We start from the raw sequence: 140,281 nt of genomic DNA, 5'->3' as shown, positions 1-140,281 counted from the left end.
AAGCAGACCACAAGCCACCACCAGCCCTGTCACCACCCTGTCTCATGCCTTTGGAACACAGAGAGGACCATCCACCGAACTGAGCATATCTGTCCACACCACCACTGGGCACAGAGCTCCTGCACCTGAGCCCCAACCCACCCATGAGCTTCTTAGTAAGTAGATTTTCTTTTTCCCAAAGACAAGAGTAGGAAAAGTGTTTTCAGCCAGTAAGCATTGTCATGGATGAGGGTATGGCCTGGTCCAGGGTATCTCATCTGCATTGCACATTGGGCTGCCAGATTCATGGGAAAAGGCAAAAAAGGACATCTGAGAGCATCCCAAAATTGGGTTACAATACATCAGAGCACAGGCACAGAATCATGGCAGCAAGCAGGTGAATTTGTCCTGGCTGCAGGATGGATGAAGCAGACATTAATGATTTTGCACCTTTTTCATTGATCTCCTGCCCATGGCAGAAACAGCGACCTCACTCTATCCCTTTGGCGTGGAAGGAGGGGACCAAGAGTACGTCCGGAGGACGGTGGATTTTAACTCACCCCTGTTCAAGCCAGAAATTGGATTTCCCTTTGGGAAGTCACTGCGAGATGCTCTCTATGTGAGTTCCCCCCCTGGTGAGCACATAATGGATGTGTGCCTTTTGGTAAAAAAAAAAAAAAAAAAAAACAAAAAAAAAAACCAAACCCAAACATGGAAATGGAGCAGAAACCAAATTTCACCTGAATATCTTTTTTTTTCTTCTACATTTAAAATGGTTTCTGCTCACCCGTGAAGGCTAAAAGCTATCCCAGTCGGCAAATAACAAGTTATTTTGGTCAGTTTACAGATAATGGACAGATCATTTTTCCACCCACGGACAACTATGTTCCATCCAACCCCAACTCCCCTCCCTGGGGCTTCACTGGCCGGGAGAGCCTGCCAATGGTGGCTGCCTTTTGGGCTGATGCAGACTTTTCCAAGGGTGTTGGCACCACCTGGTACCAGGTGAGGGCCACCAGAGGTGTCCTCCTGGGAGAATCCAGTTCCTTGCTCACTCATTTAATTCTCTCTTTTGCCATCTTGCAGGAGTACTCTACACTTAGCTCTGCCCAAGACCCTGTTGTCCAAGATGTGGAAGCAAAGATTGAGAAATACCTGAAAATCTCCTATATAGCAAAATGGACCTTGAAGGTGACGTGGGAGAAAGCTCCAGCATACCCATCCCAGAGGGATGACACTCAGGTGAGCAGTGGGGGACCCAGGTGACAGAGATGGCTGTTGATGGCTGTTTCAAGTCTCACTGCCTCAGTCTGTGCTGCAGGGAGAGCAGAGGAGGCTTTGGGAGTGCTAAGGGGGTGCTTTGGGTTTCTCCAGACAAGCACCTACCAGGCAGTGCTCACCACGGATGGGAGCCGCTCCTTTGCCCTGCTGCTCTACCAGGATGGTGGGATGCGCTGGGACTACACCAAGCTGGCTGCAGCCAACGTGCTGATCGGCTTCTCCAGGTGCTGCACGCGTGTCACTGGGTTTTGGAACAGCAGAGATTTGTTCCAGCACTCTGTTGAGACTGTTGGAGGCATTACCCCCAGGAGAGCCCAGCTCCCACTCCTGGACCACCCCTGCCCCATTTAAACCTTTTCTCCTGCAAACTGCAGCAGTACTCACACCAGCTGCTCTATGGGGAGAGGAGGAGGGTTGTGTTGGAAGGATGACCTCAAACCTCCTCTCTCCACACAGCGGCAATGGCTATGCCCAAAACAACAAGCTGACTCAGAGGCCGCCAGCTGTCAAGTACCGACCAGACCAGCACAGCAGCACCGGCTCTGGTATGGCGCCAGGGGATCCTTGGGGTGGGTGGGGATGGCAGGAGCTGTGTGCTCTGTGCCAGGAGCATGTCCCCAGCATCCATCCCTGGGAGGTGATGGGCCAGCAAAGCCACTAGGCAAGACCTGGCCACCAAGAGCAGACTGTGAGTATCCCATGTCCTCCTGCGGCTTGCCACAGCCCCGCTGGCTCTAGAGGGAGCCTGGAGACCTCGTGTGAGGTCAGCGGCCAGGGACAGCTGTCCCACGGGATCCCTCAGCACAAGGCGAGACCCTGGCTGAGCGGTGTTGTTCTCTGGGTCTTGTTCTCTGGGTCTTGTTCTCTGGTTGCTCCCCCAGATGTGCGTGGGCTGTGGATTTACAGACTGGACAGTCGCTCCCGGGTGAATTACAGGCTGCAGTGCCTGGCGTGGCTGGACGCAGAGCCAGCGCCGGCCACCTGGAACAGCCAGCTGCCACCATGCCCCTGCTCCCGCCCCCAGGCAGAGCTGGATCCCCGCTACCACTGGAGCAGAGGTGCCAAGGACGGCCCCCCCAGGACCAGCTGCAGGGCGGGGGCATGGTCCCCTCCTGCTCTGGGGGCAGCCATGATCCCCCCTGCTATTTCAGGCACAGAGGACACCTCTGTGAGGATGCTGCGCACTGTGTCCCCCAGCCCAGCTGGAGCTGGGGTACGATGTCTGTACCGAGGCGGGAGCTTGCTCGAAGGCTGGCAGGAGAGAGCATGGAGCCTCCCCTTCCACACTGCCACTGGTAAGTGGGAACTGGCATTCCCTCACCCCAAAATACCCCCAGCATCAAGCACAGGCAGAGCAAGAACCCCAACACATTCCATCACATTCCTCCACAGACAGGGAGCTGGAAGCATTTGACTGGTGCTGCCGACGTGTCGGGAAGCCCCTGTTCTGTGTCAGGTTTGCTGAGAAGAGACCAAGGGTTGGCTGTGAAGGATATGTGCCACCCACCCCCGGTGAGTCCCCAGGCTCTGCCTCTGCTCTGCCAGGGAACTGAGCTGTGCATAGACCCCGTGCATTAGCCACACTTTGCAATGTGCCAGTGGGGACTGCTGAGCCACCACTGAGCAGCTCGGGGGCTGCTCTCCTCCCTAAGATGACATTTGCTCTTCTTCCTCTGCCCAAAATGCCCCCATCTCATTTGGACCCCAGCTGGTGCCTTTGGGGACCCTCATATTACCACCCTGGATGGACTCACCTACACCTTCAATGGGCTTGGGGACTTCGTCCTGCTGCTGGCCAGTCATGCCCAGACCAGCTTTGTTTTGCACGGGCGCACAGCACAGACTGGCATGGCCCAGGCTACCAACTTTGTGGCCTTTGCTGCTCAATATATCTCCAACACCACCACAACAGTGAGTAGGAGTGCCCTGGGTATGAGTTTGAGCCGCTAATGGGAGAGGCCTCTCTGGCAAGTTGGGTATCACCTCTGCATCACCTACAAGTGGGTGGGGCCCTAGAAGCATCCCCTCTCCTTTTCCTGCCACCTCCTGCCACTCCAACAAAGTACTGTTAGTGGTGGGAGGGACTAATATTCACCAGGCACAGGTCTAATACCTCCTGCAAACAGGCTAGCAAGGGCTGGAGACTCTGGGAAAACATGGTCTTCCTGACTTTGCAGAATTGCTCCCCACACCCATTTAGCTTCATTAAGCAGAATGTCCTGGTGTCACCAGGAACAGGCATTGAAAAGCATGATGAGAGGGTTCAGAGCTGGGAGCCCCCCCAGCACAGCTCTCCATGCTGTCAAGGTCAGCTGAGCAGTGGTGGTGGCCTGGGCATGCCCCTTGCCAGTAGTGACAAACAGCTGGCTGTCCTCTTCTGTGCAAACATCAAAGCTGCTGTACTGTGTGTCTGCTGGGGTGAAGAGCACACCAACACACGCCCTAGGGCTGAGCCTCTCTTCCTAGGCTGGAGGAGCACAGAGTTAATAGCTGTTCCCAGCAAGGAGGGACAGCAGGAAGGGACAAGCAGAGAGGCTTATTGAGACATCCACCACAATTTTCAGGTTGAGTGGTCCTTGGGGAGCCAGAATGACATCCAAGTCCTCCTGAACAATGAAACCATCCAGTTTTCCTATTCCCAAGGTGAGCAGGATCTGCTGATAAATGGTAAACGTTTGTGGTGGGGACAAGAGATGTCTCCATCCCCTTGGACCGGCCCTGCCCAGTGCAAGGGAAGCCATCTTGAGATCCATTAAATGTCTCTCACCTGTACCTGTCTCTGATTTGGGTGAGGTGGACAGGGAGCACTCCCCTCCAGGATTGTTATTTCAGATCCCAGCCTTGCATGGACTCTCCCTCTGTGCTCTCCTTCCCTTGCAGACATGGGTGATGAGGTCTACTACAGCCCTGGTGTCCTGCTAGTCAACACCTCCTCTGTCACAGCTGTCTTTGATGGGACCATTGCTGTCTCTGTCTCAGCCACCTCTGGGATCCTCAGTGTGGTCTGCAGCCTGCCTGACTGGTACCGCAACAGCACCAGGGGCCTCCTGGGTGAGGGCTTCTGGCACTGCCGCAGAGCTGGGGTGCAAATTCTCTTCCCACTCTAAAGTAGACTGGAAAACTGGGGAATTGTGCTTGTACGGGCAGGGACACCTAGGTATAAACTAAACACTGGCCAGCACCAGAGAGTAGGTCAACCCTGGCTTGGGGGATTCCATCACTCTGGTTATGCTCCACCAGGTGTGTGGGACCGTGACCCTACAGATGACTTCCAGATGCCAAATGGTACCAGTATCCCTATGAACAGCAGTGAGGAGGAGATCTACAGCTATGGGATGACCTGTAAGTCCAGGCTTAGGATCCCCCTTGATGATCCTCTCCTTCCTGCACCTTCTGGCCATGCTTTGGCTTGAGATATTTAAACATTTGCTTGAGCAAATACAATGCCAAGGGAAAGTGTTTGGTGTCCTCACTGCTCTGTGAAAAGGAACCCTAAAATACAACAAACCTCAAAATGTCCAGTGCCCATGGTGTGCTCTCTTGCAGGGGCTGTTGGGGAGCACAGCTTGTTCGCTCAGCCTCTGGACTCACCAACACTGAACTTCACACCCTTCTTCTTGTCTCGGCTGCGGCAGGAGAATGAAAGCCAGTACCAGCTGGCAGCCTTGCAGTGTCATGGCAGCAGGGAGTGCATCTATGATTCGCTGAGCACAGGGAGCTTGACCCTGGGCCTGACCACCCAGAGCCTTGCAGCCGACTTCCAGCAGAGGAAGACAGCTCTCAGTAAGTGGAGCACATTCTCACCTCTGAGAGGGCATGGCTTGGATGTAACTGGGTAGTGCCCTGCTCCTTTCCTGGGCTCTCTTTCTTCATATGAGACAGAAGAGAAATCACTAAGGTCTTGGATTTGCACTGCCCAGCTGGCTTGTCTCCAGTCCTGGGAGATGCCACCAGCAGGACAGTTGCCATCAAGATTTTGGAACTGCATTTCCTGGAACTGCATTTATGGCTTCTCTCCAAACCTGGGAAATGCCACCATGCTGTGCAACATAAGGGCCTTGTTGGTGGGCAGCCATGACAGCATCTGCCTGGGGTCCCATCCTCACCAGGATGGACTCAGAGCCAAGGGGTGACAAGGCCACATGTGTGCTGGGCTGCTCTTTCCTCAGATGCCTTCCCTCCTGTCATCACTGGTGATGCATCAATCACAGCCTTCAGGACAGAGAAGGTCAAAAGACAGTATCATGCCTTGGGGGCAGGTGCAAGCTTCATTCCCTATCTCTCACCAGAGCTCAACATATCGGGTAAGGAAGGAGAGATGGAGCAGCTGGGATGGGAAGGAATGGGATGGAATTCCTCTGTCACCTCTAACTCCCACCTCTCGTCCTGGCAGAGAATGGCACCCTGATATGGGAGCCCCGTGGGATAGCCCCATTCACCATCAGCCTGGAGGCTGTTGGGTCCAACAACATCTCTGCACTCCTCCAGCTCCGCTTCACCCTTTGCAGATGCAGCAGGAGCCAGGAGTGCGAGTACAGCAACACTGTCACTCTCAGGGGGTCTTCCTTGCAGGTAGTGTGCCAGAAAGCTCCTCTGGCAACACACTCTGCCTGTCCCCATGCCAGCTGTGCTGTCTTCTCTGTCCATCCTCCTCACATTCCCTAAGCCAATGTCACTATCCCCTTCCCAGCTGGCAGCCTGCAGATGCGAGAGCGGCTACTCAGGTCCCTTCTGCCAGAACCCTCCGGACCCCTGCTCCCAGGGATGCTTCCCTGGTGTGGGATGTGACCCTTTCAGTGGCTGTGGTCCCTGCCCACCTGGCCTGACAGGGGATGGACAGCACTGCTCAGGTGACAAGGGCTCACACCATGGCTACTGGGACCCCAGCCAAGGTGTTTGTCCCGGTGCCATGGGTGCGCTGCCTTGGCAGATATCGACGAGTGCGCACAGGGGGTGGAGTGCCTGGGGAACAGCACCTGCACCAACACTGTGGGCAGCTACATCTGCTCCTGCCTGGCTAGTGAGCAGGGTGAGTATGGGGTCCCTGGCAGGCATGGTCCTCATCCTCATTACTCCCAGGCTCTGTGGAAGAGAATTCCTGAGGGACCCAGGTTGGCTGGAAAGAAGGGGGAGCTGGCTGAGATCTGTGTCCAAGCCCTTGCTGTCATTAGCAGAAGGGACCAGAGTCCAGTCACCACTCATGTTCCCAGGCTGTCAATCTCACTAATCCACTGGGAAGGGAAATTTTTCCCATGCAATTTTTCTCCTCGAGAAAAAAATTCTCATCCCAGCAAAGTTCAAATGCACATGCGGAGGTTGGGGGCTAAATCTATTTTCAGATTGCTTTGGTGGGGTTGAGTTGATGGCTTTTGTTCTTGTTCTAATGCTGGGATTTAAGAGGGCAAATGGCTCCAGCTGGAAGGAGGGGGACTGGGGCTTTTCCTTGAATTTATAGTAAAACTCCTAACACATAAAAGAAAATAAAACTTGGGGAAAAGGCCTTATGGAGCATCTGGATGACTCAGAGAGCTTGGGGTCTGCCCTGCAGCCAGGTTCATGTCTGTACCATGCTCTCCATCCCACAGGTGAGAGGCCAGGCTGTGGCTCAGCATGCGGCTACCACTCCTGCCCTGAGGGCTACTGCAGCAATGGGGGACACTGCCACCTTCACCCCATCACCTGTGCCCCCACCTGCACCTGCCCTCCAGCTTTCACTGACCAGCGCTGCCAGGTGGCAGGGGGGGATTTTCAGCCACTGCCCAGCACAGGTGGGTACCTCTGCCCAGCGTAGGATGAAACCCACCCTGGTCCTGGGATGGCAGAGCCACCACTGTGGCTTTCCCCCAGCAGGTCTCCCTCAGAGAAGTATCCAGATGAGGATCAGGACACTGCAAAACACCACTGCTGAGGAAGTCAACAGCACTGTATGTCACTGGAGGGGTGGGCTCAGAGCAGGGGGCACACTAGCATACCGGGCAACATGGCAGCTGGGGGTGCCAATGCCTCTGTATGCCCTCCCATAGGACCTCTGGGGGTCCAGCAGATCCACAAGCCCAGAGACAGGAAGCAGCAATTGCATGATGATGGCTCTAGCTGTGGCCCTGTGCTGAGTCCCTAGCAAATGAACCAAAGGCCAGAGAAACACTTGGGGCTTGGCCACAATGCATCACTCTTCAAACTTTCCCCATGCTGGCATCATTCTGCCTTCCCCTAATGCCTTCCTGCTCTCCCTGCTGCAGGTCTCAGCCATTCTGGATTCCCTGGAGGTAAAGGCTTTCCAGAGCAACACCAACATCACCCAGATGTGAGTCAGATGTGAAGCAGCCTGTGACCACTCTAAGGATCTTTTGGGGCAGGGCTGAGCATGGGCCCAGAGAGTTTGGTGCACAAAGGGCATTCTCCCCCAGCTCAGTCTGTTTTCCCAGCCCTGATGCTGGTAAACACAAGCCAGTTGACACCTTCTACTCCTGCCTCACCCTTTCCTTATGGGAGTACTGAGAGGCATGGTGAGGCTCAGTCACTCTGAGAGGCAGCAGCAGCTGTGTCAGCAGCAGCTCTGTCAGCAGCCCTCTCTTTTCCTTGCAGGACAGACAGCGATGGCTTCACCTTCGTGGTGGTGTCGGAGTTTGCCTATGACAGCCGCAGCACCATCATCCGCTTCCTGAACGAGGAGCTGCCCGCAGCCATCACCGGCGCCTTCAATGGACGGCGGGGGCGACGGGAGGTGGGCACGGGGCTCCTCTTCCAGCGCCTGCACCAGGACAACATCACCGACCTGGTGAAGTGTGAGTTGCTCCTGGCATTGAGCTGGGGAGTGTGGGAGGAGTACCCCCCATCCCCATTGTCCCCATAAGCCTGTGTGCCCCGGGGACCTGTTCACACTCATGGGGGAGGTGGGTGTGCAGCCTCCCAGCCTTGGGGAGGTTTGGGGAAGCATCAAGGGGTGTTGCTGCAAGGCCGAACCCATGTGCTTTCTCTCCCCAGTGACGGTGGATGAACTGAGGGACTATTTCCCCTGCACTCTGAATGGCTACAAAGGCTACCAGCTCCACTATGTGGGGACCATTGGCTTTGTCTGCATCTCCCCTTGCAAGATGGGCTACTGCCAGCACGGTGGCCAGTGCCAGCACCTGCCCGAGGGGCCCACGTGCAGGTAGCAGCAGCAGCCCTGGGGTGGACAAAGCCACTCTGCACAGCTGCTTCTCCCACAGCATCACAACTCCTCCCTCCCCATCCACAGCTGCCTGCCCTTCTCCATCTACTCCCCGGCGGGCGCTCAGTGTGAATGGCTGGCCATCAGCCTGGCTGCCTTCCTCGGCATCCTGCTGGGAGCCCTGGCTCTGCTCTGCCTCCTCTTTGCCATCGCCTGCCTGGCCCTGCACCTCTGTCGCCAGCACCGCCATCAGCACCGGGGGTGAGCCATGGGCTGGACCTGCATGGGGGGGGATGCTGAGCATGTGGCAGGGTGGGTGTCAGAGAGAAAAACTGATCAAAAATCCACATTTGAAAGATCCACCACTGGTAGAGCTCATCTGGTTTGAGCAGGGGGACCCTGCCCCAGGAGAAAGGTTGGGTGACCTCTTAATACCTTCCAACCTCTTTTCCAGACTTCTGCTGCTCAGGGGTGCAATAGCATCAGTGGGTTGAATGTTAGCTTTACTTTTTCCCCCATGTTAGGGAGTGTTTGCATTTCTTCCTCATCCCAGCCAATACTTGGTTAGAGATGGGCTTTCTATTTAATTTTGATTTGCATACCACCCAAATTATTTCCACTGCAATTCACATGGGTCTGGAAATTGCTGGCCTGGAGTGAGGAAAAGCAGTTTAAGAATTAGACTTTGCACTTCTGCAGAGCAGGGACTTAACAGAAGAATGGCAAAGTGTGAGGCTGAGGTGGAAGAACCAACATCTCTCTCCCTCCTCCCCAGCCCTTGGTCCTGCAATGGTATCCACATTCGGGGGATCTCCCAGGCCCCTGGCTCTGGTCAGAGCTGTGTCCTGCTCCCAGCTCCCTGCCAGCCCTGGAACCAGGGATCTCTAGGATGTTCCCCTGTTCATTTGCACTTGTGGCAAGGCAAGAAACTGTGTGTGCATTAGGGCTTTTCCTCCTCTTATAGCCCCATCTCACCCTTACAGTCAGATGGAAAAGGGGAGCTGACCCAGACACCAGCATCAGGCAGGGGCTCTCCCAGCCTCTGCTGACATGTTCTCCTTATTCTGTTCCCCCCTCTCAGGACCAAGGAGACCTTGTGGAGGACACGGCCCTTCTCCTGTGAGTACATGCCTGTAAAACTCCCCCACTAAGGCTCTGTTTCACCCCAGTCCTCAAACTCTGCTCATCTTCCCTGCTCCAGCTTTAACGATGGCAGGAGAACAAGCAGAACCCACCCTCTCCCACTCCCTGGAAAGGTGTTGGAAACTGCAGCTCCAGGCCATTGACCCCTCAGTCCAGGTCTGCCCTGGGATTACTGTTTCCATGGGGTGTTGGGGTAGAGAACTTTGGGCTGGGCTCTAAATCCTGGCCCTGTGCCTCAGAGGTGCTCAGGAGCTGTGCCTCATCCTGAAGCATCTCAGATGCTTTGGCTTGGCACTGGGATCCACGCCACTGTCTGAGCTTGTCACAAAGCACAGAGCCAAAGCCACACTGACAGCATGGCCTGTTCCTCCTTTGCAGATAAGAATCCAGAGACCTCACGTTGTGCCTCCAAGCCAATCCCCCCAGCAGCCCTAACCTGCCACTGGTCCTCTTCTGGCACCTCCAGGCTCACGGAGGAGCCAGACACTGCTGCCTGCTCCACTGCTTGCTTTCAAGGTCTCCAGCATCAGCCACACATGGAAGCAGGGGACAGACAGCTGCCTTTTGGGTTCTGGGAGGATTCACTCCAGAGAGGGTGCTTTTTTGAATGTGTGTTTATGTTGAGTGACCAAAGCAGGAGAATTTCACCTTCCCTTGAGGACCTGCAGAGACACCGGGGATCATCCTTGAACGTGTCTGCACCAGGGTATGTGCTAGTGCAATATAACCAGACCCTGCAAAGCCCCTGAGAGCAGGGTCAGGTGGGGCAATGCAGTGATTGTAATCCCTTACAAATCAAATAGAATAAACCAAAAATGTTGGCTTGCTATTAAATTGTCTGTACCTCAGGGGTCCCTGTGCCAGCCCTGCTTCACTATCACTGAGCCCTCAAGTCTCTGCTTTCTGCTGATCCCATTCACAGAGCCAAACTGAGAATGGATGTAAATTTTTTGGTGGCTTCATCCCCTCATTTTCCCAACACACCTGCAAGTCTCCTCACACTGCTTTCAGGGACAGTTTACAGTGGCTTAGATCACACAGGTTGGGCTTTGGTCCCCACAAACATCCCATAGCCCTTCAATCCTGGTGTTTAGGAGATGCTGATCCTAGGAGGGTATATCAGACCCCATCACCCTCAACTCCCACCCCATTCACTGTCCTAGACCCTGGCTTAGCCGTATCTCCAGCACTAAAGCCGAGAACAGAAATATCCTGTGATCCTGCTGCTCCAAGCCTGCCCCATCGCTGTTTCTCACCCCAGTTTGGCAGAGGACATGGCTGCTGCAGGATCAGTGATGCTCAAAAAAAAACCTTCCAAGGTTTTATTGAACAAACAAGATTTGACAATGATTGATTTATTTTTTAAGAAAGGAAGATATTCTCTTACACACAAAAAATTATTATTCTTCCAACATTTGTGATTGTGGAGTTGCATTTTGCCCTCTGTCACACACCCAGCAGACCTACTGATCTGATTCTAGCTTGATCTGGAGAACTGTCCCTGCTCCTGAGCACAGGGCCCAGGGACCACTCAGGGAGGAATGGCTGGGAAACAAAAGTAGGGGACAAGACAGGACTGGGTCACAGGACAAGCCTGGTGCACCCTAGTATTTAAGGGCTTGGCAAGTCAATCCATGCATGGTGTTTACCCTTTCCCTGGCTGCCAGGGGTCCAGCCTCACCCTGCAGTATAGGAGCACAGTGGGATGTAGCAAGGACAAGGCTGGTGTGTGCAGTGGGGGGTACCTGCCCACCTCCCCACCAGTTCTGCCCCTCAGCTGCAGCTAGGAAAGGGCAACTAAAGCAACTGAATCCTTGGGACAAGTCTGGGTTAGAAATGTGAACTTGTTTCAGGGCAGGCAACTGCAGGCACTGGCCAAGTGAGCTGCCCAGCGTGGTGGGCAGGGGTGATGGGTTCTGTGGGGGGACATGGGAGAAGAGCAGATCAAAGGACTTGGAGGATCAGCCATGGCCCAGAATGTGCTGCGGGTGTGCAACCTCCCAGTTACTTGTCCTCTTCATCTGCAAAGAAGAAATGAGCTTTGCTCAGCCACCTTCTCCCTGTGGGGCAAGCTGAGAGCCCTGGAGCATTTTCTTCCAGGGAAACAGGGACAGAAGGAAAGGAGACCCCACACTCCTGCTCACCTGTCTGCTCATCTGAGTCATTCTCTGCCTCCTCCGAGGAATCTTGAGGGTTGCAAGAAAGCCCCACATCAGCTTACACCATAACCACATTTGCTGTGGTCCTCCTCACCTCGCAGCACCATTACCTCCAGACTGTGCTGGTGGTTATGTGCTGAGGGAGATGCCCCACAACCCCGCACAGCCCAGGGCATAGCATAACCTGCACATGAGCATCCCAAAATCCTTCCCCCATCTGCTCAGGGCTCTTGCTGCCTTAACCATAGGGAAGATGAGACATTCCCTCTTGGCCCTGGGCACCAAGACAGCATCACCCAGAGTGCACATGAGCTGCAAACCCACCCGTGCTGGATGACTGGTATCCATCACAGCCAATCTTCGGCCTCTTCTCACTATAGCGGGCACAGAGGTGGGCACTGCCTGCCCGATTACAGCACCAATCATACAACTTCAGCTCCTGGTCTGGAGGCAAAAAGAAAAGTAAGGGATGAAGTGAAGGAGAAGGGAGATGGGCTGGTTCCAGGTGAGGCTTTCCTCAGTTTTTGGCAGTTCCACATTCCCTCCATGGGAAATGTCAGGAAACAGGTTTGCACAGAGATTAAAATTATTTACAGGCTATAACAATGCCAGCCTCAGCCAGGGGGTACCAAGGCTGGCTGTGCTTACCACGGTAGGGTGAGGCCTGCCTGGAAGCCCTCCAGTACCTCTCCTGCCGCCCCTCGATGAGCTGGTTCTGGCTGTTGTACAGGCAGCGGACGCCGGCGCCGTGCTGGTTGGGGGAGGCCGAGTGCAACATGGAGACACGGGCACCCCACCTGCCTGAAATGGGGCAGCAGTGACCCTCAGACTGCTGTGCCCAGCCAGCTCTGCCTGACCAGCACACCTGCCTTGGGGCAAGGATCCAGCCAGAGTTGGCTCCTCGTCTCCCGCCCCATCACCCACAGTGCTACAGGGGTTTGGAGGAACTGATGGAGATAATCCAAGTGATCTCCCAGGGTGAGACCCTGGTCCTCATCATCTCCATGCAGGTCAGACAAACTCTGGCCAGTCTAGTAAGACAAGAAGAGGTCAGCCCTCAATCCTCCTCACTTTTCCTGTCTCTGAAGGGTAGGCCAGTCCCCCTCTCCTTTTTCTTAGGGTGACCTGCCCACCCTGCAGCTGGGACCCCAGTCACCCTTGCAGGAAAGGTGGGGAAGAACAGCTTGGGGATGAGGAGGGTGAGGAAACAGCATGTCCACTTGCCTCCACGGCTGCTTTTGAAGCGTGGGTCCTGCTGCCCTTGCTGCAGGGAGCAGGGGCAGGTGGGCAGGCCCTGGCTCCATGCCCTGGGCTCCTGCTGCTTTCCCATCCAAGCCAGGCATTTCAGCCAGTAGTTGTTGCCCACGCGGCTCTCCAGCTTGTAAATCCACAATCCTCGGATGTCTGAGCAGGGAGAGAAACCATGAGCTGTCACCTTTGGCAAGGGGACCACAGGGGCTGTTTTCTCTCAAGGTGAGTCATGTGGTGCTGATGCTGGAAACTAAGCCCACATTGACGTCCAGCCATGGGACACCATGTTCAACAGCCACTCAATAGAAGGGAAACAGGGGGAGAGGCTCTCGAAGAAGCAAGCCTTGGGACAGAGTCATTGGCACAAAAAGTGATCATGGGCACAGCTGGAATGTTTCTGCCTTAGGGCATAGCTGGTACCCAAGGGAAATGGGCTTGAGGGGGAAAGTCTGGCCTTGAGAACACAGTGAGAGCCTTGCCACAGTGGCAGGCTGGATTTCATTGCCTGGGAATATTCCCCTCCTAGTGAACCCACCCCAGCTGTGTGGTACTACCTGTGTTGTAGCCCCTGAACTGGTCAGGGCGATATTTAGCAGCTGGAGGTCTCTTAGTCAGGTCATCGTTGTGATAAAAGCCATCCCCACTGAGTGAAGAAGAAAGAGGAAAAATCAGGGGTTGCTCTTCCCGGGTGGGATTATCCCAGCCCCAGCCTGCCCTTCAGCCATGCTGAGCCCATGCCAGTGAAATTGCAGCACCCACATGGCAGGGACAGGAGGGCTAAGGAATGAGTTGCCCTAGCCTGATTCCTCCTCAATATATGGTACAGGGTTCTTTTTGGGTGCTGCAAACACTCCTCCTGCATCAGGGGCCAAGCACACAAACATCTGAAGACCCCCACGAGCAGCTTCTGTGGTTTCAAGCATTTTGACAGGCAATTTGCAGCAGAAACCCACGAGTGGTCACCCAAACACACACACACACACACACACACACACACACACACACACACACACACACACACACGCACGCCTGTGCCTCCCGTGCTTCCCATCCAGGCCACCTTTTCCTTACCCAGCTGCAGCAAGCAGCTCATGAGAAAACCCTGGAGACAGTGTGTACAGGGCAAGACGTAATGTGAGGAGGCAGGAAGCAACTGCTCCCGCCAAGCACGGAAATCCCTTCCTTCGACTGGTGCAAAGTTCAGCAAACATCCCCTATTTCCCACTCCTTCCACCCAAACTGCCAGGATGCTGGGGGCCCAGGACTCCAGAGGGATCTGTGGATCTTACAATAAGCACAGCCCAGCAAGATAGCATACTGCAGCATGATCCAGTCCCTGATGGGGCAAATTTGCTTGTTATGTTATCCCCTATATGTTAGGATATATGGGCATGCAGCCCTCATCCTTGTAGGGAACTCCCTGGGATATGAGGGAAGGATTCAACCAGCGGGAGCTGTGGGTGGGATGCTCAGAGGAGGCAGGGATGGGGTGCTGAGCTGCTGTACCTGGTGTAGCCGATGAGCACATTGGTGGAAGTGAGCCTGGTGTAATCCCACTGCATGCCTCCGTTCTGGTACAGCATCAGGATGTAGGACCTGAAGCCATCAGTGGTTAGGACAGCCTGGTATGTGACAGTCTGGGTAGAAATGTTGCAGACAGGTAAGAAAGTGAGTAAAGATGTGTTTAAAACTCAGGTTGTGGGGCACTGCTTGCTGTGTAATGGCCAGACTGAGGTCTGGAGGGAAACAAGGCAAACACAGCTCAGCTTGGTTCACGTTTCACATGGAAAATGTGATAGTTTTACTTTGAAAGCTGTTCCATTACAAGCTTCAAATTCACCCAATTTTATACTGTTTATGAAAAACAGCATTTCTAGTGTGCAATAAACTCCCACCACCTTAAAGAGACAGGTTTTATAGAACAGGGGAAGTTCAACTAAAGGTGTCCCTCAACCTGAAAACCACCAAAACATGGGCACAGCCCAATCCTTTTTCCCAAAATTCTTCAAGTCTGGCCTTTATCACAAAACTGGTTCTTACTTTCAGGCACAGAGAAGGTCATTGCCTGTGGGTCTTGGGTTTTTTGACAACTCAACAGCACCTGTCTTCCATCAGTCCCTTACCTTGTGGGTGTCAGTCCGTGCTGCATAGACAGGTGCCTTCTCCCAGGTGATCTTCAAGGTCCAGGCTGCAGAGTAGGAGGACCTCAGGTAGCGCTGGACCTTTGCTTCCACGTCACGGACAAACGGCGGCTTGGCCGTGTTGAGGGTGGAGAACTCCTGTGGGTTGGGAGCACACATGTCTGCACTAGCTCCCAGTGGGACAAAACAGGCCTAGAGTGGGGTCACGCACAGACCCCTGTAACCAAAGTGCTGGATGGGATTTGGATGGCTCAAGATTTGACATAGCACCAACAGCTCTTAGATTTGGCTCAAAAAAGTAAAAAACCATTCATGGGCTCCATTAATTACATATCTCAAGAGGCATCCACAGAATAGATGATGAGTTTATAATCAAAAGGAGTTTTGTGCAATCATGCTTCCAGGTGGCTTCACTCACCTGGTAAAAGGTGGTACCAACACCTCTGGAGAAGTCAGCGTTGTCCCAGAACACAGCAATCATGGGGACCTCTTCATGGCCATTGAAGCCACTGGGAGGAGGGTTGGGGTATGTGAGGACTCTGTTGTCTGAGGCTGGGAAAATGATTTGTCCATTGTCTGTAAACTGAGCAGAGGGATCCCTTCATCAGGTGAGATCAGGACCAGCAGCACGCCCTTGCATGGGGGTGGCAGCCCTCCCGTTTATTTCCAAGTCCATTTTGAGCAATGTCCAAGGAAAGCCACAACCTACGCTGCTGAAATGGCCGCAAAGTCACCTCCTGCTGCAAATAGACCACAGCAGCATCCTAATAGCTTCAGCCCTACAGGAGTCCCATCCCTGGCACCTGGTCCCTGGTGCCTCTCCCCGGGTTTTGGGTGATGGCCACTTGCCCAATGAGTCAAGCCCAAGTAGACTCACATAGAGAGAGCTGTGCAGGGTTTTCCCAAATGGGAATCCAGTCTCTGGCTTGAAAAGTGGAGAATTAAAATCCACTTTCCTTTCCACATACTCCTGATCATTTTCCCTTGCTCCATACCCATAGAGGGGCACAGCTGGAACTGGAAAAGAAAACAAAGAAACAAACAATAAAACCAAACTACACTTACATAAAAGCCTTTGGTCTGTATAAAAAAAATTAAAAGGGGTGAAATTATCTTGCTTCTACTGGGATAGAACCTGAGCAGCAGAAGGATGGGGGGACACTGCCTAAAGCCTCCAGGGACACTCTGTATGTCACTTTCCCTTGCAGGAGCTTGTTCCCCTGCCTTTCACTGCCTAACACACAGCTGCCCTAAACCTGCTATAATGGCCCTTGCTGTCCCCTGCTTCAACCAGGTCTGCTGGGACACTGCGCTGAATGACTGCCATTAGGAGGGGAAGAACATTGTACAAGGACTGTGGCAGAGGACAGCACAGAATTAACTACCCACAGCCCTTTCTAGTGACTTTTACAGCCTCCCAATTTATGTCTGTTTAAAAAAAAAATTCGAGGGGCTAAGTTTTCCAGCTGATGGGACTGCATTGAAAGCAGGCTCAGCCTCCCAACACTGCAAGCTCATTTGCAGGGTCTCCCCCAGGATCCTGCCTTCAAATAGATCCCTTGTTTTGTGGGCACTGAATGTCCCTGAGGATGATCCATCAGGAAACTGGATGTGTTAGTCCCACCCAGACTGCTCTGTGAGCATCACATACCTGCGGGACTGGGCGGCAGGGTTGGGGCAGCTGCTGGCACTGCCGGTGGAGCTGGAACCACGGGGGACGATGCTCGGGAGGTGACAGTGGCTGTTCCTGGCCTGAGAAGCACCTCCCTGCCCCTGGGCAGGGGGGCTGGTGGGGCTGGGCCGGCGAGGGCCGGGATGCAGGGTGTGGCTGGGAGTGCGGTGGCTGGGGACCTGCCCTGGGATCCTCCCTGGCTTGGGGAGGCTCCAGGAAGGCTCGACCCAGAGGTGGAAGGGGCTCTGTTTGCCAGGCTGGTGGGCAGCTCCCTGCCCAGGAACGGCTGCAGGGCAGCGGGTGGTGAGCGCCCAGCAGGTCTTGGCCCCAGGGTTTTTGCTCCGGGACTGCCAGCACTGATCCCAGCAGGAGGAAGGCCAGGGAGCCCTGGACTCCCCCCAGGTGGAGAGTGAGTCTCCATATGTGCCCCAGATCCAGCAGCACCGGGAAGGAGATGGGTTACGTCCCCTTGCCCTGTCACGGTTCCATGGAGCACAGCACTCCCTTCTCCAGAAACAGGGCTGTTGCCATCCCCAGAGTGGGCTCCGGGGCTTCCCGGCTGGTGGGGAGGCAGGAGCAAGGTAGGCCCCCCTGGCACAGCAGCCCCCAGCTCTCCCTTTCCCCCTGCAGAGGACCCCACTATGGACTCACGTGCCGAAAGCCCAGGGCTGGCAGACACCCCCTCTGCAGAATTTCCTCTCTGTGGAGCTGTAGGCAGCACCGAGGCAGCATTGGGGGATATGGGAGCGTGAGGGGATGCTTCTCCCAAAGGTGCTGGCATGCCTGAGGACACCTCATCTTCAAGAGACCATGACTGGGCACCTCCAGCTTCTTCTGACAGCCCACCTGGTGACCCTGACAGCAGGGGGCTGCTCCCACTCTGGGTGTTTGGTGCAGAGTCAGGGTCCCCATTGGGTGCCAGGCCCGAGCTCAGCCCATGTCCAGGGAGAAGTGGAGAAGCAGCCACCGAGGTGGTCATGCCATTGGAAACACCACTGCTGTCTGGAGCTGCTGGGACCAGGCTGGCACCAGCAGAAGGTCCCCCATTCACCAAGGCTCCTCCAGCCACCTCCACCACATCACCTTTGCTCAGTTTTCCATTGGAAAGTTCAGTATTGGCACCACTTTGGATGCCAAGGGAAGACACAGAGGCTTCTTGAGGCCCAGCAGCCTCCAAGCCTGTGTTCAAGCCAGCACCAGCTGCAGCAGCTCCAGGAAGGCTTGTTTCATCAGCAGCTTCACCCATCCTCCCAGGTATTGAAGACCCCTCTGAAGACAAGGAAGAAGATGCAGACTGCAACACACCTCCCATTTCTCCATCAAGGGTTTCTGAACCAGTTGGTCCCATTCCAATAGGAGCCTGGGACTGCCCTGTGGACCCTCCATCACCAGCCCCTTCACTTTCCCCTTCTCCTGCAGCAGGAAGGACCCCAGTGCCAACACCCAGGGAGGGCTGAAGACCTTCACCAGCACTGTCTGCTCCTTCAAGTGCACCCAGGCTGGATGGATCAAAAACAGAGGTTGCTGTGACATCACCACTGGGAGAGGTTGAACCAGATGAGAAGTGCACAGCAGGCAGTTCACCCTGGTGAGGGCTGGCAGCTGAAAGACTTGTCTCCATGTTGGGATTTTCACTCCCTGGGTTTCCTGCCTGTGCCACATCCACTGCACTCTCAGCCCCCTGCACCAGACCAAGTGCTGGACCAGTTTCACCATCTGGAGAGGCTGGGGACACACTGTCAGGACCAGGGGCTGCAGATGAGATGGGTCCCACTTCATCACCCCTTGACACAGAAGGTGCTGCCACATCACTGGGAGGGGCAATACCAGATGAGGAACCAGTGCCAGGCAGTTGATCTGTCCCAGCTGCTATTCCATTCCCTGCACTGAAGCTCAGGGATGGCTCAGACTCAATCCCACTGCCTGCTCCTTCCAGTGCTGGCTCTGCCACGCTGGCTCCTTGCCCTTCTGCTGCTGGCAGCCCCACATTTGTGCCAAGCTGGTCCCCAGGGCCAAGTGATGAGGGTCCTACAGGTCCATGAGCTGCTGAGCTGGGGGCATCCCATGCTGAAGTTGAGTCGGTGTCTGGCCCTTCGGCTACAGGGAGACCTGTTCCCACGGGAGCACCAGCTGCTGTTCCCCATGGCTGTGACTCACCAAAGGATGGAGACCCAGGTGCTCCCTGGGCAGCACTGAGGTCAGGGCTCACTGGTGTCTCTGCTTCAGATGCAGGGCCAGTCACAGCCCCCAGGGCTGGGAAAACAGCCCCAGGAGCACTTGCAGATTCACTAGGCAGGTCCCCTGGTCCTTCAGCTTCTGAGAGATCAGGCTCCATTCTAGCATTGCTGGGAGGTGCAGGACCAGGCAAGGACACTTGTTCCAGTGCTGGGGCTTCTCCTGTTCCAGTTCCATCCCCAAGTGCTGATGGAGAGGACAGTTCAGCATGCTCCATATCCCCTGTTTCTTCTGCTAGCAGCTCTCCGGTGTTAGTGAGGTTCTGCTCAGGGTTGACAGCTGAAGGACTTGTCTCCATGTTGGGATTTTCACTCCCTGGGTTTCCTGCCTGTGCCACATCCACTGCACTCTCAGCCCCCTGCACCAGACCAAGTGCTGGACCAGTTTCACCATCTGGAGAGGCTGGGGACACACTGTCAGGACCAGGGGCTGCAGATGAGATGGGTCCCACTTCATCACCCCTTGACACAGAAGGTGCTGCCACATCACTGGGAGGGGCAATACCAGATGAGGAACCAGTGCCAGGCAGTTGATCTGTCCCAGCTGCTATTCCATTCCCTGCACTGAAGCTCAGGGATGGCTCAGACTCAATCCCACTGCCTGCTCCTTCCAGTGCTGGCTCTGCCACGCTGGCTCCTTGCCCTTCTGCTGCTGGCAGCCCCACATTTGTGCCAAGCTGGTCCTCAGGGCCAAGTGATGAGGGTCCTACAGGTCCATGAGCTGCTGAGCTGGGGGCATCCCATGCTGAAGTTGAGTCGGTGTCTGGCCCTTCGGCTACAGGGAGACCTGTTCCCACGGGAGCACCAGCTGCTGTTCCCCGTGGCTGTGACTCACCAAAGGATGGAGACCCAGGTGCTCCCTGGGCAGCACTGAGGTCAGGGCTCACTGGTGTCTCTGCTTCAGATGCAGGGCCAGTCACAGCCCCCAGGGCTGGGAAAACAGCCCCAGGAGCACTTGCAGATTCACTAGGCAGGTCCCCTGGTCCTTCAGCTTCTGAGAGATCAGGCTCCATTCTAGCATTGCTGGGAGGTGCAGGACCAGGCAAGGACACTTGTTCCAGTGCTGGGGCTTCTCCTGTTCCAGTTCCATCCCCAAGTGCTGATGGAGAGGACAGTTCAGCATTTGCCAAGTCTTCTGTTCCTCCAGGCAGCAGGTCTCCATTATCAGCAGGAGATACTGAGGGCTGAAGGGCTGGAGAGCTCACGTCACTCTGGGTATCTTCATAGGGACTGGTGTCCCCTGGACCTCCTACCTGTGCCATGTCCCCTACCCCCTCAGCTCCCTGACCTTGGATCCCAGCACTGAGCCATGCTAGTCCATCAGGTACAAAAGGGGCTGGGCTGGGGGCATCTGAATCTGAACCCAAGCCAGTGCCAAGTCCATTGGCTTCCTGGGGAGCTCCAGCTGGTATCCCTGCTGGCTGTGGCTCCCCAAGAGATGGAGACACAGCTGTTTCTGGGCCAGTAGTGAGGTCAGGACTTGCTGATGTCCCTGCTGCACCATCAGCTTCAGGCAGGGTGTTGGCTCCAGCTTCTGAGGCTGGGTAAGCAGCCCCAGCAGCACTGGGGGTGTCTGTGGGGGATGTCAGAGCATCAGGAGGTAGCAGTAGCTCTTCTCCAGTGGGGGTCTGCCATGGGGCAGGCTGGAGGGATGGACTGGCCAGATCCACAGTTCCCACATCCCCTGTGGGCAGTGCAGTGGCTGAGACTGGGAGATTTGTGTCACTCTGTGCATCAGTAGGAACCCCTGGGGCCGGCAGTGAGGTGGCACTGTCCTCTCTTTCCTCGGGTGCCACTGGTGCCCTGCTGGCTGCAGGTGGCAAGGCTGAACCAGAAGAGTCTGATGACATCCCGGGAACTCCCTGCCCATCCTGATCCCCACCATTGGATGGTGCCAGCGAAGTGTCTGGGCTCAGTGTCTGGCCAGGGAGGAGGGAGGACTTCCCAGGGTTTTCCACTGTTCCTGATATCTCTGGGCTCTCTGGAGGTAGGTGGGATGAGCTGGCTGTACTGAATTCACCATTTATTTCATCTCCTGGATCTCCAGGACTTTTGTCACCGGCTGGGGCCATTTCTCCTGCTGGCTCTGGGTTAATGCCCTCAACCCCGCCCACTGCTCCATCCTGCTGGGTTGGAGGCAGCTCCCCAGCATCAGGACTGGGGTCCGAGGAGTTGGCACTGGCTTCACTTTGAATAGCTTCAGGCAGGATTACACCTTCCTCAACTGCTCCCTTGGCTGTGGTCAGCCCTCGGCTCAGCAGCACAGTGGCACCAGCAGTTGGCTCTGGCACCCAGGTGACTGCCAGTGGAGAGGCGGTGTAGAGGAATGTAGTGGCAGTACTGAGGTCTGTGTCTTCTCCTCTGTTTGCAAGGATGTCCTCCTTCATGTTCTCAAGGACAGGGGTGGTCCCCAGAGGGACATCAGGAGTGACCTCTAGTTCATCATGTGCTGCTTCTGGGGTGACAGCGGGGTACTGTGTGGTGATGGCAGCAGTGGTGGCTGTGTTGAGAGAGGCTGAATTTCCCTCAGTACTCTGAGTCGTGTTAGGAGTCTTGGTCCCATTCACCAAAGCTGGCACTGAAGAGCCGTATTCACTCGTCACCATCACTGGGTCCGTCTCAGTCCAGGGAGGGAAGGTCTCAGCTGCTGTGATGCCCATCTCTGCAGGGAGGGTAGTACGGGGCCCCTTGTCCTCTGTTGTCATGGGAAAAGCTGTTCCCACAGTAAAGGGCCCATTGGTAGTGACGGGGACAGCAACAACAGCCCCAAGCCCTGCAGAGAAGCACAAAGTGGAGTGTTACAGTGGGAGCTGGAGCTGACAGCCTTCCAGGCTCAGACACCTCTCTATGAGAATCACAGAGCTCCACCACTTCTTAAACCCCTTCTGCCTCATCCAACAGCCTTACAAGGCGCTGATTTAAAAGCCGAGGAGTTTAGTCTGGGCTGCCTTGGGTACAGCACTGCACAGCACCTCTTGCATCCTCAGCATCAGCAGCTGGGACATCAGACTGGACACAGCTCACCACAGGTCAGAGACACTGGTGCAAGCATGGAGGCAAAAGCAGCTGCTGAAACCCCATCCAGTCATGCTGGGGATGGTACTGGGATCCTGGTGACCAGGTAGAGCTGGAGCCCAGTAAGTCTAGTTCATAGCCCTGAGCGTGTCTGTGGAGCTCTGCCACCTCAGGGCAACCCTCAGACCTCTTTCCATCACTGCAGGGACAGCTCTGAGCATGGTCGCTTCTGGGGCCTTGGTGGGGTTCTGTGATTTTTCACCTTTTGGGTGTCTGAGGGACATTTAAATAATTTTACCCAAATCCCTTTGTCAGACAGGAAAGGCAAGGCTTAGGAAAGCCTTCCCTGACTGCAGATGGATTGTGATCTGCTGCACTTAAAGCAAGTTCAATAAAACTCTCCTGGGCTGGGCGCCTGCCTGCTCCTTCCCCTATCCCTCTTGCCTCCAGCTGGGTGAAGGCACCAGGGGTTCCCCGCCCAGGAGGGAATATTTGCAAGCTCCCAGGATCAAGACCTTCTTACAGTTCTCTCCTCCTGCTGCCAAAATCCTAACCCACATCCAGGAACTCTGCTGAAAGGAGGAGCCACCTGCCCACATCCCAGACGTGTCTCCCAGAACCACTGGCACCCATAGGTGACGCTTCACATGGTCTTATTTTTAGGACAGGGATACAGGCTGGGATGACCAAGCTGCCGCCATTGGCTCTGTGAGGAGCCGGGTGGATCTGCTGACGCTTGGCTTTAGGGAGTTTCAATTAGGGGAGACTAAGGGCACCCCGATGGCAAGATCCAGCAGGGCTTTGCCGCAGCCTGACAGCCCCAGCCTGTTCCCAACCCCGGTGCTCCAGTTCGTCAGGTTCCCCCTGACAGGCAGCCAGATCTCCCTGCAGCAGAGGTGCCTCCAACCTCACCGCTGGCTCAGCTCCTTAGCTCCTAGATAGCTTGTGCAGGGTTATTAATTAATATTAGCTCCTGTGCCAGGCCAGTCCTCCAGGGGTCCATCCTCTGCGAGACCCACATTCCCTTTCCTGGTAGGCTCTTCCAGTGTCTTCCCTGGCTGGAAAAGGCTCTTTGTACCAGCCTCCTCAGCCAAAGGAGCTCAGCAGATTCCATCCCCATCTCAGGGAAAACAAAGTACATTAGTCAAGTCACCCCAGTTTAGTTTGGCCCACTCACCCTGGTAAATCCCTGTTTTATCTTAATTCTTCAATGTGGAGTAGGAAACACCATCTATCCCACACACCCATTCGTGGGAAGTTTGTGCAAGAGGGGTCCCAGCATGGAGCACCAGTATTTGCTTTTCCCTGGGATGTGGGAGGGATGGGAGCATCCCTGGGTCCTGCTCTGCCAACTGGCTTCCCTTGGCTCCTTTGCTAGAGGGGTACACAGCTGCCTGCAGGCTTCCGGGCTGAGCTCTCATCTCTCCCATGGCTCCACGCCTGCAACCAGCCCCTCGGGGTGATGCCTGCCCTGTAAAATGCTTTTCCAGCTCTTTGGCTCCAATGCCTTGCTGGACTGGTCGTAAGAGGAGTTTCCAGTACAGCCAGGAGTGAAAAGCATCTCACGGTGTACCTGCTGCACCCTGGCAGGGCTCTGGTAGCACATGGGCTAGCAGAAGAATATAGGACATACCGTGCAGAATCCATGTGCAGCATCCCAGGAAGGTGGAGAGCGTCCATCCCCTGGTCCCCATGCCTCAGGCGTCCACACAGGTAGAGCGCTAGGAAGCTCAAAGGGAGGAGAGAGCAGCAAGGAGCAGCTCCCTCTGTCCCTCCCTGTCTGCCTCTCCTGCAGAGCTGGAGTCCCACAGGTGCTCCTGCTCCCTCCTATTTATGGGATGGCAGAAGGAGGCAGGTCGTCCTCTCCCGCCCCCAGTCCCTTCCCTCCAATGTCCCTGTCACCTTTCCCTTCCCGTTGAGCCCTCCCCTTCCCAAGGGCTGGATGCCCTGTTCAGCTGGGGCATGGGCTGGGGTGTACCCAAAGCCCACCCTGCAGGAACCCACATCTCCTCAGAGACCTGGGCTCAGCCTCGTGCAGATCCCTGGGCTGCCAGCACCAGAAGGTGAAGCTGAACCCAGAGCAATGTGTGGCACTGCCAACAGTGGCATGGCAGTCACTCCAGAGACCCCACAGAACCTGCTCCACATGCAGGGCATGGAGCCACAGAGCAGCATGTGGTGGTGACAGGGCAATGCCAGCCGGTGTCACCATGCCTGTGAGGACACCATGGACACTAAAATCACCAGCTGAGCCATGTCTCAGCTCAGAGCAAGGCAGGACACAAGTCTCTGCTTGGCTCCCTGGGAGCAGAGGCAGGTTATAAAGCAGGGAGAAGTGTGGCTGGGGTCAGGCCCTGCAGTGTCAGTTGAGCTCCACCATGCTCAGCTGCAACTAGAAACACTGGAGATCCCTCTTCAGAGCCCCAGCATACCGCAGTGGGGTTTGAAACCTGCACCTCAGTCTGGAGACAACTGTGCTGGGGTGCTGGGAGGGGGTAGATAGTCCAGGGAAGCTTCTTTGCAAGGCTGGACTAGCATCCCCAGAGGATGGAGCAGGAAGAGGAACAGTTCCAGACCCCCTTCCCTGCTGTGGGGATCCCCTGAGTCACTTCACCCCTATGTCTCACCCCCCTCCTCCTCCTGGAGCAGCAATTCCTGCACGCCCCCTTGAAAATTGCTGCCAGCTCCCCTGTGAACAGCATTATGCAAACTCCCACCACTACATGGTTTTGTAGTCAATTAAACACTTCTTAACCAGAAATGCCCCCAGGCAACTCCTGCAAAGTGTTATGAGGGGTGTTAGGCAGTACACAGTGTCCCACTAGAGTTGGGCAGGCAGCACATGAAGTGTCACCCCAAGCCACCACTGGGCAGTGTGGATGGGGAAATGCCAGGGGAGGCCAAGTCACGGCTGATCAAACCCCATCCTGTAAAACCCACACACTGCCCCTGGCACTGGGAACAGGGCACAGATGATAAACCAGGGGGGAGCGTCGCTCACCTGGAACTAAACACCTGCCCACCAAAAATGCCACTGTGGGTGTAAAGCTTGGGGGAACAGGGGAATGGTGCATGGGGGTCTTGCAACCAGCACTGCACATCATGGGGTGAGTGGCCCATTAGTGACCACCTGAGCAGTGACCACACCACAGCTGATGGAGGATTTGAGACATGTAAATCTGCCGTGGGAGAGCGGTTCCTGCCCATGCTGACGATGCTGTATCACTTTGGAAAGCAACCCCAACAGGGAATACATGCTGACGCTGGAGAGTGTTGATCCAGATGGTGTTTGAGGTGCAAAATGTGGTGGGAACCACAGGGATAGTTGCAAACATGCTGCTCAGCATAGAGGAAAAAAACTCAGTTGAAACAAGGTGCTGGTCCCAGCCTGCCTGCAAGCTCCTGTCCATGCTCCACAGAGGCCAGCACTGTCTGGAGACCCTTGTACTGTAACTCCTGCCCATGCTGTCCCCCAGAAATGCTCATCTCCCAGTGGAGTCATGGGGCTGACAAACCAAACTCATCCCTTTACTCAGGCATTGGCACACCCTCCCAAGAAAGCCCAGAGCCACCACGGGACACCTCATCTTGAGGACAGTACCCTGTTACCACTCTGGAAAGATGCTTTTTACTGATCTTTTTGCTATGTCTGAAACCAAGGTCCTGGCAAAGCGCTGGCTCCTGTAAAAGTCATTAATCTGCTTTTACCAAAGACCAAAGCATCATGTGGGCACTGGAGCCCTTCAGGAGCCTGTATCCAGGGGGCAATTCCATGAATCCCAGCACCCAGGGGCTCTGCACCATCCAGCATGGCAGAGCATGGCCCAGCACAGTACCTTATCAGCTTTCCTGGAATTAATGGGCTGGTTGTTCCAGTCCTGTGGAGAACACAGCATCTCCTACTGGCTCCCCTCCAGCCTCCTGGCAAGGGCATTTAGAGAGGGCTCAGGGGTGGCAATGGGGGAAACCAGGTTATCCATCAACTCCACAGGTTCTGGATGACTTGGCACGCTGCATGTGTTGCAACATTCTCCTGCCAAAGAGGGGGAGCTGGGCTATAGCCATTAGCAGGGGTGAAGGAAAGGGGGACAGTGGAAGGGACACCTGAATCACAAGGAACTTGAGACACGCCCCATGATGCTGCCAGGTCCTTCAAAGGTGACAGTCATGTTGGGCACAATATTTGTTCCTTTGGACAACGCTGAGAGATTGGAGTGTATTACAGCCAAGAGGCTGAGAACTCCTTTGTGGACTGGGAAAGCAGCAGGACTTGGATCCAGCCTCTCAAGCCCCTCTGGTCAGTGGTCTGGGGCAGGCAAGCAGCCATGGGGTGAAGGTAGCACCTCAAGGGCAGCAGGCACAGAGAGTATGGGCAGTGCCAGGGGTCTGTCAGAGCTCTGTGCCTCCACTGCCTGGCAGTGACACCACTCCCAGGGGAGCCACATCCTGCCACTGTGCCCCTCTTCTCCCTCCCAGGCTGGGGCAGAGGGGACCAGAGCATCTCCTCCCCCCATGGCCCCCCAACCACAGTAATGGTGGAAGGCAGCTGGGCCAGCAGAGTACAGTGAGTACCCTGGTCACCTTTTCATCCCAGCACTTCAGGACCTTTTCCTCCCTTTGTGACGCAGTTTGGCTCCATTACCCCAGCCTTGGCACCCGGCCATGTCCCGGGGTCTGAAGTTATGGATTCAACAGCCGGAGAAAACAGTCCAGTGGGATGCGATGTGGGAGGACTCTTGGCCCAGCTCCAAGGCGTAGGCAGACCACAAGGATTTCTTTCCCAGCACCCCACCAGGCAGCCAGCACAGGGACCCTTTCCAATAGGCTTTGCCCTGCTCCCCAGTTCCTTGCCCAGCTGCTAAGGGACTTCTCTCAGTCTCAATGGGTCCAACAAGCCCACAAAAGCCAGGCAGCATCCTAAAGAGCAAAGGGGCCAGCCTGGAATGCAAGGGGTGCCCCAAATGGGAGCAACCTGACAAGCTGCCCGGGCACAGCCTCCAGCCTCAGCTCAGCCTCTCTCAGGCCCTGTGAACTGGCAGGCAGCTGGGTGATCCCAGGGTGTCTCTCCCCATCCTGTCCAGCTGCTGGCTCCTTCCCAGCCAGCTGACAATCCAGGCAGCCTGAGAGAAGTCCCCAGGTTAGGAATCCCACAGTCTCACACACCCTCTCCCAGCCCTCCCTGTGCCGGGGCAGTGAGGGCTGCCAGTGAGAAGCAGGGATCAGCCAAAAACAACCCCTGACACGCAACAAGGCTATTTTGCTAATTATTTCAGTTTTCAATCTCCAGGCAAGGTGGCTAATAATTGCTTCAGTTGGATTTTATCTGGCTAATTAATCAGTTAATAAATTACTTTGCTGCAGGGGGACAGACGTTGCAGCCATCTCCTTAGTTGGGGACTGGAAAAAATAGGGAAAGAGCACAGCCCATGGGATTTCCACAGCCCACAGTGCTGCCCCTGCAGCTGTCATGGGGCAGAGAGCTCCAAAGCAGAGACCAGCAGTCTGCCGGGGTGCTGAGCCATCCTTGGGAATGTCTGCAGCAGCCTCTGGTGGGAGGGGACAGCCCTGAGCCCGTCTCTCCACACACAGCTCTCGGGACCCAGTTTTCCTCACTGCTACCTCCAATAGATGGCAAAGCTGAAAACTGGGAAAGGCAACTTGGAAAATAAAGAAGTCATCACTTCAACACAGAAAACATGGAATTTCTATTTACTGCCCGGCGTGGGTGTTCTCCTCTATCAGCAATACCACAGGTGAGCCTTGGGCACAGCAGTACTGGGGGCTTCAGTTCTCGTTCCTCTGTCCCCAGAGTGGCTTTGATGGCTGATCCAGCTCAGTCCCAGATGTAAAAGCCCAGTCCCGTGAGGTCCCCTTCTCCCAGCCCCCCAGCAGAGCTGGAGGGGATCCCACCACAGGAACCAGGTCTGGAGCAGGGTGGTGGGAGGGCTCGGGCTCTTCAGACAGGCTGTGAGAGGGGGCAGGAGGGGACTGGGAGTCCTCTGGGGGTACAGAGTGAAGGACAGGAAGCCCCAGGTTTCAGAGGAGCTGTATGAGATTTCCCAGGGCCTGCACCACCATGGAGTGAGGAGCTGGGAGCAGGTGGCTAGGCAGTCCAGACAGGAGCAGTGGTCAAGTCCTCCTCTTCCCTCGCCATGCCAGTGACAGGCCAGCACACGGGAACTCTGTCTGCAGGTTCTCACGGAGCTGGGGGGAAAGAACAGCCATCAAACTGTGCCAGAGGGGGTTTCCTACCCCCTGTCTCCACACAGAAAGGGACTGATCCCAGACTATAACAGCCAAACGAGGGTCTTCCTTTGGTCTGAAAGGGCTCTGGATGACATTCAGTGCAAGATGCAGCCATTCCCCTCCCTGACTAAGTGAACCACAGCTGGGAGATGCAGGGTGGGATCTCATCCTGCACACCTCACCTTCGACAACACCAGCTCCTGCACCGTGGTGTTCCCCAGGTCCAGAGGGGTGGTTAGCCGCAGTGACAGAAAGAGGTGAGATGCATCTAGGATTAAAAACAGGACTCCGGTTATTGCCTTTGAACCCTGGGCTCTGCCAGAGGACCTGGAGGTCTCTCCCCAGGATTGCTGGCACAGACATGGAACATCCTCCCAGGTTAATTGTGTCATGGACACACTACACTGTCAGAACAAGCCTCTCACTGTACAGCAAACCATGTATATCCCAAAGCATCAGCACCTGCACCCTGAGAGCACAGCAAGAGGAGTGGGGCTCCAGGACCCCCAGCACTGGCCTCAAGCACTGATGCTGGGGGTGGTGATGCCCACGGGCACTGCACTTACTGGTGTTGGATGAGCCAGAGGGGCAGGCTGATGGCAGCACTGACAGGTCTGTAGCTGTGCTGAGGGTAGTAGCCTCTGAGGTCTGGGCTGAGCTGGTGGCAGGGGAAGAGGGCTCAGTGCCTGGGCAAAACAATGTTAGGTTAGTGCTGTCTGCAGAGGTACAGGATGCTCCTGCAGCTGGGGACAGGCCTAAGTGAAGCTGCCTATGTGAAGCCACCCAAGTATATGGGATTCCTATAGGTATTCGTCACCCTGAGCATGTTCCTGCATTCCAGGTGCCCCCCAGCTGAACCCACCCATAGCTGCAATGGGAGTCCCAGATACTGTCAGGGTACCTGGAGTTGACTCCATAGTTGAAGGGAATATGTCAGGAGTGGTCCTGTCTGGGTCAGTTAAAGAGGAGGTGCTCCTGGGGTCTGATGTGCTGCTAACAGGGCTGGCTGTGGTGTCTGCCAGGGTTGTCAAGGACTCAGCTGAATCTTCTGTAGTTGTGGTGGGAGGAGACACACTGAGAGGTGAGGTGTTGCCAGTCTCTTCGGATGTGCTGGACTCCTCTGGGGTAGAGACTTCTGTTTCAGGGCTGGACGAAAGCAAGGTGGCTGTGGTGGTGGAGTCAGTGGCAGGCAGCAGTGTTGAGCTCTCCACAGGTGTTGAGGAAGTAGGGAGAGGTGGGGACACAGTTGCTGTCACACCCATGGCAGTGGTCTCTGCAAAGAATTGTGACAATGAGATGCACAAGGGTTGGTGGTGAAAGGCTGAGTCCATGGCTGTTCTGGGGATGGTGCAGCATCACCACCACAGTGAGCTCCCCGAGGAACTCAGAGCTGCACATGAGCCATGGATCATCAAGAGTGGGGATTCCCTGTCCTGCATGGATCAAACACAGATCTCTTCAATGAGTATCAGCCAGGCAGACCACATAAATCCCCAGCCTGACAAAGCAGGAACAAGCCATGGCCATCCAGGTTTCAGGGCAGAAACTCCTCCAGGAGCCAGTCCTAAGACCCATTCCACCATCTTCACCCATCCCTGGAGGAAGTCAGACAAACTCGTCTGACAGGAAGAGCCAAGCAGGAACTGGTGACCGTGAGATTGTCTGGAAATGCAGCAACAGCAATTTAAACAAACCCTCTGTGCTGCAGATAGTCAGGAACTGATAGTGGTGGGTGTAAATAATGGCAACAGGGAAGCAGCCCCACAAAGGAACAAATCCCAGCTTGCAACTCAGGATGAGACGTTAGAGACGTGCTGTGACCCACAAAAGCTCTGGGAGGGAGAGGGTGGGACACAGGAGAGCTGTCCTCTCTTCCACTATGGACTGTGCCAGAGCAGTGTGCAGTCCCCAAAAAAAGCCCAGGGATCTGTAACCCTCTCCAAAAGATAGGTAGGACAGCCTTGCTGTCTGGACCTTTGTCAAAGGGTGTCTGTGAGGTGGTGGCTTTGGGACACCAGACTAGATTCCCCAGTGATCCCAGCACAAATGCAGTGGGTCTGGGGCTCTGCTCACATGAGGGTGTGAAACAGAATCACAAGCCGCCATCTGCTTTCAGCCAACCCAGACAGAAACTTCCAAAGCCCCTGGCAGCCATGCCCTCCCTGTACACAGCAGCTGGTTAAATAAAAATACAGAGAAGGCAAAGGTCTGATCCCAGCCCTTGCCAGGTGAGCATCTGCACAGAAGGGCCTCATTATCACGAAAGGAGAAGCAGAAAGTCCATCTCCATTTCCCACTTAAGAAGCAGGAAACAGTCCCCACAGCATTCCACCCCCCTGCATTCCATAGATGCCATCCCTCCACCCTGGGGACTGATGCTCCCCACTCACCACCCACCCTGTGGAGAGCATGGCATCCCACTCAGCCCTTACCCAGAGCCAGGTGCAGCACGGCGAGGCAGGTGAGGCTCAGCATCAGCAGCAGGAGCCAGGGCAGGGGCAGGGGCAGGGACAGCCCTGCTCTCTGCCCAGCCATGTTCAAGGGAGTGGGAGTTGACAAACCCCCACAGGCACCACTCTGAGTGCTCCCCACAGCCCCAGCACTGGGGTTTCCAGGTCTCCTTCACCCAGCAGAAGAGGAGCATCCAGGTGGGTCCTTTTACCTTCCAGATGCTGGCAGCGAGGCAGTGGGTTCCACCTGACACGGACACTCTCAGGGACTGGCGCAATGCCCAGCAAACATCAACTGCACAGCTGGACCCAGAACAGCCACAAAAAAGTGTGCAGGGCAGGCCACCAAGGCCACCACTACCACAGACCTGGCTCCTGTGGCCGTCCTCTCCCTGCTGTGGGAAGGATGGCAACGGAAAAAAGCCCGGGGTGAGCCAGGCTGCCTGAAGCCCCGCACTTCACCACAGGGGTGATGCTTGATGGTGGCTCCCAGCACCAACGCCCTCAGGAGACAACAGCCAGTTCTGTCTGAGCTCGAGGAACTGGCCAAGAGAGCAGGCAGTGCTCAGGAAGGGCGTGTTCCAGGCTGAGGGTTTGTCCCCTGGGCTGTCTGTACAGGCATCACTTCCCCGTGTCACAGCCGAAGTGTACTGCTCACAGCTGGGGCTGCTTCCTTCTTCTCAGGGTCAGGGACAGGAGCACTCAGAGGTGCCTGCAGGCCCTGGGCCAGCTATTGGCATTCTGCAGGGCAGGCAGGCAGGCATGCTGGAGGATTGTCAGGGCATGGCCACCCTGCTGCTGAGCAGCTACATGGGGGCACTGCCAGGGCACAGGCACACAGAGGCCATCAGCACTCTGATGAGGTGCTCTCACACTGCAGGTATCAGGCCAGGGTGTATTGTATGTGTGAGAATACAGTAGTGCTGCTGGGATACAGGGACACCAGGAATATGTGCATGGCCAGGGGTACTGGGGCAGGATACAGTCTCCCTGTCCTGGTTGAGGTGAACAGAGTGGGCTGTCACCAGGGTACATCTGCAGTCCCAGGATAAAGACTCCTGCAACAGCCACCAGGATACAGCCACACTGACGGGACACAGGTACCCAGTAAGCAGCACTACCAGGGGACAGGTGCCAGGGAGACTGCTGGGGTACAGTGACACTCCTTGGGGTACACGGTACATAGATCTGCTAGGGGGTGTATACATACAGCCTCAGTGCTGGGGACAGCCACACGGCAGTACTGTCACAGCAGAGCCCCCCCAGCGCGGGGCCCACCCACTGGCCTGAAGAGCCTGGAGACCGGGTGGCCCCTGGGGGAAGAATCCAAGTGCCTGGCTGAGCAAGATGGGAGATCCTGTGGGGATTTACTACCCTGATCCTGCCCTCTGGGTGCCCTGTAGCTGCACTCACCTGCAGTGTCACTGGGGGTCTCTGGTTCTGTTGGGGTGGAGGTACCAGGGGTGGTCTTAGGCATGGTCACAACTGGCAGGCTGGGGACAGGGATGCTCCCAGGGAGCTCCGTGGTGGTAGCAAGGGAGGCAGTGGTGTCTGATGGGGCCATCAACAGCCCATCTGAAGTGTCTGTCACTTCTGGGGTGGTGGAAGAAGAGGTGGTGCTGGTCCCTGGGGACATGCTGCTGAGCAGTGTGGTCATGGCTGGCCCTTGGTGGGTGCTGGTGCCAAGTGTGGTGCCAGTGGAGGAGAGAAGAGTAGAGGTTGGGGGAGGCAGCATGCTCATTTCAACTCCAAATGAGCTGACAGCCAGGGTCGTGCTGGTCCCCACAGATGTGAAAGTGGGAGTCTTGTCACAGCTGGAGGTCATGGCCACGGAGGTTAGGGTTGGTGTGCTGCTGGTGGTGGATCCCAGCCCTGCTGGGGTATTGCTGGTGGTGGTGGGTCCCTGTCCAGGTGACACAGGAGTGCTGTGAGCTGTGCTGCCCCTTGCCTGTGGTGTGGTGATGTTGGAGGCTGCTGGGCTGATCTGCTGAGCTGTAGAAGCATTGGGTGTGAAGGCATCCATTGGTATCTCTGGGGTGGAGGTTGCAGGATGAGAGGAAGGGAAGGTGGCTGCAGTACTTGAACTGGTGTTGGGCAGTAGTGCCATGGTCTCTGTGGGTGTCAAGGAGGTTGAGAGAGACAGGGATACAGGGTTTGTCATATCTTGGACAGTGGTTCCTGCAAAGAGGTGAGAAACAGCACCCAAGGGCTGGCAGTGAAAGATGGGAACCATGGCTGTGCTGGGGATGGTGCAATATTAATACTGCCATGAACTGCCCAAGTCTTGCATCAGCCATGGATCATCAAGAGTGGGGATTCCCTGTCCTGCATGGATCAAGCACGTGGATTCCCTGAACAGCAACATGACAATCAGCTAGGCAGACCACATAAATCCCCAGCCTGACAAAGCAGGAACAAGCCATGGCCATCCAGGTTTCAGGGCAGAAACTCCTCCAGGAGCCAGTCCTAAGACCCATTCCACCATCTTCACCCATCCCTGGAGGAAGTCAGACAAACTCGTCTGACAGGAAGAGCCAAGCAGGAACTGGTGACCGTGAGATTGTCTGGAAATGCAGCAGCGGCAATTTAAACAAACCCTCTGTGCTGCAGATAGTCAGGAACTGATAGTGGTGGGTGTAAATAATGGCAACAGGGGAATGCTTTGTGGAACTTGCCCCACAAAGGAACAAATCCCAGCTTGCAGCTCAGGGCAAGTCCATGAGACACCTGGTGCAACCCACAAAAGCTCTGGGAGGGGTTTGAGGGGTGCAGCAGGAAGGGACCTACAGCTGTAGTTTTACAGGCTCTCAGGATGTACAAGCTGCATGTTTATTCCCAGTGTTCCATTCAAAACTGCTCTTACTTTGCATCAAGTTCAAATGTTGGGATGGCATTTGAAGTTTTCCAGGCCTAGTACATCCCATTGCCATCTGGACAGGGCCATTTGGTGCTACTGGGCAGGTTGTAGCAAAGGCAAGGACTAAGGCTCAGCAAGGGGGTCCAGCTGGGCCTAAGGTCTTGTCTCACCAGATGGAGACCCACATCAGAGGCAAAAGAAATAGAGCTTGTTGCTTGTGTTCTATAAAGCACTGACCTGTTTGCTCACTAGGACAGGGCTGAGATGTTGGAGAGCAAACAGCACCTGAAGTGTTTCACCTCTGTGGGTGAAGTCACCCCAGGGCCACCCACCACCCTGAAGAACGATGCCCCTCACTCACCCCTACCCCATAGATAGCTCCACATACCGCTCAGCCCTTACCCAGTGGGAAATCCAGCACAGCAAGGCTCAGCAGCAGCAGGTGCAGCCCTCCCGTACCCCGAGTCATGTCCAAAGTCAGCATCCCAGCGCCTGGCAAGGTGGGGGACCTGAGGACACAAGACGTGGGGAAGGTGCCAGCGAGGAACTACGGTACCGAGTGATGGCTGAAGGTAGTTGGAACTGCTTCCTTGTTCCCGGGCGTAGGGAGGGAGGCACCAGCGGGCACTGACACCACTCCCGGCGCAGGTGCAGCGCCTCGGGCGCGCCGGGGACTCCGGTGCAGCACCTGGGCCCGTGTGCGGGGGGCGGTCCCGGTGGCGGAGCCGCGCCCCTCGGGACACGACCACGCCCGTGGGCACGCCCTTCGCACCCGCCCACGGCTTGTGTAACACTCCCGGGCCGCGTGGCTGCCAGGGAGGGACCGGGATCGGGATCGGGATCGGGATCGGGATCGGGATCGGGATCGGGATCGGGATCGGGATCGGGATCGGGATCGGGATCGGGACCGGGACTCGGACCCCAGGTATCGAGAGCAGGAGCGGAGCGGATCGGATCGGGTCGGGGGCTGTAACGCCGATATTCCCCGGTTCCCGAGGACCGGGATGGGCAGGGGACCGGCATCCCCCGGGCTCTGGGGGCGGACCGGGCCCGGGATTCGCCGGGAAGCGCGGGAGCTCAGCACGGCCTGTTCTGCTCTCGCCTGCAGCCACGCTGCTCCGGGCGGTGCAGAGGATGCGGCGGGGACAAGGCAAGCGAAAGGCCGAGGTCACGGAGGTGCCGCCCGTGTCTCGGAGGACGGAGGAAGAGGAGGCGATACAGAACGCCCGTCGGAGGGCGGCCCCGTCCGTTCGAGAGTTCAAGTACAACAAAAAGCGGGTTCGCCTTGTCTCGCGGGTCTCAGACCTCAAGAATGATGCTCGCTGCATCCTTTATTGGATGTGCCGGGATCAGCGAGTTCAAGGTGCGAACCAGCTAGTGGAAGGGGTTCCCATGGGTGGTAAAAGTGGTAAAAAATGGTCCCTTCCTTCGGAAACTTTGGTGCTGGCCTCACTCTCTACAGGGAGGTCTGAGGGGAAAATTCCTGTGAAACCCCATTCCCATCCTGCCAGTGAAGCACCTTCCTGACGCTGCCCCGTGTGCTTTCCCCCCAGATAACTGGGCTTTCCTCTACGCCCAGCGCCTGGCCCTCAAACAGGAGCTGCCTCTGCACGTCTGCTTCTGCTTGGTGCCCAAATTTCTAGAGGCCACCATCCGCCACTACAGGTTCATGCTGAGGGGCCTGCAGGAGGTAGCGGAGGTACAGCCAGGGGTCTCCGTGCTGGGTGGGACAGGGCTCCTGGGGAAGGGGGGAGGCAGATCCATCCCTTCAGCAGATGGTGGTTGGGTGGGGTTTGCAGAGCTGTGAACTGTCCCACAGCCATTTCCCTGTCACTGCAGGAGTGTGCAGAGCTGAACATCTCTTTCCACTTGCTGCTGGGCTATGCCAAGGACGTGCTGCCCACATTTGTGGCAGAGCATGGCGTGGGTGGGCTGGTGACAGACTTCAGTCCCCTGCGCCTCCCCCGACAGTGGGTAGAGGACCTCAGGGAGCGGTTGCCAGAGGATGTACCATTTGCACAGGTGGGTACCAGCATTCTGGGAATGGAAAACTGGTGAGATGTAGGACAAGCTTGTCTCCTGTGTCTTGTGCACTGGAGTGATTTGAGCAAAGAGCATGTGTGTCATGTTGTCAGGATTGTTTGCTTCTCACACCCTTCTTCACGGCTTTGCTTCCCAGGTTGATGCCCACAACATCGTGCCGTGCTGGGTTGCCTCCCCCAAGCAGGAGTACAGCGCCAGGACCATCCGGGGCAAGATCCACGCTCAGCTCCCTGAGTTCCTCACCGAGTTTCCCCCTGTTGTTCATCACCCATATCTGCCCTCCTGCCCAGCACAGGTACCAGCAGGAGACACTCCAAACCCATTCATGGGCAGGTCTCAGATCTGTTTCACAGATCCTTTGTGATCCTGGGAGGGGTTGACAGGGAATGAGGATGGTGTGGAGATGAGGATGCCCTGGGGAAAGGGAGGTTCCCACCTCATTAATTCAATTCGAACATCTCTGCCATGCCGAGAGCTAGTGAAGAAAAGGAGGTTGGCATGGACTGGGGACTAGGCTGGTTGGGAGCATAACACTCAGGGCAGCCCTCGCTGAAAAGATTCTGCAGATGCACTCAGTGCTTGGTCGCCACCCAGCCCATCGCTTGGGAGGCCTGTTATTCGAGCTTGCAGGTGGACCACACCGTGAAGGAGGTGGAGTGGGCAACCCCTGGCACAGCTGCAGGGATGTCTGTGCTGAAGTCCTTCATTGCAGAGAGGCTGAAATCCTTCAGCACCCACAGAAATGATCCCAACAAGGCGGCTCTCAGCAACCTGTCCCCATGGCTTCACTTTGGTGAGTATCCCAGGATTCCCACTCTGCAGCAGGACTGAGCATTGTGGCTTGGAGCGGCAGCCTGACTTGCTCCTTCCCCATGTCCCCAGGCCAGGTTTCCACCCAAAGAGCTATCCTGGAGGTGCAGAAGCACCGGCGTAATTACAAGGACTCAGTGGATGCATTTGTGGAGGAGGCTGTGGTGCGGCGGGAGCTGGCTGAAAACTTCTGCTACTACAATGAGAACTACGACAGTGTGCAGGGTACCATCCTGGGTCTCCTGGGTCACCTGGGCCCTGCTGGGTACCCAACTAGTCACTCCAACTTTGCAATCCCAGTTCTGCTAGGAGAAGGGTTGTGGGGGCACTAATGTCCCATCATTTGGTCTTTTGTGGTGGCAGGACAGAAGCTGGCAAGTGCCCTCTTCAAGACTGGTGCCTCTAGGGCACAGTGCCCTCAGTAGCTCAGTTCTCAGGACCCTGCAGAACAGGTTGCTCAGTGTTGCTCCTCCCTTGCTCACAGGTGCCTATGACTGGGCTCAAACCACCCTGAAGCTACACGCCAAAGACAAGAGGCCTTATCTGTACAGTCTGCAGGAGCTGGAGCAGGGGACCACACATGACCCACTCTGGAATGCTGCCCAGGTACTGCCCTACATCTTCTCCACAAAATGCTGAGCTTTTTTCTGAGGCGCAGAGGTGACCTGCCATGGACTGACCTTTATGACTGTCTCTGTCTCTATCCCTGCAGCTGCAGATGGTCTCGGAGGGCAAGATGCATGGTTTCCTGCGGATGTACTGGGCCAAGAAGATCCTGGAGTGGACGCACTCCCCTGAGGAGGCCCTGCAGTTTGCTATCTACCTCAACGACCGCTATGAGCTGGACGGGAGGGACCCCAATGGATATGTAGGTAAGCTGCAGGATGGGGACATGGGGTACGAGGGCTTAGCTGTGATGGTCAAGGCTGCAGTGGGGACTCTGCAGGCAAATCCAGCCCATTCTGCTTTGCACCCACATCCCACTTGCTCTCTGGGTGTCTCTGAGCAAGGGAGAGTGCTGACACTTCCGTCCCTGTGCTTGGCAGGCTGCCTGTGGTCCATCTGTGGCATTCATGACCAGGGCTGGGCAGAGCGACCCATCTTTGGGAAGATTCGCTACATGAACTACGCCGGCTGCAAGCGCAAGTTCGATGTGGACCAGTTTGAGCGTCGCTATGCCCCCACACACCCCCAGTGATCCCCTGGGCTGGGGCAGATGTGCCTTTGCCAAGCTGCCAGCTGGCAGGGACCACCCAGGGATACTGAAGGGGTCGTGTAGCAGCAGCCAACTCCAGGGTTTTGCAGGTCTTTGCCATCATCCACTGCTCAAGTTGCCACACTGGGGCAGCTGCTGGAGCCCTTCTGCTGCCACAGGTTTGCTGGCAGCTGTGAGCCCATCCTCAGCATGCCTGTGCCTGCCAGAAACCTTTTCTACAACCACTGTCCTCAGGAGTAGGCTAGGTCACCATTGCTGCTGGTAGGCACAGCTGAGAGTTAGGATGAGCAGGGTGTTTCTAGGGAAAAACCCCCAGGAAGAGGCTCTTCGTGGAGCCAGTGCTGGGCTGTCAGACGTGTCTTTCAACAGTTGTTTTAAAGCTTATAGTTTCTATCACCTATGTTGATGGTGTTTATGGGGAGATGCACAACACTGCTGTGAAGGGAGAGCCAGGTGGCATGGAATGGGCATGCAAGCACGGGCAGGGCAGCCAAGGCCAGGCTCCCGGGCCCCTCTGCCAACAGAAAAGGCAGGCTCTGGAAGGAGAGGGGCAGTACAGAGTCCCTCACTCAGTGGCTTGTACCTCCTGCCAAGTCCAGGGGGCAGGTTGCAGGGAGAGGCCACAAGCCAAATGAAGTGGTAGTGACAATAACCCTCTCCCAGTGACTGCATCACCAGCTGCACAAGCTGTTCCTTCCACTGCTCCTTGCCATCAGCAGCATGGCCTGCCTGCCCCATCACCCCAAGGTACCATACAAACCATTACCCCACCTTAAACAAGGTCATAACACAACTGGACTCCTCATTAACTTAGTTTATTAAGGACGGCACTTTAATTGCTGTGCAATAACAATCACGCTGTGAGGGCTTCAGTTGATGGCCAGGGTAGCCCCCAGCTCTCCCTCCCAAAGAGCTCCCTGTCTTGGCCAATTCCAGTGTTGTAGCAGTCAGTGCTGGGCAGCAGTGTCAGTGCTGGGCACAATCTTGCCCTGGAGACCTGTGCCAGGTTTGTGAGTCCTGCTGCTTCCATAGATAGTCCATGGTGGAGGGTTGAGACCCTAACAAAGCCAGAATTCCTTCCCTCTTCTCAAAAAGAACTCAGTGCTTCTAGAAAGGGATCTGGGCAGCCTCTCAGCTGCTGTCCCATGACATTAAAGTGCTTCAAACAAAATAGGGTAAATGGAGGTGTGCTGCTGAGGCAACTCCAGGGAACAGGGTTCCAGGCCAAAGCAGCAGCAGGAGCACTTGGCTTGGGGACAGGCAAGACCAAGGCAGACCAGCATCTGGCAGCCCAGGGCTGGCAGAAACAGAGTCAGCAGAAGAGCAGCTGCTCTGCTGGGGAAAACAAGCAGAAGCAATACACAAGACAGCAAAAACCCCAGGGGAGCAAGTGGGGAGCTGAACCCTGCTTTCAGGACTTTGTCAGGATGGTGCAGGCAGGGAAGACATGCTGCTGAGCAGCACAGCACTCACTGGCAAGGCCTGCAGCCACCTCTCCTGATCCCAACCTCATCTCCCCACTGCCACCCCCACAGCAAGGGCCCATGAGGGGTCATATCCCAGCCTCGAATCAGGGCATGTGCTGAGAGTCACCGCCCCTTGAGACCTTTTGCCAGTGCTCCCTGGTCCATCAACACCCTCCTTGCATATACACAGGCCACACCATCCTTCCTAACACCCCACATACCACCTGTGCTGAGGTGCTGCTGGATATGCCATGGCTAAAGTATCCCCCCATGATGCAGAAATACCTCAACTGTGGACAGAGCTCACTTTGTCCCACTGGGTCTGACCCTGACCCTGCAAAGCTCTCACTTGTGGCAGGTGGCTCTGCATCAGTGAGGAACCAGTCCTTGTCAGCACGCCAGTACCAAACTCCTCCCTCCCAGATATCCCCATTGCAAGCAGGCTGCCTGACCATCCCACCACAGCACAGCTGGGAAGCTTCAAGGCTTGCCTGGCTCAGGGACCCTTCCTCTCTCAAGGGAAGCAGAAGATCCTGCTGGGAGAGGGGACCAGCTTCATCCAGGGGTGAGGAGCCAGGAGCAGGACAGCCCTGGAGATTATACTGGTGAGTCCCAAGCAGATCCTGTGCCCCCTAAGAGGGCATTTCAAGCATCACCTCCTTGAGGGGGAACACACAGTTAAAATACAAACAACCACGTTAAAAAATTAAACCAAATCCAGCAGAAAAACAAAACAAAACAAAAAAAAAAAAAAAAAAAAAAAAAAAAAAACACCTGAAACAACAAACCTAGACAGAGGCTTGGTGATGCAGCCGGAGGGATGACCCTCCACTTGCATCTCCACAGGTCTCAGGCAGAGGCAGCTCCACACAAGGCAGGTCCTGTGCCAACAGTGAGGTCCCATGTCATTCTTAAAGAAGAACATATCTCCCTGGTAAGACTGGCAGCATGAGAAGGAAGTAGGGTCAGAAGCCTCACCATATCCCATGGAGGTAGAGTTCCGTGGATCCATGGGGATCTGCCTATCAAAAGTCCATCAGCACATCCACTTGTGCAGCTGTTCCAGGGGCAACGTCCCTCTGCAGCACAGGGAAATCTGGCACTTTCATCATTGCCACCTCCTTTGTCTGATTCTGGAGTGGGAGCAACTGCTGTTCAGCAGTGTCCCACAGCACATTTGAGAAAGGGAGCTGTTAAATATATAACCAACCCTGAACCCCACCCTCCCTCCATGCACACAACCCCCAGCAGCAGAATGGAGGATCAGAGGACTGAGACCTCCCTCCTCCAAGGAGCAGATGTGACCAGAGCTTCCAAGTATACAGCTGATGAGCAGGAAGTGCTGACCCTTCAGGGGACTCTGCTCAGCTTGGAGCAGGGCACAGGGATGGACAACACAACCCTGCCAGGTCCAGCATGAACAACTGCTTGGAAAAGGTCCCTGTTCTGCCTGCAGGATAGGCAGAAGCAGCTGCCTCCCCCCAAGCAAAGGCATCAGGGAGTGGGAGTGGTACCTGGAGCAGATCCACATGGTGGATTATGCTCCTTTCTCAGCCCAGCACTACTGCATGAAGGAAAAGAGATCCCTTCAAGACAGTGCTCCAGGCCTCCCAACAGTCCTCCTCATCCCCAGTCTGCATAGCTCAGTCTCTGGTGATGAAGACCATGCACATAAATAAACCCTTGATGTGCTCCTTGGCTGCAATGTGCTCATGTGGCTGCCACTGCCTCTGGCTGCTCCAGCTTGTCCTCGCAGTCTGAGATGTAGGACTCCATGTTCTGCTTGTCCATCAGCTCTCTCCGGGCTTGAAGACGCTCGCAGCGGGGACAGGGGGCGGATTTGAAGCAGGATTTGTGGTAGCAGGCTTTGCAGTCTGTGAGGGAGAGCATGGTTGAGTGCTGACAGACTGCCTGACACTCCACACCCCAGGTCCCTGCACTAGCTCATGAAGCTTTGTAAACGCAGGAGAGAGGATTTCTGCTCTGCACAAGATCCCTCCCCAAGCTTTCCTGATACTCCAAGGAAACAGTGACTTTGCCCAACATTTTCTCTGGCACTGCACCTGCCAAACCAAGGCTTGCATGTTATCAGGAGCCATTTTATGCCTGTTCAGAGTCTGGTCCCAAGATGTAGGGCCAAGCTCTACTCGGCCATTAATACTAGGCATTATCAAGGATGTCTCCTGAAGGAGCCTAGGGATTTCTTAGCAGGCAGGAAGGGTACAGAGATAAAGCCTTCAGGCTCTGTCTGCTCTGCAAGGCCAGCTCCAGCCATCCAAGCAGGGACAGGGGAGCTGTGTGAAGGCTGCAGCCTGTCCTGTAACCACAACAGGAGGGAAGCCAGGGCTCCCAGACACCCAGCTTGACTGTCCACAGCTGCCAGGGCAGCAGCAGACTGTGGTCAGGAGAAGACCTACACACTTTACCATGCCAGAAAAGTTACAATGATGATCTGCTGCTGTTGTAACACACTGCAGACACAGGCCATGCACAGGGGCACTCTGGTCTGGCTGGCTATGGCTCTGTACCTCTTGCTAGTACAAATGCCACTCAAACTGGAAGCAGACCTTGGCGGCCCCAGGGTCTGCCCCCTCCCTGTTTTTCCTCAGTATCTCACCTTCACATGTCTTGCACTTGTTGAGCTCAAAGGGGAAGATGATGTCATCCTCATTCTGGCAGAACTCACAGATGAAGCCTTTGGCTTGGCATAGCTGGAAGGACAAAAGATAAGGAAGAAGCAGCTAAGTGCTCATCTCGATGGCAAGTAGAACAGAAGGTAGAGTAGAGCAGGACAGCAGGCCACAGTGCCCTGCTCTAACTCTGGGACAGCCCTTCCTCAGCATGGAGCACACGAAGGCTGAATCTACCTGTGTCAGGGGCAGGGAAGAACCAAAATGTGGTAGCAATACCCCATTCATGCTGGGTAGGAGCTCTGTGAAGCAGGCAGGAACAGTTAGCATTGAATCAGTTAATTTGGTGGCTGCCCTGCATACCAAAGCCTCCCCATCAGTTATCTTTGCAGCAAAGCCTGCTCCCAAGAGTCCATGCAGGAGGCAGCAGAGGAGGCCTTACCATGCACTTGTCAATGTGTAGGCTGCCTGCCTTCAGTAGCTCTGTCAGACGAGGCATCAGGTCCCCTTTCTTGATGGCACTGAAGTCACTCAGCGAGTAGAGGTGCAAATCCTCTGTCAAGTGGCCAGGCACTGTGTCAAAGGAGTCCAGGAGGCTGAAAGGACACAGAAACCAGAGCTCAGAGCAAAGTGACTCCACTCTGCTTTCTCTCCCCTTCCAGCCCCTTCTCTCCCCAGAAGTCAATGCACAAGCTGCACAGATTCCCAGTGCAAACTGCCAGGGGACAGAACCAGGACAGCACAACAGCCCAGGACTCACTCTTTAGCTAGCCGGCATGTCTTGAACATGTTCTTCATGTGGAAAAGCTGGATTCGCAGCAGCTGGAGAGGAAGGGCGGACAAAGAATCAGTGAACAGAGCACAGTCCTCGGTCAAGCAGGTCTGCCCCATTCCCTGTGCTGATGAAGTAACTGCTGCTCCTCAGCTGCTGCTCTCCTGTTTCCAAAGTGTTTACATCACACAGGGCAAGTAGAGCATAACCATTGTCATGTGCTCCAGGAGATAAACTGAAGCCCAGCTGGATACCAGGCAGAAATTCCTTTTGACATTCCTATGCTACTGAAGAAATCAGAAGAAATTAATGGAAATACACAGTGATAAGGTTTTAAGCCTCCAAAACTGAAATATCTGCTTTTCCCCAGCTTCTCTGAAATACAGTTTACAGCTGGCAGTCATCCACCTCACCCAAACTCCACTCAGGAAGGCATGGAAAGGGTCTTACCCGCACTTGGTTGAGAGCCTTCACTTTCTGGTACAGTCCAGGATTGATAGCTTGCACGTTGAAGAGTGGGTCACTCCAGATCTTGCTCAGCAGGTCTTTGGAGAAGTTGCTCACATAGTACTTGCTGAAGTCCCACTTGCGCAGGATGCGGCTGGGGATGACTGTCTGGGCGTTCTCGTGGCAGCACTGGCAGAAATACTTGCCCAGGTACTCGCAGTACCGCAGCCGCTTGATGTAATCTGGCCAAACCCAGGCAGACAGGCAGGGTCAGCCCAGGCATGGCCCCTGCTGCACTCCTAACACTGCTCAGCATTTCCAACAAGCAAGGATTTCTGCCTTGCTGGCATCTGCAGCCCAGAGTGCTCAACACTGGGGTCTGCAAGCACCCTCTGGCTGCAAAAGCCTTTGGGACCAATAGTCCAGTTTCATGCAGACACAGCTACCCACATATTCAAGAAAGAGATCTGCAGCTGCAGAACCTGCTGGGAGCTTGAAGACCCAACAGAAAACTCGGCCTTACAAGAGTCAACATCTGCAATGCCCTCTAAAGGACAGGCTGGCTGCTCTTTGCCTCCACCAACTCTGTGACCTCCTAGAAGAGGAGGCTCCTCTGTGGATGGTGCACGCAAAAGTGCAGGCAGAGCTGGCAAAAGCAGTGTACCACTGCTCCAGGAACCATGTGTTGAGCTCTATCACCACCCACTCACTCAGCATCTTCCCACTTGTTTTCAGGTTAGTCCCCACCATTCTCCTGCTACAGGTCAGGCTCCCAACACTCACCAGGATCAGTCCGGATGCCACAGCCTGCACACCGATAATTCTGCTTGGCCACAGCCACCTTCCTCCTGCCCAGAGACAGAAGACAACATGCATGACCCAGTCCTGATGGTACCTGGCACCAGAAGATGGGTACCAGCACAGGCCTGGGAGGTTAATGTGGACAACACATCCAAGGGAAAAAGCCCCACTGTGTCCTCGGTCATACCAAAGGCACTAAGCCCAGGCACTGGCTCCATCTCACCATCTCACAGTGCTGACCACTGTGGATTTACCAGCCTCAGAGCGTGGAAACCCCAGCAACCAGAGGATAAGCAACCTTGGTGTTGATGGGAAAGGGATGAAAAGGTCAGGTCCCCTGAGATCTCCCAGCCACAGGGTCCTTACGTTAGGGCTGAGTGAACATTGAAGATGATCTGTGGTCGTGGGGGGGCCCACTCCAGGTTTCCGCGCACCCGAATCCTCAGCTTGTAGATGTCAGCGTGCTCTCCATCGTCGGGAGAAACAGGCAGAGAGTCAGGGATGGGCAGGAGCTGGGAGGGGCAAGCAAGAGGGTCAGATCCCTATCTTGTACTGCAAATGCAGTGCACCTGGCTGGACTGCCAGAAACCTGCAGCTACAGCCCTGCAAAAACTGCCAGGCACCAAGTCACCCCTCCAGCTGAATTGGGGGCTGAAGAAAGGCTGTCCCCAGGGATCTAGACACTGCTGCAGGAGGCTGCAGTGGCACAACCGTGTTTGGCTGCATCCATCTCCAAGCCCAGAAAAACCTCCTCCTCAAGCTCCACAAAGGGAAGGAACACTGGGACAAGCAAAGCCCCCTAAGCAGTGCCCCGAAGCCAGGGATTCAGGGAAGATCAAGTGAAATCAGTGAAAGGAACTCACAGCCTTACCTTCTGTGGGGCATCATGCTCAGGGACCAGCCAGTCCAATTCAGAGGCAGCTGGGAGTTGCATGCCCTCAAACTGCTTCAGCAAGCCCATGGCCACTGCCTCTGCCGAGTTTGAATTGAGGAAGGAGTGGGATCTAGACAACAAAGGAATTGTTAGTACTGGACCTCACAGTTGTGCTCTCCTTGCAGCCCCATGCCAGTCCCAGCTCAAGTCAAAGATCCTCCCTTCAACTCTGGTACCTTAATTCTGCACTGCTACACAGGCTTAAAATTAATACATGTGATTGATTTCTGTCTTTGCAGCTGCCCCCAGGCAAAGCCAGCTAATGGCACCACAACAACTGCTCAGAAGAGCGAGCAAAATTTAACTCACTTGGCAAAACCTGTGCCTGTTCACAAGGGAAGCTGCAAAGTGACAGGAGTGCCTGCATAAATCAGAAACAATTGCTCTCCCAGTAACAAACCTTCCCAAGCAGCTGCCAGCCATGGACACAGCTTTGTATTTCACCATACAAAGTAAAGGGGTCCCCAAAGGGGTCCTCCCCAAGAGGGACGAAGGGAGGGATATCTACTCCAGTGCAAAACAGCAACTGATGCACATGAAGAGCAGAGTTGGGTAGGAAAGAGAACGTGGTACCAAGATGCGTTGCCATGAGGTTGAAGACGTACATGGAGTCTGAGGAGAGAAAGGACTTCCTGCTGGAGTCTGGGTTCCTCTTGATGTCTGCATCTGAATCACAAACACACAAGGTGGAACAGATGGGACACAGAAAGGGGATACACTAATTTGAAACCAAAGCTTCAAGGTAAAACTCATCAAGCTGTTCAAAAGCAGGTGAACTACAGCATCAACTTCTACCAGTGGCACTGAGCAACAAGGAGGGGTGCAGTCTAATCAGTTGGCTGTCAGAACTACGAGGGAAAGGCATGGTGAGATGCTGTGAACAGCCAGCCTGAAGTTTGGGGGAGACAAGTGGCTGCTGGTACAGGTCACACACCAAGTCCTAGCAGTAACATGGCCTGAAATAGAACACACACAGGAGCCTAGAGAACAGGACTGCAGGGTTAGCAAGAAGTTTTAGTAGCTCTCTACACACAGTATGGATGGAAGGGATTAGCAATGGGATGCAGAGCCCTTCTCTCTACTCAACTGTAACCTCTAAGATCAGACAATGGCCATGCCACAGCTGGTCAGTGACTGCACAGCCAGGGCTGCTAGCCTGTGCCCAGCACTGCCCAGACACATCAGCATCCCTGCAGAGAAAGGGCCAGCAGCCATGAGGCCAGCCCTCTGCAGAGGTCACAGACTCATCTCCTGAGGAGGGAGGGGTCCAAGATAAGGTGCAGGACACTGCAGTCCTGCTCCCTACACCCCTCCATCAGCTCCCAAAGAGCCCTGGGCTGCCCTGCAGCTCAGGTACCAGGAAGTACCCAGTGGTACCTTCACCACTCATCTTTCTTTCACTCCAGCAGGTTAAACCCTAACAGGGAATCCATTTTAATAGTAGAAGACCTCTATGTCAGGACACTTTCAATTGTACAACACAGACAGAAGCAGGCAGAAACCTGCTTCATGGCAGATAAGGCTCCCAGAAAAGGGAAGGAGGCATGCAAGGGGAAAGTACTACAGGTCAGGACAGAAGAGTGGCCAAAGTCACAACCTTTGTCCCAGTAGGTGTGTTGTTTTGTACCTCTGGGGAGCAATAGGAATGGTCTGCAGTGACCACACCACCCCCAAATAAAAGCCTGTAGCTTCCCCTGCCCCAGTGCCTGCAATGGGGAGGCACAGCTCAGGGTCCCTGCTCCTGTACCCCAACCAGGTTGACTAACACAAATCTGCAGAGAGCCCACATGTTCCCAGCTAGGCACCAACTGCACACTGAGGCCAAGGGAATCAGCCTGTGATGCAAGGGAATCACAGGCTGAGCAAAGAGTGCCCCAAGCTTTTCCATAAAGAGTAGGACTGCCTTAGCAACAAAGGGAGCAAGTCCTGCAAATTTACAGATTCACACTATTGGAATTCAGCTTGGACACTAGGCCTTCACTGTTCGACATCCATTGCTAAAACAGGCACAGGAAAGCATCCTAATGTTAAGGAATCCAGTATCTATGTCATGCAAACTGAATTCCAGCTGCAAAAAACAGGAAATTCAGGCAAACAGCTTCACAACCTTGTAGGACACCTGCCATGTTCTGGTGCCTTCTGCTCTGTGCAGGAAGGCCCCACATGGTCCTAGATTATGATGAACATGAGCAAAGGGAGGCACAAACAGCACAGAGTGGGCCAGGTGCTATGGGGAGGCAGAGCCAGCACACTCAGGCACTGACAAGGTCTCAGAGATGGCAGAGGGAGTCAGATCTGACCCTAGGCTTCCACAGGACCTAATACTGGGATCCTGATATCGCTCGCTTCCCAACATTAGCTGCAAACACTCCCCAAATCCTCATTAGCTACCCAAAACATCTCTGCTGCTAATGCTATCAAGTGGGATAGTCCCCAGGAAGTTTGTGAACAGCCCCCAAATCTAAGGACATCACCCCATGTGCCAGCTTCAGCCAGGATCACAACCTGGTCTATGAACACAACCGAGCTGACAGGAAAGATCTGAGCACCAGCAAACCCAGCAGGAACAACTTGCTGGTGCTGAACACCTGACAGGAGAGATCAGCAGCAGCCCAGCATGCTGTTCTCTTGCTACAGCAAACAGAGAGCACATGAAGGTTATTTAAACACGGCCAGCAGACCAGAAGGATTACCTAGTACTACTTTAAACAGTAAAAACACTAAGCTGCATGTGATCCCAGTGATTAGGACCTTCAGCATGAACAAACTGCCTGTGCCCTGTCTGATCTCATTACTTCTCCCTCCAGAACTTCCTTCTAGAAGGATTCCACTCCAAGTCAAGCCTGAGCAGAACAGTAAGGCTGTGCTTCAGATCAAAGGTATGGCACACCAACACTGTGAAGTCAAGCAGGATAATGCTCTCCAAGGCACTTGGGACGGAGACCTGGTCCCACATCAAAGAGGACTCTGCTCTCATTCAGCCCAGGCTCAGCATCTACAGAGCTTCACTGTCCTATGAAGTCCTACCCCAGGTACAACAGGTCTTCACCACAGCAGGCACTTTTGATACATCGAAAATACTGCATGGCAAAATGCTCTGGGGGATGGAGCCCACAGCAGAACTCTGCATCCGCTCTACTCAATCCTACTACATCACCCTGCCACAGCTTTTCTTGCTGACATCTGGATGATATTGGAACTAATTGCCAGTTCTGAAGCCAGGTAGATTTCTAAGAACTGTGCCCATGCACACACACATACACACCTTGCACACACGCGCGCGTGCCCAGGGAGCACTGCAGGGTACCTGAGAACAAGGAAGCCATTGACACTGAGAGGCCGTTCTTGGACATTTGAATCAGGTTAGATCCATCGTTACCATCTGTATGACACGGTGATGACAAAACAGTTGACTTCAGTGCTTCGGCCAGGCCAGAGAAAAAGGGCACAAAACAAGAGCAGCACTCACACCAGGAGAGCCCAGAACTGAATTCACACACTCCTCCATGGGCTACAAAACTGAGCCCAAAACCTCACCCTCAAGGACTAAAAGGAGAGGTTGCTGTCAATAGTCAGGAGACCAGAAGTTTAAAGCTGAAGACCAGAAAACTCCATCTTCTTTTTAAAGTAAGAGAGATGGAGGTACTGCTGAGAAGTGTCATCCACTCCAGAGCGTGAACAAGGCTCTGAAGGAAACGCATACGCAGGGACATGGGCTGGTCTCCTGTGGGTGATAAGCTCAGCCAACGAAGCTGCCAGGAGCAGAGACTACAGGCATTGCATGTGGGGATGTGACCAATACCCACCATCCAAGAGGTAAGTGGTCAGAGCTATGGCTCCTTCTGCCTGGGGAGGAGAAGAGAGGTTGGCAGCTCTCCCACCTCTCTAGGTGTGACAGCAGCTATGTGTACCAGGCAATGAAATGGAAACCACCTACCAGCCAGCGGCACAGAATGTTACAGGGTTACAGAAGATTCAGAAGGAATGTCATGCCACTGCATAAGGGAAACTTGCCCTGCTTATACTCAGAATTCAGCCACAAGTTTGGGAAAAGTCATCCTGAAGGCAAGAGGGACAGGGTCTTCTTCAGCAGGACTGATCCCAACACAACCACACCAGGAAGTCTGTTTCTATGAAAGCAGCCAACACAGTCATTCCCTCCTACCTCGGATCTCATACTCTTCCACATCCTCTGCAGAGCCAGAGTCAGAGAGCCGCATGGAGCCATGGGAGCTGAATTGGGACCCACTGTCTGTTGCCATGAGACCTGGGAGAAAGGCATCACAGCCAGGTCATCAGTGGAAGGGCTCTGAAGGGTCACTGACAGCTATGGGAGATAGGGATAGCCAGGTACAGCCAGGGAAAGGAGGAATGGAGCTCAAGGATGGAAAAATGGAAAACACTATGGGCTCAAAATGAAATGACATTCCATAACTCAGTGCCAACAGTGTTATCGGTGGATGGTATCTGTCACATTATGGTCTTCAATAGCGGCAGTTCCACAAATCATGGCACCACCTTGGTAGCAATTTAACTGTTTCCAAGGAACGGGCAGGGAGGCAGGCAGCTATAGGATATGCATATTGGACAGAAAACCCACATCCCACTAGCTGATGAGTCCAAAACACATCACTCACTGTCTGAGCCCATCTCCTGGCAGGTAGGGAACAGGTGCCTGGTGCGGATCTGCTGGCGCCGAATGCGAATCTTTTGTTTAAGCTCCTGGATCTCTTTGTCACTGTCTTCTTCTTCCTCCTCCAGCTGCCGGCTCATCATGTTGCATTTCATCAGCTCAATGGCAGCAATCAGGGACTCTGAGATGCTGAAGTGGGCATTCTCCTGCAAGAGCAAAAGTATTCAAGGCTATGCCTTGGACAAACTAGGAAGACTTGGTAAAATTTTGTTCCACACCTATGCCAGGAAAGAGCTTATTACTCAAGGATAGTGGCAGAAAGATGCTAATCTCTGTCAAAATATGGCTCTTCCATAAGGACCTAGAAAACAAAGCCTTCCTGGGCATCAGAATACTCACAAAACACAAGAGACATCCTACAAAGAGGATGTGCAACACATCCAGCACATGTCCCTGAGGACATGGCGTACGACATCTGTCATACATATGTTGCTGCCATATGTATGACAGATGGACAGACCTCGGCTACCAGACACCACTGAGGAGCTCAGCCCTGGAGTTCTGTGCACAGTTCTACAACAGGCAGTACCATGGCATTATCCCCCCCATAGCAGAAGTATTCCTGAACCTGCAGTAAGACACATTCCCCAATGCCCATAGGCTGCTGCTGCTTCCCTCACCTTCTCCAGGTCTGCACAGCTGCCAAAGTCCTGCTCAGAGAGGTAGCTGATGAGGGACTGCCCTTCCGAAGGTCTCCTGAACATCCCTTCCCCTGAGCTCAGGTACTGTCCGGAGTCTAAGAGAAGCAAGACACAGGTATGAGGGAAGGACCTGCTATCTCCATGCCACCAAGCCCTGCCAGCACCTAGACAGCATCCCACAAGCAGGTGCCAGCACTTGAGGCCTCTGCAGCCCATGGAGGAACCTGACCAGGACAGAGTGTCCCCACTGAGGCTGGCTGTACTCACCATACTCCATGTAGAGGGAGCTGGGTGTGCTCAGTTCACTGCTCTGTGTGGAAGCAGAGACAGGCCCTCTCCCTCCACCTGGATCACCATGGGACTCTGGAAGGGAAGATGACACCAGGCACAGCTCAGTACCTCAGAGGTGCCCTGCCACTGCACAGGGTGAAATGAAAGGAGCTTGGCATCACACACACAGGCACAAATGGATGGAAATAAAAGAGAGACATCTTCCTGCTCCATGCCACAGCTGAGGGCAAACCCAGGAGGAGGCAAAACTAGAAAGGCATTTCAGGCAGGAGAAGGGGAATGAAGAAGAGAAGATCATGAGAGACGTGGAACAGTCACATCCTGAGCCTTCCTCTGTTTATCCCAGAGTAGAACTGGGGGACATCATAGGCTCCAGAAAGTACCTCTTGCCAGCCCTTTCTTCCTGAGGGAGCATTCTGAGGGCAGAGTTATCCCCCAGAACAGAGAACAGGAGACACAGGGGAACATGAGCAGCCAAAGGATCTGCAGGGATCCTTCCTCTGTAACGCAGCCTGGACATCAGTGTAAGGAGGCATCTGAAGGACATGTTCCTGCTCCACTAAAAGCCAGGACTCCCCACACACAGCACTGGAGCTTGGGTGCAATGCTCAAGGTGACCTACACAGGATGTGGGCAGAGCTCTGCCCCATGCACGCGCTGTAGTGCAACTCCCTGCCAGACTGAGCCAGTGGAGACTGCCAGGAGCTGGCCTGACCAGAGACCAAGAACAGGTGGTGCTCTACAGAGAGCCATGGCCCCAGGGAGCACCTGGATGGGGTGGCTGGGTAACAGAGGACTGCTGAAGGAGACTGGAAACACCCTGCCTGGAGCGGGACAGGAGCATACAGCTCTGGATGCAGGGCAGGTGCCAGCTGACAATCCTGAGCATAACAGAAGGGCAACCCTGTCCTCTCAACCTCCTACTCACTTTTGTTCCCAGCTTTCTGCCATAACTCTGATGTGGCTGGAGGCTCCTGAGCCCACCAATACCAGCCTCTCCCTGTCAAGGCCATGAAGCAGCAGTCACCAAGACAGAGCCTGGGATCAACTCACTCCACAGGCTGGGAGACAAGAGATTTGTCAGGGTAGGAGATTCTCACAGCTACTCACTGCAGCCTGACAGGGTGTCCTGCAGCCACCTCAACACAGAAACCACCTCATGGGGTGGATGCCTGGGGATGCCATATACAACAGAGTCTACTGCTGAAAGGTAAAGCAAGGCAGTGCTCAGCATCATCTGTTGGAGCTGGACACAGGGCTGGACATATCACTCTGAACACCCATCATCCCTAGGGAGAAGCCCTTCCAGACACAGAACCCTCAACACTCAGATGTGAGCTCAACAAACCCAATGCCACTGTTCAGTGGATGCAAAACAAAACAGCCCATTATTTTGAGCTGCTGACTTTTTCTGCACGTGGGGCAAAGGGACGGCAGCACCCCAAGCATTTCTGCTCAGAAAACCTGCCCTGAGCACAAAAGAACATCCAGGAGTCTCAGCTGTGGGTACATAGACTAGAAATCAGTCAACGTCAAACCTTCCTGTGCCACAGATCCATGAAATAAAAGGAAAAATGGGATGTTGAAGCCCATGCCTGGTTAGCTGCCAGCCCTTATTCACAAGGTAAGAGATTAAACCTCTCCTGGCTTCTGAGACAGTGGGTGAAGGGAAGAGCAGGGGATGCAGCTCAGCATGGTGGCCAGCACTCCCTAACGCCATGCAGGGGAGCTGGACACACTTCTGGGTCTGGCCCACTGTTTCCACAAACCAAGCTGGGCTCTTCAGTCAGGTCACATGCATAAACCAGACCACACCTCAAAGCATCAGCTGGGACAGAGCAAAGATTTTTTTTTTGTTGTTTTCTAAATGAACACTAATGGATTGATGGCAATCCTGAACTTGATGCAATGATCACTAATGAAGGGCTGTTATACTGGCTCCCAAACCTGCCACTGGATCTTCTATTATAATGGTGATATCCCTGAGGCCTCCTGGGCAGACAGAGGAGGAGAAACGCAGCGTTAAGGGAGAGAAAACAGAGACAGACTGGTTACTATTCACCAAGGACCTCCACTTCTCCAGTGAAGGCAGCATCAGGGCAAACTCCCACAAACTGGTTGTCCACTCACACCCCATTCTCCCCATCCCCATGTATTCACTCACTCAAGACCACAGCAGAACCCACCAGGTTACCAGTGGGATGACATCCTATCGGTCGGATGAGCCCAGACCCCAGTCCCATATCCCAGCCAAGCAGGCCAGTGGAGAAGAACAGCTGATGCCACAGCATTGCTGCCATTTTCTAAGATTTTAGTAAAAGCTGGCAATAGCAGTAACAATCCAGCCCAGGGCATTCTGGGAAGCAAGATGTCATCCCATCATTCCAGTGTGGAGCTGAAAAACTAAGGGAAAAGACCAACCACTTGCCCACTGTCCCTGTTCCCAATGTGATCCATGGAATCAAGGGAGCGGCTGGCATCCGCCTTCTGGTACCAGGGACTCCCACCCCCAAAAGCCATGGCAGAAAACTTGTCCCATTACCGTGCAACTTCCCAGAAGTCACGTTGGTGTCAGAGTGTGAGCGCACGTGGCTTTTCTTGAGGATGCCCTGTGGAGCTGAAGACTGTCCCTCCGAGAAGCTGGACCGGCGCAACAGGCTCAGGCCCCTGCTGCCACCTCCACTTGCCCCCTGCTCCCCAAGGGATGATACTGAGTCCAGCTTCTGGGAGCTGCTGGAGGAGAAGAGTTTGGAGCTACTGCTCTTGGAGCTGCTGCTGCTGGTGCTGCTGCATGCCCGGCCCCGGCGTCCCAAGTTCCCAATGGCCAGGTACTCAGGCCCATCATTAACATCACTCTGTGGATCATCCTGACTCCCCGTCCAAGTGTCCTCACTCTGGCTGGTGGTACTGGAGTTCATCTCGCTGGCTGGAGAGAAGGGGTCTTTGGGTGAGGGGACATGGAAGCGGATGACAGAGCTGGGCTGCTCCAGAGGCGACCTGCCCTCGCTGAAGGAGGAGGACTGGGTGGATGGGCAGTGCTCTTGGGGCTGGCTGGAGCTGGAGCTGCCACAAGAACTCACTGGTCTCCTGTCTGGATAGAGGCAGGAGCATGATTTCACACACTCTGGCACAAGGAGACAAGGAGACATAGCCTATGGCAATAAGCTTGTGGCTTCACACCAACATGCCCACCCACCACAGGCAAATCCCTCCCTCCTACCATGGCCAGAAGTCTCCCGTACCCATCTACCCTAACAAGATTAAAAAGTAAAGTCTTTTCCAGGTCTACCCTAAGTTCCCCAGCCTACCCTTGATACCTGAGAGGCCAGAGGAGGCTGGATGCTGGAGGCTAGAGAAGGACCCAAAGCAGCGCTGCTGTGAGCAAGTGGCAGCAGGGATGCATGGGGATGCAGGGAGGGCAGTCAGGCTCTGACTCTTGGTTACTGGAGATGGATTGTCACTCTTCCTGGTAAGCTGAAGAGAAGTGGCATCATCAATAAATCAGCATCTATGGGACTACATGTCAAAAGAGCAGCAACAGAAAGGGATCAACCTACAAATGCCTGGTCACCAACCACAAACGAGGTGCCAGGCCTGGAAATGTGAGGATGGGGAGGGAAAAACACAGCAGCACAGAAGGGAAGCAGCTCTTTGTTCACAGCTACAGAACAGATTCCCACTGGGAAATTACCAGGCTCTCAGTAAAATGATTCAGGCAGCCCAGTGCTCCCGGCAGATGGCTCCTGTGTCCCTCACCACTGTGATCAGACATCTCTCTTGTCCCAGCAGAAGGGTCTGACGCGCACAGGGACGGGAGTGACGTGCCGGCCAGCTGAAAGAACACAGCTCCCATTTAACAAAGCCTCAATGATTGCTCTCCTCTGGGGACTCTGTGCAAAGAAGGCAGCTGCTGTTTCCCTTCTCTGGAGAAGGGGCAGCTGGTACAGGGCTGCAGAGGGGGTCACTGGCATAATGAGCAGGAGTAGGCACCCAGGTGTCCTGGGGCATTGCCCATCCTCTCATGAAGGTGACTGTCCTTCACAACCAAGCAGCTTGGGATGTTGGCCCTGAAGCCTAGGACTGCTGGAGAGGGCTTTAAAGGTGCCTCTTACAAGGAACTGGTCCTCAGGTCCTCTACTCAAATCCTTGGTGCAAGCCTGAACCAAGGTGCTCCAGCAGTACAGGTTCCACACAGCCATCTCCCCCACCCTGACCCCTTACAGGTCATACAGGCAGGACAAGGACAGTTCCCCATTCTCCTTCTGTCTTGGAGCAACTTTTACTAGTTCCAAGTCCAGCCCCTTGTCCAAGGGCTCCACATGCCCTGAATGTGACCTTGAGGGAACAGCCACAGACACTTGGCATCAGATGTAAAATCTGGGACCTCAGCTTACCATGGAGGTGTCGATTTGAGCCAGAAGCCTGGGGTTGTTCTGCTCAACAGCTTCCAGGCACTGCAGCATGGCCGTCACATGAGCATCACTGAGCAGGAAGGCAGTATCTGGGGAGCAAAAAGTGCTGCTCAAGGGAGTCCCTCTCACCCGCACAGTTTGACACACCTGTTGCTCACATGCAAACCAACTTTCCTGCTGTCGTCCCTCACTCCCACACAGCTTGGAAATGTGACCAGCTAGATATTTTCCTAGTAAGAAGGAAAAGGCCCATTGCTCTTTACCTGTGTAGAACTTCCTAATGTACTGCCGGTTCCCCAGGAGTGGCCTCAGCTGTGCTGACAGGCAGTGGCACTGCAGGCTGTGCTGCAGCCACAGCTGCGCAATGGCCTGGTCCCCTGGGCCCTCGGGGTCACGCTGGCTGCTCTCCTGCAGGCTGATGAACTGGAAAGGGATGTCAGGCACAGGTTAAGGCAGGCAGAGGCAAGAAGGGGAGCAGGGCTTGTTCCACCGCATGGCTTTGGTCCCCTTGATAACAGCAGCTTTTCCCATGCCAGTCACCGTGAGCAGGAAAGAGGGCATGTCCCAGCAGCTCCCCAGCCACCAGGGAAGCAAAAACACCAAGCAAGAACAATGATTCAAAGGTCAGCCAGTGACCAAAGTCCTCTGACAGCCACCAGAATAATGAATTTCTCTTGCACATTCTCCCACCCATGAGCCTTGCCCCTAACCTGGAGGGACCCCCTACTCCCAAATCTAATCTGGCCCTGGTGGTGACAGTAATTTTCTTGCTGACACATTAACTGGGAAAAGCTATGGCAATGCCTGAGCTGCTGCTGCTTGCAGAGCTGGATGGAGTTACACTCCCATTCCCCCAGCAGCATGCTGGACACAGGAACCACCAGTGGCCAGCCCTTTGTGGCCATCCACGGCAGGAACCATGGATGTCAGCTCAGGGCAGCCGAGGACCAGCATCCCCATATGCCAGTGACTGGCACAAGTCAGGAATGGGAAAATAAATGCATGGTGAAGTCACGACCCAGAAATGTGACAGCCCAGACCCTTAGAGATCTGCACAGATACATGAATCACCCCTGTGCGCACACAAGCACTGCTTGTGCCAGTTCCCTTGGTGATGCCTGCTGCACCCGGCCCAGCAGAACTGGAGACTGGACTGGGAGAAATAAGCAGCCAATTGTCTCAGCCCAAGCCACACTGAGTTCCCAAGACATGGCTTATACCCAAAACCATGGCCGTGTCAGCCTCCACAAGTCATGGAGCCACTTTTCTCACAACAGCCCAGGCACCACTGTCCCACAGTGAGGCACCAACCCACATGCCCTCTCCCCTCCCACTGGGCACTCCAGGCCACCCCCCCAGAACCCACCTTCTCCAGGTGATGAGCAGAGCCCGGACTCAGCCAGCGAATGTCCTTCACAAACTGCCAGTAATCCTTCTGTCTGCAGCACACCTGCCCAGGACAGGCACAGTCAGGTACCACCACCCAGGTGCCAGTTAAATGAGCGCATCCCCCTTAGTCCCTTCGTGCCATGAGAGGCCATGCTGTTTGCCTCAGCTTTATTCAGACAACAAGGCATTTCCTTAGTTATTCTTCCCCTTAGAGAGGAACTGCAACAGAGTTTCTGTTTTCCTGTCCACCCTATTGGTTGTAAACACAAACCCAAAAAGTCTCTCTTCACCAAAAAGCTCATTATTTTTACTTCCATCTCTATTTCCTCTTTCACAAGTGACACAGGAATGGCTTCTGTTTTGCTGGTTTATTTGGTTTGGCAGGGGACTAGTTTGTTTTACAACATTAGAAAACTAACATGGCAATTTTAGTTTTCTAGACTGAATTTGATTTTCTGGACAAACAAATAAAATTAATTCAAAAGTTTAAAAATCTCTTACCCTAGTTTTCTTAATGTGTACATATGGATTTTTTCACCTTTTTTGTTTTTTAATTCCCAACTGCAGGCAAAGAAGTTGCCAAGAAAATAAAAAGTAAATGGAAATGTTTTGCAGGAGCAACTATGAGCCAACTGCTGTTAGGAAGCTGTATTTTTATGGGCCTCCTTTTGCAATTCCTATAGCTTGATTGGTGCCACCCTTGCCTGATCAGAGGAGACATTCCTGAGTGGAAGAGTTGTCTCTACCTATAGTAAAAGCACTGAGGAAGGTAACACACCATCCTGCTTTGCAGGTCTGGCATGAACTGTTACCAACAGACAGACAAGTATAAATCATTTAAACCACACTTCCTGGAGCCTGTGAATAGCAAGTCTGTCAGAAGGGAGCACTGCTCTCCTCACACAGAAAAGGTAGCTCCTCTCCCTGTTGATCTCACAGAGAAGGTCCCCGGTCCATGCAGCTGGTGACTAACAGGAACAGAGCAGCACCTCAACTAATGCTGTCTGCAAACTCAATAAATCCAGGGAGCAAAGCTCCCTGCTCAGACAACCTGCCAGTCTGGCTCTTCCTGGAGGTTTATTAGCTTGGGTGCAGCACTGCATAGGTGCAGTTTTCTTGATCTGGGACCCAGCTGGCCTGTGCAAGCTGCCTGGGGCTCCTCTGTGCCATTCTCTTCTCTCTGGGTGGCAGAGCCACTGATGGGAAGCCCATCCCCAGGCAAGCCCTGCAGCCTTGCTTCAGCTTTCCACTGTAAATTAATTGGGCTGGTAACTGCAAGCTGAAGGGGAGATCTTTGAGCCTCTGCACACAAGTGGGAAAGAGAAATTCTTCCAGGCAGCCATGGAAGGGGGGAAGGTTGAGTGAGCAACTGCAGGCACAACAAGAGCCTGGAAAGAGTGATCCCATTCACGCAGAGCACGGGTTTGGCTGCTAGCTCCTGTTACTAACACAGCTAACCAGAAACAGTAAAAATGCGAGGTTTCTCTTGCCAGGCCTCGCTGGGGACTTGTCCAAGTGCAGATGATACAAGGCTGACTCACTGCAAATGCAATTTAATCGCTTGGCTGCAGCAGAAAGAAATGAGAGAGGGGCTGGCCTCAACACGGGGGGCACAAGTACTTAGAAAAACCATATTGAAAGTAGATGAGGTAGAAAGAACGTGCACCCAGGCCCCCTTGACAGCCACAGCATTTACCAGGCAAGCTCAGTCCCTGCTTGGATCACTTCACACCCTGTTACAAGCACTGTGCCCACTCTGCTATGAGCACAGAAGTGAGCTGCAGCACCTGCTTGTGACAGGCACTGAGGCTGTGGCAGACAGACAGTCATGCTGGCAGGACAGAGACATACCTTGTCATGGATGAGCCCATGGTAGAGGATGCTGTGCATGTCTCTGCAGAGCCGTTCCAAGCCGCCATACTTGGACCAGACATTTGGGTTGCTTATGGACACCAAACCTTCCACTGTGGTCTTCAGGTTGCCAAGGAGCTTCCAGTGCTCCTTCCTGCAGAGGAACACAGTGAGATATATCAGAGATACATCAAGAGGAGCTTCACAACAGGAACATAGTACTGCGCTCTCTCGAAGGAAACTCTGTTCAGGCTGAAACCTCTGGTGGTCCAGAAGCTAGCAAAGGTGAGCTGAAACACTGCACATCCCTGTGGTCTCCCACACATGGTTTGTGGACAACAGGCCATATTGTAATGATTCTTCTGATGAGTGGTTGCCACTACCAGGAGACAGACAAAACAGACTGATGCTCTTGCAATGTACCACATGCTCAGTCTGGGCCAAAAAAGCTGGGGATTAACTTTCTAGCAGGCTCTTGCTTCACTGACATGTTCTAAGAGAGAAGCAGCCCCTCAGGCGCACAGCAGCTGTATGGAAGGGTCACCACAGGGTCACCACATCGAGCATCCCTTTGTTTACAGAGCAGCACTCCCTGAGCAATGCACATCACATCAAGAGCTCCAGCCATGTCAGGATACAGAGCTGCTCCTCTCCCAGGGAGATGACACTTCATCTGCATCTCCAGCTGTACAGCCACTCTCTGGGCCCTGACCTGCAGTAGGCACAATTTGGAAAAACATTATGATGTTATGGACAGAGATTAGCAAGCTGCTGGTGATCTCTAGAGTATGCACAACAGTTCATCAGTATTATCCCCCTTGGCTGCCCTGCATATAGTAAGAAATCACCATTATCTACCACAAAGCAGGATCGATGGTGCAGAGAGATAACATCATTTGACTATGCAAAAGCAGCTTTGGGGAAGGAAGCTTTGGATGACTGAGGTTCCCACTCAAGCTGCTTTACAGTGCTGCCAGATGAACAGCAGCTGTCAAAAACATATATTCAAATAGGAGCCGCTTTCTCAGAAGAACAGGAATGTTTCAAGGTACAGTTAGGAGAGTAAATAACAACAAAAAAAGGTCTCTGCAGGGTTTGTAACAAAAGCACCGTAATTGACACCTTAGCAGGAAAGTTCAGGTTTTCAACAGGCAAGAAACAAGATGGTGTTTCAGCAGTTAGTCCCTCCCACAGCCAAAACCAAGCTGGATTTCCAAAACACAAGGGAAAAAGAAGGAAAAAACTTAAATAACATTACTTTAAACTGTTCTAATTTTCATCCCTTGGGGATCAAAGTGTGGGCCACATACTTCTGGTAATTAAAACAAAGCTTTTCTCTATTTTCTCTTTTTTCCAATATTCTCTTTTTGAGATTTGTTCACTACTGCCAAACTGATTAGTTGAACAAGCAGATCATTAATTATTGGCTCTACTTCAAGCTCCCCATTCACTTCCCTTCCTCAAGAGGGAAACATCACTATTTTCACTGCCCACCTAAGCTTAAATCACACAGAAGCCAACCCATCCCACCAGCAAAGCATGTCACCCTGACAGCACCAGAGCTCTAAACCAGACCTGCCAGCATGTATGTTTATGTTGTGCTTAGACCAACAGGTGCAGGACTTTATCTCAGAAGAGACTGAAGAAAAATGCACAGATACAAATCAAAGGCAGCTCCCTGGAGGAGATATAGCTTGGGGAGACACAAAAAATGATCCATTTCTGCTGAATGTATGGCTTTTCCCATCCCTGCCCTGAGCAATGCAGATGTTCTTTGTGGATGCCCAGAGAGGAATTGGCAGTTCCTGGTCAAAGAACACCTGCAGCCACTGAGCTCAAAGCATCAGCAGCTCCTCCCTAAGATATTTCTAACACTCAGAGTTAGGAAATGCAAGTGAAAGCTCCGCCATGCCACTGATATCCCAAGTCAGTGAGTCAGGGGAACTCCCATGTTATTTCATGCTATAAAAAGCAGGTGATGCACACAAGGATGTGAGGGTAGCACACGCAGAGATGTGCCTTTCCAAATGAGTGCTCTCATTAAAGGAGTTGTGCATCTCAAGAGGTAGGAAACCAGGATCCATGGGTCTTTCCTAACACAGGGAAACTAAGGGTAAACAATCCTTGAACTAAATAATCTCAAAATGTTAAAACACTGAACACAGAAGCACACAGAGAATAAGCCACATAATTAAAGCACCTTTGCAGAGGTGATCGTGAGCCCACCAAAAATGAATTAAATCCTGGTAGGACAGTAAGTATCCTATGACTTGTTGGCCCAAAGCAGTTCAAAAGTTGGACACATAAGACCTTTCTGATACCCAAACCCCAGCTGTTTCTGGGCTGGAACATGCTGAAAAGCACACAGTGACACAAGGCTGAAGAAATGACAACCCATATAGCTAGCTGGCTGCAGGTGGCAGGGCAATTGAAAGAGCACAGCTAACCAAATTTTAGCTCTGACTGGAATCTGGGGCAACCCTGAATTAGCACCAGGGTTTGCTCCCCTCCCACTGACAGAGCCTGGTTTTTAGCTGCCAGGAGGGATGGAGAAAGCCCAAGTTCCCTTTTCTGCTGGTGTTCAGAGCGTTACTAAGAAATCTGCTTTTTTTTTTCCTGAATAAGGAGAATTCTCCTTTGCTAGTGCTACAGAAAGCCTGGCATGGGGTAAGGTAAATTCATATTACATCATGAAAACACCCAATTTACAATAAGGGCAAAGTGAGCAATACCCCAGAGGGTCACAGAACAAGACCAGAGTTTCCCCTTCCCACACATGCTTCTGGTCTCCTGATCTAGCAGAGTTTGGCTCCCCCAGCCAGAAGGGCTGAGGGTGCTTGCAGGGGGCATGGAGCAGCAGTGAGATCTCAGCTCCATCCCTCTCCTTCCTTGAAGACAATCTCTGATGCAGCCTCCAATTTCAACCACCAGCTCCACAAACTTGGCACTGGGTCTCCTTTCTATACCACAACAAACTCCATCTTCAAGTACAGCAACATCAACCTGCCATCAGGAACTGTCCCAAACATAACTGAACCTTTTACTGGAGTGCTGAAAGACAGAATCCAGCCTTGGAACAAATAATAGCTTAATGCTGCTACTGCTGACAACAGGGAACACTGCTTGCTCTTCCAAGGCTTTCTCAGCCCCTCTATGCCAGTAAGGGTAGGAACTTCTATTGGTCCAAGGCAGCAAAAGTGACTCACAGCAGAGGCAGGGAGTCATGCTGCTGACTTCTTTGTATAAAATAAAACCAAACCCTGATTGGTTTTGGATTTCCTGGATTGGACTTTCCAAAAGCAGAATCACACAGGTAGCCAGTGTTCATAAATGAAAAATAATAATGAAGCTCATCTTTCTTGCAAATATCATCTGCTGTGTATCTACCTCCTGTGCTCTGCAGGAGGCACCCAGCAATGGCTGTTTGAATCCTGACCTCCACTTGGAAGACTCTCTTGATCCTTCTTAGCACACTAAAGAGGTTGGGCTAAGGATGCTGAGGTTATGGAGGGACTTCTGACAAATCTCCAAGGACACTCACTCCTGTGCTGGCTGTCAGATCCTCCTGCAGAAACCGAAGATGCCACGTAACCTGCCCTGCACAGAGCCTCTCCTGCCTCGCTGTCTCCAGATCTCCCAGACAACCAGCAGCCCCTTCCCTGGACTCCCCCGTCTGCTCCTCCAGCAGGCTCAGCACTGCTGGGAAAAGGGATTAAAGAAAGCCAGGCTTCGTGCAATTCATCTGCAATCAAGGGGAGTGGCTGACAGGCAGAGGAAGCCGGAAGAGGTCTGCCAGCCCAGCAGGGATGGGCAGAAAGAGATGAGCCGGCTGGCTGGAAAAGGGACACGCAGGGTAACTTGAATTCATGCTAAAAGCTGGCACTGATATGAAATGGGGGCATGACTACAAAAGGTGTCCCCAGCAAACACAGCCCAGAGGTGTTGCTTGCTGATGCATTCTTGCTCTGCACTGGCAAAGGATGAGGGAAGGAAATAGGGATTAAAGGTGTTTTTTAACCTTCCCATGGCAGATAGCTTTACCAGCTCATCTGGCTAAGTCTCTCACAGGCAGATGACCACAACCTGGGGGTACCGTCCATTGGGCTTCAATCTGCACAGGACCTGCCTGTGACAAGCATGCAGGCAGCCAGAGGCAGTGACAGACAAAACAGATCCCCACAGCAGCCTGCCTCCCTGAGAGCAGCAGCTCACATCCCTCCATTGCCCACAGCACAGTTTCCCTTTAGGAACCCTCTCCTCTGGCCCAGTCGTCCCTGAGGGTCTTGCTGGTGCCAGAGGTGGCAGCTCTTTGCTAACCTGCCTATCTGACCACTGGCCCATCTGCTCCCCCTAGGACTACCATGTCCTCTGCACCACCCCAAGAGCCCTGCTCTTTGCCCAGCAGGACAGCACTAGCCCTCCTGCCTCCAAGGACAATATCCTCCCTGGACACTGGCATTACAGCCCTGCCACTCAATGCATTTCAGACCTGCTGCTAGGAGGAAAAATCCAGCACAAGAGCCTCATTTTCCTCTCCCGTGCTGGCAGAACGATGGACTTCAGCACAGTAACTTTTGTCTCTGCATTTCCTGTAATCCACAGGAAGACAGATCCACTAATCTCTTTCTTATCACTATCGGTAACTGCTACAATCCAGTGTGACATGGGGCCTCACTGGGAATAAAAATGCTAACCACATCACATAAAGGACAAGGCAGTTTAAGGCCCATGTGGGAAACCCAGACAAGACAGGAGAACAAGCAGGCTCCTGCATGTGCCAGCACCAATGAGGGAAGATGGCCTCCTTGTCCCTGGAGGAGTGCTGGGGGTGGCACCACCCCAGCCCTATTAGTCACACGATGGCAGAGTCTGCTAGTGCAAGACTTGTGCTTGCAAAGGCAAGAAAATTCACAAAGATGAGCCTAGAAAGACAAAGCAGTGAATACAGTCAACTCCTTTTACCTTTTGGAACCTGCTGTGTCAGGAGCATTAGCAAAGAGGGAGAACAGCTTGAACCGTGCAAATCAGAAGGCACCCTAAACCTGTGCTATAGCTTTAAAAGCACTTGGTAGCGTTTTCCCAGTGATATGGCAAGCAGGAATAGAGCAACTGGCTGAGCCCCTCAGATAAGGAATGCTTCTCTCCCATATCAAGTTTCAGCTGCTCTTTCCTTCCCAGCCAACACTTCCAATTTCCATCCAACATTCAACCTTGAGCTTGTGAGCACCATGGCAAAAACAATGCACCTATAAAAACCTGAAGTAAACAGGACTTGCCATCAAAACACCTCCAGGAAAGAGCCTCTGCTGCTCACAAATGCTAACAAGGGGAAAAAAAAAAAAAACAGGCCTGAAGTACATATGAAGACCATGCAGCCGACGTCACCATGTTCATTGCCAGCCATGTGCAGGTGCAGAACCTAGCCCTTCAGGAACAAAGAGATAAAGAAGTTTCTGTTCAGTACCTAGAAGAGGGGATGCCAGGACTGCCAGGAAGGACAGGAGAAAGGATCCCAGAGCAGCAAGCTGCAGAGCCACCTGAACGGTGGCAGCGTGGCGTTAGGGTGGGGTGGTTTCACCCTTAAGCTCAAGGCCTGTGAAGCAAAGGCCTGGCAGCTGCAGTGTTGGCCATGGCTGATCGGGGACAGAGTGGGGACAGAGCATCAGGTACTGAGGGTACACATCCGTGGCTGTCACTGTCCCTCCAGGGACCACGATTCCTTCCCAAGGCATGGAGCAGACGATGTGCTGGCCGTGGGTGGGCGATGGTTCTGACAGCCCGACCCACTGCGTGCTTCCTCCCACGAGGGACCGAGGCGGGGCCCGTGTCACGTTCTGCAAGCAGCGATCCCGCTCACGAGGGGTTTATTCATTCCCTGCTCGCCCCCAGGTACCCCCACACCTGTGCCCTGGCGCTGGCTGTGCACACACTCCCACCCACCCACCCACTCAGGACGTGAGCTCTCCAGGAGCATCCCCTGCGCATCCCTACTGCTGCCGAGGCACCACGCTCCCGCTGGCGCTGCTGCCACCCGCGTTCCTGCACGCACATCCCAGGCACGCTTACACACGCACACACCCGCGCGAGTGTGCGGCACCCCACGCGTGCACACACAGCACCCGGCCGGCCCAGGCGCGCACACGCTGCCCCACACCCCGGCACCGCCGCTGCGCACCACGCCCGCGCCGCGCGCCCCCGGGACGCTCGCAGCCGCCCCACCTGCTCTCCGCGTGCCCCGCGTGGGGCCCGATCTCCATCCCGGGCGCGCGCGGCCCCGCCGCCGCCACCGCGACACCGCCGCGCGGGAGGGGCGAGCGCCCGCCCCGCCCCGCCGCACCCACGGACTACAGCTCCCTGCGTGCACCGCGCCTGCCCGGCTCACCCAGTGCCGCGGCGGACTACAGCTCCCACCGTGCACAGCGGCGTTCGGGCGCCATGATGGGCAGTCTGCCGCAGTCTCCCCCGCCCCGGAGCTCTCGGTGTCCTCCCGACTTCAAAGCGCTGGGAAAAAAAACCCAAAATGATTGCTGAGATAACCCTCACCAAGTCCTGCCTCGGACGTGATGAGGAGAATGCGATTGGCAAGGGAAAAAAAAACAAACAAAAATGTGTCCCGTGAGGGACAGCTCGTGCGCTGATCACACCTGCAGAGACAGAGAAACGGAAAGAGGGTTCTGTTCCACCGCCCACTGTAAGGAGGATGTGAAAAATACGGCAGAGTAAGATGTGCCTGCCACCGAAATGCGGTGAAATGAAACTTCAAAAAGGAAAAAGTGATGCTGCTGTCTTTCGACTGAGAATAGTCAACGACAAATTATTATCAGACATAAAACCTAAATCCGTCTCTGGAGTTGTCTGGTGCCTCGGAAACCAAAGTCAGGCATTTGTACAATGGAAATTCCCTATAACTGTTAATTGAAAGGATAACTATATGCTGCATACATGAAAAAGCTGTCATTTTCTATGTGGTTCATTTTACCAGTTGCAGCACATGGGGGTACAAGGTTCTATACTGGTGTTCTGGATAACAACAACAATAATGTATTTTTTCGGAAGGTGCTTAATGAAGAGACCAGGACTCCTCATGCAGCACCATTGTATACAAGTGTGGAACAAGAACTTCAGTTGTTGGGCAGAAATTTCCCTTCATACAGCCTACTGCACTGTTTGAAAACATTGCCTGTACACAGCATGTTAGGTCTCAGGGCATCAGACTGTGTTGGCTATCACAGTAAACATATTGGAGGAAATCAAGTCATCTGGACTACTGCAATTGTTAGATGATCATATCTGGTGAAAGGGAGCATGCAGATAAAACTAACAGATCTAATTTAGCTCCTCCATCAGGAATAACAAGATTCTTCTAGCTCCACAAGTCAGAAATAGCATGGATGTTGCTCAACAGTAACTTTTAAAATTTCTTCAGGGAAAAAAAAATATCCATTTCCCCTGCTTCATTATGTTGTTTTGCATACGTTACTTATAATCATTGTTTACTTAACTATTGCCAATGCCCACATCAATTTAGAGAGCATATAAAAAAACCATCAGTAAAAAGCTTGTGGTCACACACAGACGTGAGCTTCTGGGTCTGCACTGAGGTTAAACTGGACATTAATCCTCCAGTGAAAAATTTTAGGAATGCAAATAGAGGTCAACAGTTGGAAAGGTATGTTATATATATATATCTATAAATATGGGATCAAAGCAGGTGTGATATTTGACAGCTCACAACATTCAGCTTGGACTAGACAGTCCCCTCTGGCTTTAAATCTTTGAGTACACTTAGCATTTAATCCTTTGGGTGTTGTTTCTGCTTGGCAATTTTAACACTTCATCCCAGGAGCTTCTGCATGTTCAGCAGGTGAAATCTACTCTGCAATTCCTCCTACTGAAACAGCAGACAAGCCATGAGGGCTCTTTTGTGAGGAGACAACTGGTGCTCAGGAAAGGTGTGGGAAAAGCCCAGGAAAGAACCAGCCCCAAAATTTACTACAGCCTGTGGGTGCTTTAAGCACACAGTGTTACACACTCAGCACAGCTCTATCATACTGCACTTTATACAATTAAAATACTGGTTCTTTGTAGCTCTCAGTGCCACGTGGAAGCTTTGTCACTTGTCTGGATGCCGACACTCTCCCAAGAGCCACACAGCAAACCAAGAGCTGATGTATTCATGGTTGCCTTCGTGATCCCAAACCATTTTGAACACAGAAAAAAAATACTCTTCAGGATCACAACTCGTGCCTGGTTTTCTGTTGTGCTGAGCAGCAGACAGCTGGTGTCTTGTTTGTATAATAAACACAACTCATGGATGTGGTAAAATCAATTTTGTCTGATTTCCACCTATCATGAAGACAGGTGGCATCTGCTACCTTTGCAGTTCATGTGTTTGTTTGGGGCAAACAGAGCATTTGTTTATCGGTGTGACACAGTCCCCAGATGGAACTGGACCCTACAGCCTCATTGGAATTTGACTTAATGCTCTTTTAACAATGTATCTTTTGGCACCTCTATTTTTAGTAGTTCTTGATAATCTGGCAATAGCATATTTGCTTTAGAAACGTAGCTTGATTATAAGAACCTCCTACTCATCATCAATCATTTGTCATCCAATCTCACCTGGGGGAAGATGTTATCAAAAATTTTCAAATATGTGGGTCCAAAACTCTGTGTCTGAACTTCTGCTGTCCATGGAGAACACAGAGAAGAAAACAGGGTGGAACTGTCAGTCTCCAGCACTGTGGTCACAAGTTTCTCCTGCCTGAAGGGAAAAGTAGGAAGCAGTGAGAGGAACATCCAGAAACACATTTTTGGCCTAATTTAAAAGGAGATGGATACAGAGTGCAAATGGAGAGAGCAGAGCCTTGTTAATAGTCTGTAGTACAGGACAGAAAGCCTCAACTCACTGCTCTTATTCTTGCCTTTCAGGGTAACACTCCTGGAAAGATCTCCCATTCTTAAGGCCTGCACAGTATTTCAGTGCAGGGAGCTCTCAGCACAGCAGGACAGAGCTGCGACACAGATTTCACACACTGGATCTCATTGTGTGTCAGGTACTCGGGATATTACACTTGCCACAGAGTGTTTATTTTAGCAAATGTGCATATGGAATATGTGGGCAACTAAAGAAATGTGGGAGTGTTCCTGCTGGAAGGAGGTGTGTGCAAGGTCATGTATGGAAATAATTATCCCTACCCAAGTGCACTTGCAGTACAGTCCCTGTAGTCTTGGTATGGAGCTCCCTCTCTGGAGGCAAGCAGGCAGGCCCTAAAACAAGCCATCCTTTGGTCATGGCAAAGGAAGGCACCTTTAGGATAGCAGCCTTAGCACAGCCCCAGAGACAACTCGGGGACACGTGGACAGTAACCCCAGGTGACCATTGTGAGCAGGGGAAAGGGATGTGGGTTTTCCTTCCACCATTTACTGCCTGGCTTCTGAAGGAAGTTCATCCTCTGTGATCACCTTGTAAGTCCATCTGCTCATTCCTTGTCTGTCTCTGGAACTCAGTGACCAACTTCAACCAACCACAAGCAAGATGTAGAGATTCCACAGATAATTACTATCCCTTAATTGTATTAGAGTGTCAAATGAAGAAAGTGCTGTTGTGTAAAAAAGCCCTGTTACATGTAACTTGTTTAGCAGCAGCCAGATGCCCACTAGGCACATGTGTACTGCTGACCCACCAATACCCACAGCTCCAAAGAATGCAAATATACAGGGAGGAGGAAAAGGCTTTGCTAGATTCCTTGTTAAAAAAACAATTTCTCTTCTGAATGTCTCAATCACATGATTCTGACCAAATGCTGGTGAAGATAAGAACTCTAAAAAGAACCCAAGGAGAACAAAGTATGGACACACTGTTCTGGGTTTAAGTAGTAATTTCAAGCTTTATATGGTATTTTGAAATAGAAATCTAGTTTGAACTCTGCTGTTTGATGTTTGAAAACATACTTCTGCTCAAAACCACCCTGCATTGGTTTTGTTGTTCACAGAACAGATTATTTCTCTCAATTGCACGGGGGTCACAGGCAAAGGTATCTCATAGTCAGCTTCTCACCCTTCCCTACCCTGCAACATAGAACGGTTGGATGGAAGGGGACGTTTAGAGGTCATGTGGTCCAACCTCCCTGCCAGAGCAGGGACATTTTCAACTAGATCAGGCTGCTCAGAGCCCCATCCAACCTGACCTTGAGCGTTCCCAGGGATAGGGCATCCACCACCTCCCTGGGCAAGCTGTGCCAGTGTTCTACCACTCTCATTGAAAAAAAAAATTCTTCCTTATATCCAGTCTAAATCGACCCTCTTTCGGTTTAAAGCCATCACCCCTTGTCCTATTGCAACAAACCCTGCTGTAAAAATCTGTCCCCGTCTTTCCTAGAGACCCCTTCAAGTACTGGAAGTCTGTGATAAGATCTCCCGGAGCCTTCTCTTCTCCATGCTGAAAACCCCCAAATCTCTCAGCCTGTCTTACACAGGAGAGGTGCTTCATGCTTCAGATCACCTCCGTGGCGCCTCTGAGCACCCCTCAGGTCTGCACTCAGCCCAGGGTTCCGGGCCCTAAGGCACAACTGCCCTGCACCCCGCCCTCTGCCCACAGCTCCGCTTCCCAGCGCCCTCCGCCACTCCCCGGGCCCAGGCCGACGATGCCACGCCCTACTCCCAAGGACACTGTCCCCGGAGAAGCCGCTTGCTGGAAGCGGCCGCCAGCACCCAGCGGGTCCCCGCGCCCGCGCCCGCGCCCCCGCCATCGCCATCGCCATCGCCCCCCGCCCGTGTACCTGCTCCTCCCGGCCGCCAGGAGGCGCGGTGCCCCGCGGGCGCTGCGCCGCTCCCCGGCGCGGGCGTCTATGCCCTGGGCTGGGCGGAGCTGCTGCGCATGCGCAGGCCCAGCTGGGGGCGGTCCTGTCTGAAGGAGGCGGCCATGAACGCGTTCGGGGCTGCGGCACCGCTCCCGGGCTCTTCTGCTGCGGCGGGGGCCCGGCACGCCGGCGGCGAGAGCCTGGAGAAGATCGACATGTCCCTGGGTGAGGAGCGGGGCTGGGGCGGCTGCTGTGAGCGACAGGGCGAGGGGCTCGGGCTGAACTAAGCGCCGGGGACGGGGAGGGGCGGAACGAACCAACGGGGCTGGCGCGGGCGGAACCGACGAGGGCTGGGAGGTGGCGAGGGGAAAGGACGGGACCCTCCCACAGCGAGAGCGCAGGAGGGGCGAGGGTGGCGCCGGGGCTGGGCACGGGGGCGAGTCCCGGGCCTGTCCCCGGGAGCGGCGGGGATCCGCGGGTCGCGGTGCTTGGCGGGGAAGAGCCGCGGCCCTCTTGTGCCGCTTGGTGGTCTGAGCAGGCCGCAGACCTGAGAGTGGCCCAGTGAGGCACTCGGTACTCGGGCCTTAGGCTGGGTGACCCTCGGGGAGCGTCCGAGGGCCTCGCCTGGCGTTCGTAACTGCAGGAATGGATGAGGTTTGGTGGTCTCTCAGCTGGCCTGGCCTTTTTATTCTTCTCAGGTTTGGAAGTCTTCAGTGGCAAGTCTCCCGTCTAACCTCTTTGCAGTATAAGACCAGTCACACCAAGCATGACGTCGCCTCTACCACGTAGTTTCCTGTGACAATCTACCCTGTTGTCCCCTGCCCTCCTATTGCGGGAAGTGTGTGTTAGGAAGTTGCACAGACTCATTACAAATCTGCAGAGCTGTGTTTCTCCAGCGTGTCAGAGAAACTGACATCCACACTGTAGATACTTCAGTGAGGTATCTCAGAGAAGTTTTGTTGTGGTGCTGTGTACTGAGTTCTCTTAACAGTCAGGGACAATTTGGTGTGTTCATGGACTGCATCTTCCAGTTTACTTTTATTAGAAAAAAAAAAATCGGTGGGTTTTCTACACTTCAAGTCTGCTCTGTGATACTACCAGAACCTGATAGATTGGTGCTATCAGAATCAGAGTGTGAACTGAAATTATTAATAGTGGACTTGGCCTCTTTGTGGGCCACCATAAAATAAGAGGATTTGTATAGTTTATCCCTCTGTAAATAGTTCAGTGGAGTTCTTTGTTTGGGCAGTGGAGGTAACTCGTGGAATGATGTTTAGAGTTTGTCTGAATGTAGAGTAGTGCTACAGCATTCATAGAATACTAAAGCTGTTTTTACCTGTTGCACACAGTCTTTGTTTTCGGGGTTGCTAATAGAGTTATTGATCTTAGCTTGTTGTATTTTCACCTAGTCTAGTGTTTCCTGTCTGAGTGAACCTTTCAGTCAGTCATTGCTACATGTCCTGGCCATTAATTAATAGCAGACTGCAAAGGACTGTTGTAGTATCATGAAGATGTTGTTTTAAAGTGGTGAAGTAGGTGTGTCCCTCAGTTTCTTTGGGTGTATGAGAACGTTGTCACCCAAGCTGCTGTCCCCAGGTGAAAGCTCTGTATCGGGTCTAACCAAAGAGAAGATGCAGTCCCACCTCTAGTGTGATATCAAAGAAACTGGCATGACCTTAATCTAGGAAAACTTAAGATCATGATGCTGAGTAAATTCTCATACAGTAATAAAGATTAAACATGTTTTGGTTGTGTTATGGGCAGCTGAGCTTCCAGTTTGATACTCTTCCCAGATAATTCTTCTATTCTGGCTGTAATTGTGGTCTCTGATCTCACACAGTATAGAATACTGCTTCAGTGTGGCTACTCTAACAAATGCATGGAGTCCCCAATGTCCTTCATTTACCCAAATAAGAGAATAGCTGAAACTTAAATCCTTTTGTTCAAAAAGTTTTAACCTTGTGTGCAGCAACTTGCAGAAATTTGATTTAAGATGAAGCAGATGAACTGTCAAGCATGAATCTGTGTTTGAAGTGGCTTTGGTTTCCTTTGCATATAAAAGGATAGTTTGAAATCCTTGTTCCAGGGACAACCCCTTTGGTAAAGAAGATTGTGTAGATATCAAACCCTGAGTGACCTGTATCAGTATTCTTGTCCTAGTAGATTTTTGCCGCAAAGTGAATTCATTTTCTTAGTTTTCCTTTGACAACATGTAAACCGTTGGATAACAGTGTTGTGATTTTTGTTGCTTATGTTTTTTACTCTGTTTTCTCTGTTCTACCCCTTATGAGTCCATTTGAACTCAGCCACAAACACAGTAACCCATTTCCATCTTCCCTGGACTGAAAAAAGACTGTCCATATATTTTGGGAGGCTCCCTATTGAAACATGACATTTTTTTTATCAGTTGTGCACTCATGATAAAGTTTGACAGTTTCCTTTAATGTGTTCTTGTAAACAGGCTGACAGATAAAAGCTGCCACACCTCTTGCTTTATTCTTCTCTTCTGAGCTGGCTACCAGGTCAGTGAAGGAGATCAAACTGGTGTAGCTTAATTTGCACTGGACAGACCTGCTGTTCATTTTTCATCAGCTTCTTTCTTATACATATTTTTGAACTGATGAATGACTTGTCTGAGATTGTTTCCCTGGACAATAGATAAGGTGATTGCTTTGGATTGTAGATTCCTGCAGAGAGATGTCTAGCTTGCTTTTTCCCCTCATCATTTCAGTCTTGGTGAACATCTGAAGATAACTGATGGCCTGAGTTGTCTCTGTGATCTTTTTAAGGTAGCTTAATGTGAAAGAACTAGAGCTGGAACTGACATTTTATCTGGAATCTGCAAAGTCTGGGCATGAGATTGGATTTACATTTTCTTTAACAGTGTACAAAAGCTAATGGAGTCATCCAAATTAAAATTTAATGCTGGGCTGAATGCTATGATCTTAATGCGTCTTGCATTTTCTGGATGTATGCAACTGCTTCCCTCTTGCTGGGGCATTGTATTGAAAAGTAAGTTCTACAAGATGTAACAGGGACTGGATGTTTTTAGTGCTAATGTTTCTTAACCTTAACTTGTATGTGCTGCCTTTGCAGGATTGACTGGTCTGTGGCTCCAGGCTGTTTGGGGTTTTTATTTAGCATGTTAAATTTTATACAGTATATCAATTTTTCTTCTTTCTTCTTGTAGATGATATAATCAAGCTGAACAAGAAAGAAGAGAGAAAGCAATATTCTCCCAAAATAAAAAGAGGGCTTCAGCAGAATCGAGCTCAACAGTTCAGTTCACAAGGCTCCAAGTGGGGAATCCAACAGCAGAAAGGTGTGTGTGCCAAACATAACACGGATTCCACATTATCTTTTTTGAGCTGAAAGGTAGCACAATGAAATGTGTGAATTGACATGGTTAGTTCACGTGTCCTTCAAATAGTGTCTTGTGATTATAATTCAGGGGTATTTTTAATCTACTTATGCTTGGTTTTGTTTCTGATTCAGTCTGAGAAAGTAATTCATGTGTTTGGCCACCAGGGATCTTAGATGCTTGAGGGACTGTCCATGACTCAAGGAAGAATTGGCTTGCTTTCTCATTCTTCAAATTAATTTTAATTTTGGAAATTGTGATGATGCCTTTCCCCTTCTCAGAGATGGACACGAGTGCTTATGCCAAATAAAGCCTGTGTATTGGGAGATGTGGAGGCCTTGCCAGAGCTCAGAGCTTTGTGCAAAAGAAAAGCATATTCATATTTGCTGGGTAGAATTCTCTTTATAGGCCTCCCGTAGTATCTGTTACTGCAGACTGTGATCTTGGCTCAGGAATATTTAAATGAATAGTGCAGAGTGTGAGTTGGTAAGAGCTTGAGATGCAGGGGAAGTACTGTCTCAGCCTTCTTAAGCCAGTGTTTTTATAGTGGAATACAAAAAGGAATAAATCATATAGGCAGGGAGTGAGGAGGGGAATAGTGTGCAATAATAGCTTTGCTGTAAGTTCCCCGAGTAACTCAAGGGTTTTGTTTGATAAACAGGAGACATTTAAAAATTATTCCCAGGCGTTTGTTCAGTACATGGATAGCTCCTGCTTGAAGTGCAGACTGGTTTTGCTTGCAATTAGTTTTGAAAAGTATCTTGTACAGGATGATCAAAATATGGAAGAACACTGTGTGGTAAGAAAGCTTACCACCTCAGTATAAGCTAGCAAGGTGTTTAGGTTAACATATGCAATTTCTTGTTTAGTAGCATTCCTTTAAAATAAAGACATCTGTCTGGTGTACTCACAATGATCCCTGTGTTATCTTTGTCTTGCTTAGTGTTTGTTGTAGCAGCAGTTCCTCCTTTGTGTCTAAGACACTAATATCTTTAGGGATCAGGGTAATGTTGTTATACTCAGAGGAGTTTTGGTTTCTGTGTAGGCCCACACAACTGTGTTACTTGTATATCTCTAATAAATTGGTGACAGGCCTGGAAAAAATTTACATTTCTTAGCCCAAGTGTGAGGATATTTGTGTGGGTGAAGAGTAAGTGAATTTAAGTTGTAGATTATCAAACATGTAGGCTCTGTTTATAACTGTAGTTGTTAAGTGCAATTGTTTATCATCAAAAGAGCACAAAAGAAACAAGTATTAAGATTTAGAATTTTAGAAGAAATTTGATCTGTGAACATGAAACTCTAAATACTACTGTCTTGGGCAGTTACTTTTCTCTACTGGAACCTTACCAGCTTGCCTGCCTGTGTTCTAGGAAAAAACAAACAATTTCTTTGCAAAATTTCCGGATTCATGACATCTAGTAACATTGTGAATAGTTCCAGCTGTTCCCTCCTGTATAGCTTAGCACATTTTCTCTAATTGAAAATAAATATTTTATATTTTTTTTAAGCAGAAGGTGTCACTGAATAGTTCTTGTGAGCATTGTAGTTATTAGTAGCTTAACAGTAGATTTATTGCTACTCAGTTGCTATTGAAGTTACTCTGAAAAGTAGCAAATCCTTTGTGGCCAACTGCAGAAACCACAAATGGTCAACAGTGTTCAGTTCTTTGTGGTTTCAGAAGTGGCTGCCAAACTTTCTGGGAAGAAGTGAGGAACTTGAGCTGGGATTCTGTTCAGCTTTTGGGAGTAAAAACAGATAGATGAGCATTGTTCATTTAAATAAAAGTTGTCCTTGGTGATACACAGAATGCAACTGCACAAAGCCCTGTGCAGCCTGAGCTAACTTGGAGGTTTTCATTTATTTGAACGGAGGTGGGTTTACAGAGCTTGTGAGGTCCCTTTCAGCCTAAGCAGCCTTGTTTCTCAGCTTTTCCCTTGGAAAAGAAGAGCATTTGCTAACCAGATACAGAATGTGTATACTCAGCAGTTCTCCATGGCAAATTGTTCTGAATTGGGTTCTGACCAGTGGCTTACCTAGTGTCATGGCTTTTGTCTCATGAGGAAGCACAGATTTATTATCAGTGCTGTTAAGCTGGAGATGTTAAAACTAAATGTGTCTGTTGCTGGAGAGCTGACTCCTCAGTCTTAAATTTGTTTTGCAGTCTGAGGTTCTAGAGGGGAGGGTGCTTGGGGACAAAATTAGAGCATGGTCGGTATTCATAGCATGAAGCTAAATTACTCCAGACAGGATTAATCAAACTCTGGTAACTGGAGATACTACAGACCTAAGACTTACAACCCTTTTATATTCAAAAGCTGCTTTCAGTCCTCAGTTTGGCTGCACTGCCATGCAGACTTCTAACTGAAAACACTTCAAATGTGATATAATTCATATGCTGTTTAATGTGCTTTTGTGGGCCAATTGCTATGTTCTTTCCTCCTAAGTCATTTAGTCAGTCACTAAATCAGTGGGAACCACTGATTTAAATAAATAAATAATCTTTGAGGCTGTTTTGGTTTTTTCCTTTTAAATTAAACTGGTAATTTGAAGCTTTCTGAATGGGTAAGAAGCTGAGGGACTCTCTGGTTTGGTTTTATATTGTTCAGTACTTGATGAAGTTCCATTTCAGAGTATTTTGGTATTTTTTTGTGCTAGAAGACTCTTAAGTTCTCCCTGTAAACATGTCAAATAAGAAATTTTCAACAGAAATTAATGCAATGAATTAAACCAAAATTGCCCTGTATGAGAAGCTGATCATTGCTCTGCTGGGGTTTGGACCAGACCTGCTAAACGAGTGACCAAATTGTTGTCAAGTGAAGTGGTGGCCTCTGCTCTAAGGCTTGAGTGTGCAGCCAAATAACTTGTGCTGCCTGCAAGGTGTCTTAAAGCATTTATCTTTTTCTTTCAGGAAGAATTGTTGAGCTTTCTGTGCTTGTTGCAGGTTATGGTAAGAATCGTTTGGGGCGCAGAAGGAAGATTGCAGGGAAGAAACGTTCTTATGGAGTCATAACTGGCCTGGCAGCCAAGAAAGCTGTGGGTGCCCACAAAGGAATCAGTCCTCTGAACAGACAGCCACTGAGTGAGAAGGTAATTAATGCAACCCCGGTGATTCGTGTCAGAACAGGTTAAAAAAATGAAACATGAGTGCTTCAGAAGAGTGCTACTGAAATATAAAAGGGAGACAAATAGTACAAGCTTTTATCAAATCGGGAATATGTTAGCTGAGTTCTTGTTTTGAGTGGGCTGGAAAATGACTAGGTGTGAAAATAGTTCCTAACATTTAATTGGGTTGCAAGTCATGAGAGTTGAAGTGCAGAAGTATATTCTGTGCAAGTATGGAGGGAGTTACTGTATTTTTACAATGAAAATTGGTTTTCTTAGAGACCAGTGATTCAGCCAACCTGCAGGTGCTTAAGCATGTGCTGTTACAAAAATGGGAAGTTTTCACAAAGTACTAAACTCCATCAGTAGGCTTCCTTCTCTGCACTGCTCCAGTGCATTGTTGCCTGCTTCATCTCATTCAGTACTGTAGAATGGGGATTGCCTTTGGATTTATGAAGAACACCAATTTTAAGACATGCTGAGCATGGACTTTTGTCAGTTTAGGGAGATAGGGTAATGAAAAAATAACTGCTAAGGTCTGTTGCTTTTTGTTTTCTCCTGAGAATGTGGAGAATATAGAATTTATGAAGTTGTGGAAGGTATTTTCAAATTACATTAGATTGTGGAAGGTGAGCATTCTAATCACAGTTTGTAAATGGAAACTGAAAGGAAAATGTGTACAGTATACGTTATGCTGTATATGTTTATTGTTTTTTAAGAACACACAGCGGAATTACCCAGTCTTGAAAAGGAAAACAAACTTGCAGAGACAATCTGAAATGCAGAGAAAACAAGCTTCTGCCCTCAGGAGGCCAACCCTGCTAAACAGGAGGTAAAATACCAAGCCTGCTTTCTGAACACTGCTTGGCAACTCTGCATAGTGAGTCTTGTTTAACAGGACTGAGGCTGAGAGAAGACAGTAGGTACTGGCAGTAGCAATATGGTCAAGACCACCTTGTGTGTGAAATCCTACAAATCTGGAAGCCAAGAATGTGACAAACGTGGTCTCGATACAAAGCCTTATGTTTGTTATGATGTAGAGCACCTGGTATTCTGCCTTCAGTTAAATCACAGACAGCCTACATTTGAGCAACTTGATCTTGTGGAAGGTGTCCCTCCCATGACAGGGGGGTTGAATCTAGGGGATCTTTAAGATTCCTCCAACACAAACCATTCTGTGTTTTATGATTCTGTATGGAAATGGCTGCTGTGGATTTTGGTAGTTCAGAAGTGTTAGTAGCTAAGGTGTAGTGAACTTTCTGAATGCCTCTGTGGAATCTGGTGCCATCTGCAGCTTCAGGGAAGCCATAGCATGTTTTATTTGTGCTGGAATTAACACTTGTTATAAATTGCAACTGAAATGGTCTCCATGATAAAAGGTTTCACTATGTGACCATATTGTGGAAACTGTAAACAAACCTTTATTTCTGTCAATTTTATTTTTTTTTTCATCTAATCAACAATGTTTAAAGTGCTGGAGGATACTGAGCAAAATGAAAAACTGAATTAATGACCATATTGTTCTGTGATGTAGACGTCTATGGTAAAACAATGATTTCTCATTTATGAGTAATGTGTTTCATTACTAGTGGATGAGGACTGTATCCCAACTGAAGCATTCAGCCTCAACCAGGCAGCACTACAGATGTCCTTATGGATATTTTGAGCACTTTTTTGATTTCTATAGTAGTCTCTCTAAGGTGTTCCCTGTGGAGCCTTTTATAATGATATTTTTTAATATATATTACAGGAGTAACATGCCATCCACTTTTGTCAGAATTGGAAACAAACTAAATCAGCAGAAAGATACTCGTCAAGCAACTTTCCTGTTTAGAAGGGGCCTGAAGGTAATAAGAATTTTGAAAAGAACAAGGCAGTTGGTCCACAGGTTCTTAGGTAACCTGTAACACTGATATTAATCAACTTCAAATATCAGATCTGAGTAGAAACTTCAGGTGCACTGGGAAATAGCCACGGGTTCTTCTTGGGAAGTGCACTCATGCTCATAGTTACTGTAATCCACTGAGTCTTGCTTCACATTCCAGTGTAGTTGAGCTATTCTGAGGGGCATGGAACTTGTCAGTGCTTGAGGGTAGTTGCAAGGTATTAATTTTTCCTTTTAAAAGTAATGTTAGAGAGTACTGTCCAGGTTTCAGAAGTTGCCTTCAGGTGAATAATAGAGCAGAAACACATTTTAGAATCTGATTATGATTTCGTTTGCTTTTTTTACTTATTTTGGGGTAATTTATTTCAGTTACTTTATTTAATGAAAGATTTTTTAGTTACTTTTATTAGGATGGAGAGATTAGAGTGCACAATGAATGAAAAGTGGTAGTTTTGGTTTCTGTTTGTGCCCTCATTCTACATCTGTCATCGTTGTGACTGTAAGTAGCTGTTGTCTTCCAGATGGATTGCAAAATAACAGACAGGATCAGGAACTAGGCAGATTTTTCTTGATAGTGTAATAACATTTTGATGTATCTTAGGCTGACATAGTCCTCCAAAATATTACCATTTCTCTGTTGGCAGTTCTGTTTAAATAATTTTGCATTCTTAAAGTAATTTCTTTTCAATGTATTAGAAAGGTAATAGGAGTCTTGTCTTTGAAGTCCCTCTGAAAGTACAACCCTGTTTGTGCAGCGTGTACAAATAGCTTTAAACTTCTGTTTTTGAACTTCTGTATTTCCAGCTGGTACAATAGGAATTGAAACAGTATTCAAATCTGGTGTCTGTATTGATGTGTTTTCAGGTGCAGGCCCAAGTGCAGTCAACAGATGATCTTGATAATCAGACAGTAAAGAGAACTCGTCAGTAAGTATCTAATTTGGAAAACTTCAGTTTTGTAGCACATAAGATTCTCATTTTAGCTCAGACATACTGGCTATGATAATAGAGGGGGGGGGGGTGTGGATTTTTTCCCCTCCAGGCACACCAACTAGAGTGACAGTGATCCTCCCCCTATTCTCAGTTATTTCCTAAATTATCTTCTAATTTAACCAGGAGGAGTTGGTTTGCATAAGACATTTGCACAAATGAGGAGGAAGGTGGTTAGAGGATCAGCCTAATCTCTGGCACTCATGAATACTGCATAGACTGGAAGAAAAATTCAAATGTCAGTGTTCTGAGCTCTTGTAATTTTCCTTTTATTTAATATGGATATATGCCTGTGAAGCAGTTTAGAAATAACAAAAGCAGAGCCCAATGAGGCCACTCAGCTCTTCCCCCAAAACTCTCCCCATATCATTCTGTGCCTGCTGGGCTCTTTGCAGGAGCTTGTTTCTTGGGAACACAACAGGCTGAGGAAAGCAGCAGGTGCTACAGAGTGCAGTCTGTCACCTCTTGAATTTGCCATGTGGGCCATTTTAGCCCCATCTGGAGCTAGGAAACTGAACATTTTAAAAAAATGAACTCTTGGGTCAGTGCTGTAGTTCTGGTGCACCTCGACAGCATGTGATTTAGTGCTCTCCTGAATAGATGTAGGTAATGTAAAAAGTACAGGAATCAATAGTCAGGTGTCAATAGAGTGTGTCCTTTGTACTGGCCAGCATCACAAAAACTTTGTTTTTGTACAAACAAAAGTACAAACAAAGTACATTCTTTGCCGGCCAATATTTTGAACATAGTTTTAAAGATACGCTGACTGAAATCTCTGCCAATTTTTATAAGTAATTTTTGTGTTTTCAAACTAGATGGCGAACTTCTACCACAAGTGGAGGGATCCTGACTGTGTCTATTGACAACCCAGGAGCAATCATAAGCCCAATGTGAGTTTTCAATTAAATTCTGAAATGTTCTGAATATAAACAAAATTGCTGCTTTGAATCATTTAGAATGTTCCTTGCAGGTACTGTTTCAGGTGACCTCAAAGTCACAGCTTCTTGTGAAGGCTTTTATGTCTGGCCCCTTTCTGAGTGTTTCTGAGCAGTGTTTGAATAATATCACAGCTGGATCTCACACATCATCTCCCAGTTAGGAGCTTGATGCGGTGTGTAGAGTGGAAGAGCGGTGGGCTGGTAGATTTTCACCTTGCCCATCCTTTCCAAATCAGGCTATGTCACAGCTGTTTTCTGCCTCTATCTGAGTGGAAATGAATGAGCACCTACTTGATGAGTGATGGCAACAGTAACTCCCTGATTAATAAAAATACTGCTGGACTTATGCTTAAAGAGAGCATTGCTGTATTTGTGTCTGAGAAGTTGATGGTACTGTTGTTTATAGGTGGTATATTTTAAAAATGTCTTGAGTAGCATTTCCTTGGTAGCATTTTATCAGTAAGGAAGACAACCAGTTTTTATTTTTTGTATTTATAGGATTAATTAACTGCAAATTACATGTTTGTCAGTAGAATTGCAGTTAACAAATAAGATGGTTTCCTACTGGGACTCTTCCTGTCTGATAACAATAACAAATGATCCCTTTTTTAGTTCTGCCTGACTTACCTTCTTGAATTTGTGCCCTCCAGCTCTTCAGCCAGCCTGGTCAAATGGTTTGATGAAAAATTCATGCCTCTATCAGCATTAAGGCTTTCTTGCATAAAACACATGTTTATCTTGTCCTTTTTAACATTCTTTCACAGTTCCCACAAATTACGATTAACTCGTAGTCCTGTGCCACCGTTTCTGATGAAGAGGGACCAATCTGAAGAGAAGAAGATTCCAAAAGGGGTTCCATTGCAGTTTGATATAAATAGTGTTGGAAAACAGGTAAATGCAATTTTCATAACTGTGGAAGTAGTTTCAAGACCAATAAAAGCCAGTGAGGCACTTTCCTCCTAAACTCACCAGTGACAGAGAGAACTGGTGACTACTTGTTTCCACTTCCAGTCCTTCCACTAACTCACTGTGTAACTTCAAGCAAGTAGATAAACTCACTGTTCCTGTTCTTCTAGTTCATGTCTTGCATGCCCACATGATTTGAATGGGATTTAAAATGTTAAATATTTCTAAAAGGCTTCTGGTGTTCCTGTTGTGCTTGCATCAGCAACTGTGAATAATTCAGGGATGAGCTGCTTTCAGCTGTGTGACCTGCCTGAAACCCTGGCAGATAAATTTATAAGGCAACTTCTGCTGTCCATCTAGGAAAAAAAAATAAATGTGATCATGTAAAGGCTTGAAATTGAGAAATTTTTCACAGGTTTCATGCAGACAGCTGATTTGGTGCAGTGATCCTTATGCTGTCATTAAAGGAATTATTTTAGAGTGACAGAATTAGGTGCTGTTCTTGCAATCACCTCCTTAGTGCCAGCTATAGAAAACTGCTTGGAGTCAAGGCATCCCTCTGCATTTGTTACATCCAGAAATATGTCAAAAATAGTCTACTACTGTAGTGTAAAATTAATTGAACCTCTGGATTAGACTCCAGCTTGCTGCCTTAGCTGAGGCAGCCTGCATTAAAACAGTGAAAATGTTGCATTTGTTGAAGTTGCAGAGAATTTGTGTGGGGAAATGGGTACTAAAAATTCTGGTTTTCAGTCTGTCTGTATTAAGTTTACCTTACAATACTTTGAGTAGGCTTTGAGTATTGACATTATATACCATGTGTTCTTAATGAATTCTGAAAATGCAAGCTTTTGATGTTTAGTCCAATCTAATTTTTAAATGGTGTGGAAAGTAACAAAGAATCCAAGTGAGGCAACTAAGAGTCAAGTGACTACACAGACTGAAGAAAAAATACTCTGTCTCCATAATTTTGATAAAATTTACCCAGCACCTTTAAAATTTTGGTTATATTATTTTTCAGACAGGTATGACGTTGAATGAACGATTTGGGATCCTGAAGGAGCAGAGGACAGCACTGTCTCAGAACAAAGGAAGCCGTTTTGTAACAGTGGGCTAACCTGGCAGATGCACTTGGGCACTGAGCTCACCTACCTAAAACCTTGAAATAAAAGTGGGCAGAAGAATACAGAATACGTCACTAGAAATCTCCAGATGGTGGCAGAGCTATCTCTCTTTATTACTTTTACTTGGAATGGTAAGACTTGATGCCCTGAGAGAGAGAAAAAGTGGACAGAAATTGATCTGACATTGTGGCACCATCACCTATTTGGAAAAGATTCTATTGCCCAGCTGAGTTCTTTGACCCCTCTGTTATGGTAAAGATTGTTTAAGTGTTTAATTACAAACCCCATTTTAGGGTTTTTTAGGGACTGCCTTTAAACTCTCAGACTCCAGTTTAGCACAGAGCCTCAGTCCGCGGATACGTTGGTAGCGATGTAGCGGCATTTTTCATGGGAGCATTGGTTCTGTACTACTTTGTGCTTTTGAAGTTCCATTTTTTTTCCTTTCTTGAAAACTGTTTTGCCTCCTCACGTTCACAAATAAAGCTGTTAGCTGAGACCCAAAATTTGTAACGGGGATGGAGACTATTCTACTCTTATCCTTAAAAGTGGTCCAGATCATATACCATATTGGAGGAATACTGCAGAGGCAGTGTGGGAGTTCTTTATATTTCAGATAGCTCAACTTCATCATCCTACTCTGTAAATTGAGTTTATCAGTCTCCTTTCCTTCTTTAACTTTTGATTTTTATTTCTTTTTGAAAGGTCTTTTCACAAACTTACTGCAATAACTTCATGTTTTTGAATAATGTGATAGGAAAAAATACAGCAGTTCACAAGGAAGTCAGCAGTATGGTAGTTTCTTACCCTCCCAGATACAGGATTCTCATCCTGCATACCTTGCCCCAGAGGATTTTCTCTAACTCTTAAAAATAGCTGGAGGCAAGCAATCTCATGGTGGTACTTGCTTGTTTATACCAAAGAGAGGTAAGATGTGACGCTGATCCATAGTGGTCAGATATCTGGAAATTGTCTGAAACTGAGGAACATTGCTGGAGGAAAGCCTTCAGTTTGCCAGCATATGTAAGGCATTAGGCAAGAACATGTAGCAACCTGCTTTAAGCATAGCTCTGTGCATCAGCATCTGCAGGACAGTAACAACTGGGGCATCCTCAATCTGTATTTATATAATTCCTAAAACTGAGGCACCTCTTCAGAATTGCTTCCAGACCAGGCGCTGATGATCTTGGCTCTGCTTTTTGGTGAGGTGGGTTAGGTACAATCAGGTAGAAGAGTGCCTGGTTTGCTGCATCTGGGAATGTTTATGGTGTTTGAAGCACGTTTAACTCCTTTTCACATTCTTGAAGAATTTACATTTGACAGAGTTGGTTTCCTTGTATTTTTGTCTCAAATTCCCAGTTAACTGGCATATACTGGCATCTTCAACCTTGAAGAAAACTTGATAGCAGAAGGGCTTTTTTTGCCTTTTTTTTTAAGTTTTGAAGTCAGAGTGCACTCTGATGTTAAGTAGGACTTAAACCCTTATTTTTAATGTTGAAAAATATACCTTAGCAGAAGCAAACTAAATGTAATGGTGTTAAGGTTTCTTTCTCAATTACTAGTAAAATTTTTTTAAAAAAATGTCCCACTGTTAGAATTTGAGTAGGTCAAGTGTAGTCAGTCATCCTGTTTCAATGTATACGTTTTCCCTGTGGCAGGATGCAACAAAAAATATTCTTTTGCATCAGCCTAGATGCAAAACATTGATGCAGTGCATCGAAAGTGCTAGTTTGTATTTAATGAGAAGATGCTTTACACTGTACCTTTTGGTATTTTTGGAGAAGTTATTACATTTGATCTATTCTGAAGTTGTTAATTTTTTTTAAATAAAATGTTACAGGTTTGATATTGTCTTGTTCCTGTTATAATCACCTGGGCAATATACTGGTTATGTGAATTTTCTGAGAGCCTGCAAGGGGATATTATTGAACAAATTCTTATTAAATATTCTGAAGAACACAGCAGAAAGCAACCTAACGTAAAAGAGGACTCACACTCCTTGCCCAGCTTAACACCCGGACAGGGGAGCACTTCTTGGAGCGGCACTGTAGAGGCTCACTTGCATTTGCCTGTCAGCTACTAATTAGTGTTTCAGTAGCACTGCGGAGTTTACTGGTTTGGTGTGGTGAGAGTACGAGCTGTGTCAGCCCAAGCACCGATTGTTGCTGTGACATGTCTTAATAGCGAGAGAGAATCGCTGTGATCGACACCTTGTGCTGCAGGAACAGCCCCAGCAGCTTCCGTGGGGTGTGGGAGTGCTGTGCCAGCAGGAGACACCAGTGGAAATGCTGCTATTAATTGGCAATGCCGGACAAAATACTGCCTGTAAATGTACTTGATGTGACATTTTGTGATTGTCTTGCTACTTGATTATTGACAGCCTTTGTTCTTCAGTATCACCTCAGGTGTGTTGGCTGCAGCATCAGGTGGGTTCAGTGGAAGCAGCTCGGCAAGATGGCATTTAATGAAGATGTCACGAAGGGTGTGGCCTTTTAATGCCATCAATCCTTAAGTTAAAAAACGTGAAGCAGTTGTTACATTTCCCATGTAGCGGAGCTCTCTGCGCTCTTCTCTTGTTTTGCTGCCGGAACGGGCCCGACACGCAGCAGCTTCTGAGCGATGCGCACCCAGAAACCATCCTCTGACATCTCACGTTGTCGGGAAAACTAGAATTTCTAACATTTGCAGCAGGTGTCCAGGCGTGTCCGGGAGGGTGGCTCCCTTGCAGGCCGGCTGACCCGAGGAGAGGCTGGAGAAGCGAGGCTGGCCCGGCCCGGCCCGGCCCGAACGGATGCGGTGCCCGCGCGCTCCCGGCGCTGTCGGGTGGCGGCCGCGCATGCGCCCCTGCCGCGCGCTCTGGCATGCGCCGTGTGGCCGGGCTGTGGCGGGGAAATGGCGGCGCCGGAGGGCGGCTCTGCCGCGATGCCCGCGGCTTGTCCCGCTCCGCCTGGTCCCTCGGCTCCCGGCTCCTGGAGCCGCTCCTTAGACCGAGCCCTAGAAGAAGCGGCGGTCAGCGGGACCCTCAGTTTGAGCGGCAGGAAGCTCCGGGACTATCCGCGGGCCAGCGCCGCCAACCACGATCTCAGCGACACCACCCAGGCTGGTGAGAGGGGCGAGGTAGCGGGGAAGGGGAGCGGGGCTCTCGGAGAGAGTTTGGGGCTCCTGGCTGCCCAGCCAGCCCTCCGCTCAGGACTGAGTCTGAGGCGACCAATTTGTTGTCTCTTCGTTAAACTGAAGCTGGTTTCGCCTCTTCCCTTCGCTCTCCGCCCTTCCTCTCCTCGGCTGAGGCAGGATGGAGGAGCTGTGGCAGGGTTCTTCCTCTGCCCGCTTGATGAGATCTCTCCCATATGTAGGGGGTTTTTTTTCTTTATCATCTCTGCCGTAAAAATGTTTCCTTTATGGCGAATTGTTTTCAAAAGCGTTGTGGGGTTTTTCTCAGCATTGCTGCTTACTGCTGTGTTTTTAGCCAGTGTTGTTCTTGCTCTGATACATCTCTATGTGAGTGTGTATATATACATATACGTGTGCACCCTCACAGTCTCTCATCTTCTCCTGCTGACACTGGTAAACATCTTTCCAAGAAGACCTGTCAGGTGCGTGTATGCTAAAGAAGCTATTTCTTATAAGTTCTAAAAGGTCTTATGCTTCTGTTATTGTAACTTCAAACAGCCATAAAAAAGATATGAAAAACACTGAATATAATCACAGCCCTTTTCTTTTTTTCTCGCGTATAACGTGTATTTAAGGATATTAAAGATTATTAATTACTTTACAAGGTGCAGGAAGCAATAAGGTTTTTATTCTCTCTGTTCCTTAAATGTATTCATAAGAATAGACTAAAAACGTATTCTGTGACTGTAAGTATCTCAATCAGAAGTGAAAATACATCTGTGTTTGCATACTGCTGTACTAAATAGAGAGATGAGACTTGGGAAAATTATATAGATCAGATTTAGTCAATTTTGATCGTGCAGTTGTATAAATGAAGTCAAAGTAGCTTTAAAAGGTGTCAGCATGCCATCTGTTTTTAGCTTTGAAATTAGTAACTTGGATTTTCTAGTACTGAGTTGTAGCTTGAAAGCTTAGAAATTAGCTTCCAGTGTAACTTTTTTTTCAAGTTACCATGTTGTTAGTAAGTGTGCTGGTAATACTGTCAGTTAAGTAATTCAAAATGGAACCTTCTTTAAATTGTCTTGACTTCATACTCTGTAACCTCCTACTTATGCCAAAATCTCTCACTAACTAAAGAAACTCTCATGAAAATTAGCAAACCTTTTGACAACAGTCGTTTGCATGTCTTGAATGTATCTATACATTAAAAGGTGCTTCTTGTCTCAGGATATAACTTTTTGGGTTAGTTTTTGTTTCATTTGTGCAAGTGCTGTTGCACAGTGAATGTGTAGTGGATTAATCTGTAAGCAAATGTAGCATACACATTTGTGAGGAGTTTGGGCTTTTTGTTTATAACACTATTCTTTTACTGTACTCTTAAACAATTTGTGGGAATTCTTGTTCCCACCAAGGTTCCCATCTATTGTGATGAATATTTGCATTGTAGTTGTTCAAGAAGCATTAAATGCTAATAAGCAGCAGTTCATGCCATACACTTTTGTGCATTTTTCATCACAATGAACCTTAGAAAAAAGCTAGAACTGTTCTTAAATTGTAAAAAGCAAAGCTTATTGAGTGTGTGGGGATGCACATCATGTTTCAATTCTCTGTTTTGAAGGCTTCTGTGAATAACTTAATCTTGTGGGGTTTTTTTAGCGTGGTCTGTTCTGTGACTTATTTGTTTTGAATAATGCTGGGCAAAGTTTTGTTCATGGGAGGCTTAAAATTCTTTTATATAGGACTAGCCACAAATAATATAATACAATGTATTTTGTGTTAGGTGTTATAAACACTAAAAGTAAACAGCACCCCACACTGTAGACTTTCAAGAGCCACCCTACATGCTGTGCCAGACTCCAAATGCATGAGGTGCTGCATGTCTGTGTTTCATAAAAATTACTGAAATTGCTCCCAAATTACAAATTCAGTTGCAAACCTTAATATGAAACAGCAGTGTGCAAACCTTCCTCCTCATGTGCCTGAACAGACACATCTCTAGCGTGAATCATATACTGATACACCTCATTCCCATTCTAGTAGCAATAAAAGTAACTGCATGTCAGTGTGACCACATTGATGCTTAGGAGGTGGGGATGAATCACATCCCTCATTAATGTAACTACCCTGCCAGAAGACCAGGATCTCACAGTGCCTGGAGCCCTAGTAGAGCCACTGGCCTAGCCTGGAAACTCCTCTCAACACTGGTGAGCCAGCAAAGCGGGTCAGTAGGAACAGGGTGTCAGGGATCAGAGCTTTGATCAAGTTTAGTTGGGTGCCCTTGTGCGGATTTTGAGGTTTATGGTGGGTGATGTCAGCCATAAGATGCATTTTCAGGTATTAATTCAATGGAAAGATAACCTTTCTTTGGACCTTGTAAGGGTTCAGATTTGACTAATACCAGCTCAAGTTGTAATAGCTTCTAAGTACCGTTCTTAACCGTTCAGTAAACAGTCACCAGAGCAGCAAAAACAGGTGAGGTTTGCTGCACTTTATTTTTGAACTTTTGAATACAGTATTTCATTTAGATGGTAAAATAAAGTTCCTCATTAATAATTTTCTTCAGTCCTTAAACTTCTCACTGGAAAGTGGATTGTCTAGTCATGTCACGGCCTTGGCTGCTTCTGGGCACTGCTTTCTTCCAGATGATGAAGACCCACATGTGACTCTTTAAACCAAGATCAGTGCTTAAGGTTACTCTCAGAACTGAGCATATAACATCATCAGGCAGTAAAGCAGTAGTGAGTTTATAGTTGTTTTGTACTTTGACTGGAATTAAGATCACATATGAAATCAAGCTGAAGATGGGATAGTCTGTGCTGGAAAGCTTTGGCATGGATTAGCAGGAATGTAATTCCCTGCAGTGTGTGATGCAATGACCCCTGTCATGTTCTCATGTGTGAGGGATGTGCAAGAAATGCAGTGTTGTAATAACTAATAACTTAGATACTGAAAGAGTATCTCATTCCTTTATAATCCTCCCTTACAGCTTAATTGGTCTTTTAGGAAGTGGCTTAGGTTTACAGAGCTCATCAGTGCTGAAGAATGAGCAAACTTCTTCATTATCAAATGAAGGATATGCTTTAACATTCATTATCTCTCCCCATTTTATCTCAGTTACAACCCATTCGTTCATTCCACTTCTGTTCTTGACCACAGAATTGGAAAAGGAAGGGCTATAAACAACCTGAGTTAAATGTGAAAGGAAGCACACTTGCATTTTGCCAGCGTTAATGTAGATTCTTATGTCATTACTTGACAGCTTTCCCAGTGGCCTCAAGCATACATTGAGAAGAAAAGTTATTTGTCAAACCCTCCATGACAGCTGTAATTACTTAAACCACTCACTGTCTCCATTTTTAAAGGAGAAGTTGGGAATAAGTGGGTTTATGCAATAAAATAAATGTTCATTGCATGGAAATTGAATAAGATAATTACATGCAGCTCACTATGTCTTGTTTCTGGAATATATTAGTAGCAAAAAAGGATGGAAGGACTCTGACCGGGAAGAATAAAATGGCCTGCAGTGCCTTTACAATGGCTTTACCAATAAGGCATCTCTGTAATTTTGTTCTTACTAGCTCTCCATAGAAATGGTAAAATCTGACCATAGTGTCAGTAAAATTTCTATATGCCAAGTGCTTGCATGCATCCAGAAGGACTGCAATGAGTGTGTGAGTGTTCTGCAGTGAAGGATCTCACTGGTGTTTTTCATTCCTGCTAGGAGTTCAGTTGGTGCTGCCTAATGAAACGTACAATGGCTTGGGAAGCACAGCGTGGCTCAGATAACAGTGGCCCTGTGACCCAAACGTTTGTTCTTAAAGCCACAACAGCACAGTCAAAACCAGCTAAAAGTAATTTTTTTAAATCTCAGTTACTGTATTTCGAATGTAGACTTGTTGTGATCTTTAAGGTAACTTGGAAAGAATTGGAATTACAGTTTGTTCAAGTCTCAGTCTGCCAACAGAGTTTACAGTTTTGATACTTAGGTTATCTAAAGTTTCAGTATTAAAGCCCAAAACCTGATATATCAGTAGGTTCGTTCAGAGTCTCGTGATTGCATTTGTGTCCTTACCAAACCCCAAAGAGAAACGCCCTGTCCAGAGGTTCTAGTAGCTGTGGGAGTGAGAAGGAGAGAGGATCAGAACCCTTCCCCTGACTTTGGACAGTAATCCAGCTTGTTCCATCCAGCTGCATTTTTTGGTCTTAGCTCCTACATGTGTCAGTCCTTGTTTAATTTGATTATCACTCCCTTTTGTTTTTGTTGTTCTTGTGTTTCTGTTATTAGGAAGTCTTGATCTCATGTGGTCTGTGTATAAATACTGGCAGTTCTTGGTCTAATGGAGTTGTCTGTGTGGTGCTTTGGTAAATTGCTAAATTGAGGTCAGTTCTCTGGGTTTTTTTGTTGTTTTGTTTTTATGGTTGTTGTTACCCTGAAAAAACAGAGCAGTAGGCTGTGGTAGTTTATAGTTCATTTCTGTTGGAATGTGTTGGGTTTGGATGGGGACCTGAGAACTGCAGTAATGCTCAACTGTTCTTGGCACACAGGAAGTCTTTTTGCCTAACATTTTATGTCAACTGGGAAAAAGCAATCTGAGCTTGTAGTTTCTAATCCTTGTGGCAATAAAAGCAATATGTGACATTCAGATTGCCTTTGTTTAACGAGTTTATCTTTTAAAACAAACAATAAAGTCCCACCATCAAATTTTACTACCAGTGAGCTCTTGTAAGTAGTCGTCAGTGGTGTTGCATGTGTTTCTAGTTACTTCACTAGTTTTCCCCTTCCTTGAGTCCATCATAATCAGATTTAATTTGTTTTTAATACTGTCCTGTTTGCATATGCCCTCGTAGTTATATTTTTGGAGATAAATGTTAACTACATAAAAAGTAAAGAGGGTAGGGATTCATAGTTGGAGATATTGAGCCCTGCAGTCACATGAAGGACAAATTAGAATTTAGGGGAAAAAAGGAAATACCTGTGTTTCTTTCATGGCACTTCCAGCCCTGTTCTCCCATGGCTGTAGCTGTGCTTGGAGGTAAAAAAATTCATCCTTGTTAAATGCTCCCTGAAGGCCATCATAAATACACAGCCTAATATGATCCAAGTTCTGTGCTGATGCCAAAAGGGGAAGTTCTGTCTTCATCTCCTGCTGCACAGTCAACATCAGCAATCCTAGTGCCTTGCAGCAAGCTGTTTCATACTTACCTGGCTGAAAATCCAGCCAATAACTACTTGTATCGAATCCTTGGACAGCTCACTGCATTTTGACCTGCATGTGAATGCCAGCAAAAGGAAAGGATGGAAGAACTTCATGGGCAATAAGGATGAGAGGGTCTGTTCTGGTAGGTGTGTAAGCTTAAATTCATTCATACCTGTTGTGAAATGACACCTTAACTCTGTTTTGTAACCTCTTACCACTGACCTGCTGTAAATTTGGTAATCATTTTCTGTCAAACAGTGTGCTGGCCTTTGACTCAGTAAGAATTTTTTATTCTACAGTACGGCTTATAGAGCTCAGTTTGGTTCAGTGAAATGTTATTGCTGATAGGTTTGGCTTTTGTGCATTCATTTGGCAAAATAGATTATTTTATGTAAGTAGTTTTAAACTTCCGGTTCATGTTTAGAATGAGTAGATGTAATTAGTTTATTCAGAAGAACCAGCAGTACCGAATTAGTTACAACAAACACTGCAAATTATGTACCATGTGTAAAAAATAAAATTACATGGTAGCTAACAAAAGGCTATAACTCAATTCAAGGGTTCTTCTCTCTGTAATAACTAATCAGGCTTGAATCTCATGGTTTCTGATGCTGGCCAAACAGCTTGAATGAATTGCAGTTGTGTACTCATCTGCAGCCATGTGCTGTGCAGGGTGCTTTCTTCTTCATCTGCTGTGTCCCTCTCTTCAAAGTGAAGGAGTGGAAGTTCATTCATGTTAGAAATGTCTAGTGGTTGGATTTATCAGTGCATCAGAATTAAAAGTATTGCCTTAATTGCCTGAATTACAGATATTTAGAGAAGATGCAAAGGGAACAGAATTGTGGTCTCTTCTTTATAAAGCTGTTGTGCCTAAGTTTTACTTCTATATTTGTGCAGGAAGAGGGTTTAATGTTTCAGCCTGAAGTCCCCAAAACTGTCACAATAATCCTTGACTTCAGCCTCACTTACAATGCCACACTACAAACTCCTGCTTCCACTGAGAGCCCACGTCTTTCTGGAGTGAGGAGTCTTTGTTCTCATCTAGCTGATAATGTGGCTGATTTGAAAGTTAAAGTATTTACACTCATAACTTTCTTCCAATGAGCTTCAGGCACTCCAAAGTGAGAAAATGCCAAAACCCCCTAATTTGCTATGCAGCCGAGGTGTTGGCTGCTGGAACATATGGTTTGTGACCATAATATGCTCTCTGCAGAGAGCAGGAGGATTAGGGGGGCATCTATTCAGTTCCACCCACCACCCAGACATTGTGCGGTGACCCATGTGAATTTTAGTTTCTTTATTCAGCTTATTGTTGAAACTTAGCTTTGAATACAGAAATGTGTTATTGTTGCCTTGGGCTTTTGGGGTAGTGCTCCAGACTATTGAAAAGTTTTGAAACACTATTTTTAATGTAATCTCTGCGCAGTGAAGCATGGTAATGTTACTGCATTTTATATATATGAAGCTTGGAATGGTACAAAGTTTGAAAGCATCTGCTGATTATTTAAAAATTTAAAATACTTAGTGCCTGAACTTAAAGTCATTATTTTTAAATGTAGCTTTTAATAACTTCAGATGTCTTGGTGACTCCTCAGAAATACTGGGAATCAAGCCCAACAACTAGAAGAAATATGATTAATTATTGTATTTTTGAAATATGAGTTTAGAAAATTTGCTTAGTAATATGAAGGAAATATATGGCACTGACAGTATGCAATCTGTTTTTCCAAAGCAGCGTTCACTACTTTCAGTTTAACAATCCCTTTTTCTTTGTGTAATTCCCTGGTTTTTTTCCCCAATGGTTTTTCAACAGCACTCTCTTTTATAAGACTTTGACTGTGATCAGTCCTGATTCTTACAGTAACTTCATCTTGTCTGAAAAAAATTATTTAAACAGAAAAATTTTGAAGAAGAATGAAAAGTGGTATGTGGTTTTTAATTAAAGACATGTGGATGGTAGATATGCACAGGAAACAAGCAATTAAAGTTCTGTGGGCATCTTTGATGATAGACTGTATCATCCTTGTGCTTGATTTAGCAGTGTTCTTAACTGAGTTTTCTCTGTTTGAAATATCATTGTGTTTTCAGGTTGCTTTCCTGATGCTGAATTCTAAATTCAGGCTGAGTTTTAGTCAGAGATGCAGTCTGAATTTTCTAGGAAGGTTAAATGGAATAAAGCTGGCATCTGCGTGGCTCATCTGGCCAGTTCAAACCTTTGCATTTCTTTTAGGTGAGCCAGCAAGATAGCAGGAGGCTGTCATTCCCTGGAACCTGTTTGTAGGGTGGAATGCTGTACTTCCAAGTTGTACAGATGTTTGAGGGCAGAGGTGATAGTTTGAGCAGATCTTAGGTTCTGTGTTTGGGTGTTCTGGAGGTGATTATGTTCTGCCAGGTGATTATGCTCTACACAGGTTTCTTCCTGTGTCCATGTCACATGTTGTTCCCAGCAATGTTTGTTGTCTCAGTTCTGTCTGTTCTGCCCACGTTTTTGTAGGGTTTTTGTTTTTTTATGGTTGGTCGGTTGGTTGGTTGTTTTTATGGGGTTTTTTTGTCTCCTTTAGCCCAGCTTCCATGTCTTAACACTTTCTACTTTTCTTGTTCATCTTGCCTGGTCTCAAGTGCCTCTCTCATCACCAGCTCCAGTCTTCTCATCCAAGATGTCACCGTGATAAAAAGATGAATAATTGGTATCTTAACATTTGGTTAATACCTTTTTAAATACCAGGAGAAATACCTTTTAAAAGCCAAGGAAAAAAATAATTTTAGGATGCTGATGAGACAAGTAATAATTTGAATGTGCTTAATTAATGATTACTATTATTTGTGGTCACATATATTGACCTTTAGTTCAGTCATAGACCAAGGCTTCTACTGGTCTTTGAGCTAGTGTCAGTCATGCTGTTCTCAGGGACTGAGAGTCACTGAGCACAATAATAGCAGGACAATTAGGAGCTTGTCATTACATTGGTTCCAAGCTCAGCTATGGAATAAATGTTTTCGTAGAGGACCACGACTGAATGTGGTTATGAGCCATAAAATATCTGCTATTTCCTTTCATACTGCTGGCTTGCAAAGGACTGTGAAGATTTGTGCTTAGCAAGGTAAAAAAGTTATCTTTGGAACCCATCTATGCCAAAACAGCAGGTCAGCCATTAGAGCTGTAAACTTACTGCAAATATTCAGATGTTAAATATTTAATAACTCTGTTCTGCTGGGTGCAAGTTGTGTCACATCATTCAGGGATGGCTGTGTGTCAGGTTGTTACAATTACCATTAGAAGTTAGTGTGGAAATCCCAGGAGCTTCACTGTTGGTAACAGTCATCAAACCTTCACTGCTGATTAGCTCAGAACTGGCATTGTGTTCTGAGCATGATGAAGGAAATTACACACACACATTTCAGCTCATGATCTGGCTGTGAATTATGTAACTGAGTAATACAGATGTGATATTTTAAACATCTGCCATCTCTGCTTTCACAAATATGGTAAAATGAGAAATGTATCTTTTTGGGTTTTTTATCAACATTTTTGCACTGCAGTTTCTGCTCACAGCCCCTGTATTACCCTGTAGTGGTTAAGAAATAAGTCTGGAAATTCCATTTGAAAAACATGTTATCAGTTTGTAATCAGACTGCTTAAGTAGTTTTCCACATATAAATAAAATTAAATACTATTCAGTTTATATTCCTTTCACTTAAAAGGCATTTTTCCTTCTTGGATGCATAAAACAAAAGGCAAAATTACAGATTTTCATCAATAATGCAGTTGTTGCCCCAGTGCTGCCAGATTTGCAATATATAAATGGAAAAAGAACCTTTAACTGTTTTAATAATAATTGTTATTCTTTCTCTCTAATTAGATTTTCATATAGAAATGTGATTTTAAAAAACCCCTTAACTTTAGCTGTATCCTTGCCATGTGATAAGAGTTCTTTTCAATTCTTGACTGTGCTGAAAATGTTATAAAAAGAAATACAGGGGTTTTTAGAAGCATGCGTTGCAAGCTGTATGAATGGATTCTGGGATAACTCAAATGAGGTGTTGTTCTCTCTGTTTTGGGGAAGGTGCTTCTTCTTTTAATGAATATCTACAGCACATGTCCCTGGGGCTTTCTCAGTATAGTCAGGAGAAATGTGTCTGATACCTGACAGTTGTTTGGGATAACAGCAGCAAACAAACAAACAAAAAGGCCTGAGTAGAACCCTGAGATTTTCTCTTCTCCAGTCTGTGGCCTGGCTGCCACTTCACCCTTGGAGAAGCACTTTATACTTCAGTTTTCCTCAGCTGGAGGTGTTTCAGTCTGCTGAACACTGGTGTCTGTTTTTTAGTCATGTTAGAAAAAAGCGTTGTTCATATTTACAGTATGCATTTCAGATTTGCCTGTTTGAACTATAAAGAAATCCTATCGCTGCATTTCCCAATTCTTTGTATCTTGCTTTCCTTATTTTGTGTGGCACTGTCTGCTTCCTTCCTGTGTGCACCACAACACATCCTTATGTCAGAGGCATTTAGAGAAGAACTTGTTTGGTGTATTGTTTTACTTCTCTGGCAAAAGCATTTAATTTTGAAGCTGGAAACCAGAGTTTGTGCTCCATGAAGAGAGGAGGAAAAAAAATTATAGGTCATCCATCTTATGTGGGGGACTTTTTAAATCTCATTTCAAGTTTTATATCGCATATAAGTGAATTGATTGAAACAGGTTTTTCATATGCCTTTGTATTTTATTTCTGTGCCAGATGATTTGAAGCTATGTGACTACATTATGTAATATCATAAAATTGCATGTTGTGAAGAAGAGTCATTCTGGGTGTAATGTTGGTATTAATTTTTTCTGGCGATGTCAAACTCCAGTGGCAAACTTTCATTTTTTTGGTCTGTTTATGGCTACTTGTCTTATGATCCTGCCACTCTTGTTATCTGACTCTGCATCCCTGAAATGCAGTACTCTCTTTTACTTAGTATTTCTTGTCACAGTTGCAACAGTTGTTTCTTCGTTGGCTGTAGGTGCTGTGTAAATAAAAGATTCTTGTTTCTTAAATACTATCAGGAGAAATACAAACCAAAATAGTTTTATTTTGAAATATGGTTTGTGGTGAGACTTCTCACAAGTTTCTCATTTTTTTTATAGTGGCCAGGGAGTTTTATTTTACTTCTCTTAGAAGTAGAGATGCATTTCTGTGCCTCTGCTGATCTCAGGATATATTTTCTTCATCATATTCTGATTACAGTAATGAACTCAGTATTACTTTCAGGGCAAGAGAAATACCCTGTACTGCCACTGTTGTTAGTGCTTTATCATAATTTTATTTTTTAATATAATATCAGATATCCTGCTTGACTCACATTTTCCTACCTTTATTTTTTTTTTTTTTTTTTTTTTTGCTGATCACTTCCATATTTATACTGAAGTTAGATGAATCTTTTAATACTGTGCCATTCTTATGATGTTGTTCAAATATCAGGGCAAATTATTTTCAGTGTTTAACCAGCCCTTCCAGTTTGTGCGTGGTTCAATGGCTTATTTGCTATTCAGTGAATATCAGATCTGTAATTCCAAGACTCTGAAGTTTTCCAGTAACCTTGCTGCATCAAAGCACTTCTCTCTTATCTCCCCCCAAAGCCCGTGCAGACTTTAAGAAGTTGTTAAAGCTGAATTACTTCCATTAAATCTATTGACTAAAATCCAGGGAGTGATTTTTGCATTGGGACTGTTTTCTGTTATTTGGGGTTAGATTTCTTTGGAATATTTTTGCAGTCTCTGACTATTAATTTGCCTCCTGTTCACCCAAGCTGAAGGCTGTTGACCCTCTTTGTACTCAAGCCTGTTATCCTAGTGAAGTTGTGGGAAAGGTAAGTGGATTGAATAAATATCAAGTGTATGTTTTAACAACACTCATAATTTTTGATAGGAAAAAATAATAGATGGATCCAGAGGTTTGCACATGGACTTGCAATCTGACAATAGGCTTAGCTCCATTTTCAAAGCTTTTAAAATGTGTTTTGCTTTAAATTTATGTGGTTTTTTTTTAAAGTTGATTTTGTTTTCGTTGGGTGATTCCTTTTGTACCTGAAGGAACTTTATCTAAGGGGCTGGGGGGGATGAGTTAATTTACTGCACACTTCCCCTCACTGGTAACTTTGTGAAGCCGTCTTGGAAAATGAAACCCTGCTCTGTTGGAACTCAGTCAAGTATTTCAGGAGCAGCGGGCAGAAGGCAGTGTCGTGTTGCTGAGGAGCAGTGAATGCTCTCACACATCTCGTGTGTCCTGCCTGTGGCCCTGTGTTAGCAGGGGTGAGGCAGTTTCTCTGTTACTTGGAGGTTTTTCCATTTGAAATTCTTATATGCTTTCAAATGTACACTTTAAATTACAGTTTCATGTACATGTACAGCTAAAAATACCAGCAGTTGAAGTAATCATTATGAAATGGAATAACAGATCTCTGGAAGTGAAATTCTCATCATTGTTGTGCAGTGTGGGCAGTGGCTGCGCAGCTTCTCTTCTGTGGCTCAGTGTTTGTCAAGAATTTTTCTAGCTTTCATTTTCATCAGTTTGCAGTGAGCTGGTATAGATAAAAGTTGTACATGCAGAAAACTGTTTCACGGGAGTAGCTGGAGGGATAGAACCACCCAGCCAAAAATTTTCAAAGTGACTACTGCAGTTTGAGATTAATTTTCATCCCAGCTTAAGAGCAATGTTTGCTGTTAAACCTCAACTTAAGCATTTCCCTGAAGAGGAATCAGTATGGTTTGGTTTTGAAAGAAAAAAAAACTTCAGTGTGGTCAGATGAGTTTGGATTTTGTTTTATAAAAGGTGTTTGCTTCCACACTCATAATGTTATTTTGTGAACAAAGAGCATACAATTCACCTCAAATACTAATTGAAGAACATAATCATTTTGATACCCTTGCTACTAGTTTTTAGCAAGCTTAGCTTTTTTCTTTTTTTTTTTTTTTTTTTTTCAAAAAGTGAAGATGTATGAGATGGTGACCACCAGTCCTGTAGCCCTTGAGCCCTGGTAATATCTGCATGGTGTGTTTTTGACTGAAGGTGACTTTTATGGTTTCCAGATTCAAAATTTATTTCATATTTTGAACATATGTTTTAGCAGTTGCTGCCATTTATATCTTCATTTGTCTGTTCCCTCTGATATGGGATATTTTCCGTGCATATCCTATCCTGTTATTTTATTTCTTGACAATAAAATGGCTTGTACTGCTCAGATGACTTAGAAAGACTCGAGCTCTTTTTCTGGAATTCTGGCAATAATTGTCCTATTGAAATTGAAACACTGCTTGTGTAAAGTGTAACAGGCTTTATTTGTAAGGGATGATGTCAGCATGAGAGATGGCCTCAAGGAGCCATTAAAAGAACATAGGACTTTTGACTGTTGGACTTTACTGACTTTTCTCCTCAGTAAAATATAGCTCTGCAGAAGATGGATCAGTGTCTGCAGTGATATGAGACATTTGGTGACTTTACTGTGCAGTCTGATGAAGCTGTATCTGAGTGCCATAAATACAGAGGCACTCTATTAAGAGTGTCAGAGAAATGCAGTAATAACAGGCATAAAATTTTATAGAAATGCTTGCCTTTCTCTGAAAGTAATTGGCCTTTTTATGTGAAATTACTCACTTTGCTTTTTAGGCCCTTTGAATTTTCAGTCTGGTTTGTTTCTAGCTCTTCCCTTCGGATGTTTTGAAATGTATGCACAGCAATAGCATTTTTTTTTCTTTATTGTCTGTCCATCTGTGGACTTTATTCTATCATTCTACTTAAACTTGTGGGAAAAGGGACTATAATAACACATTGTTAACTGATTGGTGAAATAATAGGGGGAATATGCAGAATTAATGTGACAATAGGTAAATAGCAGCTGTTATATTAGCTGACATATTTATATGTGAAAATGCTTGTAGATGGAGAATTTTATGTCCAGTATTAAGATGAATTAAAGCTTTTAGCAAAATAAATATATGACTGATAGATAGATATATAGATAAGAAGTCTTTGTTAGTTGCATTTTATGTTTCCAGCCCTCCTGACTGACGCATTCCTCCTGCTTTTATTCTATTCCAAGTTATCCTTCCCTAAGTTACAGTTTACTCACAGAGCCATTAGAATGGCTAAATATATGAAATATTTTACTTACTGAGATGAAAGCCAGGGCAGAACATCTAGCAAAGTGACAGTACCACACAATATTCCTCACTCATGATCTCTTGGGGTGTGACTGATAGCCATGAGCAGATTGTTGAGGGTCTTTTATCATTGCCATCGATGTACATGGGATGCCTAAGATGGGTGTGGAAGGACCACCATGGGCAGTGTAAATGTGTTCAGAGGCACTGTACTGTCTTACAGGGTTTTTCTAGACTGGCTCAGTCCTGCCTAGAGGTCCTTGATACCTTTCTGTCAGGACTGTCATTGCCTATGATTGTACACTCTCTGCATTACGTTTTATATTAACCTGTGGGATTGCTTTGTCCTCGTATCTGACTCTTCCTTCGCCTTCCTTTTATGAATAACAGAAGGTTGGCTGTGGATTTTAAGCTACAGGCTATGGTGTCTAGTATAGTATCTGAAAGTCTTATCATGAAATGGAGGCACTAATATTTATCATGTGATTGATTTCCTGTCTTATTTTGTGAGAAGCTGTATGTGCAGCAGAGTTTATTGGCAGGAGTCTTTTCTGTTTTTCATATCTGCTTCTGCACTGCCTTTCATTCACACTTCCTGCCCCATGTTTTCCATGTAAAATCAGAAAAGAGAGAGAAATGGGTTTGAGGAGATGATGTGTGTGAAGACCCTGAAGCCCTCTGAGTGCTTGCTGACCAGTCTCTGGACGATGAGGAAAACATGGTACTTTTAACTTGTAGAAGTAAGGAAACGTGAAGTTGCCCCATAGAACCCAGAGCCTTCTGTCCTCTTGCTGAGAGCCCTGTTTCACTGGCTCAGCCCTTGCTCTTGAGGTGGCAGCTTGTATTGTGTCCTGTACTGAAGTTTATTTTTGCATACAACTTACCATGATGTAAGGACAAGTGTAGCAACATTAGCAAGCTTTTCATTAAAAACAAGATAAAAATATGTATTAAGTGACTTGACTTTCAAATTCGGCATCCCAGTTCGAGCCTGCAAAATAATGTCTTCAGCTGAACTTTTTTTACAGCCCTTTGCCACATTCGTTCCCATTTCTGCATGGCAGCTCAACTCCCACCTGCACTACAAACCAGATCACTAAGAATAAGTTGCTGTAAGTTATGAGCTGACAGCCAGGTTAGTTCTGCCCCTGTGGACATGACAAGTTGTACTCAAGTCTTGAGCCATCAGTTGGCTTGCAGTCTTCATGGGAGAGTGAAGAGATGTCAAGGAAATAGAGGAATTGTTTCTTGATTGGGAGAGTCCATAGACGGGAGGTATGTTGATGTTTTTGGAGGGAGTATGTCCATATCCTGGTATTTATTCTCCATGGTCCTGAGTGTGAGAACTGAGAAAAGCACATGTCTTAGATAAAAATAGATGATGAATAAATACAGTAGAGGTAAATTCTGTTTTGTGTTTGCTGGGAATCAAAGCAGTACATGTGAACCGTGTTATGATTCCAAGTGAAGATGTTGCAGTGAGAGGTTTTCAAACTGAGCTTAGTCTCCTTTGTTTTAGCCAAGACACTTGCATACCAGAAAATGGAATGCTTAAGGAATGCAGACTTTGATCTGATTAAATTCCAAGTAATGTCTGCTTAGAAAATCTTGATGAAAGGTTTTCTATCAAAAGACGTTTTTTTATTTCTCCTTCTTTTCTCAACTCTTTGTTAAAGCAAGACTTCAACTTGTTTGTCAATGTGCTGAAAACAGCTAATTTAAGGAAACTGTGCTGCCAAAGAAAGTCACTGCCCTCATATATCCACTGGAGAGACAGCTCATGTAAGTCCTCCCCAAGTTAGCTTCGGGCAAAATTTGCAAGAGTAGTTTAAACAGCTTCAAAAATCATGTGCGCTAACTTGACAGATTTTCTGCCTGATGTGAATTGGGAAATGCTCACACAAGCATTGCAGAATCAGTAGCTTACAGCAAAGGGCCAGTAGGGAGGACCCAAGAGAGGGGATAATTTTAGACCAGTCAAGTTGGATCCCAGAGAGTGGGGGTGACCAAGGCTTTCAGATGTCATTTAAACTGTCTTTGTTACACTGTATAAAAAGCTAGACCTGAGAGTTTCATGCTATGATTTGACTTTTTTAGTTTTAAATCAACAAGGAGTAGGTTTGTGTTAAACCCAAACAGCTTCTTTTAATGCAGTTTTATCAATTGAGGGGTGTGTGCTGCTGTACCAGCTTTGTAGGTGTAGTCTAAAGGCTGCTTTCCTTGGAGGTAAACACTGTGTGTCTGTGTTTCTGCATCCAAAAAGCAGAGGGGCCTGCAGTGCCTGCTGGACAGCGAGGAACTGAGCTTCCCAGATTTAACTGGCCTTGGTGAGCTGGAGAGTCCAGCTGCTGGGTGGGTGCCAAGTTTAGTGAGGAAAGGGAATGAAATTGTTGGAAGAGAAGAAGATTGGAGGGGTGTTTCTGGGAAGTTGGAAGCAGAGCACATGTAAAAACTTCTTTAGCTGCAAACCCCATGTGAAGGGGTGAGAATTAATTCCTGTTTTCAGACATGGTTAAACAGTTCCACTTTGCATCATCTGTGCTGTAGCAGTGCATGAGTTGCAGTTTGTCTGTAATTCTGTCTAATCTGTCCTGTTGTTTGCTGGCCAGTCATAAGGCCCGGCTGCCAGGTCACCTGACTTCCTTTTAAAGCTACTGAAAATCTCTCCCTGCTCATCTGAAAAGTGGTTTCATCTCACTCCCAAAGTGTTTGCTTAGCTCCACTATGTGCCATCCTTAAAATACCATGGTGTGTATACACAAGGACATGCCATGCTTTGTACGTACCCATAATGAGCAAAACTTGGGAGCAAATTACAGTCCTGTATTTGCTACTCTGAAAAGACCCGTTTTATTAGAAGTGTTTGTGAGTTAAGGAAACTGCCTCCCCCCCCCCAAAGAAAAAGAAGGCAGTTTCATAGTTGTTATTAACCAGCTAGGCCAAATCCCAGCTACTGCCAGAAGTCTTGGTCTTGTTCTTCAATACTCATAAAGCCACGTTCTCGTCTTCTCCCTTAGGTTGATGTTAGAGGTTACTCAACTGAAGCAGGAACTGGATCATGCCTCAGAAGGGCTGAAAACTATTTGTGGCTTTTGTTTGTTCAGGATTTGTTCTCAGTAATGAGACCAAACTGGCAGTGTAGCTGCACAGGCAGGAGTGCTGGTGCAAGGGAGAGGATGGTAGCAGATGGCCAGTAAGGAATTGCTCTGTGGCTTGGAGTGGCTGACTGTGGAGCCAGGGTCTACACTGAATAATGAATAAATAATAATTGATATAACAGTTTGATCCATTTGGGCCACAGATTTTTCTGCTCTAGAGTCAATTAGAGGAAAAGCAACTGCAGTTGTTGGAATACAAAGAGTTTCCAGTTCCTTGCAGGGACTGGAGCTTGTCACGCTTGCCTGCTCTCCAGTAACCACACAAGAACAACTATGTAATGGTGTTCAGTAGTTGTCACTGTTTGTTTTTTGTTTTTAATAAACAATATTTTTCCTTGCAAAAGGAAAATGAAATCATTTTGCAGAGGAAGTGGCATTGTATTCCAAGTTGTTACTCTCGTTGGAATGTTTATCCTCTAGCAGTACTCAGGCGGTTCTGCTCCAGCAAAACATCATGTTGTCCTTGGAAATGTGCTTTCTTGTCAGTGGTCACACAGCAGCTTACATTAAGGGCAGGACTGTAATACGTGTTTGTGTTTTGTCAGTGTTTTTTATGGTGGCACCTGTGAGGTTTTCCTTCATGTGTAAAAGAGAAAGCTAAACTACAGCAAATACGCATTAAAATCAAGTGGAGAGAAAAAAGGGAAGGAGAATGGGAGTTGGTGTTTAGAATCTTCTGTTTTCCTCTTTGATCCCAGGTATGATTGAGTTTTCTTACTCCATATAATTAAAGTTTTTACAAATGTTTGTATACAGATTTTTCTAGTCTTAAGAACAAATGGTGAATAATGCAGAGACTAGGCCAGGTAAGAGGGTTGTACTTGCCTTTTTTTTTTTTTTTCTTTATGTGATGTATTTTAACAGAAAAGAGTTGCTGAAAAACCCTAGCGTAGTTCAAGTAACTTGGAAGCCAGATTCTACAAATCTCCCTTGTGTGACTGTTCTTAAGATGCTTCTGAGCTAGAAAACAAAAAACCAGCCAGGTTTCATCTGGTAAATCTAGGTGTTGAAGGAAAGGGTGAAGGCTTTGGCCATAGTTCTCACTTCATTAAAATTGCTTCAAGCAAGGGATTTGTGGAAGTTCTTCAGAGAAGTGAGGGGTTTTCTCCTTTTTTAAAAGCATTGGCAAGAAGCTTTGTTATTTGTATTGAATGTTCCAAAACAAAAAGGTAGCCAGAGGAAATAGCATCTGTGAAACTTTGATTCACACATGTGAAACTTGACAAAGATTTGGCAACGATTTGAAGCAGGTTTTATAGAGGACAGTTAGGCAGCCTTGGTTAAAAGCTACAAACCTTGTCTTCAGTACTCAGAGAAATCCAGAGGACCCATTTCAGTGGGATGTGTAATCTTCTATTTGTGTTTCATGTCATGCAGTGAATTCTCAGGTTGGTGGAGCAAGTTTTGATGGTCACTTTGTATTCCAAATGTAATACCATCAAGTCCGCATTTGGAAGAAACCAGTGACCTTTGCCTTGTTTTCTGGAACTGCAGAAATCACAGCCAAGGCACATGGTGCCAAAAGCAGCAGGTCGGAGATTCTTGGTTACAAACTGTTAGTTCATGGAAATGGTTAAAGTGTAGTTTAGTGCTGCTGGTGCTGCTGCTAAGTAGGAATGTGATCATGCATATCAAGCATGGATCTGCTGAGAATGGAAATGTGATCAGTGTATCATGGATGGATCACGTCTGAACCTCATCCTCCTTCGTTAAATGCTGGAAATTGAAACTGGAAACTCCGTATTTCATTACAGGGCTACAGAAGTAATGCTGATGAAAACATTTTTCATTAAATCTGTTCTGTTGGTAATCTGGCTTGAGCAGTGGGGCTGTCCTTGGCAGTTTACCTGAGGAAAACACAGTGGGAACAAATGCATTTTGGTTCAGTAAATGTCACCTTACCCTTTGTGTAAACCTATTAAGTTATCTTGATGCCTGGGGAAATAATTAGGAAAAGTTCAGGTTTGGCAGGGCTGGCAGGTAGAAGGTAAGTCAGGAGATGACATTTTTGAGGTTTGTTTTAAATTAGGGTATGGCAGAAGCAGTAGTCTTGTATCACAGCAGGCAGGAAGAGGTAAAGTCACCCCTCCTGTGTCAGGAAATCCTCCAGGTATGAAATGAAGCTCGAAAGATGCCAGCATTTTCAGTGTTTAGAAAGAAAAACACTCCCAGTGTACAGGGGCCAACAGCATCAGAAGTATATCACAGAGGTATTCTCTTACAATGATTTCTGTTTTCCTTGTGCAAGAAAAGTCAGTACCATAATACCAGTAGCTCATCTGCTTGGGACTATGCTTTCATTATATTAATTTTCTCTTAGTAACTTTATGGTAATGTTTCCTAAAAGTCAGCAGAATCACAACATTGTTGCTCTTAGATTATCAAGTTCTGAAGTGTTTGAGAAGTGAAAAAAAAAGTTTCATAAAACCAGGATAAAGATGCATGCATTTATTTGGCTAATAGAATGAGTGACAGCCTAAAGGTGGAACTGAGGTTTGGATAACAATGTTCCTCAAATCCATTTGGAAATGTTGTTCTAATAGAGTTGATTCTAAATGTCAGAATTGAGCAATCAGATGGCATCAAGTTCCTCAAAAGATGGTTTTAGTGACATTATCTGAGAGGTGGCTGTACCTAAGCCATCACTTTCCAGGGAGCAGTAGTTGTAAATGAGCTGTTCTAGTGAGCTGCTTTCCATATCATCAAGACTACATCACTCAATTCAAGGATTTTCTTCAGTGTGATGGTGGTTTTGTTATCAGAGTGAAACTGTGGAGTTTGCTTCTGGTCTTTAAGTTGTGAATGTAGGAAAAAAATAAGGCTATTTACACAGTTCCAGATTCTGGTATTTCTTCTTAAACAGCTGTACCTTCTTCTCCTAAAGCAGTTCATGCTGCCTTTTGCCTTCTGTTGCTGTGTTGGCTGTCAGCCTCCTGGTCATTGATTGGCTTCTTTACTTATTCATAAGAAAATATATTTTCCTCTGTCATCTGCAAGATCATATGTCTTAGATTTGTCTGATGTGATGAGTGTGCTTTCCAGGTACAACACATGTCTCACAGTTTTTGGGAAAACAGAACATTTGCTTGCCATACAAATGAAGTCATCCTAGCTGAGGGCAGTCTGTAGCCACCAATGTCACCACTGGGATTCAGATCAATTCACAGATACCAGAGTTTGTTGCATCACTGCAGCAGGTTCATGGCTGACATCACACAGCTGTGAAGAGGTTGATCTGGAGCTGTATTACATCATGGGTGGGAGCCCACAGCTGACAGTGTCACAGTCTCTTACATCTGTGTGGCCAGTGGGTATTGTGGTGGTTGCTGATGTTCAGTTTTGAATAGACAGCCAAAATATGGGCTTTTGGTGGTTTGAATTAAAAAAAAACAAAAAAAAATTGTGTGGGGAACACGTGCAGATCTCTGGCGACAAAAGGCAGATTTTTATCAATAACATTTTGTATCAAAGCTCAGGTCTAGAACTGGCCTCCTTTGTTGTAGCTAATTAGAATGAGAGCAGAAGCCTTATTCCCATCTCAACAGGATTAGTGGACTGATCCCATCAGCATCTTGTGATGAATTGGAATTCAGCACCACCCAGCTGGTCTGACTGTCAGCAACAGTTGAGCTGCAGCTCCTGCTCTTTGCAGTGTATGTAGTGGGTACCCCATACCTTGCACAGTGCATCTTTATGCATCACTGATTGTCCTTTGGAGAGATTTAAGTTGAAAATGTGTGAACATGGCCCTGCTAATGTTTGGTGTTAGAGGAATGTCCTTCTTTGAGGAGGAAGAGTTTGCATTTACTGCCAAATCATGCAATTTGAAGCATAGTGTATCTCTAGTCACATTTAACAGTGGATTTGCTGGCTTTCTCCTCAGAATCCCAATTACGATGGAAAAGGTTGATGATCTGACTGCTCTGGGATTTCAGTTTGTATCTGTACTGTTGGCTTTTTTATCTTTCACAAAGAGCCTAGTTCCAAAGAATGCTTCCCCTTTGCCAAAATTCCACATGATCTTGCCTTCAAGGAAACACATCCATTTTTAGTAAACTAGGAGAGCGTTTTTTTGTTTGTTTTTTTTTTTTAAGATTTCTGGTAACAGTGATTTTAACCCATGAAATGTGGACACAAATGAGTTAATCCTAGTTCAAATTATAGTAGCTAGATTAATTAATATGATTATTCATAGTGAAACTAAATATTTGTGCTTTTTGGGGGGAATTAGTAATTTATTTTTTGCAGTTTAAGGTATGAGAAGCAGCAAAGATGTGCACCTACATGTTAAAGAAAATAACCTGCATCACATCAATTACTTCTTGCTTGTTAAAACACATGAACATTTAAGTAATACCTCACTAGAACATCTGTTTTTTTGTTTGAGAAGTAGAAATCTTTGCAGTAATTTTAGTTTACACAATAATTTGTACTGTAATACCTTTCTGTTTTCTGGTTGTTAAAGTTATTTCATGCATAGAGTAGCAGAGAATATGATCAAAACAAGTCTTAATTGGCAGGGTATTAATTGGGTATTTTAAATAAAATACCTTAGTTTTTTCCTTTACCTCACTTCCACTTTCTCTTTTGAAAAGACACCAGCTAGTGCTATGCTTCTGGGCAGCAAATCTGTGAATATAAAACCAGTTACTGGAATGCTTTTGGTATCTTCTGGTTTTGTTACAGCTATGCCCCTGCTTCAGGTGTTTGAGGAAGATAATGGGAGAAAGAATGGAATTGCTGAATTGTTTTGTGCAGTGACTGCTGTACTCTGCCCTATTTCTGGTCACATTTAAGGTCTACTTTTCTGGCATGGGAAAGGATTCCAGAGAAACTGAACAAAATAAAAATAAGTCACTGAATCTTAGGGATGCTGTATTCTGTATTTTGGGATATATAAATACTTATTGGAGGTTTGGGGGAGGCAAGGCAGGGATTGCAAATAACCAAAAGCAGTTCTTGAATTTGCACGTCCAGAATTCACGTTGTATTTGTCGTATGTTGCTTCTGTCTAATTCTCAACTCAGTTCTTAACTCTTGTTTTAGCTTAGTGTTCTTTGCCTGGTGCTTGCCTGTTTTTATGATCTTGGCTCCCATTTGGGCCCATGAAATCACAGACGCTGTTTATGAAACAGTATTCTCATGGCCTTCATGAGTAAAAATGCTCTAAATTTATTAACCAAACTTACAACTTGTTAGACCCATTTTGAGACTATACTGCAGCATCAAAATTCAGCTCTGATTTAATCTGTTTTCCACTGAATGTCTACTGCTACATAGGAATGCCAAGTTTTAATAATCACTGTAGATTGAGAGAAGTCTGGAAAAACCTATTCATCAGTGCTAACCAGCTTTGGGGTCCCTTTTCTATCACACTCTGAGATTGTTTGTTGCTTTAAAAAGTGTATTTTCATTTCTTCATACCTAGTGTTATTTTTGCAAGGAGTTATTTCTGTAGCAATACTAAATCATAGTTAAGAGTATGAGAAGTTCTTGACCTATTCATGCCTCATGGTGTGCACAATGTGTAAAAAATAGTTTTTAAATAGTTCTTTGGTAAGGTAAAGTGAAACAAAAAGTGAATGAGAATTCTCATATTTGTGGTTAAACCCTTTCCAAAACAGAGTAGAAAGGAACTTTTTGTCACTTTTCTGCCAGAAAATAGGGCTCGCTACTTGGAAGCCTGTTTCTCTGTTAAAATGGGTAGAATTCAAGCTGCCTTTGCCAGCACAGCTGTGTGAAGGAGGGATAAAGCTGTGAGCTGAATGATGCTCATGTGTTGTGAGAGAAGTGGTGGCATTCAGAAACTTTTATACCTTATACATTAAACAGTGTTGTAATAATTCTTTAAATAGGTGGTTAAACATCAAGTCAAAGTGGAAAATAAATATTTTTTCTAAATTACTCTTGTTTGTTTCTTGTTTTCTCTAAAATAATTTGCATTCTTCTCTCTTTCTTGCATGGTAATATACAATTGTATTGTGAAATCTCTTAGCAAGTTGAGTGGATGGCAGATAATTCCAGTGTGGTTAGCTGCACTTGGTAGAAATGTTTCAGGATACATGACTTAAGTTGGAACAGTATGATTGAAAACCTCTCTTCTCCTGTTACATTTTACAATGTTGGCACGCAGAGATCCCACTAAGAATGTCACAATTTTGGACACCACATTGTAGCACAGTACTAAAACTGCTTTAAATCTGCTGCAGGGAAGGGCCGGAGTGTGCTGTCGTTTTCACTAAATCATTAATTAGAATTAAACTATGGAAGTAAAGCAGAAAGAACCTTAGGACATACTAGAGCACTCTGGGAAATGGCTACTGCAAAATAAGTATCCGTTGCATAAATTCTTGGAAGTGTATGCTGTATTCTGCAGCACATATACAATTACTTTATTGACTCCTTTGTTACCTGTAGATTCTTAAGCAGGTTCTGATCAGTCCAATTAATTTGCTGCTTCCATTTAAGCTGGAGTTCAGTGAGTGCTTTAAAATGCCAACAATATTCTCTGCTGCCAAAATAGGGATTCTTCTGCCTGTACCAAGATTTTTCCCTGTTCCTGGCGTAGGGTTTGTGGGAGAGGTGATCAGAAAAAGGCTGTATTTCTGATCAGTTTCTCTCACACACCCTGGCAGTGCAAAGCACCTGGGACAAGCTGTAGAGGTAGGAAATTTCTGCTTTGTCTGTAGCAGGAAGCAGGATCCATCACAATGATCTTTACTTGCATTGATGCACTTATCTGATATTTTATCTGGATTAGCAAATGGTGAGATCAAGATCTTTATAGAGCCTGTCTTTAGCAATCTCTAAGTGCAGGTTTTTCTTGGAAGAAAAGGGGAGAAGAAAAAAGGAAAAATGTTTTATTTTTCACAATAAGTAGAAAAGTAGGGCAAAGATCTCAACCTGTTTCCTGTCAAAATAATAAAAACTATTCTAGATATGCAATTTAAACTTATTGCTGACTTCTATAATTTTGTAGTTTTGACTCCCGCTATTAGAGCTGTCAGAAACATTCATTTAAAGTGTTGTTTTTTCCAAATCAAGTTTGGATGAGTTGAAGCTGAGGTCATGTTTGAGCTTGATACCAGCTGGAAAGAAGCACTTGGTGTTTGTGTATGGGGGAGGGGGTAATTTTTAATTTATTTCTTCTTAAGATTTTTTGTTGGTGAACGGAAGGGGTTTCCTTATGTTCCCCCAGTAACTTTTTGTATTGATGGATTAGAAGTTTCCATGATTTTGATGCTTTCTTACCTGAGTGCACCCTTCTAAACTTTATATCCATCATAGCCCTGCTGTATTGAGCTTTTATCATACCTGGAGGTTGGGCAATTCTTCTGTCAGAACTCAGAGCTGTGTCTGTGAGGAAGTGAGGACTGTAGGTGTGTGTCTTTGGGAACTGCCCTTTGGCATTTATAAGCAGCAGCTTTCCTTGGCCTTTAAAGGAAAAAAAGAGCCCTTTGAAACTGCTTTGTTTATCACAGTGCAGCTTGTGAAGGAGAGTAATGCTTGTGGACTGGTAATTGGAACTGTCCAAGGAAAAATATTGATTCTCCAAGTATAAACGTTTGGTAGGTATTTTTGGTTAAACTTCTTTAACCAAAACAACTTTGCCAAGCAAGAAACTTAGTGAAGTTCTAAGGCAGCTTTACTGAGTCTTTCTTTTTTCCCTCCCTTCAGACTTGTCGCGGAACAGACTGTCAGAGCTCCCAGCAGAAGCCTGTCACTTTGTCTCCCTCGAGACTCTTAATCTGTACCAGAACTGCATTCGATATATCCCAGAGGCTGTTTTGAACCTACAGTCTTTAACATTTCTAAATATCAGGTAACAGTTGTCTTACAAATTTTGCTTTAGCGTGAGTAGTCTAGGTTTATACGTTTTGGTGCATCCATAAGTAATGCTGACTTGTTATGTTGAATGTCATTGCATCAAAGCAACCTGAACCAGCCTTAACCATTAGTTGGATCAGTAAGCATGAGGATTAAGCAGCAGCTTGTGGAGGAGGACTATGAAGATGAAAGCTAATTCCAGCTTGAAGGAATAAATAAATGTCAGTAGTTTCCATGTGAAATATCAGACTGCAGACTGAAAAGAGGTGGTAGAGCTTTTGCATAGCTTTTGCAAAGCAGCTCTCAGCAGCTGGATAAGGCTTATGCAATATCCCCTTACCTTCACTGTACTGGTGGCTTTGGAAGATCTTTCTCAAGCATTAAGACTTCTCTGCCAGCATTACAAGCAAATTGCTGCAACTTGGCCTCTTGATGAAATCCAAATGTGTGCAGCATCTTTCATTTGTAGAGGCTCTTTTAGTAGATGTGGAAAGTTTCTCTTAAGAAACTGGCAAAGTCTCAGGCTCTTTCTCTCTGGTGTTTTAAGCATGCTAAATTGGCAAGTGTATCTCTTTTTTCTATTTGTGTGAAAATTTTATGTACAGGATATGAATGAGATACAGATTTCCTAATGCTGTATCTCTAGTAGGTGCAGAGCCATTATTATCCTTACTTAATCAGAAGTACACTTTAAATATTCAGTGTCTCATGAATTTCTCTTTGGCATTTCATGTGTGCTGCCCTGCAGTGCTACCCATGAGGAAAGCTTTTGCATTCAGCCCAAACATATACCTTTGTGACCATGGCCATTTATCAGAGGCACAAAAGCATCACATCCCTCCCCACTGAGTTCAAAAGCATCTGATCAGCCTTGATACTTGATATTCAGAGTTTGTTCACACATAACTAGATAAAATAATGAAGGAAAGCCTCATGGAGTTCCTTCTGTAGTAATTGAATAAAAACTGATTTGATCATCTAAATGGAGTGTGCTTTTTTTATGTCTTTGATTGCATGAGAGTTTCCTGTTAGACTTCTGATTATTTTGTTTTCTTTCTGTCCAAAAGTCGAAACCAGCTTTCAACATTGCCAGTACACCTCTGTAATCTACCACTAAAAGTTTTGATAGCAAGTAATAATAAGCTGGTTTCAATACCTGAAGAAATTGGACGGCTCAGACAGCTGACAGAGCTTGTGAGTATACACTTGATTTCCAACTATTGCTGTTCTGCTCTTGGCCTAAGCAAGATCTCTGTCTGCCACAGTGTCTCTAACTGTGATTGGTTTTGTATAGAGATGCTAGAAAAGAGTTTTAAATACTCTGAGATTTTAGAATAATTTTATGTGAGGGAAAGATGCACTGGAGAGCAAGTGATCATGTCAGTTTAAATGTCTTCTCTGTTCTAGAAAGGAAGGCCTGCTGGATTTAGATAGAGTTCTTGCTATGTTTGTTTCTGGCAGAAAGCTTTTATGTAGCAAGTTGTGCTGTCTAAAGTACTATGGAGTAACTTGAAATAAATTTCTACATCTGAATGCTTCATCTTTCAAAGCTTTTATTTCCCCTTGTGTTTAAAATGAGAACAATGCTTCATGTCAGCAGTGAGATTGAATGAGAATACGGATCTGAGGTGTAATATAAATAGCTGTCTTTTTCTTTCAGTCCCTAAGTAGAGCTGCATATTTGAGTTAACAGAGACTTACACAGTGGTAACTCATTCTTTGCTCTTTGTAGGATGTGAGCTGTAATGAAATACAGACAATACCTCCACAGATTGGCAATTTGGAATCCTTGCGAGACCTAAATGTCAGAAGAAATAATTTGGTGCGTTTACCTGAAGGTGAGAAAACAGCTGTCTGCTCTAACAGCAGAAACTTCAAACACCTCTCTGTTTTCAGTCTCTTTTTCTTCCCATGAGAGCTGGAAGCAGCTTAATTGTTTTGTGAAACACATATTTTTATACTTTTGCTTTTTCTCCACCTTTTTAATCTTCTGAATTCTTTGTTTTCTATCTCCAGAGCTTGCTGAGTTGCCTTTGATCCGGTTAGATTTCTCCTGCAATAAAATAACAACAATACCAGTTTGTTATAGGAACCTCAGACATCTTCAGACCATCATGTTAGAAAACAACCCTCTCCAGTCCCCCCCTGCACAGGTAAATGCTGCTAGAAAATCAGATGACTAGTTCATCTAACAAGGGCAGAATTAAATTATGAACTTAAATTAAATTATAAGGATTATATTACATATTTGTTATTCAAGAACAAGAGAACTTTAAATACATTCTGTTGTCTAAAAGTGTTAAGTATGTAGCCCAGCTTGAAAAATCCCTTTTCTTCTCTTCACTGTATTAATGGTCTCTGCTGTGGAATATGCCAAAAAGTTTCACTAATGTTGGCTTGAATATTTCTGCTTTCAGCATAGGAGAGAGGAAGCTCTGTTAGGCAAGACTGATTTTCTGTCACTCAAATGTCAAAATTTTGACTGATGTCTCAGTGCTGCAGTTTGCTGGTCCACTTTGCAGCTGAGTACTCAAATTGGCCTTTGAGTTAAAAGTTACAATATTGTTAATGACTAATTTGATTTTCAGTGTGGGTACCCAAGTCCCTGAGTATTACAGGTTCTACTGTGAGCTGCTGCATCAGAGTCAAGAGGGGCACTTGCTGAAACTTGTAGTTTGAGTGGGGTTTTGCTTTCCTTGGGAAAGCAGAGGCAGCTGTTACTGCCTTCATTGACTATAAATTTGAGCTGGCTTTGGCAGTCTGCCACTGCCATTCAAATCTGGGCATGGGTAGGATGCATCTGTTCCAATGCCAAGGGTATAAATTCTAGTACTTGTATATGCTCGTGTCTTGTTTGCATGATGAAATTTCAGCATCCAGCTGACAAAAGTTGCCTGCAGACCAGATGTAGTTGGAGGACAGCTTCCATTTGTCTATCGTGATGCTCCACTATAGCTGTTCCTCTAAAAATGCAGTGAGACTAGAATAAAAGATATGTTGATTTATGTAAATGTGCTCATTTATTATTATTCTCAATGGCATCTTGAATGTCTGTAGTGTACTTTGAAAATGTATTGTCAAATTATACTTACTTTAGTTTCTTTTAAATTTTTTAAAGATATGTATAAAAGGAAAAATTCATATATTTAAATACCTGAACATAGAAGCATGCAAGATAGCTCCAGACTTGCCTGATTATGATAGGAGACCCATGGGATTCGGATCATGGTAAGTTTTGAACAAGCCACATTTCCAGTTTTAATGGCATTCAGGAAAATTTTGTTACTCCACCTTGAGTTTATTTAAAAAAACAGATCTAGGATTGTTCTTTGGCAAGTGCATTGAGGTGGCTTTGAATAGTATTGTTTATGGTATTTCATGATGCATTCTAGTAAGGTACCAGTGTATAAGAAGTGAGAAGTGGTTCAGAAGGTGATCTGGGCAGTGTCATGTGAAAGGCAGTGTCAGAGCTGACATGCAGTAAAAAGAGAGTAATAATAAACAATACAGGAGGTATGCTCTTGTGTTGTTAACATGTATGTTCAATTTACAAGATCTTAATATTTTTCACAGACTTACTGAATCGTATCCAAGCTGTGATTTTTAACCTTTTGTACAGAATTTTATAACGGCTGTGCTCAAACCACAGGTGTAAATGCTGATCTCCACCCCATTAGTAAACTGTTATTTTTGGCAAGCTTTCACTTGGCTCTGCTGCTGGCATTGTAACACAAATATTGGAACAGTCAGCGGTATCAGCTGCTAAATTAAGATGTCTAGCAAAAAGCAGGAGTTAAGATTTATTTCTGTTATGTGATACAGAAGAAAGGGAGTCAGTGAAGTACGAAACTGAATATATATAAAAATTACTTCAGTCGTCTTGGAAGGTAGTAATAAGGTGTGGAGGAGTTAGTTGCTGAAGGATGTACTGCTGCCTTAGCAGCAATAAAACACAAATCAGGGGGCTTCACAATAAATCATTGAGTCAGATTTGTAAAGAAGAATTTGCATGAGGGACTGACAGAGTGGTTCCTCATGAGCACTGAATGTCATAAATTACTGTTCTAGGTGAGGTCAGCATATGAGCATGTCCAGGGTTAATCAGTTTCCAGTAGGAGCTGTTGAAGATGGTTTCTGAATAATACTGAGGATGCTGTCCTTTTTCTGGAAAGAAAAGGCTCTCAATGAGAAAATGTCATGATCTGTTTAGCTCTAAGTTTGTTTAAGAGAAATTCAAAATTGAGTGGGCTGTGTGCTTACTGATTTATTGTTGTCTGTATTTGCATATTGCTCTGGAAATTTTCATAAATTGCTTTTGTGAAATGAGAAGAAGAGTTAATGTATTTTATTCATAGCTTGGAATTGTAGATGTTAAAATAAGGGCTGAACTAGTTGAGGATGCTTTCTCTAGAATTTTTACTAGACTCAGGAGTATGAAATGAGCTTCAACTGGCTTTGATTTAGCTTTATTTCTATACCCAAGAGGAGACAAGAGATGGTGATAGAATTATTTGTTGTTACTGTGCTGTTTAGGGCATTCAGTGTTGCAGGTGATTCCTTCCATCTTCACATACCTGTGGAGGAACTGTCCGTGGAGCAGAGCACATACTAGAAGAAAATGGTAGAATGACCCAGTGAAAGAGGGAATCCCCAGTTATAGTTTTATGTAATTTGGGATGAAAGTAATGAAATCTTTCAGCTGTGATACAGTTAATATTTCCAGGCAAGGCACAAGAGCTTTGTGTGTATCTTCAAAGGTGACCAATGGAAATAAGGTATCAGTCAGTCCACCTAGACTTCGTTGCTGGTTTATCTGATCAGCTTGGTGTAATACCATGCAGGTTGAGAGCCTGAGTGGTAGAGACTCTTAAAAGTTTAAGGAACTTTGTGTCATGCTGTCAGTTCACTCTTGATCAAACATTTTTAATAGCAAGGCTGTTGATACTGCAAATAAAACAAGATACTCTGAAACATCATGGCAGGAATTGTGGCTTGGAGATTCTAGCACAGCTAGGTGATTGTTTTAGCCTTGTCGAATTATATCAAACTGTTTAACCAGAGTGAAACCCTGTATGTTTCAGTCCTTTTCTAAACATAAGCTGTGTGAATTTTATCTCCCAGCAAGTTTTGTTCAGCTGCAACAAGCCAGTCTCATTTGCAACAGTGAAACTCAGAGCAGCTCAGGTTGGTGGTGGAGGGAATGAGATTGAGAGGAGGCAGAACTGTTGAAGCTGTGCAGCAGTTGTTGGCAGACTGACATAGTCTGGAGCTAGGAGGTTTAAAATACTAAGTACTCACGGGTGAAGCAGTGTAGCGAATATTCTGGGACTTGGGCAACTGTTCTTGCTTGCAGGAGGTAAAGATGCAGGTTTTGGTGTGACTTGGAAATGGCACCGGGTATTGTCTTTCATTGTTTGTCTTAGCAGGCATTTGGCTTCTCATCCTTCAATTTCAAGTCTTACACAGCTTCCTATAAGCTATAGTTGCCCCAAAATGCTCTGATCTGCCCAAATGCCTAATGGTTGTTCCTTGTGGCTTCTTGGTCAGGGAGGAATGAAAATCTTAAGTCCCATGATTTTAGGATGGCTGCTGTATGATTATAAATGTGTAAAGTGTGTAGCATTGGAGAGGTGGGTTTAGTTGTAAGAGTTGGGAAGACAGAAAGTAGCTTTCTTGTTAAAAAAGAGAAGTCCTTGCCACAGTGCTTACATATTTTTGAGCTTCCAGATAACTTTAGTGTTAGATGTAAAGCTTTTCAAATTGTCCAATTGAAAAGGGAGTCTAAAAGAAAATTTGTCTCAAAACACTTCCTCATTTTTGAGCTCCTTAATTTGCAGTAATTGTTCAGTTTACAATAGGGTGCTCAGGAGATGGTGAAAATATTAATTCATTTAAAATGGAATTATACTGCAGATAGGTATGTCTTTGACCCATGTTTTAATAATATATGAAAGTTCTACAAACTGTTAAGTATGGTTCTATTGTCACTTATTCAAATTAGTAGCTCTTTAACTACATTGGGTGACTTCGTGGTCTTTTTTTTTTTTCTTCCCACCCAGGAGAAGGGAGTTGCTTTTTTTCTTTCAGATAGTTTATTATGCAAATGATCTTTCTGTTCAAATGCAGGGCCGTATAAGTGGAACTCCTCTGAGTTAATTGAAACTCCATGGAGGTGCAGGAGTTGTCCTAGTCTACATCTGCATAGAAACAGATGTATAGCTTAATGTTTTTCATCTGTAGCCTCCATCCTTCCTGGTACTTCTTGGTTATTTCATGTCTATCTGAAAACTAAAATAGGCCTTGATAATAGTCTGTCAGCCTTGTATGAAAATAATAATGATAATGATAATAATAATAATAATAATTGAAAATACTTTCCTGAAAGTGGAATTTCAGAGGGAGCAGCAACTTGAGAGCAATGCCAGTGAGAAAATGACCTGCAATTTAGTTATGATGGAGTGAAGCAATTAGCTTCCTGAAATTCATTCTTCCTTGTGCATTATGTAGTAATTACTGCTGCAGTTCTCCCTGGGGCATTGAGTGCCAATAGGACAGTTGAGCCATTGTGAAATGCCATCTGCAATGGATCAGACAAGCCCCGTTGTGTCTTTCACTGTGGCTATCTGCAGCAGTTGCCAGAGTTGACATCTGTAATAGCTATACTGCTGAATTACATAGTTTCTAAGCCCAGAAATTTAAAGAACTGTATGGCTGTTAGGTTATGTGTATTGTAACACTGGGCACGTGTCTAATGCCTTTGTCTAGACATGCCATTGACAAAGCTCTGTAAATGAAAACTGTACTTCTACAGTTATTATATTACAATGTATCTGAAATACTGTTCAGCTTACTGCAGTTTCTTATGTAATTATGACACAGAAGACATTTATGTAATACATGCTGCATACTTTTGAGTAGAAGTAGTATATTCTGTATTTTTAGTGATTTTGTACATATTTGTGCTTACTTACGTAAAGGTTTGACAAGAGTTTTTCAACCAAAACATATGAGTAGTAGAAAATGAAAGCTTGACTTAGTATACAGAGAAGAGACCACTTTGCAATTTGCTCTGTCATAATTTCTCTTTGGGAAACATTTGAAGAGTAGATCTCTCTTTTGAATCAGCTTAGCTCTGAAGGCCAGGCAGAGACAGGTGACAGCTGACTGACAAGGATGGTGAGCTGTCAGCACATGCCTCCTGCCCTGTGAGGTGTTCAGACATGCTGAGCTTGTGAACACACTGCAAGTGTGCTTGGTGGCTTATTCTGCTTTCGTTCAGTAATAGCTGAGAAAATTTGTGGTGTTTGTATCATAGTAACTAAAACTGTGTTTGACAGCCACGAGGAACTCTATTCCAGTCGTCCGTATGGAGCACTCGATTCTGGCTTCAACAGTGTGGACAGCGGAGACAAAAGATGGTCAGGGAATGAAGTAAGTGTTACAGCTTTATTTTGTTGAGCGCAGTATTGTACAGGAAAGAGAACTATATGTGTGCATCTGGAAGCACATGCCATAGGTAGCATGCATGTGCTGCTGTGCAGGTTGTCTTGAGCCAATATTGCTTGTTTAATTGGAGAAAAAAACAAGGTTAATTTTATACAGGACAGACCCCAAGTTGGAAGTATTAACAGAAATGTATATAACAGTGCATGACAGGTTAATTTACTAGAGCATAAAAAATGAGAAAAATAGCGTTCCTCATTTTTAAAACTCTGTAACAGTATCATATTGCAATGCTAAGTCAACTGTAATTATTCATGAAAAGTTGTTTCAATAAAATAAATCTGAACATGAAAATTCAGCTTTGGAAATCAGCTGGAAATTTTTTCTTCTTTCTTTGTTTAAAATGTTAAAAACTGTTCTGTATTTAGAAGCAGGAAAATAGGATCTCTTAGCAAAAAGATTGTCAATTATTAATGCCAGGAAGAAGTTACCTTTTCCTCTTGGGGCAACTAGAAAATAGCCAAGAACTAAAGTGTTGCAGTGAGCTATACTCCATACTTGCACTCCTAGCTTGATTTTAGAGAAGGTGCTAGGATTTTCCATCCTGGGATGTTTTCAGTCAAGTGCAGATACTGCAATCAAAACTGTAGGCAGCTGGTTTCTAAAGAATGCTCAACTATATGTTTGGGGTTTTTTTGTCTTTTGCTTTAAAGTAGTGTTTTGTGGTTGTAAAACAGGGCAGTTGAAATACAAATCAAGGACAGATCAAGAAGTAGTAGATTACACAATTATGTTTCTGAAGAGAAATGTTTCCAGACTTCACCGTTTGTTTTCCAAAGCCAACAGATGAGTTCTCAGATCTCCCATTACGTGTGGCAGAGATCACTAAAGAGCAGAGACTGAGGAGAGAAAATCAGTACCAAGAAAACAGAGGGAGTGCAGTTGTAACTAATGGTGGAGGTAAGTAGTGACCTTTGGCTAACATTATTTATTGTCATCATTATTAGAGTTCCAGAATGTTTCCTATAGCTAGTAGCTTGTTTAAAGAGGGAAATAAACAGAATGGCTTTGTGTAATTTCACCTAGACCTATGTTGTTTTAAGGATGTTAAAGGCAAAATCAGATAGTGGCAGAATTGTTTTTTTCTTAAAACTGTCAGCTTTGTCCTGTGTTAAAGTCTCCAAATGCTTCAAATGGTATTTTGGAATATTGAATTTCAGTGCATGGAGTTTTGCTGTTTGAGCTTCTGGGGAAAGTAAGTGTCAGTGCTCTGTGCTGACTGCTGTCAGAACAGGATGAGCAGTTTTGTCCGGGAATTTTATATTTCCTACTAGTACAACTGTCTCATTCCACTTTTGGATTTTAGTGCAAACTTTAGTATCATCCAGAAGGGGCTGGTGTTGGTGAGTGGCAGTGCTTTGTTGCACTTTCTCAGTTGGTGTCCTGCAGTCTTACAGAATCACCTTCATAGTTGATCAGGAGGTAATCGTGCTTTACGTATTTCTTGATCTCCACAGTCCTCCTTCATTTTAACTTCCAGTGGTCTGCTGCTCCCACTGTCTCCTTTCATTTATATGCTTTAATTTAAACGATCTTTCAGGTTTATTTTTTCAGTCATTCCTTCTTGTCTGTTGTTCTGCACTACTTATTATTAGATCTCATCTGCATATACTTCTATTGATTCTTCTTTCTCAGCTGCTCCCTGTTTTTCATTTTCCATGATGCTTGCAGTTCATTTTTTCTGTCACTCTTCCCAGATACATCTAATCTCCTGTGCCTAGTTCCCACTTCTCTCTTCCCTGCTTCTCCCCATCTTTACCTTCTGCCATCTTCTTTTCTTGGTCTTAGTCTTTCTGTGCCACAATTTTGTTTTCTCTGCCACCTTCTAGAAATACCTTAAACTTTATAATTGACTCACACTCTTTCAAACATTAATGGGGAAACATTCAGTTCAAACAGTTAAATTCTGGCAGTTAGAAGAAATGAAGACATGGTGTCATGGGGCGCTATGGGCAGCCTTAATAACAGGTAGTGCTGCCAGCTCTGCCTCCAGTACTGACTTTATTTTGTTCTTTAGCTTTTGTACACTAGGGGTTTCAAAATGCCTCACAGACTTTTAAGTTGGAGCATGATCAGTTCATGATTAGGTGTATTTGAAAGGGGCACAAACCATAGCATGTGGCTGTCAGAGATCCAGATGCTTTGCAGTTTTGTGTTCCTTGCAGAGATACTAATATCTGTCACCTTTTCTGTATTTTTATTTTTGTTATCATCATCATTATTTAATAAGCAAACCTGGAAAGAAGGGAAGCTTAGGCTCTTTGGGGTTTTTTAAGATTTGAAACTGAGATGGAGATTAAATGAAGCCGCAGTATACAGGAATGTAGTTTTGGATGGTTGTAGCAGAGGGGGTGGCTTTGGCAGTAACAGTTGCTAGATTGTGTGGTGAGCAAAGAGAAGTCTGTTTTAGAGGAGCAGGAAAGAGGCGGGGGAGTAAAGAAGACTGTCTGCAAGAGTCTGGAGCAAGTTTGGGGAGAGTTTTAAGAGAAAGAAGGCTCTAGTGCTCTGAAAGGGAACTTATGCTTTCCCCTGCATCCCCAGTGCAGTATTTTTCACCAGGGGCGTTTGCCTAATGTCATGACTCTCAGAATCCCTGGGGAGAATGTGGAAAAGCAGTGACAAGTGAAAAAATTGCCCTACATAATATCTCCCACACAAAGGAAAATCAATACCAGCCAAACTGTGCTGTTTCTTGCTCTCATTTCAGTGGTTCCTAACTTATTTTTTTCATTCTTCTTTTAAAATAAAATTGCAGATGCCTTATGTTGTTTTAGAAGGATTTTGTTGTTTTCTGTAGTGTTGTTCATTATTTCCACGTGTATTTCTTGTATTTATTGTATTTGCATCCAGATAACTTAGACGTGGTGCTCTCTTATTTCACTGTAGTAGTAATACTGGATCTGTCATATCCATTCTGATTTTTCTGACAGAGAACCAAGAGAAATTATTCCAAAATATACACAGGTCATTGTACAGTCTTGATATTAGCTGAAAGATTTTGATTTTGTTTTGAAAAGGAAATCATAGTATTTACTTTTTCAAGTCACTGCAGAAGCATCTGCAGTCAGCGGTATGGAACTACCTGCTTGATACTTGTTCTTCATTGCTTTTTAAAAGGCACAAATTTTATAATTCTTTCAAAATTTGTTTATGTAATGTTAGTGGGCCTGGCAAAATCCAAGAGCTTTCAGGATGAGCTTTCCCAGATGGCTGAAAAAGCAGGGCCTTGGTTCCTCCTTGCTGCATTGTTGGGTTTTTTTCCCCCTCTTGTGGCTTATCTAATTGTGGGTATTTTCTCTGTATATGTTTGTCAAGTGGAACATGATCTGGATCAGATCGACTACATTGACAGCTGTGCCACAGAGGAGGAGGAGGAAGAGGTGAGGCAGCCCAAATGCCTGGACTCAGACAGCCTCAGCTCCCAGTTCATGGCATACATTGACCAGCGACGGATCTCCAATGAGGTGCTGCTCCTACTTCAGTTCATTCACACACCCCAGCAAAGCCCTTGTGAAAACCCTTCCCTCTTAAGTCATTTGGATGTTACACTTCTGGAGAGAGTCCTTAGAAACTCAGCCTATAGAATTAGATTTTTAGCCACATCATGTTTCCTTCTGTGTTCTGTCAGTCTTAATTAATACCTCTGTACAGTTAGGCAGTTCAGTGGCTCACTGTACAGAATGAAAAAATCTTTGTGGCTGCTCTGATTAAACAGTAACTGTGGTGCTGTGATTCAGATGTGTTCTTTCAAAGTTCTCTTTGTTTTGAAGCATAAAGATAGTTGCTATTTGAAGAAAGGGTAAAAAAGAGAAGTGGATCTTTAGCTTTTATGTACAAACTTGGTCCCCGTCTTGTCAACTTTATATTATTGTGTTTAAAATCAGTGACACAGATATGAGAGATGCATTCATTTTGCAAAGCTCACAAATTCAATATCCAATCACAGAAGCTGATGCACAGATGCAAGAGCAAAACTCAGAAAAGTCAACTGAAGACAAAGCAACCCAAGGACTCCTTGCTGTAGATAAGGAAAAGGCATTGCTCAGCATCACAACAGCTGTTCCTTGGGGTCTGTCTAGTCATAAAAATTAAACTGCTTTTAGCTGAAGGAGCAGTTTCTCTAAAAAGACACTCCAAAATACTCTATTGCTTAGGAAGGCTGACTGCAATAGAGCAGCAGGCATGAGTGAAAATTGGCAAGTTAATCTTGAAAAGTTTCTGTTTTCCTACAGTAATGGGTGTCAGTGAAAGTTTTTAAATATGTCTCTGTTCCCAATAGGATAAATTATTTCCTTGCTCAAATTAAACCTAAAGTGTTCTTGTTAATCCTGTTTTTTGCTTTCTTAGTCCTTCTGGGACCTGTCTTTAGAATGTCATGAAAGACCATCAAGTGCTTTATTCCGTATTTCTGAGAATCCAGTTGTCACTGCTGTACACTTGTAGAGTTGAACTCCAAAAAATGTATTTACATTTCAATACAAATTTTATACCTACATTAACTTCTCTCCATGATTCTTAATACCAAAGGTTTTAAACTTCTGAAGTTACCAGCAGGCATATTTAATCTTGAAACTATTATTTATTTAAATTGGAGAAAAAAAAATAAGAGTGAGCTTGCTTGATTGGTAATGAACATCCCTGTCTTGTGTTTTCTGCTTCTTTGTCAGGTATTTTAAATACCCATAGTTACAGATGTAGCTCTACAAAGAAATTGCTTGGCATTAATATACAGTGTTCTGAATAAATTGCCAGCTTAATCTTTTGTGGTTTTTTGCTTAGAGCTCACCAGTAAAGCCTGTATCTGTCAGAGAATTTCAGAGAACAGAGGATACAAGACGACACTTACATCAAAACAGGTAAGAATTACTGTGCTAATAATAATTTAACAATTTTGTGATGAGTGCAGAGCATGTATTTACTGAATGTGTTTAGAAAATGGCATTGTTTACTGTTGCTTCACCAGAAATGTGTATGATAATTTTTTTGATAAGTTATTGCTCCAGATTAACAATTGGAATTCTAATAATGGCAGTGAGTGAAAAGCATAACTGTTCTATGCCAATGCTCAACTTAAAATCGGTTAAAGAAATCTGCATAATTAAAGTGCATATTTTAAAACTTATTAATATCTGCTTTTTGTGATTTAATTTGTGCTTCGATTAAATAATTGATTTAAGCTGTATTACATAGAGGACAAAAGGGATGAAGGTGTTTGCAGGAGGGATAGAGATACTGTGGAGTATCTTATGTGCCATGGGGAAACATTCTTGGTTGACTCCTGCTGGTTTTGGTATTGTGGGAAGATTAATTTTAAAAACTGCCTTTCTGGGCCATAATCATGAGCTTACATCAGCAGAAGGGATAGAATGGGTATCAATTCAGAAAACAAGTTGCTTATTTTGAAGAAGTATGCCAGTGCTCTTTAATGATTACTGGGCTTATTGGAGAGAATGCTTAACTGTAAAATAAAGGTCAGAATTGGACAGAGTATCAGTGAGGGATGGTTAGATTTCTGAAAAGAATTTTGTATGTCTAGTTAAAAGAAAAGAAGATAAGCAAATAAAAGATAAAAAAACAAGCAAAATGTTGCAAGTGGAAATTGATAGAACTTTTATTATGCTACTGAAGCATTTCAGTATTCTGTGGAGTTTCAAGTGAATTTACAAGGACTCCCCAGAAAACCAGCCCAGTCGTACTTGGAATGTTTGGGGTCGCAGGGGAGTGCTGGAAAAGACAACTGCTAGTCCTAAGTATGTCATTACTTATACTGTCAGTAGAAACCCATTTTTAATGGATTCTAAAATGGTATTGAAAGAGCAAATGAGACCACAATTAGTCTATAAATTTTTCCAGAGTTTTGGCAACATTTTAATGGATATTCTGAAATGTGCTGAAAATGTACAGATTCAGTAGCTGTATTGATACAAGGGAGGATAACTATTTCAGCATATGTCAGCATTCCTTATCCTGTCCACAAGTCAGGTGTAAAGTGACATAGCAGTTCTCTTGTATTCTCCCCCAAAAAAGCAAGTGCTTTCGGTTTGAAAATTTGGATTTTTGCTTGTTTGTTTACTTATTTTTTATTTGAACATTTGTGGTTAACATGGAGATAATTAGACTTTGCAAACACTGGTTTCCATGATAAATCTGAAGGAAATAGGAGAAGGCTGGTTGGCTGGGGAGAGCTGCTGTTTACATAGACAGATGTTAATGATAAAGGACGTAGTTCAGTAAGGTATCCATTTATTTCAAAATTTAACTTAAGGATAGCAGCAGATCTTCATGCAGAAGTAGTTAATCATCTGAATGAATTGTAGCTTACTATGCTGGAGCAGAATGAAATTATTAAGGCACTAAAACCAGATGATGTTGTTATTGCCTTCAAAATTGTGTAAGAACAGCCATATGACAATGAGTAATTTTTTGTATTCTAAGCTTGTATTAGTCAAATATTTTATTTTGTGACAACCACAAGCTGTAATGTGCTTCCACAGTAATTCTGTGTAAATGCCCTGGCAGGCTGCCTCTTCTTTTATTTTTTTTTTTTTTTGCTTTAGCATGCTGGAGCCATTAAAACTTTGAAAGTTGGATGTAACACAGACTTCATCTCAAGAGTACTTATATTAGTTGATTCAATTAAATAAATACAGTTTATGCCTCTGGACAGACTGTGGTGCATGCCTGATGCAACAAATCTGTGTGTACTCTGCTCTGAACACACTCCTTGGCACTGAGCTGAACCCAGTCCTGTCTGTTCAAAACAGCTCCAAGTAATGGATTTGTCATGTGCTTCAGTGCTAATTTAAGTAACAGAAGAGACCTGTAACATATGGGTCTTCCATGTCTCATCTCCATGAGGAAAAGGCCCTAAGTGTGCACACAGCCAGCTGGACTGACATTTTTTGGAAATGCATGGTTAAGTGTGTGTGTGTTCCATGGCTGCCCCAGGAGTGGAGGTCACAGAGTTTAGGCTGTCAAGAGTAAGCTCCTTGACCGTCAACTTTGTTTCTAGGCAGCAACATGTCAGGGTACATGCTGTAGGCTGTGGACCTTGGGAATTGTTTCAGTGCTAACAGCTGTCTTCTGGCAAAGAATTGACTGCAAAATTTCTCTCTTACTGCTGATATGACGGATAAGAGCCAGATGGGTTCTTGTTTACCTTGTGATTTTGAGGGCTTGTGTCACTGGCAGTCACCTGATTGGTGAGGTGTGCTGAAAATTCCAAAGAATCCTGTTTAAAAATAATTCTGCTCTTTCAGAGCAGAATAAGGCTTGCAATAACCCAAACATTGTCTTAAGAGAGAATCCATCTTCATGTATTTTGAAATAATTGTTAATTCAGCAAGTTATGTTTAATTACGAATTGCAATAGTTGTGATCTAACTTGGTATCACAATGTGATTTCTTTAGTCCAAATTTCACTTTTATGATTATCTGAAGCTAATTGTTTGGGCATTTCTCTCACAAAAACAGTTGTAATCTAGAGTAGAATTAATCTGACAGTAGTCTATACGCATCAGTGGCCAAATCCCCTTCCACCTGGTGTCTTACCTGCAGGGATACAGATGAATTACGAAGACCTGAAACTCTAAATTTGATGCAGGACAGAGAGCAACACCAAGTACTAAGGAGTTATGTGGACAGGACAGAGAGGTAGGGAAAAAGAGATTTGAGTGTTTCTGCTGATTAATTTTATTATTTTCCCCTCCCTCAAATAACCATACTATGCAGTTGTTCCTCTAAATGAGGATCATGGGAAGAATTCCTGATTTGGTTACTCTTAGCGAATGTGTATAAAGTGCTGAGTATCTCAGTGTAGTAGGCCAAATGTACAATCCCACTGGTACATCTTGTGCTGTAAAAATGTTATTACAATTCAGGAGAAGAAATAGAAATTACTTCACAAAATATGTCAATCACCGTGAGTTAAATCTTCATCATCATAGCTGTTAGTAGACAGTTACTCTTCTGATTTGATCAGATACATGTGTGTCACTGACAATTCACGTATGTAGAATTTTTAGATTTAAGATTAAAAGTCTGTTTGCTTTCTGTTTTTGCATTTGTCAGACCCCTGCCTGATTCACCATATTTTCTCTCGCTGTCAAGTCACCACACCCAGGTAACACATAGAATTCAAATTGTTTTGACTGAGTTTGATGTAAAACCAAAGTGGTGTTATCCATAAGACGTGAGCTGTTTCTCCATAACCCACCTGCAGCTCAGACTTCACAGCCTGATGCCCTGTTTGATTGCAGATGCCTAACACAGATTGTGAGCTGCACCGCAGGCACATCGAGCGCACCCGTCGGGAGGCCCAGCTGGCAGCTCTTCAGTACGAGGAGGAGAGGATGAGAACTAAGCAGATGCAGAGAGAAGCTGTCTTTGACTTCATTAAGGTGCCTCCTTTTAGTACCTGCTTCATACTTTATCTTTTCTAAATCCCTTCATTATAACTAATAGATATGGTAATTACTGCTTGTGTGTTATGCTCCTGGCACTTTATAAAGAATTTGGACAAATAGCATTTAAGTCCATTAAGTGTTGGTGCTGTAGCTTAACACAGGCAAAGCTAGAACTGCAGAGGAATATGGAAGATTTATTCAAAATATAATTGTTGTAAAGAATTCTGATTTTTGCATATTTCGCCTCATGTTCTTCATTTTCATTTACACAGATGTGACAGGATTGGTTTAAGAACAAAGAGGCCTGTATGTGACAAGGCATAGAGGCAGTTTAATTTTGAAGATAAATTTGTCAGGGAGGAAAAAATCAGACAAGCGAAAATATAATGCTACCTAATCTGTTTTGCTATTTTGTGATATGAAAATATGTTTCTTCTGGGTAAAGCATGTGTGCAGACCTATGGTACATCAGGCACTCACTCTGAGCACTTTGTCTTCCCTGTCTCTCTGCATTCAATATGAAGTCTTCTGCTTAACATGCCAGTTTATTTATATGGAAGTTGATTTAAATTTGTTTTACTGTTTGCTGCCCTGGTCACTTACCTGAATCTCACCATCACAAATTTAAGAAGTATTACAGTTAATATTTTGGGCTTCTGGTGGTCAGCAGGGAGACAGACAGTTTATATGTAGTGTATAAAGTTGGTTTAGGAAAAGGGTCTTAGCTGCCTGAAGCTAGGCTTTTCATTAGCACCAACTATTCTCAAGCCCCTGGCACTATTTTTTAGTAAAGCTGCTTATTAAATATTCAGCTCAGTCTTTTAGTTAAAGATTAAGCTTATAGGATGCATGTTGTTCGTTGATGAGTCTGCTGGGCTTTTTGGGTATTTTTCTTCTGTTGCCTTTGTTATTCATGACCACTTTATTCTCAGCAGTTAAATTCCTCCCTTGGGTTGTATTTCGGGTTTATTATGCGTCTTTCATATGCATAATTTGAAATTTTTGTTTGTTTGTTTGAATGTGGAATAAAGGCTGTTTTTTGACTAATACCAGATTAGTGAAATTTGCAATTTTCGCAGTGCATGTTCTATTTAAAAAGCTAAGACCACTGTTTTAAAATACTTTTAAGTTATGCTGCTTTGTTGTAAGCTTTTGTTTTTCTGTGACATTATTTTAAGTTTAATTTTTTCTTTTTCTCTGTTAGCAGAAAGTCTCCTTAAGTCCTCAGAAACAAAGTCCAATGGATAGTGAGGTAAGAGTCCAATAAGAGCATTAGTAGGAATGTCAGCACTTAAATTCTTAGATCTCCATCAGAGTTATTTTTTTCATTGTGGGAAATACCTCAAAACACTTTTTCACATATTATTAAGCCTTGGCTTGGGGTTTTTCTAATGGGGTCAGTCTAGTATTTTCTTCTATTCCTGTAGATTCCCTCTCCTAGTGTGTTGTCCTGCTGTTTTTTGTATGTTTTCTATGTTCTCTGCAAAAAAATAATTTCATATTCCGTTGTAACCTGCTCCTTGTGAGCAGTACAGTTTATATTCTAACAGGACCATTCAGTCAAGTTGCAGTGTTAAAATCATCCTTCATTGATCAGTTTTCTCCCAGTTTTCTGTCCCAGATCACCAGTTATCCCAGAAATATTAAGCTTTAGAATTTTGAGAGCTGTCAGAAAAAGGAATCAATATTTTTTAAGGGTTTTTTTTTTTCCTGTAGTTTTATAATAATATAATCTTTATAATCAAAACCAGATAATTCACTTGGTAATGTTAATCAGATCAAAACTTTTAATATTATAATAAATATGGTAGTTCTTTAGCAGCATTTTCCAACTAACTCTCTTTGTTAGAAAATTACCAAAACATAGAGAAATTGTAATAGTTTTTGCTCCTTTTTCTTCTTTATGTTTTTCTGTTCTTAATTTATTCATTTAAAAGGGCCTTTGTTCTACCAGAGTAAACACTATGAATGCATAGCGTTCAGTATTTGCTTGACACAACGCAGAAAGCAGAATAATTGATTCCTGAAGTGATAGGACTGCACTGTGATTCCTGGGTCATGAGGCTGTTTATTCCTACAGAGTTGCAGATACTTCATGGATTGTTTTAAAGAGCCTCACAGTGCTATAAGCAAGCAGTGCACGTTCCAAAATGTCTTGTCTGTTCACATGGCGTGTGTTCTGACATTGTGTGTGTTTCTGACATTGCTCCATCTCTCCCACCTGCCAGTGTCCCTTTCCATCCAGAAGGTCTCAGCATACTGATGATAGTGCCTTGTTAGTGGTAAGATCCTGCACGTAATGGCCTTTTTCTGTGGCAGATTCTAGAGCATAGAAATTACATGTTATGATTGTCTCAGATTAGACCAACTGTTTTAGAGCTAATCTAAATAGCATAAAACATGACATCTCAGTTGAAAAACAGCTTATCTGTGAACTGTGAAGTTATGTATATGTTGTCACTTTTGCTATCAGACATTTGCTAATAATACAGTGATGTTTTTCCACAAAGTAATTAAAGCTTGTATTTTGTTTGGGAGCAGAAGAAAATTACTGATAGTAAAGAACAGTTTGTAAAATGAAGAACTCACCTCTGGTTGTTCTGGTTTGATTTCTTATCCATTCAGCTTACTTCCTATTTGATGTGCTCTTCAGTGTCAAGTAAGCAATTTTATTGTTTAGTACAGCCTTCCACTTTAACTTGTCTGTGCCCTGCACATGGGGGTTGGAAATACTTGGCACAAGAGAGAAGTGTTCTACTTATCAATGCTACAAATCATGAAATACTCATATAGTTTCATTGTCTATTAGTGCAGATGTCCTTAAAATAATCTATTTTGAACATTTACCAAATAAAAACATGTATGCATGTTTTATATATGCATATAATTCATGTTTTATGCTATTTCTTCCTTTGTGGCATCTTAGCAATGTAGCATAACTAAAAAATCTAATTAATGTCATAATCCATGTCTAGAAAATTAAAAATACACCTGATTTGCCTGCTGTTGCATGACTGCATGCCTAGAATTTATTTTCTTGATTTATGTGCTTCCATTATCTGCCTAAATTTTCTTTAGACAGTGCTCTTGCTTAGAGTGTGTTGGTTAAAATACTTACTGTGTTTTAAGTCGGACTTTCTGGGTTTTCTGCTTTCATAAGACTAGCACTTTGTGGGAGAGAAAAAAGGTTAAAATGTTAGAGAGAAATTTAAATAATCATATAGCTGTTTAGAGAAATCACTATCAATGAGCATATTAAAATGTGCTTTCATTCTTAGGTCATAAAAAGCAGGAGAGCAGCAGTAGTTTGGCTTGAGATGATTCTCTGTTGTCAGTGAATTCATCTTTGGAATGCATTTTATAAAGACAACTGTAAGAGCCCCATTTCTATTTCACTTTGTGATCACATGACTTTTGTTGTAAATTAAGATACAGAATTTTCAGAAACTACATTGAAACTGGCTTCCATTGCTATTTGTTTTCTTTTTTGTCTTTAACCAAGTTACATCCTTTTACTTCACAAAAAGGGTGACCAGGCTGGCAGGGATGGATTGAAAGCAATAATGTCTCTGTTCATTTTTCTTTTGGTTCCTCAGATTTTTCAGCAGCACTAAATTGTAATAGTATATGAAATGCTGGGATTTCTGATCTGCAGCTCTCTTCTGTGGTGGAAATCCACACTGTGCCTAATGAACACATATGCCAGGGCAGCTGTTTCTGGTAATTACTGTAACTGGAACATTAGGCCTATACTAGCTCATGAATTTGTACCCAATTTTTGTTTACACAAATGTATTTTATATGGTAAAAGCTTGTTCAACATCAAGGAAATGGTCGTCAGTTTGCTTTACAAAATCGTAAGAGTTTACATTGCTTTTACCTTTTTTATTCTATTGCATTTCATTTGACATTTTTCCTATCCTTATGGGTTCAACATTTAGCTAGGTCTAATTTCTGAGGACATAAGGAAAAGCTTTTAAAAGTACTAAATCTAATATGTAGTTAGAAAGCAAGTGAGCTTTTATTTTGCTACTTTGCTCTTTTGGCATTGTTACTGCTTTAACAAAAATTTAAGTTGTGAATCTCCTTTAAAATCTTTTGTGTTTGTTTCGGTCATCTTGTTGTTGTCTTTAATCACTAATTAAAATTAAAATGTGTTCATGTTGCACAAGTTACTCTGACCATTTCCTTCTGTTTATAAACAAAGTCAGGACAGTTGAAGTCCCAGAATGACAGCCCAGACCTTCTGTGAATGTTAATGGTTCCGTTTAGTTGTAGTTCTGCATAATGTGATTTGAAGTGGAGTCTGGCTGTAGAACTTCATTGCACACTGTGATGGATTTCTTTGGGCTGACCTGTGATAGATAACCAGACTAAAATGTTGTTGAAGAAATGTAGCACTGGCCTCTCCGAGAAAATAGAAGTTTTTATGCTGGTCAAAACCTCTTGCTGTTGTCACAGGGCGAGTTCCATTCATTGCAACAGAGATTACTTGTAGAGCTGGTATCAAGCTCTCAGACTTGGCTAATTATTTCAGTCTTCATTGCTTCTAAATCTCATTTTTCTCCTAATATCTTCTTATTTTCTCCTATACTGTTCCTTACAAGGTTAGTATTGTCGAAGGGGGGAAAAAAAACAAACCAAAACATCTCTCACTGCTGCTTAATTTCTCTGTTGTGAAGCCCACAAGGTACTTCAGAAGCATCAGGCATGTGCTGTGACCTCTTCACAACCTTTGTGTCATTGCTGCCTTGTGCTCCCTTCCTTGTGTTTTCTTGTTGTGATCTTAAATGTGGCCCGAGGCTGTCATATTAATATTAGCACATAGGACCTCTGAAACATTTTAAGTTAAGATTGCATTTAGGTAAGCCCCAGAGTGTTACAAATAATAATGGTATGGGTAAAGTAAGCAGGACTTCACACACACAGACTTGTACCCTGGAGTTTTCTCTCAGACCATTGGCATTCATTTGTGTATTCAAATGTTTAATAACTGAATTCCCTTAAAATATCCTTATTTGGTTCATGCAGAGTTCTGGTTGGGCTCTCCTTTGGCACTCCCTGTATCTGCAGTTGTTTCTGGCACAGGGAAATTTTTGTGACTTCAATGCTAGACCTAAAAACTGCGTGCAGCATGTGCAGAGGGTGTTGTAAGTCTGAACTGCAGCATCCTGACTCCTTTAGTGTTGTGGCTGCCTTTTCTCACAGTCGTTCTTTGCCTCACTTCTTCCTTTCTTCCCTCTCTTTCCTTACTGTACCTGACAGAATGGCTTTGAGCCTCTCTTTGTGTTTGAGATTGACAATAACACCAATACCATAAAAAGGAGGCCAGGCACTCGCAAACAGGTGAAGAGCATGCAGTGTGTTGGTGTTGTGATTGTCCCTCCCTGTGCTGTGTCCCCTTCCCTCTGCCCACTGCTGGGTGCCTGCATAGTGACCACTTCTTAGTGGTCACTTCTTAGTTAGTCTGTGTCAAGCTTGCCCTGCTCTTTTCGTACAGGAAAAGATTGATGTTGATACAGCCCACCTAGTTCTGGTTTATTTTACTCTTCTCATGTGCTAGCTAATGTGTTGTCTGAGTCAAGTGATATTTGAAACTCTTAAAAATAAAAAAAAAATACCATTTTGGCTCTGCCCTGCTCTGGAGAGAGAGGCAGTCTTGAGGATCACCTGTAAGTCTGTACAGGGCCTAAATCTTTTGTGTTTAAGGCTTGCCCCGAGTGTAAACATTTCCTTCTTGTCCTTCTGGCTGTGCTGTTCTGAAGTGACAGAATAGTTGCAAATGTTTTAAAAACTAACTCCCAAATGTCTTTCAGTACCTATAGAGTTTCTAGATGTTGTTTGAAGTTCTTTTGTGTGCTGAACTGTTGTGTTGCTTTTTGAAAGCTGTTTCAGAAAGCATAGTGAGCCATTCAGTCCTCAAAGGTTACAGTTTTGATGGTGCTTTCAGTGAGATGCAGGATTTTGCCTTCTAGATCCACCTGTCAATGACAGATGGACACAACTGCGGCCCCTGTTCTATAAACAGGAAAAGTTATCTATTCGGCTGGTTTTGATATTGGTCATAATTGAAATGTGACTGCACTTTATTTGTGGCAACACTGTAAATCCTGACACTGACATCTTCCCCAAGAGTGAGATTCTACCTACAGAATCTCATTTATTTTGTGTGTAATCACAAGGATCAGTTGCTAGTGTTTGTGGCAGATACAAAGTGTGTATTACTGAGCCTCTTCTATATGGGTTTCTCTGATTTTTCAGACATGCATAACATCTTCAAAACACTAAAAAGAAAGCTATTTATTTTTAGTGGTGGCCTATAATGGACTGTTGTAGGGTAAAATTTCTTCTTCTCTGATGGCATAGGTGTTACTAAAGAAACTTTTGCCTCACTGTTGTTAATTCTGTTTTTAATATCACTGTATTATATGTAAAAGAAACACTGTACCTCCCAGAAAGTTCAGGAGGGTAGGAAGGCTTTAACTGTAGTTCAACAAGTATTGCTTATTGCTTGTTGAGCATTTCAGAGAATGTGATTGTGATCACCTCTTCATTTTTAACGTCGCTGCATTCCACCTTTGTGTACGACCTATCAGCTACTCACTAACTCTGCTACTGCCTTCTCTTTCTTTCTGCATTCAGTCACTCTCAGGGTTCAACCAAGAAATCTGTGCTACTACCCTGCCTAGTGCCTCTACCTTCAGTCCTGTCAAGGTATCTCTTGCTGTTACCATTCACCACTAGACCCAACAAAAATATCTCAGATCCACACATCAGTTTTAACAGGTGTTAGTCTGTCAGCATCTAATCAAAGGTTCAGGTAGGGTATGAACCTGAATGACCTGATTAAACTGTAGTAGGTATTACCTCAGCTTAGCTTTAGGCTGTGTCTAGGGGAAGCCTGATCTATGAAACATAGTAACCAGTCTCTGCTTCAAGGGGTTCTTGGTTGTCTTTGATGTTGCATTTTCTGTACAAGACCATTTACTCTTGATCAAGTTGAGTTCATCAAAAGTACACTTGTATTCTTTGCCTGTTCCTTTTTTTTCTGTGGAAACTGCTGTGCTGAACTCATTTCTCACAAGAAATTAGTCTGTGTATGAAAACACAGTGTGTTTCGCTGGGAAAAAACGTTCAGTAAATAGTTCTGCATTAGCAGACCTGTCAAAGAGGAGTATCTTTGTTGGGGCTGCTGTAGTGCCAATTCTGCATGTTGCTTAATACCTGGTTTTTGGTATCCCCTTTGCAAAGAATACTTCTCATTTTGGGTTGGAAAGAAGAGTTGACAATGTTCTGTTATTGCATAATCAATGCTGTTTTATCATTCTTTTTCCTAAGGAAAAAGAAGAAAACTGTCTCTGCAGAGATAAGACTTGGGAAACAATATACAGTGGTTTTTCTTATTTCTGGTTATTTTTCTGAAACATATTTAGATGGATGGAGCTTTTTTTAAAGCACAGCAAATTAAAATGTAGTCAAAGTTTTTCCAGATTAGGACCATTCATACTCTTTTTTTTTTTTTTTTTTTTTTTTTTGTTCACAGAGTGATGACAGATCTACCATCTCCCCTGGCTCACCTACCACTCAGACAGGTAACAGGGAAAGGGAAAAAAATTCTGAAAAATAAAATGAAAATGCCTGCTTGCTTATTTGTTCTATGAAGAGAGGGGAGGATCTGTTCCCACCTCTGTCTGTGGCACTGCTGTGTGTGAGAATTTACCCAGTTACTTGAGTCTCCTTAGAAAAACACAAGGGAAGAGACAACAGGGATGAAGCATGTCCTTAGGCAGAGCACAGGGTTTGGCTGGTTTAGGCCTTCATAGAGGCTTTGGCACACAGATGCATTCAGCAAGAGTCAGAGCAGTTGTTGGAGGTGGTATGTGAAACGTGCTTTGCATGCAAGTGTCCTTGGAAGTGCCTTTTCCTGCTCTGCTTTTATCATGCATGGCTGTAATTTATTTTGTCATCGTTACATTAAAATTTTTGTTTTGTTTTTTTTAATTACCACATTGCTGTACCCATTTCCTATTTAAACTCTAACCATTTCCTTCTTCCTCCTTCCTTTCCTGTGCCTTTCCACATTTGTTTAGTCCACCTTTCCCCTCCATATCCTGGCCATGCAGCCCCGCCTTCCTATAGAAACCCTTCCCAGCGACCTGAGAGTTTCCTTTTCCGAACAGCTGTCAGGGATGAAGCCAAGAAAGGTAGGTTATCTAGCTCAGAAATCAGCTAGTTTTGCTACATTATATTGACATCTGCATTACTTGGGGCTTGCAGTATTTTGTTACTTCAGGTCTTTATCATCAAACTACTTTCAGAATTCCATTTGTAGACAGATGACTTCACATACATTGTGAACAAACAGGGTTTTATTTGGAGCTGTCCAGTATTCTTTTGTCATATCTGTGGAAGTGTGAGATCACTCATCCTGGTCTGCACTTACACCTTTGCTACACAAGCCTTCAACGACTTGATATTTCTTGCATTGCCCAGTAGCCTGTAACAGAATTGCAATTTCTGGAGAAACACAGAACCCTTTCAACATGCTCCATGTGGCAAAACTTTGTCATCATTTGTGCATGACTGTTATCAAACAGAAAGATCAGAATCTAAACATTGAGGGAATTGTGTTGAAATCTCTTTTAGGTTGGTAGATCGTTAGTTTGATTAATAATCAAAGGTAAGAAACAGATTTGTGAAAAGGAATGTAATGTACCCATCCTGGAACTTTGTGCAGTGGCAAACAACACAGAGCCAAACTGTGCTTAGTGATTTTCTTTCCTTCATGCTGCTGTTTTAGCTGTTGCTTCATCCTCTACCTGTGCCTTGTCTCCTGCTAATGATTCTGCAGACCCTCGAGTGAGACAGAACTGCAAACAGCGGGAAGAGGAGCTGGAGCTGATAGAGCAGCTACGCAAGGTAAGTGCTGCCAGGAGCAAGAAGGTGAACACAGCAGGAAATGCGTTTTATGACCCTGCTAAATCTGCCTTTCTCTTATGGACCAGTTTCACTAAACTAGTATGGGTCATATAGTTGACCAAAATTAAATGGTGTGGTACAAGCTATGTACTTCTTTCAGATGGGTGCAGTGGTGTTCACTTGGTTGTTTGTGGTAGGTAAAGTCAGCTTCAAATTCTGTATAATAAACTGTGTCGACTCCTGCTCCTGAAGGTGTGGTGATTTTGCTTTTTTATGTGCTTCCTTTCTTCCTTATCAGCTTTCACACTTGCAAGGAGCTCCCTGGAAAGCTGCCTTTACTTTCTCCTTTTAATGTCTTTTTTAAAATTATTTTTTGCTGTAAAGCTGACAGGAAAGCAAATTGAGTGCAGAGACTGCTGCCAGTCATGCTGCCATCATGGTTTCCTCATGTACTCTAAATTTGTCTGTTGGTTCTTGCCTTATCCTTAGTTAAGTACAGAACATTTGAGCCAGAAATGTTTCTAATATTTATGCTTTTTGTCTGGCCAGGGGCACCACACTCCTGGTTTGTGCCCAGGTACAATGACAATAAACAGGAATATTGAAAATGCCACATGGCATTGAGGTACTGCTCATATCTTTCTGTGGAGCATGAAGGGATTTCTTGAGATGCTGAAATTAATTGTTTAAATTTTCCCAATAAAAATACACCTATTGAAACTAATCTCAAAAGTCATAAGCATCCCAGATTGAGAAAATTCCCTTTCTTTGGGAAGAAGTAAGGACAATCTCCTTTCTCTAAAGGAGGAAGGTTATCTTAGATAAAACAAAACTTGATGGTGTTTGCCGACCCTCTCTTATGTTATCTCAGATTGTTTTCAATGTAGTCTTTCTCTTGTTCTGTTCGCCCGGTAAGCTTAATTTCTTTTTAAATACTTAAAAATTTAGATACAGTATTACAACTCGCTGACATTCACATAGCCTTTTAAATGAGTTTAAAAACCTGAATTTAATTTTTATTACTTCTCTTAAACAAATGCTAACTGTCTTCTTTTTAAAGGACTGCTTATGCCAAATAAGCAACTCTACTCAGTTCAGTTTTTATTTAAAGGCAAAAATATTGTCTTGACATTTGTTAATTGTGTTGTCCTCCAACCCACAAAGAAAATTATTTTCACTTCCCTTGGCAAAGCCATTCTATGAGAATATGTAGGGTTAAGAATACTGTTCCTAGATCCTGATTTCCATTATTTTTGAATAATGATTGTATTAGTCCACTGTGCTGTACAATGAAAACTGTTCTTCATTGAACTCAATTGCTCTCAGACTGTGGCCAGCCCTCGGCCACGGTAGCGCACAGGGCTTTCTTGGGATTATTCAGAAAGCTGCTTGGAAATGCCAAGAGGATGGACAGAGTTGCAGTGCAGGAACTCTGCCTCGTACAAACTTGTGCAGAGTGAACAGCTGGAAGAAGGCAGCTCTCAGCTCCCCCTGCGTGTCCCTGTTGGTTTCCCACAGAACATCGAGTCGCGGTTGAAGGTGTCCCTGCCCAGCGACCTCGGCGCGGCTCTCACGGACGGCGTCGTTCTGTGCCACTTGGCCAACCACGTGCGGCCCCGCTCTGTCCCCAGCATCCACGTGCCCTCACCTGCTGTTGTAAGTATCTGACAGTGACACTACTTTATAGCCGTCTCAAGTGACATCCTGTGAAGTGCTGTAATCCAGACACTAAACTCAGCATTCTCCTCAGTGAATGTATGTGGCAAAAAATAATCATCTGTGCTGTTTAAAATAGGTCTGTATTGTCACTGAATGAAATTCTGTTTGGGTCTGTTTCATTTCAAGGAACTTGCTTCTAACATTTTCATGTTAGAAGCATATGAACCTCAAAACTAGTGAAATATGAGACAGCTCAGCACAAAAACTGAAATAGGATATTTTAAAAAATCAAAATGTCTGAGAAATTCAGGAAAACACAGTAGGGAGTTACAACAAGTAGGGTCCCACTACACAAGACAGGGAAACCAGGCAGAGACCAAGTTGATTCCTGTGTCCACTTCACAGCACTACAAATTCCTCTGCTTAGGAAGTTTAGCAGAACACACTCAAGATACTTGGAGAGCAGCATCTCCTGGAACAAAACAAATCCCATCATACCTTTGTGATAACAGGGAAAAATAAGGTGGCCGTGTCGGGACTTTTGAGAGCAGGGAAGTATTGCAATCTATTTTGTAGGGGAAGCACTGAATTAGAGAAAGGTCAAAATCTGTGAGATTATTTATCTAGTTTGTGTTTATGAAAGTCAGAAATTTCAGTGAAAATATTCAGGATCAGCTACTTGAAAGTAATATGGACAGGCAGATTGCTTGTTATGCACCTTTAAATTGCATGAATAAGGAAGTTGAAACATGCATATAGTCTTCTCCTCACTTATCCTTCTTTTGGAGTGAGTCTTCATGTTGATTGGAGTCTGAACTGGCACTTCCAGGGCTGCCAAGTGTGTTGTTGTTGTGTCCCTGGGACTCAATGTGACTAGGCAGATGGCCCCATTATTTTGAGAAGGTCTAAACTGGACACACCAACATTTTAGGCAGATTGTGGGATAGTCCCAAGCAAAGGTAGGGAGTCACTGCTCAGAAGACTTGCATCAGTGAGATCTTTTCAATGGCCTGGTTTGATGAGCAGCTGAATGTTCTCTGTTTGGAATTAAATCATGGCTTTGTCATGTGAATCCCAAGGAAGAGGCAGCCTGGAGTCACATGGCTCCAGGAGCAGAAAAGGCAGCACGTCATGCCCCAGGCACAGTGTGATCTTTGTACTCCCTTGGTCCTTCAGTGCTGGCCTTTAACCTTCTTCCTTGGTGGGGAAACACAGCACAAGAAGGGGACAGAAGAAACCCCATCACTTACAGAAGTGCTGAACACCTGGAGGCTGCTGCCTGCTGCTCCAAAGCATGTTCACAGGAGCAGGGAGCTTGTGTCTCTTGAGCCAGAAGAGAATAAGCTTTGAGAGCAGGAACAAGATAGAGCCTGTGCTGTGGTATGTCTGAAGAAGTGTGAAAGCTGACTGCAGACAAAAACCTCAGTTGAAAAAATGCCAGCGAGTGCAATCCAAACAGCTCCATTGAACACATCTACAAGAGGCTGACAAGCAGCAAGCTTCATTTCCAGTTTTCTGACATTATTTTTTGGTTTCATCTGGCCATTATATTTTTACCCCTTTGTTAATTGAAGTATGGTTTGATATTTATATAGTTTTGCATTATAGTAGTCCAGAACAGACTCTAGATTGCTTTATGTCATTAAATTGCTCTGCAATCACAGCATGGAAACCATGGATGTGCATTTCCTCAAAAGACATTTTAAAAATTATTATACTGTAGTCACTAAAAGTGTTAGCCAGTTTTATATAACACTATGTATATAAATATTGCAGGGCTTAGAAGTGTCCCTTTTTTTTAAAATCATCCAGCATTCATAACTTAGCTTTTCATGAAACTGCTTTGAAAACTAGGATGGTTTTCTAAGAAAAGCAAACTTCAGCAGAGCCTGCTTTTAATTAGATGAGCTTATGTCAGCACAGTGTTTTTGGCAAAGAGATTTATTAAGAGTTTTATTTAAATAAAAAATAAAAATATTTTAAAACTTTGCCAGTTAAGAACACTGTATGCTTTTGCTTCTTTGCAGCCTAAACTTACAATGGCAAAGTGCAGACGAAATGTGGAGAATTTCTTGGAAGCTTGCAGAAGGATTGGAGTGCCTCAGGTATGTATTTCTGCTGTCCTGATACAATGTTTCAGATGCAGTTTCACCTGGTGCATCAGAAAATAAAACATTCTTTGGAATACTGGATTAAAACAAAATTATTAAAAGTTTAGACGGTTCAGGTACAAGCTGTCCTGCAGTATAGATCAAAGTTACCTTGCATGGTCTTCCAGAGCAAAATGAAGGCAGATACAGTTTATCAGAGTGTAGTATATAGATTTTATATTTTTGTACAGATTCACTTAAATACTGTTCATCAAATTCATAATAGCTGATGGACTTCAAGTCTGTCTTTAGAACTGGCAGGTTCTATAAAACCTATTACATTTTCTCAGTATTGGGTATGTGACAACTTAAAAGTGGGATAAAATCTGGATGATGGTTTGCATGTGTTTTTTTTTTTTTTTTTAATCCCAAAGCTGTTCATGTTCCTTCACAATAATTCTCTTACCTGAATGTCTTTACTGTCTTACCAACAAGTCACAGAATTATTGGCCTTTCTCTGATGGTAGCTGTCTTTGCAGAGTTCCTAGTTCTTTTGTTATGTACCAATGGTAGGAGTCTGTCTTCCTTGTCCCCTTTTGAAACTTGTAAGATCTAGGAGGTGGACACACATTAAATAGTCCATCTTACCCTGTTGGTCCAGTTATCCTGTTTTATGCTGTCCTGTCCTTTGCACTTTGTCTTATTCAGCAGCTGTCTCAGTACAAATAGTCTCAATACATTATATTTTTTCCTAATTTCCTTCCAGTGCACTAATTGATTTGGGTTTTTACATTGCTGAGCATTGGTGTTTCTTTTGTATTCTGAAAGGGAGAAGTAGACCCCGTGACTCATTTCCCAGCTACATCTAAAGGCAGTTCTTGAGTCACTCATGCCAGATTTTCTGGCCTTTTCAGATCACTTGTAGATATTTGAGCCAATGGGATTCTAGGATGACTTTTTTATTGAGCTGCCTAGCAATTTCACATGGCTCAGTGGTGAATCATGTTGGAAGGGGCTAGGGAGTTATAAGTGATCGTTAATTCTGGGAGATTCTGCACTGCTTTAGCCCCCTAAAAACCTTTCGACTTTCAATCCCAACAGAACTGCACAATATAAATTCATCTGGGAAGTTGTCAATTCTATCGCAGCTTCCCTATTTATATATTATTTTATAGCTCCTTGACGTATGAAGATACATTTTTTTATGGGATTGCAGTACAAAGATCAATGGAATGACCCACAATCAAAACCAAACAAACGCAAAAGCCAGTCAAGAAAAACATCCCCTGTAAACCCAGGCTGCTTCATCTACTACCCCTACTGTGTAGAACCCTCCTGTTTTTCTCATATATCTTGTCTTAGTGTGAAAGAGTTCAAGGAGGGTGTCTCTCTGGGAAAACTTAGTAAAATGCCCCCCCTCCCCCGAACTCCAAAGCTGCCCTCACATGTCTGCATTACATCTCTACTGAGATGTGAACATAAGATACCTGAATATAAGAATGGCATGGCAGCATAGTATATGTTTTTCTTGAAAAGTTGCCTGCAGGTTTTTAATTTCATTTCCATTCTAATTACAAAAATAACAGGCTATCTGAAAGCATGGAACCATGTAAGAATACTTGTCTTTTAAGGGGAAGGCTACTTTCCAAAAGGGCTAATTACAGGCCACAGCAGAGCCACAATTTCTGTAGGACTTTGGTGGTTTTAAAGCCCTTGGATCAAAGGAAACCCTCAGCTGAACAGGTTGATCCATGCATCTAGATTTCACTGATTATTAGCCATTACCTGTGGGAAAGGGAGACAAGAGACACACGATGGGAATAGTTACAGAACTCTTAAACTCTAATTAGTAATAGATATTTCTGCAGGATGCTGCATTTAGCATCAATTACACATAATTCCTTGTCCTGCTGTTTCCATTTAAGTTACATGTGGAAGCTGAACTTTGGTGAGTACTCAATGCCAGCAGAATCTCAGATACCTGTAACCTCTTCATTTCTGGAGAAAAATGGGTTTCACTGAGGCTTTGTGTAAACTGCTGTTTTTAACAACAAGGAATAGTTCTGTGTTGGAGCCAGAGAGGTGACAGGCACCTCACTGAACACTAAACACTGACATCGAGTTCTTTGCAATGGGAGTCTTGCAGATTTCTGTGTGAGAATTAACCAGCTGTGATGTGCTTCTCAAATGTGTAGGTTGTATCTGAGATGTCTGATAACTGCTTCGTGGATGTTGCTATGGCTAACTGACTGACCTTTTTTTTCTGTCTGTTTTCCCTTCCTGCTCACACACTCTGGACAGGACAATCTTTGTTCCCCTTCTGACATTCTCCAGCTAAACCTCAGCGTTAAAAGAACAGTTGAGACTCTTCTTTCCCTGGGGACAGATTCAGAAGAATCCAGTCTTGTGTCCCTTTCCGTTCAGCTCTGGGGCTTTGTGGTGTTTTACTGTACTCTAATGCTAACGCTCTGTATGTTCTATCGCTGGGTCTTTTTTCTCTAGTGAAGGATAGTGGTGCTGCTTCCTCCCTCCGTCACTCCAGTGCTTGGGAACAGATTCTGGGCTTTGCCAAGACTGTGTGTATGAAGTGCTTTGTTTCCCACGGATGGGACAGAGGTGACAAGTACGATGTGCAAACACCTTGGTGCACCCACAGCACCATCCGTGACCAATTCCCATTTGCATTTGCTGTGTCACGTTGAGCAGATGAAATGCTTTCCAAGGGAGGAGGTGCCATCCCTGGGCTCGAGCAAGGGCTGAGGTCAGGACATGTGGTGCATGCTGTAGTCTGCTGACCAGTGGTGTAGTGAAAACTGCAGTGTCAGTTTGTGCCTCTGTTCCCCCATCTGTATAATGGGAAATGCAACCACTTTGGTAAATTGCTTGAGGATTATCTGATGAAAAATGTTAAACAATGTGAAGTGTTTTTTTTCAGTGTCAATGTTCTCGGTGCGATCTTACAGTCTTAGGAGACATGGTCTCGTGTTGTCCACAGAACTTTCTAAGTGGTTTGGCTTTTTTACCCCCAGTCCTTCATCCTGCTTCTGAGAGCATTTGATTTCTCAAATTTATATTCTTTATATTCTGCTGTGTTACTTTGGGTCAGGATTTTTAAAACAACTGTCAATGAATCCTGAGCTACTTGAACTTTATAACAGTTCAAGCAGAAAAATTTTAGAGAAATTAA

At 46.3% G+C, this 140,281-nt stretch overlaps 5 protein-coding genes across 10 annotated transcripts; 4 read left to right on the top strand and 1 right to left on the bottom strand.

The window, feature by feature from the left end:
- Positions 1-197: 197 nt before the first annotated feature.
- MUC4 (mucin 4, cell surface associated) lies at positions 198-10,363 on the top strand. The gene is made up of 25 exons (XM_062498822.1): positions 198-598; positions 820-984; positions 1,066-1,221; positions 1,354-1,484; positions 1,717-1,805; positions 2,142-2,555; positions 2,653-2,772; positions 2,969-3,171; positions 3,825-3,903; positions 4,141-4,311; positions 4,501-4,602; positions 4,807-5,043; positions 5,430-5,564; positions 5,654-5,832; positions 5,951-6,110; positions 6,191-6,289; positions 6,846-7,028; positions 7,111-7,184; positions 7,500-7,564; positions 7,846-8,045; positions 8,245-8,413; positions 8,501-8,674; positions 9,495-9,532; positions 9,615-9,712; positions 9,935-10,363. Exons 1-25 carry the CDS (start codon positions 452-454, stop codon positions 9,989-9,991), a joined length of 3,645 nt encoding a protein of 1,214 aa, XP_062354806.1. The 5' UTR covers positions 198-451; the 3' UTR covers positions 9,992-10,363.
- A 24,352-nt stretch (positions 10,364-34,715) lies between these two features.
- LOC134047586 (deoxyribodipyrimidine photo-lyase-like) lies at positions 34,716-37,632 on the top strand. Its single transcript, XM_062498852.1, has 9 exons — positions 34,716-34,944; positions 35,135-35,280; positions 35,421-35,603; positions 35,761-35,919; positions 36,219-36,417; positions 36,507-36,659; positions 36,919-37,040; positions 37,147-37,306; positions 37,481-37,632. The coding sequence occupies exons 1-9, from the start codon at positions 34,716-34,718 to the stop codon at positions 37,630-37,632; spliced, it is 1,503 nt and encodes a 500-aa protein (XP_062354836.1).
- Positions 37,633-40,341: 2,709 nt separating this feature from the next.
- RUBCN (rubicon autophagy regulator) lies at positions 40,342-58,126 on the bottom strand. Of its 5 annotated transcripts, none has more exons than XM_062498825.1 (21): positions 57,978-58,126; positions 56,104-56,187; positions 55,001-55,160; positions 54,720-54,826; positions 54,017-54,157; positions 53,643-53,799; positions 52,868-53,416; positions 50,302-50,397; positions 50,014-50,129; positions 49,338-49,539; positions 48,866-48,967; positions 48,008-48,082; positions 45,306-45,366; positions 44,638-44,770; positions 44,133-44,278; positions 43,749-43,813; positions 42,969-43,207; positions 42,507-42,568; positions 42,189-42,342; positions 41,734-41,827; positions 40,342-40,990 (listed from the first exon to the last, which is right to left on the bottom strand). In XM_062498825.1, exons 1-21 carry the CDS (start codon positions 58,014-58,016, stop codon positions 40,827-40,829), a joined length of 2,946 nt encoding a protein of 981 aa, XP_062354809.1. In that variant the 5' UTR covers positions 58,017-58,126; the 3' UTR covers positions 40,342-40,826. The 5 variants fall into 5 exon arrangements, with proteins under 5 accessions (XP_062354809.1, XP_062354812.1, XP_062354810.1 ...); XM_062498828.1 differs by lacking the exon at positions 54,017-54,157 and adding an exon at positions 52,273-52,317; XM_062498826.1 differs by lacking the exon at positions 48,008-48,082.
- A 10,730-nt stretch (positions 58,127-68,856) lies between these two features.
- On the top strand, positions 68,857-82,930 carry FYTTD1 (forty-two-three domain containing 1). 2 transcript variants are annotated; one of them, XM_062498860.1, is made up of 9 exons: positions 68,857-69,004; positions 71,970-72,101; positions 75,052-75,230; positions 75,965-76,077; positions 76,996-77,092; positions 77,995-78,056; positions 78,935-79,009; positions 79,822-79,948; positions 80,985-82,930. In XM_062498860.1, exons 1-9 carry the CDS (start codon positions 68,857-68,859, stop codon positions 81,078-81,080), a joined length of 1,029 nt encoding a protein of 342 aa, XP_062354844.1. In that variant the 3' UTR covers positions 81,081-82,930. The 2 variants fall into 2 exon arrangements, with proteins under 2 accessions (XP_062354844.1, XP_062354845.1); XM_062498861.1 differs by having other exon boundaries at positions 68,883-69,004; positions 75,085-75,230.
- A 1,039-nt stretch (positions 82,931-83,969) lies between these two features.
- On the top strand, positions 83,970-139,755 carry LRCH3 (leucine rich repeats and calponin homology domain containing 3). The gene is made up of 23 exons (XM_062498832.1): positions 83,970-84,187; positions 108,369-108,513; positions 109,586-109,712; positions 110,251-110,356; positions 110,535-110,671; positions 111,637-111,746; positions 115,856-115,949; positions 116,801-116,921; positions 119,337-119,485; positions 120,801-120,877; positions 123,579-123,674; positions 124,092-124,143; positions 124,280-124,420; positions 125,631-125,678; positions 126,655-126,708; positions 129,692-129,772; positions 131,069-131,140; positions 131,970-132,018; positions 132,517-132,630; positions 133,227-133,345; positions 134,864-135,001; positions 137,032-137,109; positions 139,396-139,755. Exons 1-23 carry the CDS (start codon positions 83,977-83,979, stop codon positions 139,594-139,596), a joined length of 2,520 nt encoding a protein of 839 aa, XP_062354816.1. The 5' UTR covers positions 83,970-83,976; the 3' UTR covers positions 139,597-139,755.
- The last annotated feature ends 526 nt before the right edge of the window (positions 139,756-140,281 follow it).

The sequence above is a fragment of the Cinclus cinclus genome, chromosome 10, assembly GCF_963662255.1.
Source record: "Cinclus cinclus chromosome 10, bCinCin1.1, whole genome shotgun sequence".
Classification (NCBI taxonomy): Eukaryota; Metazoa; Chordata; class Aves; order Passeriformes; family Cinclidae; genus Cinclus; species Cinclus cinclus.
The sequence above is the reverse complement of the archived record's forward strand: the minus strand, read 5'-3'. Positions and strand labels throughout refer to the sequence as shown.

Excerpts from the sequence above, each read along its gene's own strand:
- MUC4 (XM_062498822.1), top strand. The coding sequence starts at position 452 with ATGGCAGAAACAGCGACCTCACTCTATCCCTTTGGCGTGGAAGGAGGG. Across the intron at positions 4,312-4,500 it reads CAGCACCAGGGGCCTCCTGG|GTGTGTGGGACCGTGACCCT; the intron begins GTGAGGGCTTCT and ends ATGCTCCACCAG. Across the intron at positions 7,029-7,110 it reads TCAGCCACTGCCCAGCACAG|GTCTCCCTCAGAGAAGTATC; the intron begins GTGGGTACCTCT and ends TTCCCCCAGCAG.
- LOC134047586 (XM_062498852.1), top strand. The coding sequence starts at position 34,716 with ATGCGGCGGGGACAAGGCAAGCGAAAGGCCGAGGTCACGGAGGTGCCG. Across the intron at positions 35,604-35,760 it reads AGGATGTACCATTTGCACAG|GTTGATGCCCACAACATCGT; the intron begins GTGGGTACCAGC and ends TTTGCTTCCCAG. Across the intron at positions 36,660-36,918 it reads GAACTACGACAGTGTGCAGG|GTGCCTATGACTGGGCTCAA; the intron begins GTACCATCCTGG and ends CCTTGCTCACAG.
- RUBCN (XM_062498825.1), bottom strand. The coding sequence starts at position 58,016 with ATGCACAGCATCCTCTACCATGGGCTCATCCATGACAAG. Across the intron at positions 54,827-55,000 it reads CATTAGGAAGTTCTACACAG|ATACTGCCTTCCTGCTCAGT; the intron begins GTAAAGAGCAAT and ends TTTGCTCCCCAG. Across the intron at positions 43,208-43,748 it reads TGGCATCCGGACTGATCCTG|ATTACATCAAGCGGCTGCGG; the intron begins GTGAGTGTTGGG and ends GGGTTTGGCCAG.
- FYTTD1 (XM_062498860.1), top strand. The coding sequence starts at position 68,857 with ATGCGCAGGCCCAGCTGGGGGCGGTCCTGTCTGAAGGAGGCGGCCATG. Across the intron at positions 76,078-76,995 it reads CCAACCCTGCTAAACAGGAG|GAGTAACATGCCATCCACTT; the intron begins GTAAAATACCAA and ends TATATATTACAG. Across the intron at positions 79,010-79,821 it reads GGAGCAATCATAAGCCCAAT|TTCCCACAAATTACGATTAA; the intron begins GTGAGTTTTCAA and ends ATTCTTTCACAG.
- LRCH3 (XM_062498832.1), top strand. The coding sequence starts at position 83,977 with ATGGCGGCGCCGGAGGGCGGCTCTGCCGCGATGCCCGCGGCTTGTCCC. Across the intron at positions 110,357-110,534 it reads TTTGGTGCGTTTACCTGAAG|AGCTTGCTGAGTTGCCTTTG; the intron begins GTGAGAAAACAG and ends TTCTATCTCCAG. Across the intron at positions 129,773-131,068 it reads GGCCAGGCACTCGCAAACAG|TCACTCTCAGGGTTCAACCA; the intron begins GTGAAGAGCATG and ends TTCTGCATTCAG.